Raw genomic sequence first — 114,695 nt, 5'->3', positions numbered from 1 at the left:
ACGCCTTTAATCCCAGCACTCAAGAAGTAGAGGCAGGCAGACCTTTGTGAGTTAAGGCCAGCCTGATCTACAGAGTGAGTTCCAGGCCAGCCTGATCTACAGAGTGAGTTTCAGGACAGCCAAGGCTGCACAAAGAAACCTTGTTTAGGACAAGAAAAACAAAAAACAAAAACCTGTTTGCTGCGGGTCTCACCTGTGTCTTGTTTTGGTTCTGGTATCTCCCAGAGGTTCGGATGCACAAGGAAGGAGGACATTAGCTTGAGAGAATGCTGACTGGCAAAGCCCTCCCTGCTAGGGACATGCTGAGGTTGCTGAGGTTGCTTAGACATGACCTGTGCTGTCCCCAACAATACTGAAGGACCACACCTTTTGAGCATGACAATTTGAGGGAATATCCTAGGATCAAGAAACTAGACATTTGAATGGAAAAGAGCCGAGAGTCAACATTGCTTGAGGATCAGAGGCGTCAGCCGGCAGCAGGGAACAGAGGTGTGGCAAGCCAGATGAGCTGGGAACTCCCTAGTCAAGGGCCATTCTGCCCCGACTTGGCACAAAGTCAACATGTTTTCCTAGTGTCTGAATCATGGTAGCAACCTGGAGTGGAGCAGACACGTAGAGAAACAGTCCCACAGAGTGAGAGTAACTGGCTCACAGTGTAACAGCGAAAACTCTCACATGGGTATCAGTCGCTAAAGCAGCCCAAGGCCCTCTAGGCCGGAAGCAACAGCCCAAGGGTTGCCAGGCTTCCAGTAGAGCAGCAAAACCCAAGGGAGGTGGGGCACAAGCTCAGGATGGTCTCCGTGTGCTGGGATCAAAGCTTTCTCAGATACGGGGCAAGCTGTTTGCACAAGGGTCGTTTGGATCATGGAGGCTGATGGGTACTTGGAGGAATAATTCCCTGATCACTTCACCCTCAAGAGAGGTACCCTGAGATAGGGACAGAACCACAGGCTAGACACAGGCAGAGGCCCCTGTGGCCCCAGCCTCTTCATCTCTCCCCTTGTCCTGCAAGCTCTGGGGGTAGAAGGAGCAGGAAGTGACACCTGGCTTTGTAGTTTCATTTGGTGAGGACAGCCAGTCTCACTTGCTCTTATGGAAGCCCTTACTTTGTGGTCTAGGCACTCCCTCGTCAAGAAGAGCCTCTGCCCTCTTCTCTCGCTGCTAGGGCCTATTCACAGCCGCCTCCAACCTCAATTAAAGTCAAAGACAAGACCCTTGGGGGCTGCTTTCCGTGTTTTGTCCCCCATGCCTACATCCAGAAGTCCTGGTCAAAATTTGTACATAGCCAGGCTTTAGGGAGATATACCTTTAATCCCAGCACTTGGGAGACAGGGGCAGGCAGATCTCTGAGTTCAAGGCCAGCCTGGTCTACAGAACGAGTTCCAGGACAGCCAGAGAAACCCTGTCTCGAAAAACCAAAGAGACAAAAAAAAAAGTCTTATATGTAAACTCTTCTCATCATCTTGTACATCCTAGGCTGTCTAAAGGAACTGGCCTAGGCCCCATATACGCTGAAAATGGGCAGAGGACACATATCCAGTATTGCATTCGTGTGGAAAGAACTATCCCAGACGGCAGCACAAACGCCTTCAGCTAAGCAGAGGCATGGGAGTCTCTTTGTTTTGCTTTGAGGCAGGATCCCACTTGTCTCAAGCTGGCTTTGTCCTGGCCATCTTCCTGCCTCAGCCTCCCGAGTGCTTGGGATTGCCCTGCTCAGTGGGATCTGTTGTGCTTTCCTGTCAGCCTGTGTGAACCTAGGCAGATGCACCATCTCGTGAGGACAAGCTTATGCCAGCCTGTGGTGAGGTATGCTGCTCAGAGCTCTGCAGCTGTCCCCACAGAGCCAGGCTATGAAGGGCACTAAGATAGGTTCCTGGGGATTTGGGGCAGTGAGGTTCCTTATCAGTGCAAGTTACCAGGACCCAACCTAAGTGTACTGACTTCTGCCCTCACACACAGACCATTGCTCGTGAGGATAAATGTCCCAGAGTAGTTCAGGGGGACTGGCTTACCCTGGGGCTGTACCCTTCCCTGGGTCAAGGTGAGACTATCCCTATGCTCCAACGCATCCTGAGCCCTAGGGTGTGGCCAGAGCCTCCTGAGTGTTCAGGAGAGTCAGTGTCCTCTGAGGAAGGCATCATAGCCCTGCCAGCACAACCACCATCTGTGCTCCTTGGTCCCTGCAGTGAGTCATTCTTACATGGACAGATCCAAGACAGGACCAGGGGTCACTTCTTAACCTTGAGTGTTCTCCGAGGGAAGCTCAGCGGTTAGCAGCCACACATCATTTTCAGGGAAAGCTTGAGTGTCCTTTCCTCCAGTGAAAGGGATGTGTCTGTCCCCTCACAGATTGGCTAAGGGGACCTGTTGCTAAATCCCAAAAGCACAGTGTGTAGCATGATTCTGAAACTCAACCTTTGAGGGACCCTCTCCCTCCTGTGACAGGACGCTGACTGATAAGGTCAGTACCCCTGATCTTGGTCCCCTCAGGACTTCTCCTGCAGTGGAGCTTGAAGTTCTCCCCTCCCCCACTTTTCCATTTTGTCTTTCACACTTTGGTAAGAGGCTTGGCCAAAGAGTTTTGGGGTCAAGTCCCAGCCCTGGAGTGGCCCCTTCCATACCACTTTTTTGAATGACTGCTTGGCTGGGCCATGTGTGTGTGTGTGTGTGTGTGTGTGCTGATCTGAGATGTTGTGGTGTCCATGTATCAAGAGAGAAGTGTTGGGATGTCTGTGTGCTGTAACACCTGCGTGTGTGTGTGTGTCTGTGTGTGTGTCTGTGTGTGTGTGTGTTCTGAGGTGTTCTGGTGTGTCTGTGTTAAGATGTGCAGGGGTGCCTGTGTGCTGTAACACCTAGGTGTGTGTGTGTGTGTGTGTGTTCTGAGGTGTTCTGCTGTGTCTGAGTACATGTGTAGAGGTGCCTGTGTGCTGTAACACCGGGGGCAGAGGAAGGAAAGGTCCACTGCGTCCCTTTCTGTTCCTAGGAGCATCTAGGCAGGTCAGAATCCAGGCCGGGATGTGAGGCCTGAAGGTGTGCTCTTCTTCCATTCACCAGGGTCACAGAGTGTCACTGATACCTCAGCAGCTGACCTTGGCTCTTCCCTGGCTCTTTACTGTTCCTAGCCCTCAACATACTCCTTGGCACACAGTAAGCACTTAATAAATGTATGCTGAGAATGACTGAAGACGCCTGTGGCTCCCATGTCTCTCTCTGCCGGGGTGGTACCACCCTTGCTCAGACTCCCTACCGGTAGTATGCAGCCTGTGAGGGAGGGGCCCAGAAGCCCAGGAGAGGGGGCAGTCAGAGGGATGGATGGGCAAAGATGCTAGGGGGTGAGCTGCAAACTTGGAAGCCCGGCTGTGGCCCCTGCCCCTGCTTTGTGTTGTCTCCATCCCCACCCCCACCCCGCTCTGGATGGAGGCAGCCAGAACATCTCTTTTTCCAGGATAAGCAGAGCCACAGCATAAACTCTGTGGCCAGGCAGGAGCAGCTTGACTTTGACCTCGACCTCAAGGAGGAACCAAGACGTGGAGACTGCCACCCCCACATAGGGAGACAACCAGTTCCTGTCAGGTGGAGCTGCGCCCCATGAGGCCAGATCTTCTGATATTTTTTTTCCCCTGAGAAGCTAGGGATCTTGAGTTTTACATAAAATATCGTCCTTTTCAAATGTTAGCTCAAAATGAGTTTTTAAAGAAAAATATCACAGCTGCTTAGATCAGTTTTAACCCTGTAGCAGCCAGGGAAAGGAGAGGGCGTGGTGAAGGGTCCCCCTGGCTCATGGGCTTCCGAGCCTCCTTCCTGCCCGTCCTACTAGGCTCAGCACAGACGCTGCCTCCCTCCAGCTCAAGGGTTTGTTAGTTTGTTTTATTTTTTTTAATTGCTTCTATTTATTTCTGTCTCTCCCAGTCTGGATCATAACGAATGCTGTTCAAAGTCAGTAAATGGGTTAAACACAAAGTCCCTATTTAGTGACAGGGAATTGTCAGGGGTACTCTGCAGCTTGCCCTCAAGTCTGCTGGCGCCTGAGCCTGAGAGGATCAGCTGGGCAGCTAGAGTCATGGATAATAGGGGTTATTTTAATTTTGTCTCTTTTTGTAGGACTGTGGACAGAACTCAGGGCTTCAAGCCCACTAAGAGCCTCACCACCAAGTCCCGCCTGCAGCTCGGTCTGCTCTTTGTTCCGTGTCTGTCTACCACCAGAATGAATGTTCCTTGAGAGCTGGCATGAGCCATGTTTTGGTCATCACTATACCTCCAGGGACTCAGATGGCACTGGAGTGAAATAGCTGCCCAAATTTTAAAAAGACAGAGCCAGGCATGGCAGTGTCTCCCTGTGATCCCAGCAGCTGAGGCAGGAGGAGTGGGTTGGAGGCTAGCTTGGGCTACAGAGGGAGGGCCTTGTCTTAAGCCAGAGAGAGGAGTGGGGGAAACAGGCTAGCCAACCAGCACACCCTATGCGCTGTAGCCAGCGAGGCAGAGGCAGGGTGGAAAATGGAAACAATGAAACAGAGTCTCCCTAAGATACGCAGAGATGGGTTACAGGTGTGGCTGTAATTGAGGCGCTAAAGCAAGGGCCAGCCAGCGAGGAGAGACTGCAGGGCTGAGCCATGAGAGTCAGAGACACAAAGATGAAGGACAGGGCATAGTGGGAGGGAGGGCAGAAAGAAGACAGTTGCAAAGAGAAGATAAAAGAAACATAAACTTACTGTGAGTTCGAGGCCAGCCTGGTCTACAAGAGCTAGTTCCAGGACAGGCTCCAAAGCTACAGAGAAACAAACCCTGTCTCAAAAAACCAAAACAACAACACCACCACCCAAAAAACAAAAAGAAAAAAAAAGAAGCATAGGCTGAAGGTATGCTCCCCAGAGTTCAATAACAAAGACATACAATGGAGAGAGGAGGGGGCTGGAGAGATGGCTCAGCAGCTACCTGCTCTTCCTGAGGGCTCAGTTTCAATTCCCAGCAACCGCAAAAGAGAAGAGAAAGAGAAAAACATAGAAAGATGAGTAAGACCAGAGAGAGAAAGGTGGAGAGAAAGAGGAGATTAAAAAAAGAAAAGGAGCCGGGCGGTGGTGGCGCACGCCTTTAATCCCAGCACTCGGGAGGCAGAGGCAGGCGGATCTCTGTGAGTTCGAGACCAGCCTGGTCTACAAGAGCTAGCTCGAGGTCAGGCTCTAAAGCCGCAGAGAAACCCTGTCTCGAAAAACAAAAAAACAAAACAAAACAAAAAAAAAACAAAAAGAAAAAAGAAAAGGAGGGGGAAAGGAGAAATGGGGGGGATGTCTGCTAGTGACATGGAGTGAAGACCAAGAGGTATGGATGGATCCAGAAAGGCAGAGAAACGGCGAGAGCCTGTGCCCCTTGCCTTCCCTGTTGGATCATGCAGAAGCAGCTCTGATGTGTAGTAAGGTCCAGCCTTCCTCACAACACTCTTTCCCATAAGAATAACACGGAGCTCATTGTGGAGGTGCACAGTTTTATACATTGATTAAAGGCAGAGAGGCTAACAAGTTCTGGGTCTGCCAGGGTTGCACAATGAGATCATGTCTCGGAAATAAATAGGGGGTGGAGGGACAGCTCCGCGGTTAATGCACCGACTGCTCTTGCCAAGGACCCGGGTTCATTTCCCATCAGCCATGTCAGGTGGCTCACAGCCACCTATAACCCCTGTTCTAAGGGATCCAACACCTTTTTCTGGCCTCCTCCTGCACCTGTACACATGAATATGCTACATATACTCAGGCACACACATATACACGAGATAAAATTTAAAAAATTGACACAGGGTTTCTCTGTGTAGCCCTGGCTGTCTTGGAACTCATTTTGTAGACCAATTTGGCCTTGAACTCAGAGATCTGCCTGCCTCTGACTCCTGAGTGCTCGGATTAAAGGCGTTCAACACCACACCTGGCTAAAAATATTTAAAGATAATTTTATCATTTTTACTTGTGTGTAGGTGTGTGTGTCTGTCCATGGATATGTACAGTCGAGCGTGGTTGCTCTCTGAGGCTAGACGTATCAGCCCCTCTGGAGCTGAGTTACATACAGATGACTCACCTGACATGGGTTCTGGGAACTGAACTCAAGTTCTCTAGAAGATCAGCAGGTGCTCTGGGCTGGAGAGATGGCTCAGCAGTTAAGAGCCCTGGCTGCTCTTCTAGTGGACCTGAGTTTGGTTCCCAGCAGCCACATGGCAGCTCACAACTGTCTATAACTCCAGTTCTGGGGGAGTCTGATGCCCTTTTCTGACTTACTCTGTACCAGGCACACAGTGGTACATAGATATACATACAGGCAGAAACACCAATGCCCAGAAAATAATAAAATATTAAAGCTAACATGGACGTGTATCACATGCAGCAAACACTGCTTTAGTTGTGCCGGCTCCTTACATGGCACTTGTCAATGTCCTCACTTCAAGAATGGAGCACTAAGGCACCAACGGGTTAAATAACTCAGCCAACATCATGGAGGTAGCAGAGTGTTAGGGTTGGGACTCCGAAGCATCAGGTTCCAGGGACGACTGTTGGGGAGAAGCTGTAGGGACTGGGGCGCGGCTGGAGAACAGTGTGGTCCTTGCATCTGAAGGCCTATGTCTGGGTGAACCAAACTTGTAGGGTAAAGAAGTGATTTAGGAAGCAGAGTTGAGAGGCTGGGGATGTGGCTTGGTTGATAGAGTGCTTGCCGAGCATACGTAAAACCATGCTTTCAACCTCCATCACTACATGAACCGGGTATGCTGGTTTGTGGCTGTAATCTGGAGGTAGCATTAGAAAATCAAGGTCACTAACAGTGGTGGCACACGCCTTTAATCCTAGCAAGTGGTTCTCTGTGGGTTTGAGGCCATCCTGGTCTATGAAGCAAGTTCCAGGACACTGTTACACAGAGAAACCCTTTCTTTTTTTTTTTTTTTTTTTTTTTTTTTTTTTTTTTGGTTTTTCAAGACAGGGTTTCCCTGTAGTTTCTAGGGCCTGTCCTGGAACTAGCTCTTGTAGACCAGGCTGGCCTCGAACTCAGAGATCCGCCTGCCTCTGCCTCCCGAGTGCTGGGATTAAAGGCGTGCGCCACCACCGCCCGGCTTGAGAAACCCTTTCTTGAAAAAAAAAAAAGAAGGGGGGGGGCGGAGAGATGGCTCAATGGTTAAAGCACTGACTGCTCTTCCAGAGGTCCTGAGATGGCTCACAACCATCTGTAATGAGATCTGGCACCCCCCCTCTGGCGTGCGGGCATACATGGAGGCAGAATGTTGTATACATAATAAATAAATCTTTAAAAAAATATTGGATTTATTCTGAGTTAAGAAAAGTCAGGTTTGCCCGGCGGTGGTGGCACACGCCTTTAATCCCAGCACTCGGGAGGCAGGGGCAGGTGGATCTTTGTGAGTTTGAGGCCAGCCTAGTCTACAAGAGCTAGTTCCAGGACAGGCTCCAAAGCTACAGAGAAACCCTGTCTCAAAAAAAAAAAGAAGAAGAAGAAGAAAAGAAAAGAAAAGAAAAGAAAAGAAAAGTCAGGTTTGATCAAGGAAGACCACCTGAGAAATCTCCGGTAGGAACAGATGGCCCAGATGTCAGAGTTCTACATCCAGAACAGGTTCAAGACTGCTGCCTGAGATGATCAAGATTCACATGATACTCCAGTCAGGACTTGATCATAATTCAAAATTTTCTTTTAAAAAAAAAAAGGGAAAAGAAAATCAAGGGCATCCTTAGCTACAGTAAGTTTGAGGTTAGCCTGGGCTACATAGACAAAACAACCACAAGAAAAATCCCATAACTCAAAATGTGTGAAACAACAAACAAAATCATAGAGAACCCCTGTCTTTAAAAAATGAAAACAAGGGGCTGGAGAGATGGCTCAGTGGTTAAAAGCACTGGCTGTTCTTCTAGGGGACCCAGGTTCAATTCCCAGCACCCTCATGACAGGTCACAACTGTCTGTAACTCCAGTTCCAGGGAATCTGATACTTCACACCAATGCACATAAGATAAAGTTAAATAAATTAAAAAAAGAAAGAAAGAAAGAAAAATGGCCAGGCGGTAGTGGCACATGCCTTTAATCCCAGCACTTGGGAGGCAGAGGCAGGCAGATCTCTGTGAGTTCAAGGCCAGCCTGGTCTACAAGAACTAGTTTCAGGATAGGCTCCAAAGCTACAGTGAAACCCTGTCTCGAAAAAAACAAAAACAAAAACAAAACAAAAAAACAAAATCAAAAACTGGTGAGATGACTCTATGGATATAGTGACTTGCTACTGAGCCTGACAGCCTTAGTTCAAACCAACGGACCCATATAGTGGAAGGAAAGAACTTTTACAAGTTGTCTCTGACCTCCACTCACACACTGTGGCACACGAACACACACACACACACACACACACACTCCTTTGGTGCACATGTCATGGCACATGTGTGGAATTGAGAGGACAGTTTGGAGAATTCAGTTGTCAGAATTGGCTTCAAATACCTTTAACTCACTGAGCCATTGGGCTGGCCCCTATAATACACAACTTTTAATAATAAAAATAATATAATTATAATAAAAGATTGGAACTGGAGGGAGTGGCTCAGTGGCTAAGAGCATTGGCTGCTATTCTAGAGGAACTTGGTTCAATTCCCAGCACCCACATGACTTCTTAAAATTGTAACTCCAGTTCCAGGAGGTCTGGCATCCTCACATAGCCATACATGCAGGCCAAACACCAATGCACATAAAAACAAATAATAAATATTTAAGAGAGAAAATGATTCATCCAGCTAAGTCCGATAGCAGCACTGTGGGTTCCTAAGACAAACTCAGCATTCCGAGTAGACACACTGAAGCATGAAGGGTGGGATTGACTTATCTTGGGCACTTGAAAATGCTTGGAGAAACGAAAGAGACCAGCAGGAGTGGCGAGCCTCCTAAGCTGAATCTAGACAGGAAGTTAGGACTTTGTTAAGCCCCCTAATTGCTCCCTTATCTCTGGAACCTCTCCACTGGAACTCAAAGTCCCAAGCTCAGCGCTGTCTGTAGGCTACCCCATTTTCCAGTCACTGCAACCAGTATGTGCTGATCTGGACTCTGGCCCCCAACTCCAGAGGCCAGTCGTGAGCTTCACCTGGGCCCCCAATGCTTTCCCTCTGTGGAGCCTATCTGTCCTTCCTAGTCTTTCCCAGCTCAAGTTGCCTCCCCATCATCTCAAATCTTTTTTTTTTTTTTTTTTGAGACACAGTTTCTCTGTGTAGCCCTGGCTGTCCTGAAACTCGATCTGTAAACCAAACTGGCCTCAAACTCAGAAATCCACCTGCCTCTGCCTCCCAAATTCTGGGATTAAAGGCATGTGCCACCACTGCCTGGCCCTATCTGGAATCTTAATCAGCACTGACCCTCCTGTGTGTGTATGGGGGGGTGTTATTTGAAACAGGTTTTCATTATATAGCCCTGGTTGGCCTAGAACTCTCTATGTAGAACAGGCTGGTCTCAAACTCATAAAGATTAACCTACCTCTGCCTCTCTCCCAAGTGCCATGACAAAAGGTGTGTGTCACCACATCTGGCTTTTACTTAATTTTAATTTGTTTTTGGTTTTCAAGACAGGGTTTCTTTGTGTAGCTCAGGCTGTCTGGAACTAGCTTTGTAGATCAGGCCAGCTTCAAACTCACAGAGATCTGCCTGCCTCTGTCCTCTGAGTGCTGGGATTAAAAGTGTGTGCCACCATCACCTACTTTATTTTTTGTTTTTACAATATTTAAATTTGTTACATACACAGTGTTCTGCCTGCATGCCAAAAGAGGGCACAAGGTCTCCTTATAGATGGTAGTGAGTCACCATGTGGTTGCTGGAAACTGAATTCATTACCTCCAGAAGAGCAACCAGTGCCCTTAACTTCTAAGCCATCTCTCCAGCCCCCAATTTTTTTTTATTTTTTAAAATGTTATGTGCATGTGTCAGTGTGCGATTATGTGCACATGAGTACAGAAGCAGGGGGAGGCCGGGGGCATCGGATACAGGTTGTTACCAGCTGCTTGACTTGGGTGCTGGGTGACACAGGTGCTCCAGTCTTCTGGAAGAGTAGCATGTACTCTTAACCAAGCTAAGCCATATTTTTAGCCCTTTTGGTTTCTACTTATTTATTATTTATATTTGGACAGGATCTTGTGTAATCCAGGGTAGCTTCAAACTGAATGGGTAGCTGAGGATGACCGCAAACTTCCTGTCTCTATCTCAGAAGTGTTGGAATTATAGGCATGAGCTACCAGAACTGGTCTATGTGCTACTGGGAGCTGACTTCAGGAATTTGAGTGCCAGACAAGCATTCTGCCAGGGGAACTGTATCTCCAGCCTCGATACTGTTTTGTGTTTTCAGTTCTCCTAGTGTGCAGCACTGCCCTCCAATCTCATGCTTCAGCCGTTATCAACTAATTAGCAGCAATTCCTGTCTGAAACCACAGTTAGTGCTGTGCCCACCATCAGCCCCACAGTTCACGCTGGTATCTTCTGAAAGCTACTCCCGTATGTTTGTAGTGGGCTCCTCTCCATTCAGTACGGGAGAGAGAGCGTTTGCGTGGTCATCCCTTGTGTCTTAAGTGCCTAGAAAAAGGCCTAGGACAGGGCCAGGTGCTCAATCAATATTTATTGAGTGAATGAGTAAATGCAGTCTCCCTAACTAGGCGGCACGTTCCCAGGGCAGGCAGGATCTGGTTACTTCCTGGAGAGAGCCAGCATTTTCTAGAGAACTATCCATTGATACTATGGAGAAAGAGCCCTATGCTGAAGTGGGACACACACACATACCATGGGTCAGGCCATTCCTCCATCTTGGATTTCTGGAGCTATCCTTGCTCATGCCGGTTTGACCAATTAATGGCCAATACATGGAACACTTAGGGCAGCCCTGGTTACTGGTCACAGCTGGGTAGCAGTATGGCCACCTGTTCCCCAGTTCCTTCTTGAGCCACCATCTTAGGTAGTTCAGTCGTTGTTGCGGCCAGATCCTCAAGCCCTGGCTCTCAGAGAGCCCATCTGCCTGTCAGCGGTGCTGTCACCGAGTACAGCACTAGTCACTCGGGCTCCCGGGCTCCCGGGCCTGAGCCTTGCCAGTGTCTCTCACTCCCTCTCTCTCGCAGTGTCTCTCTCTCACTCCCTCTCTCTCGCCAGTGTCTCTCTCACTTCCTCTCTTGCTTTCGCCATTGGCCAATTTGTTTCTCTGTGTAAGCCTGGTTATCTAGGAACTCACTCACTCTGTAGACCAGGTTGGCCTCGGAGATCCATCTGCCTCTGCCTCCGCCTTCTGAGTGCTGGGATTAAAGGTGTGCGCTGCCGCCACCATCAGCACCTGGATTTTTTTCCCTGAATGCTTCCTGGACTTCTGCAGCTGCCTCCTTCCTGGTGTCACTGCCTGTCACTGTTGTCCTGACAGAGTCCTCTCCTCTTCCCTCCCCACCCCCAAGATTCAGAGGGAAGTTTCATACTGTAAATCTCATATCACTGCTGAAACCCTCAAATGCCCTCCCATGGCCTGAAGCCCACATTACCATCACCCACCAGGAGCCTAGCCATTCCCAGTGCTCCGGCCTCCAAACTCAGTGCTCCAGGTATCTCTTCTAGTCAGAAGACAAAACCTCAGTTGAGAAAATGGTCCTATCAAATCTGTCTGCAGGCAAGCCTGTGGAGGCATTTTCTGGATAAATGATTGATGTGGGCAAACATAGCTCACTCTGGGTGGTACCATACCTGGGCAGGTGGTCCTGGCTTGAACAGGAAAACCATCCGAGCAAGCGGCATTCCTCCATAGCCTCTGCTTCAGGTCCCTGCCCGATTTTCCCTTGAAAATGGACTCTAACCTCAAAGATATAATAAACCCTTTCCTTCCCAGGTTACTTTTGGTCGTGGTCTTTATCGCAGCAACAGAACCAGACTAGGACCAGTCCCCAAGCTGCTTGTGACACCTATTTGCTGTCCTTTGCTCCCCAGCATTTGCAGATCTCCTCTTGAATCTTGTCTTCTGGAATGCCTTCCGTGGGATTCCTCACACAGATCAGGTGCCCTCCTGTATAATCCCATCGAGTACAACTTTCACCCGCATGCCTGATGACTTCTTCCCTTTTTCTTCTTGTGGTTCTGGTATTGAACCTAGAGCCTCCTGCACACTGGGCAAAAGCTCAATCACTGAGCTGTATTCCGGCCCTCTCATTACCTTCTACGAGACAGAGGCTTTGAACTTTCCACCCTCCTGCCTCAGCTCCCAGATAGCTAGGATTACAGGCCTGGCAGCCTCTTTCATTCTAAATGCCTGCTACCTTTAGCCACCACCTGCCTCCCCTCCATTTGATCTCCGGTCCCTCAGGGCAAGATAGCACCAGTCTTGTTCTCTCTATCCTGGGTAGCACAAGCTCTGGTGCACAGCAGCCCCTCAGCCAATGGTTATTGGATGGATGAGGAAACTGGGTTAGAATCTCAGCCACAGTCAGGGTTCAGGAGCCAGAGGCAGGTGAATCTCTGTGAATCTGAGGTCAGCCTGGTCTACATAGTGAGTTTCAGGACGGCCAGAGCTACATAGTGAGACCTTGCCTCAAAAAAGGGGGAAAAAAGAAAAAGAAAAGAGAAAAACTCATGAAGAAGCTGCAATGAGCAAGTCTTCAGCTGCCTTCTTTCCTGTAAATGAGGGCAGCAACAGTACCTTTCTGGTGGAGTCGTGGAATCAGGTATTTAGAGAACATATATACACACTTTCGTTTTGGGCATCCAAATTATGCAAGTGCTTCCTAGCTGAACTAAATTTCCAAGCCTCTCATTTTATTTTTGACACGCTTGGCTCTCAACACACCCACCAGCGAAGTTCAGGCATACAGGCGCATCAGTTGCTGCTGCAAAAGAGATTGACACCAGACGTGTACCTTTAATTCCTGAGATCTGAACCTGCCAAGGGCCCAGATCGGATGCTATCTTGGAGCCGGAGCCAAGGCCCATTTAAGGGTAGTGGGGCGGGCCCGGGAAGGCTCCGCCCTGCGTGAGGTCAGCGCGCACTGCTGCGTCTGACGCTCTGGTTGCCGCAGAGACGCCCCGCCCCCGCGCGGCGCTGCGGAACCGGAGCTCCGGGCGGCGTCGGCAGAGGCGCGGGAGGTGGCGAGGCCAGGGCAGGGCGGCAGGAGCCCGCGCGGCGACCGCAGCGAGAGCAGCAGAGACAGAGCAGACCACGACGAAGGCGCACAGGCAGCCGGGCCGGGCCGGGCCACCGGGAGAGCGGCCGCCGGGTAGCGGGCAGAAGGCCGGGCTGGCAGCTGGCAGCCGCCGAGCCGCGAAGCGACATGGTGCTGCTCAAGGAGTAGTGAGTGTCGGGTCGGCTGTGCGGAAGCGAGGCGGAAGGGAGGGTCGGGATGACGGCCGCGAAGGCAGATCGCCTGCCGGGGTGGGGTGGGGGGGATGGAGAACACCGGATGGGGCTGTTGGGCCGCCTAGCAGGGGCGGAGGGGCCGTAGGGTGACAGGCAGCACCTGAGGTGGGGTCGAATAGGCCAGAGAGGAGGCCAGGAACCGGCGCGAGCCGGACAGGGCCTGAGGAGGGGTCAAGGGGACAGGGAGAGCCAGAGGGAGCATGAGGTGGGGCCCGAGGAATGGGGAGCGCTGGATGTGAGGTGGCCCATAGTGGGCACTGGGGGATGAAGGGATAGACTGAGGAGTTGTGTAAGGGACCGAGGAGCAATGGGACAAGGGCAGGCAGCGCCGGCGAGTTGACTGACAGTGGGGAGGGGTTTGGGGCTGAGTTGTACGTACCGAGGGGCAGGGAAGATCAGATAAGCTAGCTCCTAGAATGGAGTTGAGGTGGTGAGGAGGAGTGCTGAGGCGGAACCTGGGGCATGGACAGTGGCCGCCCTAGGCAGCAGAGGAAGGATTGTAATAATTGGTTGCAGAAAAAAGGACTTAAGTCAGGGCCAGGTTTGGGTGATGGGAAGGGAGAAAAAACTTAGGGGACTGAGATAACAGGGCTGGGCGGGGATAGCTGGAGTGGCATGGTACCCTAAATAGTAGGTACAAAACAGGAGGCTTTTGGAAGACGCTCGGGATGCCTGCCTGGGACTTGGCAACACTTGAATGAGGAGTCTAGAAAATACCGGCAGGTTCTGAAGTGATGTGAGGAGTTTCGGTGATTGAAAAGGCAGGAAGTTAGCAAGGCACAAGACCATCTGGAAAGACAGCATAGAAAACATAGCATAAGAATGCATATGCCTGCTAATAGAGGTGGTGGGGACCAGGACGGGGACATCCAATCTCTAGCGGATTTTGGGTTTTGGTGCAAAGAGATGAGGAAATTGCTTGGAAGAATTGAGAAGCTCCCCACAAATATTTTTGGTGGTGAGGAGCTATTGATTTGGGGGACAGGCAGGCCTTGCTAGATATTTGCTCCTGAAACCCAGGGTCTTGACTGACAGGTAGAGTTATTTGGATTGCTAAACCAAAAAGGTCACAGTGTGACCCTTTCCTGAGGATCATGGTTCCAAGTGAACATCCCAGGCTAGACTGGATGTGTGTATAGTTTCCCGAAGATTTGGGAAACTAAGATTCCCCGAAGAAGAGGGCAAGGGGACAGCACTGGGTCCTAAGCCCCAGAAGTTCAGAAATGGAAAATATCCAAATAGAAACTTGTAAAACTCTTGGTAACCAAGCAGGCGCGCAGAGGACTCTCTCCCTCTTGTCAGTGAGGGCACTTTGTACATCCCCACACAGATGTCACAATGTGCAGCTTGAATGGCAAACGAAGTAGCGAGCCAGGTGGCCTCCCACCTTGGCTCTTTTGCGAAGAACATCATTTGGAGGCCTGTCGACAGCCTCTCTTGATGTCCAGTGTTAATCCAGCCAGCGCTCAGAGCTTTATGTGGTAAAGAACAGGACCGCTCTGGTGCCAGCGCTCTCCAAGGAGAACACGGTGCTCTTTGCATTCTAATCCTCAGTGACCAAACGAGGGAACTTCTCTCTCTTTTTAGATTAAAAAAAAATCCCCATGTGAATCCTTCAATGTGTAGAGCTGTGTAGTTTTGAACTGGTCAGGCAGGGAGGGAAGGGCCTTCTGAGGAGCCGAAGCGAATTTGGGAGGCAGGCACTCCTTTCCCATTCTTTGCTCTCACCTCTTGAAGCCCAGCCAGGGAAAGGCCCAAGGTGCTGGTGATGCAGAACCTGCCTGGCATCTGTATTTCCTCCCTGATGGACTTGTGCCCTGTGCGTGCATCTCTGGGTGGGGGGCAGGATGAGAAACGGCAGGCGAGGGCATCAAAGTGAGGGGCTGTGGTTGCAATGCTGCAGCTTTGCAAAGGATGCATGTGAAGGTCATGCCATGGTGAGGATGGCTTCGATCTTGGTCGGCTGGGGCCCTCTCCTTTCGAGTTGTCCCAGGGCTGCCAAGGTGGTTTTGTTCTGAGGGAACAAGGGAGAAATGTCCCATGCGGCTGTAATGGAAGCAGGCTTAGAGCATCCTTGAAGGCACTGGCCAGAACTAGTCTGGTTTGAGGGGAGGTTTGGATCTGAAGGTTGTCCCTGTTGCTTTTGCTGACACTTCCTCCAATAGAATTTTCCCTGATTTGATTTCTGCAAATTCTTCGATGTGATTTTTGCTGTGTTCTTGAAGATAAAAGGCATATTGTTTTCTAGGAAGTTTCTTCTGAGGGTGCGGAAATTCTGCTCTCTAAGTTGGAAGTACTTCTCTGCACTGTTGGCTTTCTGTAACGGGAGGGCTTACATTATCGAGTCTTTCTGGAGGAAGGGAGGTAGCAGGCAATAAAGAACTTGGAGCCCATTTTTCCCCCTGCTGCTTTTTCTGCCAGATGCCCGGCTTTTGCTGTGCTGTTTTCCTTGGGTCTTAAGAAAACCATTCTTGCTATCCAGGAGAACGTTGTGGAACGAGAGGCTAGCACGCTGTTTTGCAGCCTGGAGCAAAGAGCCGTGCTTGAAACTCTGCTTAGGGAGGGTGTGCTCATGCTTTACTAAGTGAGAGCAGAGAGATGCAAAGGGCCCAGCAGGTTCCATCAAGGCTGTGAGAACTGGGAATCTTAGCGTTGGCCCTTGATTGCCTTTGTATTTATTTATTTACTTATTTATTTTGAGGCAGGGTCTCACTGTGTAGCCCTGGCTGTTCTGGAACTCAATCTGTAAACCAGGTTGGCCTCAAACTCAGAGATCTGCCTGCGTTTTCCTCCTAATGTTGGGATTAAAGGTGTGTGTGCCACCAGGCCTGTTTCCACTTGTCTTACTTGGATTTTTTTTTTTAGACGGGATTTCTCTGTGTAGCCCTGGCTGTCCTGGAACTCATACTGTAGACCAGGCTGACCTCAAACTTGAGAGATCTGCCTGCCCCTGCCTCTCAAGTGCTGGGATTAAAGATGTGGATGACCACTGCCCTGCTTTGTTTGCTTGTATGTTTTTTAAACAGGGTCTTACCATGTAACTCGGGCTGGACTGGAACTGTGTAGACCAGGTTGGCCTCAAACTCAGAGATCCACCTGCCTCTGCCTCCTCAGTACTGGGTGGCTTGACTTCTGAGTCCAGTCAAGGCCTACCTTCTCATCTCTTTGACCTCAAAGTATTGAACTGGGGGTCAGCCACTGGTCTGTCACAAGTTCAAGCCACCTGGGGAAGTGCCTCTAGACTCCTTGGCTCTCTGAAGTTCTGAACCTCTTGAGGACTTTGCTGGCCACAATTTCTCTATCAGGTTATGTGTGGTACCTTCCAACAACTGAAGGTGGTCAAGATGCAGGGGGAAAGAAAGTGATGGGCTGGAGTGCCTTTGGGTGGCTCCTGGAGGTCAGAGCTGCATGAGGGAACTTGCCGCATAGCATCCTGCAGAGAGCAGAGATGGTGGCACTCAAGTCTTTAGAGCCGACTAAGCCTCTAGGCAGTTGTCCGCTTCATAGCCTATCAGACCCTGACGACTGATTTTGGGAAGTTGGGCCCCTGACACACATCCACAGGGCCACCTTCTTCTGGTCTGATACTTTATGATGAGCCTTCCCAGTTAGCTTCCATTCCACTAGATGCATGGGCAAGTCTTGTTGGAGAGAGATGGTTGAGGGAGTAGGCGAGAAAGGTGTGAGTGAGTGGCCTGTGAATAGTGGGGAATTCAGGTTTGCTCTGAGTTAATAGAGTTCTAAATGGGATTCCAAAAGGGCGTGGGGGACCCTGGTCTCGCAGCATCCAGAGGGCCATTCCCCGCTTACTTTGTCAGTGAGTGGGGAATTGGATGCAGCAGAGCATGGACCACTGTACTGAGGTGATGCTTCAGAGTCTGGAGTTGATGCTCTTTTCCCTCTTTTGCAGCCGAGTCATCCTGCCTGTGTCTGTAGATGAGGTAAGTCCTTTTTTCCTCTCATCTCATCCATAGTTCATAAATACTTGTGAAAACATTAGCTTAGTTGGCCTGGGAGTGGCCATACTATTTGTATAACTTTCATTTATGTTCTAATACAGAGCCAAAGATCAGCTCAAATTCCTGGTGCTACTTTCTGCTAAAGGAGGGCATGTCTGTCATGAGTCTGGTGCCTGAGTATAGCCAGTCTCAAGCTTGCTGGATAGCTTTGCGTAGAGACTAAGGCAGCTCTTCGTCTGCTGGGACTGAACCCTGTGGGACATGTGATTGACAAACTGCAGTGTGTGGATGTCTGGGGCCTCCATGCCTAGGCCGAGGACGGTGTTTTCTAGTCACTGGTGCTTTCTGGATATGAAGCAAACCAGCAAGGCCAGAAATCTCTTGAGTCCCCAGACACATGTTAGGTGACTGCTGGAAAGACCAAGGAACAGAAACCGCCTTTTATGGAGGGCAGAAGATGACAAATGGGCTTGGCTTGCCCTCTGTCCTTTTATGGTTCCTAGGTCTGACAGCCCTGTGCTTGTGGAGCTGGCAGCAATCGTTGCCACAAGAAGGTCCATAGGCCCTGCTGACTCAGAGCTGTCTCTTGGATAGCAGAAAACTGTCATGGAGCCTCCCTTGTCCCACCCTTTCTCTGAACTTCCTCTCTTCTCCCTTCCTGGCCAAGCTTGTTCTTGACTTTCCTCTGAATCCACAGCTCCACCCCAGCTTCCAGTGAAATGAAAGCCAGCCTGAATCCCCGGTTGTTGGCACCATCTCTTTTCCCTGTAGGACCAATGGGAAACTCCTGTGCTCCATAGAGCTGGACCTCTGAGAAATGAAAGCAGGCTAGCAGGGCCTGGAGCATTCTTTAAACATTTTTTTAAATGTGTGTGTGTGTTTCTCTCTTTGTGTGTATGTTATGTATGTGGGGTTAGAGTAACAAGCAGTTGTGAGCTGCCCAGTGTAAGTCAAGCGCAGGTCCTCTAATGGGGCGAAGTGCTCTTACCCAGTGAACCATCTCTCCAGCCCTGTGGTGGGAGCATTCTTTAGATGAAACCAGTAACCCCCAGGAGTGATGTCTGTGCATCGGCTCTGAGAGGGTTGTCTCCAATGGGGTGCTGAGTACTTGATAAAAGCTGCGGAGATCTGGGAGAGAGGGACAGATGTGAACTTGAACATGGTCTGAGATCTGGGAGACAAAAGAGACATCGAGGTGCCAGTGGAAGAAGGATTAACATCAAGAGTTTGCGGCCAGCTTGGGCCTACAACAAGATTCCATCTCAAAATAAAAGAAATGAATTAAATAGTAAGAGCAGGGTGATGGTGACACATACCTTTAATTCCAGCACTCAGGAGGCAAAAGCAGGTGGAGTTTGAGTTTGAAGCCAGTCTGGTCTACAGAGAGAGTTCTAGGACAGCCTGGGCTAAATGAGAAACAAAAACAACAGTAGTTCACACTTCTAATCATGGCATCTGGGAGGCTGAGGCAGGATGATTGAAGTCAGCCTGAGCTACAAATTGAGTTTTAGGACAGAGTGATAACCTGTTTCAAAAAAATGATAAAGAAGCTGGACGTGGTGTCATATGCCCTTTAGTCCCAGTACTTAGATCCAGGCCGAGGCAAACTGTGAGTTTGAAGTCAGCCTGGTCTACCTGACAAGTTCCAGGCTAGTCAGGGCTACACAGTGAGATCCTATCTTAAAACAAACAAACAAACAAAAACGAAGCAAAATAAAGCCGACTGGGTATGGTGGTGCCTGAGTTTAACTCCAGCACTCCAGACAGAGGCAGGTAGATCTCTGAGTTTGAGTCCAGCCTGGTCTACAGAGTTAGTTCTAGGATAGCCAGGGGTACACAGAGAAACCCTGTCTTGAAAAAAGAGAAAGAAAAACAAAGCAATAACCAACAAGTAGTGGGGAGGAGGGAAGAGACAGACACACATGCATACATTGAGGAACCTAAGGAGAAAAGAAAATGGCTAGATAGATGCTGTGATACAAGGAGCTCCCTGAGATAGACCTGGGTCCTGGAAACCATGTGCCTGGGTATAGCTTTGGGAGAGTTGGCCTACTTCCTTTGAGGGCCTTGCTGTCAATATTAAGAATAGTAAGCGTGTTCAATACCATGTTTATCTACATAGGGAGTTTCAGGCTAGCCAGGGCTACATAGTAAGAACCTATCCTAAAAAGAAAAAAAAAGCCTGTGTAGTAGTGGTGGTGCATGCTTTTAATCCCAGCACTCGGGAGGCAGAGGCAGTCAGATCTCTGAGTTAGAAGCCAGCCTGGACTACAGAGCAGAGAGTTCCAGGACAGCTAGAGCTACACAGAGAAACTCTGTCTCGAAAAACAAACAAAAAGGGTACGTAACATGATTTCCTAACAGAAAGCTTGATTGTCCCTTACCTTGAAACTTAGGCGGTCCAATGACTGTCTTCTCCCAGTCAGAACGGTGGGCCAGTGGGTGGCAGGAAGGGGAGATACTCACCTCGAGAACATCCTCCTGGCAGGTTTTAGCTGCCTTGGTTTTGGAGCATGGAGGAAGTGGTGAGACAGAGCTCGGTAATGAGAGACTGGGCCAAGCAGAAGCTTGGGAAGTGCGTATTGGTTCAGGGTGAGTCTGTGTGGTGCTGGTCAGCCTGTTCTCAGCAAGAAAGCACTGACGGAGACAGCAGGGCGGCAGGGGTGAAGCTGCTCCATCGGTAGCTTGAACCTTAGTTCCGATAATCAGAAAATTCTAGAATGGGGAGAGTGAAGAAGTAAGTAAGGAACAGTGTCTCCGCCAGTAACCCCTTTCTGACTCACCGTTCCCATGAGAACGGCCCAGCGTCATGTGACTGCTACATTCACTTCCTATATTGGAGACTGACTTGAGTTCCTTGGAGCTTCTGATTTGGGGAGAAAAAAAGAAACAGAGAAGGTCATGGCTTATAGTCATCCTGATGGCCTGAATTGATATTTGGGGGCAGAATTAGCTTGTTTGGCCAGAGCCTTTAGTATAACACTACCTTGGGTTTCCAGGCATCCTGTAGCAGAGCAAGAAAGCCCTGGCTGTTTGACATGGGTGTGTCCACCAGCGGTTCCTGGCCACCTTCTGTGAACAGGGCAGATCATTCCTCTGTGGAACCTGGCCTGACAGGGCTCTATGGGTGGACCAACAGAGTGCTGCTTTTCTTGCCTTTTTCTTTTTTTTTCTTTTTTCTTTTTTTTTTAAGACAGAGTCTTACTGTATATTCTTGGCTAACCTGACCCAGGGTGGCCTTAAATTCATGGCAGTCCTTTTGGCACAGCCTCCTGTGGCCGGGATTACAGGTGTGGGCCACTAGAGCCTAGCTGTACTGCCGTTTTTGTTATGTGTGTCATTCAGTGTTTCTGCTCCACATTTCACCTCCCTTGGTTCCTACTACTCCCTGATTAGCCAAGTGGTAGAGTCTTCTGTTTTGCTTCCTTGAGTGACTTAGTCTATGGGACAAGGGGACAGCTCTCAAGGGCAATGTAACATTGTTTTCAGCCTAAGGAAGTTGGAATCCTGGTCTCCCTGGAACGTTGTATCTGATTTTGTGGTCTGGCTCCCACCCTTACTGCCCCCCAATCTTGAGTCTGGCAGCTTCCTAGGATGTAGCCCTGCTGTGCCAGAGGGGACCTTGTGCCCTGTGCAGATCTGTCTTCTTTACTTCTGTGGATTAACCAAACTGCCTCACTTGTCTCGCTGGGATTAAAGGATCGGAATATCAAGAGAGATTAAAGGGGAAGAGGCCAGCACGCAGACTGATCCTCTTAGAGCACACCCTGTGATTTCCTGCAGCTGAAGGGAATCCCTGAAGACCCAGGTCTCTGCCAGCCCCAGGCCCTCCCCAAGGAGCGCTACTAGCACGCTGGCTAGTCAGCCTGCCCTTTAGGGTTTGCTGAGTCAGCCACTCAGTGTCCTTAGGACTCTCTCCAAAGCAGCGCTCTTGCTGTTTCATGTGAGGAAGCCTTGGCTCAGCCAGTCCCCGACCCACCTGATATGGGTTTCAAGTGTGTCTTAGCAGGTGATAGGACTGGAGAGGTGCAGGGTCTAGTGTGGGATTCCATGAGGCACCAAAGCAGCGCTGGTATTGCTCAAGATTAGCAAGATCTAGGCTCTTACGCTCTCAGATGTTTCTCTGGGTGGGACTAACTGAGCCTTGATCACTTACCAAGGCTTTCCTTGGCATTCCTTGATGAGCTTTGGAAGCTCGGGCTTCTTAGGCTTTGTGGTCAGCAGCGAACTGTTGTGGGCCACTGTGTTTCCCTCTGGGTGTCACTCAGATGTCTCCTGGCAGTGCTTAGGGGACCGAGGTGGAGAAGGCTCTGGCTGTGCCGGAGCAGGCCTGGAGCATCCCGCTCATGCTGGCAGTGGGGCTGCAGCAGAGTTGGTGGTAGATGATATTAATCTGAGGGAGAGAACACCACTAGTCTTACCCCTAGGGGTGCCAGGATTCAGGGGAGGGTGTAGAGGGCCAGGAAAGTTGTATGTCCACCCCCGGCAGGTGGGGTGATGGAGTTGTCTGTCTTTTCCTCGGCTTTCTTGCCCTTGGCAGCCATGAGGAAGACACATCTTTTGGAAGAGATGTAATTTCCTGCTCAGTCACAGCTCATTTTCTCTGTACTGTTCATTTTCTTTCTTTTTTGGTTTGTTTTTGAAACATGATCTCACAATTTAGCCATGGCTGTCCTAGAACTTGTTGTGTTGACCAGGCTGGCCTTGAACTCAGAGATCCACCTGTTCTGTTTCCAGTGCTGAGGTTACAGCCCACAAGGCCAGAGTCTTCAGTATGTTTTCCACCTCCAGATAATTTTTCTTAGAAATAGGGGTAGGGTAGGCCTGGACCCTGTCTCTAAGTCAGCAGTCCTATGCCAGACTGTCCTAAGGGGTTAGAGGAGGCCAGCGACTTGATAGGGTGACATGTGACCCAAATAAAGGAAAACCAGGCTTTTGCCATCTAACAACTGCCAAGACAGAGGGGCACGCAGCCAGCATAGCCATGGAAAGGGATCTGTAATGCAGGGAGCAGGAGCATGACTTCGGTCTGCCAGGAATGGGGAAAATCTGGAGATGTCTTGTTTGAGAGGTTCTGAGGTCCCTGTATGGTGAGGAAAAGCCACATAAAGAGAAAAAGCAAGTGAACTGAGCCAGTTTTTGTCAGAAGTTATGGGCTACACAGCACTGGACAGCTTTCTTGGACAGGAAGTCGGAGTCTTGGTTTCTGATCATTTATGTATTTATTTTTATTGTTGCTTGTGGGTTTTTTGTTTGTTTTGTTTTTGTTTTCAAGACAGGGTTTTGGTGTGTAGCCCTGGCTATCTTGGAACTCTGTAGACCAGGCTGGTCTCAAACTCAGGGATCCACCTGCTTTGGCCTCCTGAGTGCTGAAATTAAAGGCATGTGCCACCACCGCCTGACTGCTTTTCTGTTTTTGTTTTTGTTTTTTTTTTTTTGGGGGGGGGCTTTCGAGACAGGGTTTCTCTGTAGCTTTGGAGCCTCTCCTGGAACTACTAGCTCTTGTAGACCAGGCTGGCCTTGAACTCACAAAGATCCGCCTGCCTCTGCCTCCCAAGTGCTGGGATTAAAGGTGTGAGCCACCACCGCCCAGCCCTGTTTTTTTTTTTTTTTTTTTTTTTGACACAGGGTCTGACACTGTAGCCAGAGATACCCAGGGACTCACTGTAGCCCAGGCTGAAGCATAGTCATGGCAGGTCTCCTGCCCAGCCTCCTGAGTGCTGCATTACAAGGATGAGATGCTATGCTCAGCTTTAGGGTCTGCTTAAATAAGTGAGATAGAGATTTGTAGTAGCTAACTGAATCCTGTCGTGGGGGCTGATATCAGAGCTGGGTCCTGGCCAAGAGACACCCTGGACTGTATAATGTTTCTGGATGGTGCTGTGAGATCAAGTATAGTCTGTGCTCTCTTTAAACTCATGGGTTTGTAAAAATGGGAAAATGAAATTGAATACCTCTGATGGTTTAAAGAGAGCCTGCAATCCCAGCTACTTGGGAAGTTGATGTAGGAAAACAAAAAAGAGGGTTGAGGAGAGGCTCAGGGCTTGAGCACTTACTGAGCAGCCTAGCATGCTTGAGGGCCTGGGTTCAATCCTTAGTGCTGGAAAGAAAAAAAAAAGAAGTAGTAGAAGAAAGAAAAAGTAAAAGCAAGTGAGAGATACAGCAGTGCAGAGTTTGTCTTTGACGGCTGTGAAGGCACAGGTGGAGGTGGGGCCATGTGTAACTTGCAAATAATGCCTGTCTCTCTGGTTCTTTAGTATCAAGTGGGGCAGCTGTATTCTGTGGCTGAAGCCAGTAAAAATGAAACTGGTGGTGGGGAAGGAGTGGAGGTCCTGGTGAACGAGCCCTATGAGAAGGAGGACGGTGAGAAAGGCCAGTACACACACAAGATCTACCACTTACAGAGGTATGTGTCCCAGGTGGCTGGGCGGGAACATGGCCTACCTTGTCAGTGGCGGTACTGGCTAATTGGGAGTGTCTCCAGGTTATAAACTGGTAGCCCACATTGCTTCATCTCTCAGATTGGGCGTGGGCAGTACTACTTTGTTTATTTAAAGATTTTTTTTGTTGTTATAAAAAAGGTGACTCCACTTACCCTATCATGCTCCCAGTCCTTAGAAGCTATTTTGAGCTATTTTGGCATCTTGTGAGCCCTTCCATTGTCCTAAGTACAGGAAATATGTGTGGAATGTGTATAAACAGGCACCCTTTCCTATATTTTGTGTTGATCATACCATACTATACATGCTGTTCTTTCCTCTGTAGTTAGTTTTCATGTCATAGCTGCCTTCCCAGTATTTCCTGCCTGGTTGTTTGCTGGGGATTCAGCCCAGAGCCTCACTTAAGCTAGGCTATGGTCGGCCCCTTAGCTCCTTTCCTAGCCCTCCTTCCTGCCTTATTACTTCAAAGCATGCATAAGAACCTGGCATACTGGTGCTTGCCCAGAATCTAAGCACCTGGGAAGCTGAGACAGGAGGATGGTGAGTGAGGCCAGTTGAGATTATTTAACTAGTTCCAGGTCAGTCTAGGCTACAAAATGTCTCAAAAACAAACAAACTAACAACAAAACAAAGAAACAAAAAAAACCTCTCAGTGCTGTAGGAAATCCTACAGCCAGTAGTTACCCACCCAAGAAGGTAGTTGCACATAGTATGTTGTATGTGTGCTGTAAGCTGTTTGAGCAGCTCACTCTTGAGATCCATGTTATAGTAATTTCCAGATACGTAAGAGTCCTGCAGAACTACTTCCGCACACTTCTTTTGATATACTTATATCTATAAGTCTATAATAAATGCTAAAAAGTATACTTGTTAGGTCAGGTAGTATTTAAATTCTAATTTTGTAGAATCAGATGCCAGAGAAAGTTTAGTACTGCTCTCTCTTTTTGGTTTTTCGAGACAGGGTTTCTCTGTAGCTTTGGAGCCTGTCCTAAAACTCACTCTGTAGATCAGGCTGGTCTTGAATTCACAAAAATCCACCTGCCTCTGCCTCCCTAGTTCTAGGATTAAAGGCATGCGCCACCACTGCTGGGCTACTCACTTTTTTTTTAAGAAAAGATTTTATTTTTATGTGCATTGATACTTTGCCTGCGTGTATGTCTGTGTGAAAGTGTCAGATCCCTTGGAACTGGAGTTATAGGCAGTTGTGAGCTGCCATGTGGGTGCTGGGAATTGAACCCAGTGCCTTTGGAAGAACAGCCAGTGCTCTTAATTGCTGAGCCATCTCTCTAGCCCCAAGTACCTCTCTTTTGATCAAAGGCATATATATATATATATATATATATATATATATATATATACATATATATATATATATTTAAAAACTTGTATCAATTTTGTGTGTGTATGTATATGTGTTTGTGTGTGTGTGTGTGTGTGTGTGTGTGTGTGAGTGAAAGTTGAGACAGGGTAGGGTCTCTCTAGGATGTAGCTCTGGCTGACCTGGTACTTGTTATGTAGATCAGGCTGACTTTGAACTCACAGAGATAAGAGATCTGCCTGCCTCTGTCTCCAGTGCTGGGTTTAAAGGTGTATACCACTATGCCCAGATAATACATTTTAAGGTTTATTTTTTATTTGAATTACATGTATGTGTGAGTATGTGCATGTGAATGCAGGTGTTTGTAGAGGCCAGAAGAAGGGTTTGAATCCCCTGGAGGAGCTGCAGTTACTGTGCTCTTGTGGGTTTCTGATGAGGGTGCTGAGAACCAAACTCGGGTCCCTTGCAAAAATAGTGTTTCCTAACCATTGGGCCACCTCCAGCACCTTAACATTGTTTTTTACATTTATTTGTGTGTGTGTGTGTGTAGTACTGGAGTGTACTGTATGTGTGTGTGTGTGTGTGTGTGTGTGTAGTACTGGAGTGTACTATGTGTGTGTGTAGTACTGGAGTGTACTGTGTGTGTGTGTATGTGTAGTACTGGAGTGTACTGTGTGTGTGTGTAGTACTGGAGTGTACTGTACTCTGTGTGTGTGTGTGTGTAGTACTGGAGTGTACTGTACTCTGTGTGTGTGTATGTGTAGTACTGGAATGTACTGTATGTGTGTGTGTGTGTGTGTGTGTGTGTGTGTGTAGTACTGGAGTGTACTGTGTGTAGAGTCGATCACAGGACAGCCTTCAGGAGTTGTTTTTACTTTCTACTTCGTAGGTCTGGTGATTGAACAAAGGGCATCAGGCTTGGTAGCAAACACCTTTATCCACTGAGCCATCTCTCTAGTTCAGCATTTAAATATTTTTTCCGAGATGACAAAAATGTCTCAGTGGCTGGCCTAAAGCTCACAATGTAGACCAGGCTGGCCTTGAACTCAAAGAGATCCATCTGTCTCTGTCTCTTGATTGCTGGGATTAAAGGTTTGTGCCACCATGCCCAGATGGCCTATTTTTATTTATGTCTCTCCCCTCTCTCTCACCCTCTCTGTGTATATGTGTGTGCTTGCCTTTAGAGGGAACCAAACTTGGGTCTTCTTGAAAAGCAGCAATTGCTCTTAACATCTGAGCCACCTTTCTAGCCACCCCCCCTTTTTTTAATTTTAAAAGATTTTTTCCCAATATTTTCAAATAATTCTGGAATTCACTTGTGTACTGGAATTTATAGTAAACCACACCCATTTGCTGAATCCCAAACCTAAACGACTTTATAGCAAACCATGAGCCGACCCAAAGGGCCTTGAAACCAGCTGTAAGCGTTTACCAGCTGGAATGGGAGTCAACCAGACTGTTTAAGAAATGAGTCAAGCAGGGCTGGAGAGAGCTCAGCAGCTCAGAGCACATGCTGCTCTTGAGGAGTACCCAGCACCCATGTCTGATCACTCACAATGCCTGTGACTCCAGCTCCAGACAATCCCTTCTGGCCACTGTGGGCACCTGCACCTGCGTGTACATACCTACACACAGGCATGCATGTAATTAATGATAAAGTAAATGGTTTGTTTTTAGTGGATAAAGAGCTATGTATTCATTTCATACAAGCCTGTGACTTGAGTTCAGATTCCCGAACCCATGTAAAAGCTGGACAGAGGAAAGTACACAGTAAGATGGGAGAGTCTTGGAAACTGATGTGCGAACCAGCATGGTAGAAACAGCAACAAACATCAAAGAGACCCTGCCTCAAATAAGGGAGAAGCTGAGGGGACTGGTACCTGAGGTTGACTTTTGACTTCCACCTGAGCACCATGGCACACATATAACCTTACACACAAACAAGCAAATATGTATTGTATACACACACACACACACACACACACACACACACAAAACAACAATACTATATAGAACTGAGAAAAATAAATCTGAGCCTTTCTTTTATGGTCAAGTACATATAGCATAAAATTCAGCATTGTAACCATTTTGAATTGTTCAGTTTAATGACATTAAGTACATTCACATTTCCATGCCACTTAAACCTGGATCTTGGGGCTAGAGAGATAGTTCAGTGGCTAAGAGCACTGGCCACTTCTCCAAAGGACCCTGAGGTCAGTTCCCAGCACCCATACGGCAGCTCACAACGATTGATAACCCTTGTTCCAGGGTATCTGGATCCCTCTTCTGACCTCCATGGGCACCAGACACACAAAAATACATGCAGGCAAAACACTCAAACACATAAAATTAAATTAAGTTAAATCGGACTTTAAGAAGCTGAATTTTAATTTCTAGTTCCTAAATAGAGCTGAACTCTGTTTCATTTTTGTGTAGTGAAATCTTGGGTTCTCTTTGGTTGCCACTCTGGTGAAAGAATAGTGTAAACCATGAGGTCTGAGTGAATCCTCCTCCGTTGTCTGCTCAGTGAACTCAGCTGAACTCAGTGGCAGAAAAGAAAAGAGGGGAGTGCAACCCTCTTTGCTTCTTCCATGCATGAAAGAGTATAGACACCGAGTTGCTGCTACCGCTGTTAACCCAGAACACCTTATTCCCAAAGGGGGCGTGTTCCTGGTGCTCATCACCAGCTGCCCTCACGAGAACAAAAGCCTTTTGGAATGAGGTTCTGATACCTCACCTGTCTCTTCAACATCTCTACGATCCACATTCTTTTCCATTTTCCCTGGTGTTGATTGCTCCAGCAATTTCCAGCTGTCCTCTGGCCTTCCACTTCTCTGTGTGGCAAGCATTCTGTCTGAGGATCTGCACTGTCTTCCTGAGCTGTTGTAGATGTAAAGCTTCCCTTTGTCCTTGGGATGAAGTACAACTGTCTCACCTAATTTACAAACGCCTGTGACTCTGCCCCTAGGATTCTCTTGCACTCCACCCTACCTTGCAGTAACTCCTCCTTCTCCCAGCTTTTTCTGCCCCACTCCCATCCTGTTTCTTGGCATCCTGCACACGCCCTGCCCCATGTGTTCATGTGTTCTGACTGCCCTGAGGCGCCCGTCTTGAGTCTTGTGCCTACCTTACCATGCGTTTGCAGTGCCCTTCCCCCAGAGCCCTGTGCTCACCCTATTAGAACACATTCTTTCAGACCTGTCAGTAGTAGTCTGCCTCTGGACCATTTGGTTCTTGTGTATCCAGTGCCTGGCACATAGAAGCATCACCTAGACAAATGTGCATCTATGTGTAAAGACTCCGAGGCTTGCTCTGGGGGCTCGGAGTTAGATGTCTGCTGTGGGGCTAGCTCTTTCCCTTAGGCTTGAGGCATGAATAAAGGTAATGAATTTGCTAGAGCCTATTGAAGATTATGTAAGCTTCCATCTAAAAGTTAGGAATGGTGGAGCTGCAATGTAGCTCAGTGCTTGGGTACTTGCCTGCCATATGTGAGACCCAGTAAAACACACACACACACACACACACACACAGAGAGAGAGAGAGAGAGACAGAGATAGAGACAGAGAGACAGACTAAAAAAGTAATTTATGTACTTACAGAAAGTTAGTTACATACATTGTCCTGTAACATGAGAGGAAAATTGAATAAAAGGGGCTGAGTGTAGAAGGATCTGCGGCCACTTCCTGCCGCCTAGCTCCTGCACACCGGCTAGCTTTACCCAAAATAATTACACGGAAACTGTATTCATTTAAACACTGCCTGGCCCATTAGTTTCAGCCTCTTATTGGCTAATTCTCATATCTTGCTTTAACCCATATTTAGTAATCTGTGTTGCACCATGAGGTGGTAGCTTACCGAGAAAGATCTTAACCTGCGTGTCTCAGAGAGGAGAAGCATGGCGTCTTCCTGAGGCGTCTGCCTGACTCTGCTTTCTTTCTAGCATTCTGTTCTGTCTACTCCACCCACCTATGTTCTGACCTATCAGGCCAAGCAGTTTTCTTTATTAATTAACCAATGAAAGCAACAGATAGACAGATGACCCTCCTACATCAGCTGAGGAAATGGCTCAGTAGCTGACAATACTGGCTGCTCTAGCAGAGGACTTGGGTTTGCTTCTTAGTATCACATGGTGGCTCACAGATATCTGTAACTCTTGTTCTAGTGGACTGAAGCCCCCTTATCGCCTGGGCGGGCATACATGGAGCACAGATATACATGTGGGAAAAACACTAATACACATAAAGATAATAAATAAATCTTTAAAAACAGTGGAGAAATTAGAAGAAAATATTATTCTGGTATGACTGTGCACACCTGTAAGTACAGCACTTGGGAGGCAGAGGCAGGTGGATCTCTGTGAATTCGAGGCCAGCCTGGTCTACAGAGCGAGTTACATGATAGCCAAAGTTACAGAGAAACCCTCTCCTGAAAAACAAAACAGAAGACAAGGGCATCTAAGTTTAAGGCCAGCCTTGGCTACATAGTGAGTTCAAGGGTAGCTTGGATCCTAGGTAGGGTGTTTTTTGTTTGTTTTTTCTTTTTTTAAAAAATATTTATTATGTATACAATATTCTGTCTGTGTGTATGCCTGCAGGCCAGAAGAGGGCACCAGACCCCATTACAGATGGTTGTGAGCCACCATGTGGTTGCTGGGAATTGAACTCAGGACCTTTGGAAGAGCAGGCAATGCTCTTAACCTCTGAGCCATCTCTCCAGCCCCTTGTTTGTTTTTTTCTGTGATGAACATCGTGACCAAAATAACCTGAAGAGGAAAGGGTTTATTTCACCTCATACATTATAGTCTGTCATCCAGAGAAGTCAGGGCAGGAACTCAAGATAAGGACCTGGAGGTAGCACCTGAAGCAGAGGCCGTAGAGATTACTGGTTTGTTCAGTCTGTTTTTATAACATCTAAGACCACCTGCCCAGGGATGGCACCACCCACATTAAGCTGAGCCCTCCCACATCAACCAAGAAAAGTGTCTTACACACTTGCCCACAGCCCAATCTTTTGGAGGCGTTTTGTTAATCGAGAGTCCCTCTTCCCAGATATGTCTAGGTTTGTGTCAAGTTGACAGAAAACACGTTGCACACTTGGGCTACAGAGTGAAACTACTCTGTTTTAAAAGAAGGGCTGTATATGTAATGTAGTTGGTAGGATGCTTACCTAGCATGCCAAGGCCCTGGCTTCAATACCTGGCACCATGTACACTGCGTGTGGTGGTGTATGCCTGTAGTAGAGGCAGAAGGATCGGAAGTTTGAGGCCAGTGTAGGATACATGAGACTCTGTGGCAGGGGAGGAGACAGAGACAAACACGGGAGCAGGGGAGAAGCGGGAAGGGAGAAGGAAGTACTTCTCCTGGGAGGTCAGTGACTACGAGGCCGCCTTGTTTTCCGAGAACTTAGGAAAACAGACCAGATGGTTTGAATATCATACTATTGTGTATGTGCAGGCAGAGGTTAGAGGTCAACATTGGGTGCCTTCCTCTGTCACCTAAAAGCTGTATCCCTGGGTGGCCTGAAACTCACTGTGGAGACCAGGCTGGCCTCAAACTCAGAGAGATCCACCTGCCTCTGCCTCCTGAGTGCTGAAATTAAAGGAGTGTGCTACTGCTCCCAGCCCCAACTTACTCTCCGAGGTCGGATCTCTAACTGAACTAATTAGTTAGACCGTCTGTCCAGTGATCTGTAGGAATCCTCCTGTCTGTGTCCGTACTCCAAACACTGGGGTTACCAGTGCTACTATACCTAGCTTTTTATGTGGGTGCTGGGGCTCCAAACTCAGGGAGGTACTTTACTGACTGAGCTGTCTTCCTAACCCTTGGAGCCCACGTTCTAAGTTAGTTAGCTGGCCCCTGCCAGCGGTCGACCTAGGCTGGTGAGTTGAACCCTGGCTGTACTGCTACCCAGTGGGCTCTGGGAAACTATAATGAGAAAGAAATGTCTGTAAAGTGTCAGCAGGCAGCCTGGGGTCTCCTAAGCCCTTGGTTATGGTAAGTGGCCAGAGCAGGTGTTGGTGTTATCTGTAGCTGGTCAAACCAAGGTGTCAAGCTCTGGCAGGTGGCTTCTTAAACACAGTAGCCTGCTTATCTCATGGAAAAGTACTTAACAACTTAGACACTGAAAGGCAGGAGCTGTGGGCTGAAGACTGTGGTGCAAGCCTTTTACCTACTTTATCTTGCCTCCATTTTTTTTGCTCATCACCTTTTTTTTGCTACAGCAAAGTACCCACATTTGTTCGAATGCTGGCCCCAGAAGGAGCCCTGAATATACATGAGAAAGCCTGGAATGCCTACCCTTACTGCAGAACCGGTAAGTACAGAGCTGCTCAGAGCTGAGATGTGGACCCAAGGTGGGCAGAAGTGGATAGTAAGACTGGAGGCAGGGTGAGCCAGGGCTTTTTGTTTACTTTTTAGAATAAGCCAGTGGAGGGATGAAGGGGGCTCCCTAAAGGAGGCTCCCTAAGGCTTGGATAGGTGTGTTGGTATTGTCCATACTGCTTAGCTAAATTGATAGTCATAGCCAGAGACCACAGAACAGACTCCTCTAATTTGGATTACTTTTGGACAATTTTGATTTCTTTTTTTTTTTTTTTTAATTTTCAAGACAGGGCTTCTCTGTGTAGCCTTGACTATCCTAGAACTTGATCCATAGACCAGACTGGCCTCAAAGATCTGCCTGCCTCTGCCTCCCAACTGCTGGGATTAAAGTTGTGCACCACCACTACCTGGCAAAAAATTGTTGATATTTTTTTAAAAGTTTAGGGGTTTTTTTTATATGTATGTTGTTTTGCCCATATGTATGTATTTGTACCATGTCCAGTCCTGGTGCTTACAGAGCTAGAAGAGGGTATTGGAGCACCTAGAACTATGGTCACACATCATTGTGAACTAGCTACTTTGTGGGTCCTAGGAACTGAATCCAGGTCCTCTGCAATACCAGCAAATGCTTTTAACCACCGAGCCATCTCTCCAGCACACCTATTGTTTCTTAATATTTATAATAGCAGCATAATAACCTATCATGTGAATCTATAGATGGCCAGTAGTGGGCTTTGCATCCATGAATTTTATAAACTACAGATCAGAAATATCTGACACACTGAACTTGGTGATGCTCGCCTTTAATCCCAGCACTTATGAGACAGGCAGTTGGATCTCTGTTCTTTTGAGGCCAGCCTGGTCTATATAGGAAGTTCACTATGTAGCAAATTTGGGGCCAAATCCTATTTGGTCTCAAGTTTCGGGAACAAAAGGAAAGATTGGAGCCTCTGTAGAGATACTTTCTATTCTAGAACACATTCTGGGATTCCTTCTGAGTAGCATGGACTCAGCTTTCCAAGATTCTGAGGTCTGAGGGACTATCTAGAGATCGACAACCCCCCTATCTCTTTCCCTCTCTCTTTCCCCTTCCTTTCTTAGGAAGGGTCTCAGTCTGTAGCTCAGAGGCCTAGAACCTGTTGTGGCCCCAGTTAGCCTTAAACTTGTAGCAACCTCTTGTGTGAGGTTACAGATGTGAGCAACAACCCCTGGCTTAGGAATAGGTTTCTTAGACTATGCTGGCACTAATTCACATGCCAGGGAGCCCTAAATGTTTACTGAACCCCCCTCCAAGGTCGGGGTTCTTTGCTCCTGCTAGCCTTCATTTGTTAGTACAGGTAACTGGCTCCAGTCCTGCCAGCCTTTGCTCACCTGTACTGCTTCATTGGGTGTTTTCTGTTTATTCCCTAGATTGTATCTGATAGGTGCAATCCTTATGTGACCCAGGTGTTTTCTTATCTTGTGGACTTTGGGAGTAACTGAAGTCATTGCCCACTCCAGTCTTCCATGGCCCTATATAAGTTCAAATACCTTTTATCAGGATTGTGTATCAGGAGATACACAATCAATGGTGGAATGCAGGCTGTCCACAGTTTTATTGTTGTAACTGAAAATGTAACTGGACAGGAAGCTATTATGTGCTTAAAATTGAGTGTGTACATGTTTGTGTATGTGTGTGTGTGCATGTTTGAAAGAAGTTTTTTTTTTTTTTTTTAAAGATTTATTTATTATGAATACAGTCTTCTGCCTGCACCTATTCCTGCAGGACAGAAGAGGGCACCAGATCTCACGATAGGTGATTGTGAGCCATCATGTGGTTGCTGGGAATTGAACTCAGGACCTCTGGAAGAGCAGCCAGTGCTTTCCTCCCTCCCCCCACCCACAGACAGGGTTTCTCTGTAGCTTTGGAGCCCATCCTGAAACTAACTCTTGTTGAGCAGGCTGCCCTCAAACTCACAGAGATCCTCCTGCCTCCACCTCCCAAGTGCTGGGATTAAAAGTGTATGTCACCACCACCCTGCTAAGAGCAGCCAGTGCTCTTAACCACGAAGCCATTTTACCACTCCTGAAAGAAGATCTTAAGTAGCCTGGGCTGGCCTTAAATTTTGGTACTGGCCTTGAACTCCTGATCCTCCTTGCTTCATACCTTCCAAGTGCTTGGGTAATAGGTCTGCAGCACCATGCTAAGCTTGGATTCATGATTTTGAAAAGCAATGTGCAAGAGCCAGGTGTGGGAGCACAATCCTGTAATCCTAGCATCTGGGAAACAACTGGATTTCTATAAGTTTAAGGCCAGCCTGGTCTATGTAAAAAGACTTTGTATTAACCCCAAATCCCTCATGTCCCCATTCCTCCCCTGTAAACCCACCCCCAAAAGCCCAGATCAGATTTGGGGGTGTAGTTCAGTTTTTGAGTGCTTACCCTAGCCCAAGGCCCTGGATTTGATCTCCAGCATAGCAAATTAAAAAGGAAAAAAAAAAAAAAAGACGGTGAGGCGTGGCAGGGTGTGTCTGGTATAGGAACAAAGGTGACTTTACTTGATGTCTAATAGTCACGTTGAGCATGCATTGTAAGAACCTTAGTCAGCTTGAGGCAAACGTAGCATGGGTTTCTGGGTACATAGCTTGTGCCAACTGAGGAATGCCACTGTCTGCTTGGGAGAATGTGCTGCAGTGGACATGGCAGTTTTCTACACAGTAAATGTTAGTTCACACATTGATCCTTGACAAAAGGAAGAAAAATATAATTTCTGAGTCCTCCATGAAGAGAAGTGGCAGTGGGTGGGTGGGGGCTACTTTCTTAGTAGTGCCGACTTCCTAGTAGAAATCACTTGATACTAAAGACCATGCTGACTCCTAGACCTGTTCATTTGGGTACCTCCTTTTTTAAAATAGGAGACAGACAGAGGAGGGGGCTTCTTTCTGATCCTCCCTGGAGGCTGATGGGACAGAAGTTATTAGTGCCAGCATTTTAGTTTGGCCTAAGTAAATCTAAGTTTGAGGAAAGGTAGATAAAGGAGATGGAGTCATCTCTCCCCTTGCCTTTGGGATGGCTCCAGCCTTATTCTGGGCCATGAAAACAGGTTCAGGAGCTCCATTTGTCACGTCTTTCTGTTCTTACTTTATTTCCATCTCTTTTCTCCTGAAGCTGATAATGGAAACGGGAAGGGGAGAAATATGTCTCTGCCTTCTCTCTCAGCAGTGGGCAGTACTACTCAGTCAGGCTTGCAAGTATCCCACTAAGAAACTGGAGATGGTGGTAAATATTTTAACCCAGCATTCAAGAAGCTGCAGCTACAGTGAAATACAGAATTATGGCTCAAACTAGATACTGTTTGCTGATCAGGACCTTCTGTCCCTTGGGAATCTTCCACATGGAACTGAGAGTAAAACTAGGATAACGCGGTATGATGGTGCAAGCAGTCAGCTTGGTTAGGGAGCAGATTCTTGTGTCCTACAGAGGCAGAGTAGGAGAGGGTGTCTTAGAGAATGTGGAGTCTGAATATGGTAGCTGGTTGGAGAAGCTTAATAGCCATGGTCATCACACCTGGCCAGCCTGAAGCTCCTGTCTCTGTGACAGTGTGGCGGAGTCCCTGCCAGACTGACGTCTTTGGGTGCATATTTGTACCAATTCTGTTGTCCCCACATGACTTTCTCAAGATGCTAGTGGAGGAATTGCTGGTTTAGCCCTAATCTGGTGCTTCCATTGCTTTTGGTTGGGCTTGGGGAAATTACTGACATTCTTTAAGACCCTGTGCACACAGTGAATTACAGCCCTCATGTTGCCAGCTTCCCAGTTCCTTCGCACGAGTGTTAGTTTTACCTTTTTGTTCGTTGTTTTGTTTGGTTTTGGAGTGATAGAGTTTGTTGGCCCTCTGTATACTCCAAAAAGAGCAGTATGCATTACCAGAAATTGGGAGAGCACACGAGGTAGGGTACAGAATGAACTGAACTGTCGTCAGGAGGAGAGCTGGGCTCTTCCCCAGTGACATGGAAGCTGCAGTCATTTTCTCTGATAAATAATTGACCTGTGCTTTCCGAGGGATCGCATTACAGCGGCAGAACCATAGAGCATGCGAGGTTTGGTTACAGTGTGAGCAAGGGTGCCACCATTAAAAGATAACCTGGCTCAAAAGACCCTTCTCTGTGTCCCCCAGGAGGCAGGGGCACCCAGGTAATTCTCTCTTGGGAGATTGATTGGGCCTCAGGGTCTCAGCTGATCAGAGACCATCCCTTGTTCTATCAGAGAGAATCCTAAGAAACCCATATGGGTGTCATCTTAATTAAATCCCAGATTTGGTCCCTTGGGATTTTGAATGAATTTGGGGAAGGGGAGGTTGATGTACTGAGGCTTTCCTATTGCAAGCTGGGGCCTAGAGGTCACTATGGGGAAGTCATGGGGAGTGGAGAAGTCTTTACTCTTCATAGTCTGTTCACCTTTATTAATCTTCTTTCTTTCTTTTTTCCATGTCCTTGCCGTGGAACAGTGATTACAGTAAGTATATCCAGCAGGGGTGGGGAGTAGAAGGACTGGAGTTTTAGATGATTTATAATAAAGGAGAAATAAAGGTGTACCTGCACTAGATGGTCCTGGCTCTTCTCTTGTTCCCCTTGGGTGATGCTGGGGCTCTCTTTGCTGATGTTGATGTTGCTGATGTTGATCTTGCCAGTCAATGCTTTAGCTGCGTTGACTTGTGGGTTTGCCAGGTAAGACCTGACTCTGGGTCTCAGAGGTTCAGAATTAGTTGAGGCTCTCCCTTGTTCCCTTGGGTCATGCCTACCCAGTGCTGTACAGCCAGCCTGAATGTGACATCCCTATCCAAGTTTAGCATCCTTTGACCCCACTGAGCACTGACCATTGGCAACATTGTGACATCACCAAGCTTGCTCTTCCAGAGCCAGCCCCTGTTCCCCAAGCCTTCACTCTTCAGCATAATCCCTCAAATTCATGTCTCTGCTGCAGAACTAATCCCTGTCAGGGAACATTGGGCTCTTTTCCTCCTTCATGTAGCTCCTTTTACTAAATGGTTTTTTTTTTTTTGGTTTTTCGAGACAGGGTTTCTCTGGCTTTGGAGCCTGTCCTGGAACTAGCTCTTGTAGACCAGGCTGGTTTCGAACTCACAGAGATCCGTCTGCCTCTGCCTCCCGAGTGCTGGGATTAAAGGCGTGCGCCACCATCGCCCGGCTCTAAATGTTTTTTAAACAGGTGTTAGCAATTTTTTTAAAAGCACCAAGGGAAGGGGACAAAATTAGTGTGGAGGGCTATCCTCATCAAAGGGCCTGATACAGGAAAGGCGCTAGTATGGAGACTTCCACAGCTAGGAGACTTTAGGCTATTGGTTACACTTGCATGCTGTGCATAAGGTAAAATGGAAGATTGCTTAAATACTGAATTCTAAACTCTGTCAAACGGGACTTTTGACCTCAGTGTATGATAGAGAGCTCTGTAGCCTCAGCCAAGTCACCTAAGCTTTTCTGGAAACTCAGGTGATCATATGTGTGAACAGACTTAGTCCTGGGACCATCCAGGCGTGGCAGCTGTTGTCAGGTCAGCTGGAATCTCATAGCTACAGGCTTGTGGGATCCCCAGTAATGGGAGGTGGTGACCCCCCCCCCCCCAGTGCCAACCTTGTTGGAAACTAAGTTATTTGTTCCCTCTTTCAGAATGAGTACATGAAGGAAGACTTTCTGATTAAAATTGAAACCTGGCACAAGCCAGATCTTGGCACCCAGGAGAATGTAAGTATCACCTCTCAAGCCCCGGGGTCCAGGTCCTTGGTGGATCTCTTAGGCTCTGCCCTGTAGCTTCTGGCTCCCTGCCCCAGGCTCTTCTCTGTGCTTCTCTTCTGCCTGGCTAAAAACGCTTCTCCAGACTGTCCTACAATACAGTTTCCTGTCCTGTCGTTGATTTACAAAATGTCATTTCTAAGATTCTTTGTTAGGCTTTCTTGTAGAGCTAGGATTAGTCTAAAATGCAGTTTCAAATACCCAGAAACAGTGTCTTTAAAACATCATAATTGTGCCAGCACTTTAATCCTAGTACTCCACTTGGGAAGCAGAGGCAGGCCTGGTCTACAAAGCAAGTTTCAAGACAGCCAGGGCTGTTACACAGAGAAATCCTGTCATGAAAAGCCAAATAATGAACAAACAAATAAACAAAGCGGAACTTCTCCAAATTTAAAGTATACTCCTGTTCCCTTTAACTTAGAACCCTACACCTAGGCATGTGTGAGACTATTTTCTCACATGTGAAGTACTGCATACACGGAGATTCAGCACAAATTTAAAACAGTGTAAGACCCTATCAGTGGGACACCAGTAAATTGTGCAGCCAAACAGTGGCATACTACGCAGCCATTAAAAAAACTGAAAGAGCTGGGCGGTGGTTGCTGCATGCCTTTAATCCCAGCTCTCAGGAGGCAGAGGCAGGTGGATCTCTGTGAGTTTGAGACCAGTCTGGTCTACAGAGCAAGTTCTAGGACAGCCAGGGCTACACAGAGAAATCCTTTCTTGAAAAACAACAAAATAAAAAAGCAGGGAAAGCCAGGTGTGGTGGTGAACAATCCCAGCACTCTGGAGGAAGGGGCAGGTGAATCTTGTAAATTTGAGGTCAGTGTGGTCTACAGAGTAAGTTCAGGACTATCAGGGCTGCAGAATGACTCTGTTCCAAAATGAAAACGGAAAAGGAATTGATGAAAACAATCCTGCTATATTGTTCAGTATATAAAACAGGATACTAAAGGGTTAGAACCAATGACTGGTCAGGTCCCAGGCCCTGGGAGAACCTAGTATAATTAGTCCACTAAATGGATATAGTATTAAATGACTTACTTGTATACCCGTAGATCAAAGCATCTCTCAACCCTCTTCAGAGGAGCTTCTCTTTGTAGCTTCCAGTTAACATAGAGACCCCAACTAGTCAGTGTGTGGAGAATAAGAATGCAAAGTGCTCGGCTCTAAATGGGATCTTTGCATCCCTCCCTGCAAGGCTCAGTGGTCTTGGCCAAAGAATGGGTAGAAAGACTGTAAGAGCTGAAAGTGGCTGATAACGTCAGTGTTTTCCAGACACTGGAGGGTAGATGCACATACAAACTCATCAATTTTGACGGTATACACAGGACCTAACCAGACAAAATCCCATTATAGAGGTAGGGAGGTAGGCATAAAAGTCCCACCACTAGCCAGCAATGAGGGGGCCTGCCTTTAATTCCAGTACACAAGAAGACGGGTCTCTGAATTTGAGGCCAGCCTGGTCTACAGAGAGAGTTCTGGGACAGTTAGGGCTGCATGGACCTGCCCTCCATGTACTGAGGAGCTATTGGCATTTGATTGCTACTGAGAGGAGGAGAGTACTAGTAGTCAGGGTTCTGTAGAGGAACGGAACTGGTAGAATGAATCAAGAGGGGAGGAGAAGCAGCGGGGGGGGGAGGTTAGAATGGCTCACAGGCTGTGGTCCAGCTAGGCCAGCAATGTCTGTCTACCAAACGACAGCCGAAGAATCCAGTAGTCGTGCAGTCCACAGAGCTGGATCTCAGCTGGTCTTCAGTGCGCCGTGGAATCCTGAGGAATAGGATCCAGTAGTCGTGCAGTCCACAGGGCTGGATCTCAGCTGGTCTTCAGTATGCCGTGGAATCCTGAGGAATAGGATCCAGTGCCAGTGAAGCAGTGCAGTGGCCTATCACTGATTGCCAGTGAAAGTGTGGGCAAGCAGGCAAAGAGCAGGGCTTGCTTCCTCCACGTCCTTTAGGTAGATTGCCGCCAGAAGATTAAAGGCGGTCTTCCCACTTCAAATTATTTAATTAAAAAAAATCCCTCACAGGTGTGCCCAGCCATTTGGGTTTTAGTTAATTCCAGGTGTAATCAAGTGGACAGCCAAGAATAACTATCACGAGGAATCAGTTTTCTTTTTTCTTTTTTTTTTTTTTAATATTTATTTATTTGTTTTAGTATGTATACAGTATTCTTCCTGCAGGCCTCATTACAGATGGTTTTGAGCCACCATGTGGTTGCTGGGAATTGAACTCAGGACCTTTGGAAGAGCAGTCAGTGCTCTTAACCGCTGAGCCATCTCTCCAGCCCCCTTCTTTTTTCTTTTTTTGTTTTTTGAGACAGGGTTTTCTGTGTAGTCTTTGCTGTCTTAGCACTTGCTCTGTAGGCCAGGTTGGCCTCAAACTCACAGAGATCCGCCTGCCTCTGCCTCCTGAGTGCTGGGATTAAAGGTGTGCGCCACCACCGCCCGGCTCATTTGTGTTTTATATATACTTTATATATGCAGTTGAAGGTATTTTGCACATTTTATCCTGCTTATATTTGACTGTAACTCATCATATGAGATCAGGTGTAGAATTTTCTGCTTGTGGCATCATGGTAGCTCACTCAGGGAGCTTTAGATTTTGGATTATTTTGGATTTTCAGATTTTAGATGTTTAACTCTTGTGTAATTCTTTACTAGTAGGAATGTCCCACCAATGGCGTGGTAAGATCTGGTTCTAGCTGTCTGTTTCAGGTAAAGGATGTTTGTCTCTAACAGAACTATACATGCATAACAAGTGATCTCCCATTTTCTTGCAGGTGCATAAACTGGAGCCTGAGACATGGAAACATGTGGAAGCTATTTATATAGACATTGCTGATCGAAGCCAAGTACTTAGCAAGGTGGGCTCCTTAAGAGACTTGGGGGTGCAGAAGTGACTTGCAAGTGTTAGAGATCAGGGAACCTCACCCAGCTAGGCTCAGAAGAACATTCTCTAGTGTGCATCATTCGTTTATTTGTTATTGTTGTGTTTTTATGGTACTACTCGGTAATCCCAGGGCCTCCCACATGCTAGAGAAACACTCTGCACTCGATACATGCCCAGCGCTTTTCCTTTGTTGTCTTGGCAGGCCTAGAACTTGGAGACCTGCCTCTGCCTCCCCAGTGCTGGGGTTAAAGTTGGTAACAGTTTTATTTATTTATTTGTTTATTTATTTTTAGTTTTTCATAACAGGATTTTGCCGTGTAGCCTTGGCTCTCCTGGAATTCATTCTGTAGACAAGGCTGGCCTCTGCATCCTGAGTGCTGGTATTAAAGACTGTGCCACCACTGCCCCGCTAATGCTGGGTCTCACTAAATTTCCCGACATGACTATTTCTAAAGTCAATGTTAAGAGTTCCCCAGGCCATAGAATCAAAGAGGTAGCTCAGGGCTTAAGAGGCTTCAGAGGACCTGGGTTTGATTGGTATGGGCACTGCATGCCCATGGTGCACATACATGCCTGCAAGGAAAACTGCCATATACACACACACAGACACACACGTAAGTTTCTGGGCCAGCAACATGGTGACTTACAATCATCTGTAGCTCCAGTTTGAAGTGGTTTGATCTCTATGGACTGCAGGCCACACATGTGGTACATATACATTCATGCAGGCAAACACTCATACATTTAAAAATAAAATAAATAAATCTAAAAAAAAATAGATAAGTCTAGGTTGGTGGGTTCCACATCTGTAATTCCTATTTGTCATTTGGGAAGGGGCAGAAGGCAACTCAGGAGTTAAAGGTCATCCTCAGCTATGTAGAGAGCTTGGAGCAGGTCTGGGTTACATTGGGTCCTGCCTCTAAAACAAAATCCAAAACTAGAGGCCAAAGGTGGTGGTACACACTTTTAATCCTAGCACTCGGGAGGCAGAAGGCAGGTGGATCTCTGTGAGCTGGAAGGGAGTGTGGTCTACAGTGCGAGTTTCAGGACAGCTGGAGTTACATTAGAGAAACCTTGCCTCAAATAAATAAATAATACAACAACAAGAAGAAAATTCAAACTATGTAGATGAATGGATAGATAGATGTACAGATATCAGTAAATGAAGCCTGCCCAGTCTTACACAAGAGGGTGCATTGGACACTTCCAGTAATTACTTTTTATTTTTAAATTTATTTTTGATCATTTACTTACTCATTATTTACTTATTGTTTGTGTATTAAGTATTGGCATCCGTATACCACAGCAGGCATGTGAAGTCAGAGGACAACTTCTGGAGCCAGTTCTCTCCCTCCATTGAGTGATCCCAGGATGAAGCTTAGTTAGACTTGGCCACCAGCAAGTGCCTTTACCTGCCACTCCACCTTCCATTGTGTTTAAAGGTTTTATTGCATGAAGCAGAGTTAGAATTATTAATAGTTTTTAACTACAGGGACTAAGAGAAAGATAGGCCCTTGAGAAGAAAGTAATGCATGTCTGCATGAAGGGGTGTGGGCTTCTTGAAGGAGTGTCAATGTGAACATTGATTCTATTGAAACAAACCAGGAGACGTTAGCTAGGAGATTTTAAGAATGACGACTAGTTGTTCTCAGCTCTGGCTGTGTTAGAATCATCTGAAGAGATTTATTGATTTATTTACTTATTTGAAACATTATCTCATGTAGCTCTGGTATGCCTTGAATTCTCTATATAGTCAAGGATGGCCTTGAACTCCTGATCCTCCTGCCCCCACATCTTAGGTGCTGGGATTACTAGGTGCTAGGATTACAGACATTTGCCACTGTGTCCAGCTACCTGAAATGTTTAAAAAGAAAAATCACAAGGTGTGTTGGCTCATGCTGCTAAACCCAGTGCATAGAAAGCTGAGGCAGGAAGATGATTGCCACAAGTTCAAGATCATCTTGGGCTACAGTATAAAAGAAAACCCCAGGCTGTCAGGATGGCTCAGCAGGTGAATTCACTTGAGCCCAAGGACCTGAGTTTGGTCTCTGGTACCTATGTAGTAAGAGGAAGAACCATCTCTTGAAAGCTGTCCTCTGCCTTCCTCCACATGTGAGCTGCCAAGTGTCTGTGAGTACACACACACATGTGTACACAGAAACATGTAAATACACACACTCACAAATAAGTAAATGTAAAAAAAAATTTTAAGGGCTGGAGAGATGCCTCAGCAGTTAAGAAAACTGACTGCTCTAGGTGACCTGGGTTTAATTCCCAGCACCTACATGGCAGCTCATAACTGTCTGTAACTCCAGTTCCAGGAAACCAGACACTCATGGCTAAAAACCAATGCACACAAAATAAAAATAAATTTTTAAAAAAGAATTTAAGTGCTGGGCGATGGTGGCACACACCTTTAATCCCAGTACTCAGGAGGCAGGCGAATCTCTGTGAGTTCGAGACCAGCCTGGTCTACAAGCGCTAGTTCCAGGACAGGCTCCAAAGCTACAGAGAAGCCCTGTCTCAAAAAACAAAAACAACAACAACAAAATTAAAAAGTAGAAGGATAGAGATGCTCAGTGATTAGACGTGCATGTTGTTCTTGCAAAAGACCTGTAATTCTGTACTTCCAGTTCCAAAGGATCAAACACTCTTACCTAGCCTCAGATAAAATAATTTTTTGTTTTTTATTTCTTTGTTTTTTGAGACAGGGTTTCTTTGTATAACAGCCCTAGCTGCCCTGGAACTCACAGAGATCCATCTACCTCTGCCTCCTGAGTACTACGATCAAAGGCATGCCCCACCACCCAGCAGATAAAAAAAAAAATTTTTTTTTTTTTTTTGAATCTACATGTATATCTCTGAGGGTTCAGATCTTGGAGTTACAGATAGTTGTTAGCTTCCATGTTAGTGCTAGAATTGAACCCAAGTCCTCTGGAAGAGCAGTCAATACTCGTAACCGCAGAGCCATCTCTCCAGCCCCCAGTAAAATAAATTTTAAAAAGAAAAATCCATGTTGTCCTTAACTGAAGATATTCTAAGTCTCTGAGGTTTAGATAATATGACCCAGAAATTTGTGTTTTGAAAGTCTTCCCTAGACACTTGGATGCTCACTTAAGTGTCTTTAACACCGTGCTTAACCAGTCTGCCGACACTTTGAATCTGATAGGGTTACAAACAAACCCTGGCAGAGAGAGAATCGCCCAAACCTCTACTTTGAGGCAAATGTAAACAGTTAGTCTTAGTTAGGGTTTCTATTGCTGTGTTGAAGCACCATGACCAAAGCAATGTGGGGAGAAAAGAGTTTATTTATTTGATTTACACTTCTATATCACTCTTCATCATTCAGGAAGCCAGGACAGGAACTCAGACAGAGCAGGAACCCAGAGGCAGGAGCTGATGTGGAGGCCATGGAGTGTGCTGCTTACTGCCATGCTCCTTTTAGCTTACTCAGCCTGCTTTCTTACAGAACCCAGGACCATCAGCTCCGGGATGACACTGTCCACAGCGGGCTGGGCCCTCCCCCATCAATCACTAATTAAGACTTGTCTATATAGCCCTATCTTGTAGAGGCACCCACCTTTTTTTCTTCCTTTTTTTTTTGTTTGTTTTTCTTTTTTTTTTGAGACAGGGTTTCTCTATGTAGCCCTGGCTGTCCTGAAATTAGCTCTGTAGACCAGGCTGGGCCTCAGACTCACAGAGATCTGCCTGCCTCTGCCTCCTGAGTGCTGGGATTAAAGACTTGTGCCACTACACGGCTTGGAGGCATTTTCTTAATTGATGTTACCTCTCTCAGATGACTTTAGCTTGTGTCAGTAACAGAACTATACACAACACAGTTCTGTATCTTATCTGTAACATTTCCATACTCATAGTACACCAGCAACGTCAAAAATTGCTATAGCTGGGTATAGTAGCAGAGGCAGGTGGATATCTGTGTGTTCCAAGTCAGCTTGGTCTAATTAGTTGGTGCAGAACAGCCAGGGCTACATAGAGAGACCCTGTCTCAAAGAAAACAAACTAAAAAGAACTGGTATGAAATGCTCTTTAATGAAAAATTTGCTCTTCCCTCTCTCCTCACTTTCTTTCTCTTCCAACCCCATTTCCACTATCCTCAGGATTACAAGGCAGAAGAAGACCCAGCAAAATTTAAATCTGCCAAAACAGGACGAGGACCTTTGGGCCCAAATTGGAAGGTATAGTTTGCACCCTTAACCACCAGGGCGCCAGGCATGCTGTGGGTGGGCTTCTCCTCATGGAGGAGGGTGTGAGTGGGGTTTGGACAGCCTGGGGTCTTTCTTTCTAGTTACCAGCCTGCCTCTGGGTATTTTTCTAATGCAGCAAGAACTTGTAAACCAGAAAGACTGCCCATATATGTGTGCATACAAACTGGTTACTGTCAAGTTCAAGTGGTGGGGCTTGCAGAACAAAGTGGAAAACTTTATACATAAGGTAAGTATGCAGGATGGGGCCTTCCCATGTGTCTGTGTGTGTTGGAAAGAGCAGTTTGGCCAGTAACTGACCTGTCTCCTCAGTTGCTGCATTAGGATCTTTGGTTCTCTTTGCTGTTCCCTTCCTTTCCCTTGCACATACTGTCCTGCGGTTTAATGCTGTCCATCTCTGGGCACCACGTGTGACCAGGAAAGAAACTGAGGTGAAAGAAGGAAACAGAAAAGGATTTGCTGCGGTTGAACTATAAACAACTCATTTCCCTTTTCTTGACGCCAAAAAAGCAAGACACACTGTGAGCTAAGAGGCACAGTGTCTTGAATTACAGAACTGGACAGTCCTCGGCCCTTTAATTCTCACATGTATTAGAGCCACACTTTTGAATCACATCTCACAGCGCTGGCTGTCATAACCTAGCATTAGGGACTAGGGACAGTGGGAAATGCTGGTGTTAGGGGCCTTGGCTTGGCCCGAGGACTTAACTGGAAGGTAGACAGCCATCCTTACCATAACACTTACCTGCCATTAAGAGGAGGGCAAAGGTCACTGACTGGGTCTGATCCCAGATTAGGCAGCCATCCATCACTCCTACCCTCTACCTCATTAAACTGTGGGTGTTAGTGGATCCCCTGAGGGGGGACTGTAGCAGGAGCTTTCACCTTCTGGGTTCTGACTCACTTCCCTCCTTTTATATAGCAAGAGAAGCGTCTGTTTACAAACTTTCACAGGCAGCTCTTCTGCTGGCTTGATAAATGGGTTGATCTGACTATGGATGACATTCGGAGGATGGAAGAAGAGACCAAGAGACAGCTGGATGAGGTGAGTGGGATGCCAGGGGACTCAGAAGTGTGACTGTTAAGGTGCTTGGGCACATCTAAGGGCATTATTACCATCACCCTGTTGTTTGAAGGACAAGTCCAGCTCTCTTGTGGATAACGTTACAGCTAGGCAGTATGGGAACTATAAGGAGAACAGCCTGTGCTCAGAAATATAGTGTGGCTGAGGTCTTGGCATAGCCACAGAGACAAATATGGTAGTCTGTGCCTGATGCCAGTGAGTAATACAGCCGCTGCTGCAGTGATTCTTCTCAGTGTGGGGGATGGGGCTGGGCTGTGGAACTTGAGGTGACCCTGGGGCAAGGCAGGCTAGGCTGATCTGCAAGTGCCACCCGCATTACCCAGAGAGGTCAGCTGCAGCACACACAGAAGCTCACTGCTGTGTGGTTGTGAGTTCTTTTTGCAGGTTGGAGGATATTTTTTGGGTTTTTTTTTTTTTTTTTTTTTTTTTTACTTTTGTTTAGGAGTTTTGTTTTTGAGCTTGGCATGGATCCCAGGAGGAGGGCAGTCTGCTCTCTGGGAACTGAAGACCCAACACTCTTGCCTCATTTAAGGAAGCTTCCCCAAGAGAGCCACTTAGAGGCACTGGTTTTGCACTTGTACATATGCTGTCTTGCAGTGTGAGAAGGTATCGTCAGCTGAGAAGGGGGCTCCGAGACCTAAGCACTCCTGCGCTGTCACCTGCAGGTGACAGCATAAAAGCTCAGAGCTGCTAGTCGGGGCCCTTCTGCCCTCTCAAGGCAGGGACTCCCACTTCTGGTGGTTCATTCACCACTCTTCAATTGGCTGCATGTCCAGACAGGATGTACTTGACTCACCTGACTCTCTTGCCAGGCCTCAGCTGAGGGCCTGGCTCACACAGATGTTCAGTACCTCACAACACTGGTCTAGGGTTGAACCAGGGCCCAGAAGCCCTTCCTTCTTCTAGAACCTCCCAGGGAACTGTTTTTACCTTCTGGGATGACATTCTTCCTAGGCTGACTCACTAGTAAGTGGCATGCAAGTTGGTTCCTGCTGAAGGTGGATGCTCTGTTATTCATTTAGCCACATATAACAGGCAAGTGGCAGGATTTGGGGCACAGTCTTTAGATTCTTAGATAAGGGTCCTCAGGAAGTTATATTATAGACCTAAGTGACTTTGCTGACTTTCTCTGTGTAAGAGGGAGTCTTGAATCTTTTGGTCACTCTAGTCATGACCAAAAGAGGGGGGGGGGGGAGAGAGGAGAGGAGAGAGAGAAGTTAGCAAATGGAGCAGCAGGAAGATTTTAATTGGGATTTGGAAGGGAATATTCAGTCACTCTTGCCTGGCAATGACCAGGATAAAGTAATTGGGCTTCATGGAAGCATTTACTATTCTTTGTTCTTTGGCGCTGTTAGCATGGGTGAGGTTTGAGGTTTAATCCACAGCACAAATAAACAAACAAAAATAAATAAAAGAGCTGTGCTCTAATCCTTGGAAGAAGTCTCCAGATGATCTTAGGATCTGCCTTCATCACACCTCAAACTTGGTAGTCCTCAGAGTTGGGCTTTGTTTTAATACATGCCAACTCCTGCTGGAAATAGCCCTCCATTCTATTGAGGGTTGTGCCAGTAGCTGAGACTCTTGCTGCCCTCCAGGGGAAGTGTGGATGCAAGAGACCTCTTTGGAGTTAGAATTTTAAAACTGACTTGTAGCTGGGCGGTGGTGGCACACGCCTTTAATCCCAGCAGGCGGATCTCTGAGTTCGAGGCCAGCCTGGTCTACAAGAGCTAGTTCCAGGACAGGCTCTAGAAACTACAGGGAAACCCTGTCTCGAAAAAACCAAAAAAAAAAAAAAAAAAAAAAAAAAAAAAAAACTGACTTGTAATGGAAGAGAAAGAACCAAATCCATGTCACTGTGGAATGTTTTAACCTCTAGCAACTACACAGGCCCTCGTGTGCTAATTCAAGCCCTGGCTTGTTTTTTTTTTTTTTTTCTCATCTAAAAATGTATTTGTTGGGCTGGGATATGGCTTGGTGGTAAAGCACTTGTCTAGGAGGATTTCCAATACCATACACACAAAGCTTTAAGAAAAAAAAATTTTTTTAAGACAGGGTATATAGTTCAAGCTGGCCTCAAACTTTTTCTTTTCCCCCAAAACAGGGTTTCAAACTTCAAGATCCACCTGCTTCTGCCTCCTGAGTGTTGGGATTAAAGGTGAGTTCCACTGCTGGGCGGTGGTGGCATACACCTTTAATTCCAGCACTCGGGAGGCAGAGGCAGGAGGATCTCTGTGAGTTTGAGGCCAGCCTGGTCTACAAGAGCTAGTTCCAGGACAGGCACTAAAGCTAAACAGAGAAACCCTGTCTCGAAGAAACACACACACACACACACACACACACACAAAAACAAACACACAAAGGGGGGGTTCCCACCAAGCTCAGCTAGGTGTATTATTTATTTATTGTATTTTGTCCGTGTTTTGATTGCATATATGTATGTGTACCACATGCTTGCCTGGTGTCTGAGATCAGATGAGGTTATCAGATCCTCTGGAACAAGAGTTGCAGATGGCTGTGAATTGCCATGTGGATGCTTTGAATCAAATCCAGGTCCTACACAAGAGCAATATTTACAGCCTGCATTATTATTTCTTGTTCATTCCACTGTCTCATGTCAATTATCTTTAAACCAATACATAATGTTCTTAATACAGATAGTTTTTTAGGAGCTTTTGCTGTCACAACCCCCTCAGATTACATTTAGTTATTTTATATGTGTGTATACAGCATGTGGAGATCAGAGGACGACGTGTAAGAGTCGTTTCTTTTCTAGCTTGTGGGGATAGTTTTTAGGGGTCACAGTCACCACTGATATAAGTCTGGTCCTTTTGCAGGTGGCACCATTATTCCTGGGTGAGAGTAAGATTTGAGAAAGGAATCAAGAGATTAGTTTTAGAGATTTTTTTCTTTTCTCTAAAAAGAAAAATACCAGGATATACTATTTGTAAGAAAGCAAGCTCTCCCTCCCTCTCCCCTTCCCACCTTAACCCCTTCCCCCTCATTTTTCTTCTGCCTCTTCTACCCCCTTGCCTTCTCTTAGGAGGCTCAAAATGACAAAAGTAGAAGCACACCTTAAAGAGTCCTTTGGTCCAATCATACATCCAGACTTGGGTTCTTGATGCAGCTTCCCCATCAGGCTATGCTTGCTTGATGACTTCTTAGGGCACTCACTACCCACTGAGTAATAAATATGTTCTTATTAATAGATGTAATGTTTAATGAGCTCTTACTGTATGACTGACATATGGCGACATAAGTTATGTCATCAAATTCTGATGGCAACATGAACCCATAAGTATAGGTCATAAGTTAGATTTATAGCCAGCGACAAGTAAGAGTGGGAAGCTCAGGACACCTCGTAGTTCACTGAGTTAACACCTCTTGGGCCTTTGGCTATTGTGACCCATCATGTGGTTGCTGGGAATTGAACCTCAGGACCTTTGGAAGAGTAGGCAATGCTCTTAATCGCTGAGCCATCTGTCCAGCCCCTGTAGTGTTTTCTTTCCTACCATGGGTCTTCTCCACTTGTCCTGTAATTTTTTTCATCCCTCTACAACCCATCCCTTCTGAAGTTGGCTAAAAGGCTGCATGACATCCTTGCTCACGTGACTTACATGGGAGGCTACTTGTAGCCATTTCCTTGTGTGTGGGCTCGGACAACATGCCTGACCACTTCTGGTTGCTTGTCTCTGAGTGTGGAGGACTTTCTGACTACTAGTTCTCTATTAGTTTGAGTTTAGGTTTTGACCTCTGGGCAGGTTACCCAGAGAGCACATAAATCTCTCTGTATTGAAGTATCTAGCAGATACCACATCTGGAGTTCAAAGCTTTGAGGTATGAGGGACTTGTGTTTCAGGGCTAGGCTGATTAGGAGAATCCACTCTGTACTTAGCTCAGAGCAGCTAGACAAACAAGAATATAGGAGTGACTTGCCTGGTGGAGGTGGCTATGGCTATGCACACAGGAGGCAGAGGTGGGCAGAGCTTTGTGAGTACAGGCATCTGCTGCCAGCCTAATGACTGAAGTCCATCCCTGGGACCCTTCCTTCTACCTACATGGTGGAAGGAAAGGAGAGAATTGACTCACAAAAAAAATTGTCTTTGACCTTACTTTGAGTTATGACACAGGGACACGCACACGGTATATATTTTTAAGAGCCTCATAGCTTCTGCAGAGCCAAGCTCTCATCTTAATTTCAGTTAACCTGACAGAGATGCATCCCAGAGCAGACCATTTGTAACGCCAACCAGTATACTAAAACACAGTAGTAGCTTTAATTTTAAATACAATTTAATTTCTTGGAACTAGTGATATTTAAGGGTCAAACAAACAAAAACTGAAGCCAAACACGGGCATGGTGGCACATTCCTGTAATCCTGGCATTTGGAAAGGAGAAGGCGGCTGAAAGATCAGAAGTTAAAGATCATTCTTAGTTTGAGGCTAACCTGGGCTACAAAGTGAGTTTCAGGACAGCCAGGGCTGTTATACAGAGAAACCTTGTCTTGGAAAATAAACAAGACAAAACAAAACGCAACTCTTCATATCATATGGGCTTCCAGGAAGAGGAAATAAGCATCCTCAGGACATTTCACTCCAAGCCTCAAACAATGAGAGAGTGCGTTACTTCAGTAGCTCCCTCATCCCCTGACAGGAAGGGAAGTCGCCACATTCTTTGGTAGGAAGTTGCATCTTTTTCAAAGTTTCTTAAGATTGATTTTGAGAGCTTTGCTTGCATGTGTTTGCACCACAAGTGCACATGGTGCCTATTGAGGCCAAAAAAGGAATTCAGGGTCCCTGGAACTGGAGTTACAAGCTGCCATGTGGGTGCTAGGAGGTGAACCCAGGTCCTCTGCCAAGAGCAACAAGTACTCTCAATTGCTTTTTTTTTTTTAAGCTCAGTCTTAATAGAAACAAAGAGTCAGGTGGTGACCTGAGGTCTATCCTTGGAACTCAAATAAAAATGGAAGGAGAGCCTGGAGGTGTTGGCATACCCCTTTAATCCCAGCTCTCAGGAGGCAGAAGCAGGTGGATCTCTGTGAGTTCAAGGTTAATCTGGTTTACAAAGTGACTTCCGGGACAAGCTCGAAAGCTACACAGATAAACCCTGACTCAAAACAAAGAAAAAAACAGAACCCCACTGCTGAAAGCTGTCCTCTTAACCTCCCTCCACACGTGTACTGTGGCATGTGCATTCCCCACTGCCACCCTCACATCCCACCAAACAGTGGGGCTAATTCCTTAGTTTACTACCCACTCCCACCCTTAAGCGTGCCTTTTCCTTTCTTAATAAGCAGTCTAGGGGACAGAGAGATGGCTCAGTGGTTTAGGGCACTTGTTGCTATTGCAGAGGACCGAGGTTCAAGTCCCATCACCCACATGGCAGTTCAGGACTCTCTGTAACAAGATCCAATGTTCTCTTCTGGTTTATGTGGGCACCAGGTACACACATAGTGTATATACATACAAGCAGGCAAAATACTCATGCACATAAAATAGAAATAAGCAGTCTATTTCTATTTTTGTCCCTAACTTAAAAGGCATGATTTTTCTATCTCCTGGCATGCCAGATCTTCGCGTAAACCGTAGTATATTTTTCTCTTAAACTCCAATAAAATTCTCCTTGAGCATCAAAAATTAAATTAAAATTAAGTAAAAATTAAGTAAATAAATAAATAAATAAAAGCAGAGAGAAAATAGGTCCTGGCTTTAAATTAGCACACTCTAAGTTAAGTTGTGGTGGCTGGTGGGACTGTGACAGCTCTAGTAATGGATGGTCTGGGGTGTTGTTTATGCAAACTCCTTTTTGTTTGTTTTTTCAAGACAGGGTTTCTTTTTTTTTGTAACAGCTCTGGCTGTCCTGGAACTCGCTTCATAGACCAGGCTGGCCTTGAACTCACAGAGATCTGCTTACCTTTTCCTCACCCGTGCTGAGTATGCCACCACTATCTGGCTTCTATTCTTGTTTTGTGTGTGCACACAAAAATGTTCTGTCCTATCTACTGGCAAGACTGACAAGTCAGGGTGAATTTATGGTGTAATTCTATCAGCAACAAAAGCTTTCAATTTCTGCTTTTTCTCTTGTAGATGAGACAAAAGGACCCCGTGAAAGGAATGACAGCAGATGACTAATGCCACCCACCCTTCTGCACTGTATGTACTGGATTCCATTGTCACTGTGCATGCCCTAAAACAGTCCTCAAGGCCTCAGGAGCTCGCTGTGGAATGAGAAAATCATCATTTCTCATCCTTTGCTCTAGTAATAGTGGTGACTGCTTGCTAAAGACTGAACTCCTGGGTTTCCGAGGAAAGGAATTATGGCTGTTAACTTTCAGGGATGTGGTTTTGTTTTTGTTTATCTTTTTTGTTTGTTTTGGTTTTTCCAAGACAGGGTTTCTCTGTAACTTTGGAGTCTGTCCTGGAATTCGCTCAGTAGACCAGGCTGGCCTTGAACTCACAGAGATCCGCCTGCCTCTGCCACCCTGAGTGCTGGGATTAAAGGTGTATGGCACTGTTGCCTGGCTGGAGGGCACGCTTTTTAAAAAGAGCTGTGCAGAGGGACAAGGCAGGGTGAGACAAGTGGAGGTGTGCAGTGGAGGACAGTTGATTGCCACTCATCACTCTTCTTCACTTGTAGCTTGAGTCTCCCTAAGTTCAAGCTGGCATGCTGGGGCACTTCCTATACTCATGCCAGTATCAACTCTAGCTCCCTAACACTGGCATTCCCTACTCTGTAGCATTACTTTATAGTGTTCATTCACATTTGATACCCCCCTGGTACTAATATACTAAGTAACTCTGTCTTTTTTAAAAAATATTTATTTATTTATTATATATACAATACCCCCCTGGTACTAATACACTAAGTAACTCTGTCTTTTTTTAAAAATATTTATTTATTTATTATATATACAATATTCTGTCTGTGTGTATGTCTGCAGGCCAGAAGAGGGCACCAGACCTCATTACAGATGGTTGTGAGCCACCATGTGGTTGCCGGGAATTGAACTCAGGACCTTTGAAGAGCAGGCAATGCTCTTAACCACTGAGCCATCTCTCCAGCCCCCTAAGTAACTCTGTCTTAACAAAGGCAGCATCTTCCAGATGCTATAAGATTAGTTACCAGGTCATAGGGCCAAAATAGGTGTCCCTTGTTTTACCTGTCATTCTTCCTCAATTCTTGTCCTTCTGTTAGAGCCCAGTGCTGACTCTTCTCCAATGTGCCTGTGCACTTCAAGACTCATTCTGCAACACAGAATCAAATACCTGACTCTGCCCCCAGTTAGACTGTGAGAAAAGTATTTGATTAAAGAAGACTGAGCACCCTGTAGCACCAAAAGGCTAAGGAAACCTGGGGCATTTTTGCTCTATGGTTGTTCTGTGGTCTTTTTCTTCCAGTGCTGAGGATCAAACCCTGGACCATGTGCATGCTAGCATGCTAGGGCAAGCAGTATCCCCAGCCTAACCCATGTTCTTTGTTCTTTTTTTTTTTTTTTTTTGGTTTTTCGAGACAGGGTTTCTCTGTGGCTTTGGAGCCTGTCCTGGAACTAGCTCTTGTAGACCAGGCTGGTCTCGAACTCACAGAGATCCGCCTGCCTAAAGCAGCTTCTGGGAGATGGAAGGGAGAGGATTAAGTAGATGCCAGTTCCTCAGGGCCTCCAGCAGTTGGCATCCTTCCTCCTGAAATTCCTCCACTCAACATGATTTATTGTATGCTTCTGTTTTTCCTTGTTGCTTCCTTAATAATTTCTATTTCTTTTCTAGTTTTGCAAGACAGTGGTCAACAGGAAGGCCCAGCAGCTCCACCCTCCTGAGTGGCAGGCCGTCTTTGGATGCAGCCTTTCTGTGTTCATTCTTCAGGCAACTTTCAGTCCCTTACTGTAGCTATTTCTAGATGCCCTTTAACATTGTGAACAAATAGACCGTCTGGTATTACAAAGCCTGTGTGTGCGGGAGCCTGATCCTCTAAGATATATGGTGTACGCTGCTGTATTTACAGCTCACCCCCTCTCCATTGTGTCCTGACCCATTTCTGTATGCCTCCCCCTTTATTTCCAAGTGACATTTTTAGTCTTTCAAACTAGCTGCCTTTTGTGATATTATTTAAGCTCACTTATTTTAGCCTTGGGATAAACTGAGCTATTTTGCTTCCTGGGCAGATCTTTGGCAATGTTTGTATTCACTTGGGGAGAGAGGAGGAGTTAAAAATTCAGAGATACCTGTCCCCAGTTCCACACAGTAGAAATGTGGCTTCCTAATCCCGACCTCTGCTCCTCGTAATCTCTTGTTCAAGTGCTCTAAGCATCAAGAAGGTACCCAAGGCCCAGCCAGACTAAGGAAATTTAGCAAATAATAAATAACCCCTACTCAAGTCATTGCATCTCTGGTTAATATTCTTAGATATCTTGGCTTCTCAGCCCTCCTGTTGCCCACTCTGTCTGAATCTCATTGCAGAGCCTACAAGAAACCCATCAGTCCCCACCTGGTGAATGTCCAGTGTGGCCTGTAGACGCCGATCAGACCCCTGAGGAGCTCTGTATGTCCATGCTCCTCCTCCCTTTTGGGCTGGTGCTGCCACTCAGCAATAATCCTATCTGTGCTTTCTTAGGTCCCTGTCCTCTTTGAGGCTGGTTAGGATACAAGAGTCCTGGTCTTTTCATGCTGCACAAAACAAGCATGCCGAAAGCTTTTTTTTTTTCCCCTAGCAAACACATCTCTTCCTGTTTCCAATCCCTGGAGAGGAGTTTGCAGATTAGGAACTCAGTTCATCCTACACCATGCTGAGTTCTGTGCTGGACAATCAAAAGCAAGCAGTGACTGTAGCTTAGAACTCTTCCCACAGTAGGCTGGTGAAGCCCATGCTTGGTAGGAAATAGAAGCTACTGGTTTCTATTAGAGCACATTCTAGTTTTTCTAGATTGGCAGAAACTGAGTATGCCTTCCTGGTGGGAGAATGTGATATAGTTGTGTCACCTGACATTTCCCAAGCCTTGTTTAGTCAATCAGCCCAACCTGTAGTGATCCAAGCCCTTGCTAGCCTAGGTATCTGTTAGAGACCAAGCCTCTGGAGTGAGGAAGTAGGATGGAGTAGTTGATCCTTGTTTTTGTCAGTTTGTTTGCCTTACTCATTTCTAAGTGCAATAAGAAGGCATCTCACAGGACTGTACCTGTGACATTCAGATTGGTGCTTCCCTGTGGTCCTGGAGCAAGGGTGGACAGATTTGGGCCCCTCAGAATGGTTAGCTCTTTTGAGACCAGATATCCTGTTACAGAAGCCTCCTCTGTATTAGTCCTCACCTTGTGGAGTCTTTAGGAACACATCTGGGGCATCTTGGTTGGTGATTAGCATCTCAGCTGCTATAGTAGTATGGGAAAACTGGAGAAGAGGCGTTCCTAACAGAGAAAAATAGACGTGTTCTCCTACAAGCTCTGTACTATCTGCCAGTCATATTTGTGCTTACAGATTTTCCTTCTTCATTGACTAGGTTGAAGTCCAGATGTGGGTTATCTTGAGAGAAACTCTAAGCAAACAGTTGTTTATGTGGCGTGAGGTCAGAGGAAATTTGTCTCCTTCAGCACTTCTTTGAGATCCACACATAGCAGTCACATCAGCTGCAGTCCAGGCTTGCTCTTATCTGCCTTTGCTCTAGCTCCTCCTGCCTCCCGCCTGTTGCCCACATGTGAAAGCATCCAAATGTTACGAATTAGAATTTCCTGAGATCAGCCTGGATTTAGGGCTCCTGCCCACATAAACACAAAATAGGGATGTCCCTGGTCTGTCCCATCCCCATGGATGGTGTTGCTGCTGGGCAAGGTTGGCTTGTAAGTATTCCCTCCCCCACCCCACCCACAAAACAAAACAAAAAAACCTGACTCTCACTCAGAGGCTCAAGTCTGTGATACTCCCTTTAGACTAAAAGCAGTGATGCCTCTGCACAAGGCCTCTGGCCACGCCTCCCTGTGGAGAGGTATTGGGGAGGAACAGGACAGGGTCGGAGTTGTGGGCTTGTGTACATCCTTCCAAGTTCTCCTTTTCCAGTCCCCGCTGGGACCCTGACTTACTTGGGGTGGTTCTTAGTGCTGCTTCTTTTACAAACCACACTTTGTAGAACTGACTAGATTACCGTGTTGATTTAATGTGCGTTTGTGCCTTTTTGTCTCAATCTTCCAATGCAGGTATATTGGGAAAAAGCAGTCTAATAAAATCCTAGACAGAGTTTTCTGGAGTCCAGCTTATTAGTGATGTTCCTATGTCCATTTTTCAAATTAGGCACCCTTCAAGCTCCTACTGATGTCTTCCCAATTTACCAGGGTAGGATTATGAAAAGATAATTGGTGTCTCTGAAATTTTATTTTATGTAAATAAAGTATTCCTTGTCCAAAAAGAAAAAAATTACATTTTCGATTCGGGCTGGGGATTCAATAACTCAGTGGTAGTACTTAACCTAGCAGACATGAAAAAGTCACATTAAAATATTCCCTTGTCAGTTCAATTTACTTAAGCAATAATGCATATCTCAATTAGCCATTTTCACTTTTGTCTCTTTTAGTAGACTAAGCAATTCAATCAATCATTCATTCATTCATTCATTCAGGCTTTTTGAGACAGGATTTCTCTGTGTAGTGCTGACTTTCCTGAAACTTACTTTGTGAACCAGGCTAACCTTGAACTCACAGAGATCTGCCTGCCTCTACCTCCTGGGTGCTGGGATTAAAGGTGTGCACCACCACTGTCTGGCTATTATTATTCTTTTTAAAGTAGTGGACAGTTTTATTATTTTGAGGGAAAAGAACAACAGGGCAGGCATGCTGTAAATCTTGGGAACCGTTTGAAGAAAAGAAAACCCTTTTGTGAGCAGCCACATGGTGTAGAGGTTGGGTAAAAAGGGTGAAAAAAACCCAAAGAACCAGGGGCCACATGCCTGGGTTTTGGAAAAGAATCACTCTGGGGCTGGAAAGATGGCTCTTTCAGAGGACCAGAGTTTAGTTCCCAGTACCTGCATCACAGTTTCCAATTGTCTGTCACTCCAGCTCCAGGGCTCTGATGCCTCACATCTTCAGAGGCACCTGCACCCACATAATTAAAATAAAAATTTTGTTTAAAGGCTGGCCATCGTGCCACAGGTCTTTATTCCAAGTATTTGGGAGGCAGAGGCAGGTGGATGTCTGTTTTGAGGTCAGCCTGGTCTAAAGAGAGTGCTAAACCAGGTTTACTAATTTCACTGCAAGCAGGGACAGACAACAGTAACAAGACTAATGGTTTGTCTTTGTTTTTGTTTTTCCTTTATGAGTAATGTGCATCAGGGGCATGCCTGGTACCCAGAGAGATCAAGAGTGCCTTGGATTCCTTGGAACTGGAGTTAGGATGATTATGAGCCACTATGTGGGTAGTGGGAACAAAAGCCAGGTTCTCTCTAAGTGCTCTTAATCCTCTCCAGTCCTTTAAGTTTCATTGCTGTGTTTATGACTGATGTAGAAGTCAGGGGACAACTTGGGAGTGATACCCCTCCTTCCACACACGGTAAATAAAGCACAGGTATTAAGACTTGGTAGCAGTTGTCCCCTCCCCGTCGGTTTTGAGAAACCTTCTAAGACAGCTCAAGCTGTCCTCAAATTTGAAGTAACATCCTGCCTCAGCGCCCTGGGATTAGATACAGACCACTACTCCTAGTACATTTATAGGGCAGGTGTGGCCCACCCACCGTGAGGTGCCAAAAAAGCAGGATCTTTAACATGGCTCTCCAGTGTGAATCTCGTCAAGTTTGGTAAAACTGCGTTTTCCTGGGGGATGTCAGAATCCTGAAAACCTCTGCTTTCAAAAAACCAAAACAAAACAAAACAAAAAAAACAACTAAGAACCAAAGACCTAAAGGAAATAAGTCGAATGGGTCTGGCAGAGTAAATAATCATGACCAGTCGAGTATACACCAAATAGGAGCCACGACTTGCTTCTCACTCACTGGTGGCTAATTTTCCGAGCCCAGGAACCCCAAAACAAGCTTTGTATTCAGCAAAACTAGGTTCGAGCTGGGCGTGGTGCTGCACTCACGTAATCTCGACTCTGAGGTGGGAGGATCGGCTTGATCTGCAGAACAAGCTCCAGGACTACCAGCGACAATCTCGGGGAAATAACACCAAGCGACGATCAGCGAGTCACTTAAAAGAAAGCAAGTGCTCTGTGACCCTTAGGAGCAAACGGGGTGAGGGAGGCCGAGCGTCCGCACCCTGCGCACTCCCCGAGTCTGAGGGTGGGCAGACAACAGTGAGGACCGCACGCCAAAGCACCGTCTCGAGGCAGCCGAGGCCGCGCGCCACAGCAACTTCCGTCCGCAACGCCCAAAACGCCCTGGCGCAAGGCAGGCTGGGAGTGCGGGCCCGGCGGCCGCGCCGCGGCCCCCTCGCACGTCGATGCGGTCGGTGTGGCTTCGGGGGTGGGTGACACATAGGACACGCCTTTCTTCGTCTTCTAGTCCATCTCCACTCCGCCTCTGGGCGTCACACTCTGCCGGAGAGTCCCGCCTCTGTCCCCCTCCAACCGCACCCCACAGTCCTGGGTGCTCACGATCCGCCTCCTACGGAAGCCGAAGCGCACAGGCAGACTCCGGAAGAAAAACAACCTGGAGGGACCAGTGCCGCTAACACCGGCGACCTAGGGCTGCTCCGGCCCGCACTGGCTGGAGCGCGGAGACACGAGCCTACGGGGTCACAGCTTGGGAATGATGTCGGCTGCGTGTCCACGGAGGCCGAACGCTCCGAAAGGCTGTGTACTCAGGTGAGCAGGCAGTTGTAGGCCGGTTGGTTTCTGGCGGTTCGCTGTCTTGGATCCACTCAGATTTGTGGGGCTGGGTACCGAACCACAGTGGGATCAAGAGGACAGGACTACAAGGCTGCCCTAGTTTGGCCCCCCAGATTCTGCCAGTCCAGTGTTGATGGGCTGTTAGACCTGATGCCCGCCCTAAACTTGGACTGCCGAATTGGTCACTGCAGATGCTTCCTAAGCAAGTATCCAGTTGGTTTTTAGAGCACACAAACTACTAAGTGTCTAAGACATTCGTCCCTTCAGCTGTAGAATAGACGTTTTGTTCCTACTTCTCATCAGCAGTACATCATGGGGTCTTCTTGATCCGGTTATGATCTCTAGAAATTCGAAATCAGATTTAGATAAGATCCTTTAGAAGAGAAGCCTGGTCTCATGCTTGCTCTTTAATCACGAGGAACACCGCTAATCATCCAAGCGAGCGTAAATCATAGTACATGGATTTGCTGCTAATGATCAGAACTGAGAACAGGGATAAGAAATACCGAATTTTATTCTTGATCCACTTAGCTTAAGTGCCTGGGAATACAAGAAGCCATTGAGTAAAAGGGTTACTGCCTTAATCCTCTGTTGGACACCAGGGGGAGACCGTCCCTCAGCCGGCCTGAGAAGGTGGTTTTTGTATTTTGTTTATATTCGCAGGGAGAGGCAGGAAGTTGCTTTAAGTAGCCAAGAAACGTTTTTTTAAGTCATGCTTCTTAGGACATGTACCTCTAAGAACAGGGTCTGGTGGACAAGAGATGTTACAGAACGGCCTGCCCTTCCCTTCAGGATATTCAGTATTCCTGGAATTCACAGGCTTCATCTCTGTAGAGTCTGAGCTCCTGCTTGCTCTGTCCTGGGAACAGTGTGGGCTTCTTGGGGCGTTGCTATAGCAACATGCTCACTCAAGGGCTCTGCGAGTCTTCACTTTCCTGAACTTCTGATAGGATATCATGGTTTTTAGAGCTGCTCATTATTTCTCCTGATGCTCTGGGACTTGTAGGGAGCTGAGATAGGAATGTTATTCCCCAGTTGATGACGTTTCCCAATAGAGTAGACTGTTGAGTTAGATAAGCCTGTTCCTTAGAAACTTGTATGTACTTAGGTTCCCTGAAGGCCTTGGTAGAATCTGCTGTTTCAGGGATCTGTGAGATTGGAGTGAGAAAGGCAATGTGCTGCTTATTTTGTTCTTTTCTGAAATTTCTGATCTCATAGCTCTGAGGCATGATTAGGTTCAATCAACCACCAGTGCCTTCTTGGTGCTCTTAGGAAGTATAGGTTAAGGAACAGGAGGACAAAGTTGCCGGCTGAGCCACAGAAGATCGATGAGGTGTAGATAGCTGGAAGAGTTAATGCGTTAACAAATTTCTGGCTATCCAACTCATCATTCGTTCCTTTGCCTGGCCAAAGCTCCTTTTGTGTTCCCCGTGGCAGCTCTGTGTCGGGTGCTGCTGGGGTATGAGCAGTTATGAACCTGTGTAGAGGAGCCAGTTCAAAGGAAGAGATTCCTGATTCAGGGATAAAAGGGAAGGCAAAGACTTTATAGTCCATTGCCCCTTTCTCCTTTTTCCTACCACAAGATGCAGAAACAAACTGGGCATGGTGGCACACAACTTTAATCCCAGAACTTAGGCAGCAGAGGAAGGCTGATCCCCCCACCACACACACACACACACACACACACACACACACACACACACACACACACACACACACTCCGTGAGCTCCAGGCAAGCCTGATCTGCATAAGGAGTCAGAGGCCAGGGCTGCATAGTGGGACTCTGTTTCAAAAACAACAATCTAGCAAACATGCAGACACATTTCCCATGATCACTGCTGTGGAAGTCACTAACAGCCTAGGTCCCTGCCCAATCCTTAGCCTCCATTCTCTATGACTTTCTTTAATATCTTTTCCACAGTATACATGTTCTGACATGGAATGTGGCCTCAGCAGCCCCTACTGTGGACCTCAGTGACCTACTTCAACTGAACAACCAAGACCTGAATCTGGACATGTATATCATTGGGTAGGTATCTGAAGGGCTCCTCATCCTGTGCCCCTGTGGAGAATGCTGTAACCTGTCCTCCCTTCATTTTGGAGTTTGGAGGTGAGGCGCTTTCATTCTTTCTGGGCTTAGCCTCATGTTTCTTGTCCTGGGTCAGCAATGGTCAGCACAGCTAGGGAAGGGAGGAATTGTGGCCATCAGAACCTGCGTCTGAACATCTAATAAGGCTGTGCCTGATGTCTTTGGGAGAAGCAGTATCCTCCAGGCCAGGGCATGAGCCTCTGATGTGGAATGGTCAGTTTGCAGGAAATGAATTCTGGACTCATAAGCCTTCTTTCTGACGCTGCTTTTGAAGACCCATGGAGCAGTTTCTTCATGGATGTGCTTTCCCGCCTGAACTTTGTCAAGGTGAGTTAAAAGTTCATGAGCAATAGAGGACTGTGTGTCCCCTTCTCTGACCCCCAGTCGTTTGTCTGGTGTGTTCCTCTTCCACTTAGCTTTTCCTACTCTTTCCCATTCATTAAAAGGTCGAAACCTCACTCTGCACTCGGCTGCCTAGAACTTCTGTCTGCCTTGTGCCCCAGTCTTAGCTGTGACTCCAGGAATAGTTTCTCACCTAGATATCTATCACCCCGGGAAAGTTCCTAGTGGAGACACAACAAGGCTTATTAATATCTCAGCGCCTACTCCTGTCCCAACCTCCAGTCTCTGCATGCTGCCCAGCAGGAAATCTTTGAGTGTAGTACTTGCTACAGTTTGGAGTTAGTGTGTAAATAAGCTCCTGGTGTGTGTTGTTTTACAATCCTAACTCTTGAAATAGAAATACTTTACAGATAAATCCAAGGCTCAGAAATCACATGGGCTCTCTGGGATCTGAATCCAGATCTTTCAAACCTCGGAACTTGTGATCTAAAGTGTCGTATTTTACTGCTGTACTAGAGTATGCTAAGTCTGGCAGGAAATCCCAAGGCTAACCTACTGATATCACAGGCAACATGAATATCAAGTTGGGAGAGGGGAAGACAGGTGTAGTGGAAAGTACTTCTTAATCTGAGGGACCAGTTATATCATAGCATAATGATGGGAAGGCTTTAGGTCACTGGTTTATTTCTGCCCTGCACCCACAATGAATGCACAAATACCCATCAAGAGTCCCCAGTTCCCAGCTGCTTGGAAACACTAGAATTCTCTCTGTTCCTTTTCTAGGATGAGTTTTATTCTTCAGTATTAATTCTATTACCTAGTTTGCTCAGGGATGATTGAGCAAGAGCTGTGTGGCCCTCTGAGGAGGAGAGATACAAGACTAGGTGATGCTAGCCCCAGAACCCCTTTCCCCCTGCTCCCCCACCCCCACCCCCACCCAAACAAACTGAGAAGACTCTCCTAGGAGATTTGGAGCTATTTCCTCACGGAGGGAAGAGCCTCCTCTCTCAGTGCTCATTTCTTCCCAAGACTTCATGAGTCCTCACGCCTTGACTAATTGGCAAGGGATTGGTAGGGTGGAATGGAGCCAAGGAAATTAGCTCAGCTTGTGGCAGGGGCACAACCCATTCTACTCATATGGCCTCCTAAAATTGAGAGCTAGCCTGAGGTCTAGAACCCAAAGCCGATGCCTCTCCTTCCCTTGGCCGACCTGGACTTGAAATCCCTGTATACAGCCAGTCCCTGCTAGGAATTTACCAGAGGCTGTGTGTTGGGAGCTCAGGGAGCCCTCTTTGCTGCCCCGTGTCTAGTTGCCTCCTGCCAGCTCCTTTAGCTCCTCCTACTTAGTTTCTTCCCACTGAAACTTTCCCTGGAAGGCTCTGGCTTTTCCTCATAACCCCACCCGTTCTCCCAGTCTCAGCGGGTCCTGCCCTCACTCCCTCCTATTTCCCCGGCTTCCTGCTGCTCTCTCATAAACACAAAGAACTAGTCTTTGTGTTGAGGCCCAGCGGCCCAAACCTGCTCTGTTAGTTAGAAGTAAATGCACATCTTCTCCTAAGTCTTGGTTTCTTGCTTTCTGTCCTGACCCAGGATTTGGTTCCTCATAGTGTGGTCCTGCTTAGACTTCTGTTGCTGTAGATAGTTGTGAATGGGGAAAAATAGAAAACTTGGGATGTAGTCAGTGGGAAAGCACATATGCTAGGCCAGAGATTCGTTTCTTGTTAACAAAAAAAAAAAATGAAGACTTAGGGTGGAGGGTAGGTTACTATATATGTTTGTAGCAGCCTCAGAGGACTCAGACTCCTAGACGTCCTTTGTTCAGTACTGACTTTGGGGTTCCCCCTGCTTTGATTCAACTGCTGTACTAGGGCTGCTCCTGGACTGTGGGATCAAGTTTCATAATTCCTGGAAGGCCCCAGTATAGTTCTCCACCCGGAGATTTCCTCCTTGGCCTTTGCACCTCGTGCTCCGGAAACAGCTACTGGAGTGGTGGGTGTACACAGTCCAGGCCTGAGAGGCAGGGTCATTAGGGATGGCCTCTTCCCACCCCACCTCTACAGCTAGCAATAGTAGACATTTTGGCAATCCCGAAACAGTCTTCCTAGTTCCTCTGCCTCCCAGAATCTCAGCTGTACATTAGCAAGCCAGGACCAGTGATTCCTGACAGCTGCGGGGGAAAGCTTGAGCCGCTCCGTGGGTGTAGGTGCTTTCCCCAGCTCTGGAGCCTGTCCTCAGTACTCAGTTGCATCCCGTGTACATTGCCTTCGCAGACATTGAACCACAGACTTTATCTATCTATCTATCTATCTATCTATCTATCTATCTATCTATCTATTATGATATATAATATAATATATATTATATATAACTTATTATATATAATATATAATATATATTTATATATAATTTATTATATATAATGTGATTTATTTATTCACATTTCTGCAGCCGTGTCTCCTGTTTCCCAGACTAACCTTAAACTCTTGATCCTCCTGCCTCCACTTCCTGAGTGCTAGGATTACAGCATATGCCATCATGCCTAACTTTCTAGTTATGTGTAACACACACACACACACACACACACCATCACTTTCATGGTGATTTTTTGCTGGACTAGGACATGTATAGAAAAATATTCAGATGGTTACTGAGCATGTATCCAGCACTGAAATTGGTCCTCAGTAGTGTGGGGGGAAAAGGAAGAAAAGTGAATAGGTACAGTAAGTTAAGTGTTGTGTCAATGGATTTTAGTATTTGAGTTACCATCAGTCAACTCAAGATTCAAAACAGCACTCTAAAAGCTTCTCTCTTGTTCTTGCTTACATTTAAGAATCCCCACGCTGCTGAGTGGTGATACCAGACGCCTTTAACCCCAGTGTTTGGGAGGCAGACGCAGGCAGATCTCTGAGTTTGAGGCCAGCCTGGTCTACAAAGCTAGTTCTACAACAGCGAGGGCAACACAGAGAGACCCTGTATCAAAAATAGAATCCCTAAGCAAAAATGGGTATGGGGCCACATAGCTGTAATTCCAGCACTCGAGGCCTTGCAGGATGATTGTCAGTTCTAGGTATACCTAGGATATGTATCAAGACCCTGTCTCAAAAAAAGGCAGTGGGGTGAAGAGAGAGCTCAGTAGTTAGAGCACATGTTGCAGTACCCTCGAGAGCTGAGTTCAGATCCCAGCTCACATGAAAAGCCAGGCATGGTCATATTGACTCTAGCGCTGTGAAGGAGTGGACAGAGGAGGATCACTGGGCTTGCTGGTCACTAACCCCACTCCATGTTCAGTGAGGGATTTTGTCCCAAAGGAATAAGGTGGAAATCAACAGAGCAGTAACCCAGTAACCTCTGCAGTGTTCACCTGAATACAGATGCAAGCACTTAATTATACAAATAATATCTAAATAGCGTATATGACATTGTATTATTCCTGCTTTATCCACGAGAAGAGGCTGAAGTGGGGAGTATACCGAGGATCTTAGGACAGCGCATGTGAGATGAGCACCAGCTGCGCACAGGTTGGGCTGGAAGAGTCACCTTTCTAGTTAGTGGCAGGCCCCCTCCGAAGCTTCTTCCTTCTCCTCCATCCCCAGGACCATAAGCAGAAACCAAAGCCGTAGCTTCCAGAATGCACTGTTGGGCAGCTGAGAGAAAAAAAGAAAAAAGTGAAATTCAGACTCAAACTGGGCTCCATAGACTCTTGGGCAGGGCTTTGCATGAGATTCCAGACTCTTCTAAAAGCCCTGGTCAGGCTCAGAAGGTATACAATTGACCTTTGCGGTTTAATGAATGACCTTTGCCCTCTGTTGCAGATCTCCCAAGTCCGCATGCAGGGGCTTCTCTTACTGGTCTTTGCCAAATATCAGCATTTGCCCTACATCCAGATCATCTCTACAAGATCCACCCCTACTGGTCTCTACGGGTACTGGGTAAGGACTGAGCTCTCTTCTGAGACTTGAGCTGGCAAGGACTAGATGCTTTGGAGCTAAGCAAAACAGGGGAAATGAACTGAGTCTGGGTATTCTAGGATCCTGCAAACCTGCCCCCATACCCCACCCCAAAGCCTGCCATCCCAGCAGGGCTTGGATATTCCAGAAATCCTAGATTGGGGTACTGGGCTTTGTGCATGGAATAATTAGCTGGGAAGCTCAGTGTCTATGGCTAAGATCCTGGGGGAGGTAAGACTGGCTCCCCACAGACCTAGGATGGGAAAAGAAGGGTGTGTATACAATCCAGAGTCTCTCCCCACCCTTCTTCCCACCCGTCCTACCAGGGGAACAAAGGAGGAGTCAACATCTGCCTGAAGCTATATGGCTACTATGTCAGCATTGTCAACTGCCACCTGCCTCCCCATCTGTCCAACAATGATCAGCGGCTGGAGCACTTTGACCGAATCTTGGAGAGTCAGACTTTTGAGGGATATAATATCCCCAACATCCTGGACCATGAGTGAGCCTGAAGCTGCAAACTGTCACCCCTGCCCTCCCCTACGCCTCAGCTTTGACTGCTGAGCCTACTTCACTGCCAGTCAGTAGTGCTCAATCTCCCAGCCCCTGCCAACCCCTTTCCTGCTGTACCACCCAGTTTTGCTCACCTGATATCTACCTTCCTCTAGCCTCTTTGTCCTTCCTAGAAACCCTGGATATTTGTAAACATCCTAGGTCAAGACCCTTGTGGTTCTTAAGTTTTCCACAGGGGTTGTTTCTCAGCTTGTCCAGGTGGCCAGTTGGGGAACAGGGCTGGAGCCTGCTCTGTATTTGCCATATGCTTATCTGGGCAAGTCCTTTAACTTAATTATAGCATTGGCACCAAGGACTGTCCTGCTGGACCCATGCATGCCCTGCTTTCATCTGCTGCTGTCCTAGAGTCTAGCTTCTCACTTGTCCTCTCAGCTTTTTCTTCCCCAGCAGCCCTTGTGCTCAGCAGACCCGTGGCTCTTCACTGACCTCACCACAAACCTCAGGCTACCCTCCTTTTTTTCCTGAAGCCTCATTCTGTGGTTTGGAGACATGAACTTTCGCATTGAGGACTTTGGGTTGCTCTTTGTTCAGGAGTGTGTAGCAAAGCAGTACTACCACGAGCTGTGGAAGAAGGACCAGGTATCAAGTGAGCAGAGGGTCTGGGGTGTGTTGGTGTGTGTGTGTGTGTGTGTGTGTGTGTGTGTGTGTGTATGTGTGGGGGGGAGGGAGGGGGGGGGAGAGAGAGAGAGAGAGAGAGAGTACAGGGGGTGTCTGGGCTGTATGTGTGTGATCTGAACCTGTCATGGAGGGCTGTGAAATGTTCAGAGACCAGCAGTGCTCTAGTTACCTGGAATCTGTTCTCCTTTTTCTCTGGGTGGGAAGAGTTCAGCAAGGTTTTGCACGTGGAGGCGTGGGGCAGCCATACTGTCAGTACTGATCTTGACCTAGAGAAACCATTAGCATTCTCAAGCATAGGGAGCCAGGTTGGGCATTGGCAAGCTCACACCTGTGATCTCAGCACTGAGGAGACATCAGACAAGGGGATTGTCGTGGTTTTGATTCCACCTTGGCTACACGAGTTCCAGCCAAGTCTAAATTACAGTGTGAAATGCTAGCATCTCCCTAAAAACAAGGCATGGGAGGGGGTCCAGATTAGCATTGGCCAGTACTGGTCTTATAACATGCATCAGCCTGCTTGTATCCCTGTTGCCTCTCCTGTTCCAAACAAGGCTACCTCTGGAGGATAATAACCACCCCTTTGAGGACCTTGGCTTTTTTATGTCCTCTGACACAAGCCTTCTAGTGACCTCCAGACAGTTGGAAATCAAGGTCTGCTCTCCATAGAGGAAGGATAGATAGAAAATGGCAAACATCTGTCTCCACTAGTCCTGTCAAGCCACATTTTCAGAAGATTACGGGGACTGCTGAAGCAGTGACAGAGAGAGGGTGGTGCTGACCTATTGCATCAGGACTGGGAAGATGGGGACTGTATCTTTATCCACAGCTCTACATTGCCAAGAGACATGACCCACTGCTCCGGGAGTTCCAGGAAGGTGCCCTGCTCTTCCCACCCACCTACAAGTTTGACAGGCATTCCAACAACTATGACACAAGGTGAGGAAGAATTGGTGCCCAGGAGGCCAGCCAGCCCTGGGAGCAGGGTGGAGGTCGGGGTGTGCCACAAAACAGAGGTATCAGGGAAGCAGGAATAGACCCAGCCATCAACTCAGGAGTGGAACCTCCTGCCCTTCCCTGAGGCACTGGCTGTGGGAGCTTCCCAGATTGGCTTGAGAGTGGAAGAGAAGGCTGCCTGTTGGGTAGAAGGTTATTGAAGGGGAAGGTGTAGACAAGAGCAGACACAGCCCTAACTTAGAAGGGAAGGCACCAGAACATTCAGGGACCCCTTGCCTCTACTCTGTAGGGCCTTTAGTCTCCACACAGGGGTACAAAGGTTACCTAAGATGCTTATTCACATTAAGTTTCCCTGTCACAGATTCTGAGTGGGTCATATACTATGTGAGGAGATGAAAATTGTGGAAAATTAGATATGGTTTTTGCACAGTTGTAATACTTGCACTTGTGAGGTGCAGGCTAGATCACCCTCACAAGTTCGAAGCCAACCAGGGCTACATGAAGCCCTGTCTTAAAAAAACCACTCACCCAGAGCTGGAGAGCTGGCTCAGTGGTTAGGACCACTGGCTTCTCTTCCAGAAGACCAAGGTTTAATTCCCAGCATCCACAAGGTAGTCTCTAACTCCAGTTCTAGGGGATCCGACACCCCACACAGATATATGTGCAGGCAGAACACCTTGAATAAAAATAAATAGCTGGGAGGTAGTGGCACAAGCCTTTAATCCCAGCACTTGGGAGGTAGAGGCAGGTGAATCTCAGTGAGTTCAAGGCCAGCCTGGTCTACAAAGCAAGTTCCAGGACAGCCAGGATGGTTACCCAGAGAACCCCCTGTCTCGAAGAAACAAAACAAACAGACAAATGAAACAACAACAACAAAAACCACCCACCCAAAGGAAAGAAAGGAAGGAAAAAGTGAAGTTGCCAGCACACAACCCAGAGGAAGTACACTCAGCTGCTCCTCAGGCTGCTGTCCTCAGCCACAAGGTTCATGAAGTGGGTATGAGCAGTATACACAACTCATGGGGTTTGGAGCTGGCTGAGACCTTGCAAATGCCTAACCCAGGACCTGATACCCACTGTGCATGGGTGGTATCTGTGATGATTATTTAGATTGGTCTCTTCAGGTGGGGTGGTAGTCTTTTTGAAAAACTTTCTAAGAAGTTAAGGAAGAGCCAGGTCACTACCAAAACCTAAGGCTCAAATGGAGAGCAAGAGCAGCTCTGGCAGCAGGCTCCCGACCAGGTTAGGATACAGATTATTAGAGAGGGAGACACCAGCAAAGTGGCCCAGACCCCTGGTAGTAAAAAGGGAAATAGGTATCTCCACAGCAGGCCAGGGCAGAAGGTAGCTATAGGCTTCATGTATGCAAATGTTTGACAGCCTAAATGTCCTTCCAAGGAAATTGGGAAAGGGTGCACCATTTCAAGAATATGGAACAGAGCAGGGCCATGGCTAGGACAGTCTACACAATTAGAGGCAATGCACTCCAGAGACAGAGCAGCCTGTCAACAGCGTAGGCTGGAAAACAGGTAAGAGGACAAGCTGTGGCTGGCTGATGTGATGGCAGCTGCAGGGAGACTCTGGTCTCTACAGCTATTCATTGAACTTGAGCCTCAAGAACTGACTGGGGCCTTGGAGGCCAGCACCTCAAGACCTGAGTGTGAACTGGACCTGTAACTCAGAGATAGAAGAGTTAACTAGCACCTGAAAGGCCTTGGTTTCAATTCTTAACAAGTAGGGTATAATTTCCCCCGGTTCATAAGGGAGTGCCTACCAGCAAACTGGAAGTGTAGCTGAGTCTGGGCTGGAGCTGGCAAGATCTGACAAGGTGGTTAGTACAGGCCCTCAGGTGGCTTCGCTAATGGGTGAGCTGGGCTCAGAGCTGATTCTCTGGACTTGGTAATGCTTTTTCACCTGTAGTACTTCATTTCAGTGTAGGGCTACGTCTGTAGCTTTGGTGTAATGTTGGCTAGGATGTATAAAGACCTGGGTTGTCAGCAGAACACCCAGTTCATAGCCAGTCTTTCCAGCAGGAGCAAAAGGGGAGAATCAAGACAGACAAAAACCACCAAGGAGGAGGCAGATGCTTATTACTATATACTAGTTCATTGTGACCGACATGGAGCTCTTACCGTGTCCCAGGCACTGCGCAAAAAGGCTTCTATCACTTCATTCTTCACATGTGCTCATTAGGCAGTCAGGGCTGATACTGACTTTGTATCAAAAAGGAGGGCTGCTAAGATGGCTCAGTGTATATAAGTGCTTGCCATGCAATGACCTGAGTCCAGTCTCCAGAACCCACAAGTTGTCTTCTGACTTTCATGTATGCAATGGCAAGTATGTATACTAATAATAAGTAAATTTATTTATTTTTGTTATTATTATTATTAATTTTGGTATTTTGAGACAGGATTTCTCTGTGTAACAGTCCTACATGTCCTGAAACTCACTTTTTAGACCAGACTGGCCTTGAATTCACAGAGATACACCTGCCTCTTGTCTCCTGGGTGCTGGGATTAAAGGCATGCACCATTGTCATGATCCGGTGGCAGCCTGGACCACGTTGGGCGCCATTATGTCATGGTCTACGCCCCAGCCCGGACCCTAAATTATCTCTCTGGACCATCATGGAGGTGTGGGGATAAAGACACAACTCACATGGCTTTATCAGGAGGGAGATCAGTGATCCCTCATGAAATCATGAGTTCACATCCTGAAAAATTTCTCTCATTTATTCTCCAAACAGCCTTTATACCAAAATATAAACTGAGGGGGAAATTCATTAGAATTCTGTTTCCTAGGTAACCAGGTAAATGGCTTTAGTCATGTCCACACCTTTGAACACACCTTTTTATGTCCATTTTTTCACATCTTTTTATCTTTTTGTTCTGTATGTTAGCTCTGACACATAGGCTGAATTAGCATCTCTATTCAGGCATCCTCCACATTACAAAAAGGAGCATAACAACAGCCTGACCCTTTGTTAGGGTAGCAACAGCCTGTCTGGAAGGCTACGTGACCACCTCAGGTACTAACTATGGCTTGAGAGCCTGGCTGCCATACCATACAAAAACATAGGCCTACATACCACCAACAACCACCAGGCTAATAATAAGTAAATTTAAATAAGGAGAATGGATTTCAGGTACTTCTAAGCCAGGTAGTAAGAAGCTTTGCAATTTAGGAAGAATCTGAACCCTAGACTGCCTGATGCAGAGCTATGAATTTTCGGTGGTGCTTAGAGCCCATAAAAAGATGTCTAGGCAGGAACAGTGACCATCATGATTGAAATACTCCTGTTTAGGGCCAGTGATAGCTGTTACTTCCTGTGATGGACATTGCTGAACCCATCTGGAGAACAGCTGAGACATTGTAAGTGCTAGGGGGCTCCAGTGCCCCTGGATTACACTAAACCTTGAATGTGCTGTGTCATCCCAGGACTCAGGAGATGGCTCAGTTGGTGTAGTGCCTGCTGTGTAAACATAAGGACATAAGTTTAGATTCTCAGCACCCATTTTAAAGTCTATACCTGAACAGCCAGACTACTCTTAGACAAATGGTAACTGCCAGATTCAATAAGAGATCCTGCCTCAAAAAAGAGGACGGAAGATGGGCAGTGGTGGCGCATGCCTTAAGTCCAGCTTGGGAGGCAGAGGCAGTCAGATCTCTGAGCTTGAGGCCAGCTTGGTCTACAGAGTGAGTTCCAGGACAACCAGGGCTACACAGAAAAACCTTGTCTCAAAAAACAAAACCAAAAACCATGATGGAGAGCAATGAAAAGAGACCAATCTCTGGCCTCTGTGCACATCACAGATACATACATGTACATACATACACACAAATATATAATCCCAGCCACTTGAGAGGCAGAAGCATAAGGATCATGTCTTCTGAGCTACATAATGGAATTTTCTCTCAAAAACCAAAGGGCAGGAGATCTAGCCCAGTGGTAGGACCTTTATGTGTTTGGTACCTAACACTGCCAAACAAAAAAAAACCTGTAGTGAACCATTTCTGTCCTTGTGATACCCAGTGCGGAACCTGGATCTAATTTATGTTCATCCCAGGTAGAAAGACAGTGTCTTATGTTTGAATCGGGAGCCAGAGAAGAATATTCAAGCCAGTCTAGCAAAGGGGCTCACCAATGGCAGGGAGAGCCAAATAGTCATGATTAGCTTGGTTAGGAGTCAGCCAATACATTTCCAGAACTCGAAGTGCCAAAGGAAGCTGGCAGCCAGAGACAGGAAGGGTCAATTATACTTGTCAAGGAGAGGTGGGTTTATTTGTTTGTTTTTGCACTGATAGGGTAATCCTAGAGCCCCACGTATACTAGGCAAGTATTCTGCCTCTGAGCTATATGCACCTCAGTCCCTAGAAAGTATACTGAAGGAGGCAACAATGTTGGCAGAGAGAAGAGGGACAGGCCCTCTAAGTCCATCTGTAGCATGTAGAGTGGCACCTTGGGAGCAAGACCCTGGCCTGGTTAGCTGTCCTAAGTGACTGTAGGTGACTTATGTGTCTGTCTAGCTTTACAAAGTGACTGTGAATGACTGTGAATGTGTACAGAGCATAAAATACAGCTTTCATCAGCTGTGCAGTGTCCCTGAGCCAAGATGTAATGAGAAACGAGGTCAGCTCCATTACAGGGGAGGGTGGAGGGGCTGAGAGCAGGGCGGGAAATCCTGTTAGAGTCAGGGATTGTGCCGGGTCTTGTTACAGTAATCATGGATACAGATTGGCTATGGAGCAGAGGGTATTCTGATCAAAGCTAGTCAAGACTGTGTCACGGACACATTAAGTGCATGACCAGCTAACCATGGTCCAGGGTCCAGTGAGGCACTTAGAGCTGTCCATAGGGAGCTGAAGTGAAGTGCTCTCACACACAGAAACTGAGCAGACTACTGGGCCATAGCTACTCTGGGTCAGTAGACTGGTTCTGTGGTTGGTGTGTTGTTTTGTTTTGTTTTTAGAATCTTTAGAGAATCTTGCAGTCTTGTCACTTTAGTTTTCTGAACGTGAAGGCATGTTCATTCATTTGAGAAAGTTACACTCAAACTATTCATCCAGAAAACCTTAATGAGGTTGATCTACACTGTAGGAGCATTCTGGCTTCTCTGAAAGGAGTTAGCATGTTTACAGAGGTGAGGGACAGAATGGAGCACAGCGAAGGCACACAGACTTTGTAGTCAGCAGGTCTGGGCAAGTATCCGGCTTCCACCACAACAGAGTAGCCTCTCTCAGCTTTAGAAAAATGTGACTTGTAGGACAGGACCCTGGGGCTGGAGAGATGGCTCAGAGGCTCACAACACTTGTTACACTTGCAGAGGACCCAGGTTCAGTTCCCAGCACCCACATGGCCCCTCAGCACTGTCTGCTACTCCAGTGTCACAGCATCTCTGAGGACTGCATGTATGTGGTACATAAAAATACGCACAGGCAGCACCCATCCAAAAAAAATGAATAAGTCTGTTTTAAAGATGAAAGACAGGATCGTTGGAGTGATTGAAGCAGTTAATAAATCAGAAGTCACAGTGCCAGTGCATCGTGCATTAAAGATCCATTTCAAATGATAAGAAATGTAGACTTGAAGAATAGAGACAGTAACATGTTTTGTTGTCTTTTGTTTCTTGTCTTGTTTGTCAAATGAGCTCAGGGAACTGGGGGGGGAGGTGGTGGCTCAGTGATAGTTATCTACTGCATGCCCTGGGTTCTGTGCTAGACGGAAAACAGTCTCATTGATTTGGTTTAGTTGGTTGATTTTTATTTTGAGATAGGGTCTCACTGTATAGCTCCTGCATGCCTGGAATTTATGTAGAGCAACCTGGCCTTGAGTTTACAGAGATCTATCTATCTCTGCTAGGATTTTTTTTTTTTTTTTTTTTTTTTTTTTTGGTTTTTCAAGACAGGGTTTCTCTGTAGTTTTGGAGCCTGTCCTGGAATTAGCTCTTGTAGAGCAGGCTGGCCTCGATCTCGCAGAGATCCGCCTGCCTCTGCTCCTGAGTGCTGTAATTAAAGGCATGCACAACCACTGCCCGGCTGACACTGCTTCTTAATCTTGCTTAGTTTAGTTGACAGACGGTAAGCCTTGGTGGAAAAGATAAACAATGCAGATGTTAAAGAAAAGATAAGAAGAAGGGCTGCCTGAGTACTGAGGAGGAAGAGGCAGACTTTGGTTCAGGATTGAGGATAATCACATGACAGGTCTGGGTTTGTTGTTGAATTTTTTGGGTTTTTTTTTTGTAGTGGTTTGTTTTTATTTCTTCTGTGCATTGTTATTTTGCCTGCATGTATGTCTGTGTGAGAGTGTTGGTTCCCCTGGAATTGGAGTTACAGATAGTTGTGAGCTACTATGCGGGTGCTAGGAATTGAACCTGGGTCCTCTGGAAGAACATGCAGTGCTCTTAACTGTTAAGCCATCTGTCTAGTCCCAGGTCTGAATTCTTAACCATCTCAGAGAGTTGGGGAGAAGCTGTCCTTTGAAGGAGAAGTGCATTTGTGTGACTCTTATCAAGTTGTAAGCCTTGCTGGGCACCTCATGTTCATGATGACCAAGGAGAGATTGGATCAGTGGTTATCCAGTGATCCCAATACTGGGGGTGGAAGTCAAAGGCAAGTGGATAGTTTGTGAGTTTGAGGATATCCTGGTCCACAGTGAGTCCCAGGCTGTGCAGGGGTCCATAGCAGGACCCTGATTCTGAACAAACAACAGAAAGCCAGAGGAGTAAGTCCAGAAACAGCCTTAGGAGCTGATGGGCAGAAGGTGGTTTAGCCAGAGTTTCCACTTTTGGACTACTCCTTGATGCCTCAGCGTCTTTGAAGTAAGTGCTGTTATCGTCCCATCTTAAAGTTCAAGAAACTAAGCTGTAGAGAGGTGGCATCACTCGCCTGAGGGCAAAGCACCCAGTCAGCAGAGCAGAACCTTCCTCCAGCGGGCTTCTGATTCCAGAGTCAGTTCACCATGGTATCATACTCCCTTGTTGAAAGATGTGCTGCTACGCTGCTACGTAAGTGATAGCAGTCCACTGGGTGTAGTCAGAAAAAACAGGACTGAAGGAAACAGGAGACAAACTATTTTTTTTTTTTTTGGTTTTTCGAGACAGGGTTTCTATGTAGTTTTGCAACTGTCCTGGAACTAGATCTCGTAGACCAGGCTGACCTCGAACTCACAGATCCTCTTGCCTCTACTTCCCAAGTGCTGGGATTAAAAGCATGTGCCACCACCACCCATCTTGTTTTTATGGGGTTTTTGGTTTTGTTTTGTTTTTGTTTTCTTTTGGCTTTTCAAGACAGGGTTTCTCTGTGTAACAGCCGTGGCTGTCCTGGAACTCACTCTACAGACCAGGCTGGCCTCAAACTCACAGACATCTGCCTGCCTCTGCTTCCCGAGTGCTGGGATTAAAGGCATGCGCCACCACCAACTGACAAGATAAACTATTTCAAAATGAGTGGGACATAGGAGACTGCACATTAAAACTGGAGGCATTTTTTGTTCATTGTGCTCTATTTTTAATTGTTCTATTGTTTTCTTACATTAATTTATTGTGTGTGTACACATGTGGGGATCAGAGAACAGCTTTCAGAAGTTGGTTCTTCTCTATCATATGGGTTCAGGGATCAAACTCACATCTTTAGGCTTGGCGGCAGGTGTCCTTACCCTCTGAGCCATATTGGCAGCCCTGGTTTTGTTTTCTTGAGACAGGGTCTCACGTAACCCAGGCTAATCCTCAAACTCACTTTATCATTTTATTGTAGAGACTGATTTTTGTTTGTTTTGTTTTGTTTTTTGAGACAGGGTTTCTCTGTAACTTTGGAGCCTGTTGTCCTGGAACTTGCTCTGTAGAACAGGCTAGCCTCGAACTTACAGACATCTGCCTGCCTCTGCCTTCTGAATGCTGGAATTAAAAGCATGTGCCACCTCATCAGGCCATAGAGACTGACCTTGAACTCCTAATCCTCCTGCCCACATCCCAACTGCTGGGATTACAGACTTGAGCCACCAGACCCATCTTTCTTTGTGTTTTTGAGATAGCATCTCATGTAGCCCAGGCTGTTGTGAATTCAGAGACAAATCCTTCCCCTACCTCTTGAATGTGGATATGTGCTGCCATGCCTATCTCTGGATGGACATTTTTGAGGAAAAAGGTTGAGTTTGTGGTTTTATAGTTAGGAGACTGATGAACATTGGGGCCAGAGTCTGAAACTGAAGTTTGATTGCTGAAGCTATCCAGAAGATGCAAGAAGCCAAGCCTGAACACTAGAAGCATACACTAGCTAATATTCTTCCAGGGAAACAAAGTCACAGGGTAGAATATTGTGGAAGTACTGGTGTTAAATGCTTTGGAAGCAGGATTAAGATGTTAGGGACAGCTTTATGATGATGTACTTCACCTCTCCCTGGTGAAGGGTGTTCTAGCCAGCAGAGACTTGAGAGCAGCAACAGTAGAATAAGTCTGAACATCAGGTGGGAACTCAGCCTTCTGAATCCCTTGGAACCCTACTCGAGGACTTGTATTAGAGGCAGTGAAACCCTCTAAAGATTTTAAGTAGAGAATTGTCAGATGAGGTTTTACTACTGTGGGGGAAGGGAATCCTCTGCTGGAGAGGAACTCAGAGGTAACAGCTCTCCTCCCTCCCAGGCCCTCCACCCTCACAGGACCCTGACCGCCCTCCTGTCCCTGTTTGTTGGATGAGTAGTGAATGATCAACCCAGAAGCTGCTAGTGGAGCTGAACAGGGCCAGAGGCTTGCCTGACTAGTGACAGAAGTCACTAGAGGAAGAAAGCCTTTTTTTTTTTTGTTTGGTTGGTTTTGGTTTTTTGAGACAGGGTTTCTCTAGCTTTGGAGCCTGTCCTGGAACTAGCTCTTGTAGCCCAGGCTAGTCTCAAACTCACAGGGATTTGCCTGCCTCTGCCTCCTGAGTGCTGGGATTAAAGGTGTGTACCACTTGCCCCACCCATGGCTAGAAAGCGATTTTGTTTTTGTTTTTTTTAAATTTGGGGTTTGTTATCTGTTATTGCTTACATTTTTTGCTTGGGTTTTTGTTCTGAGGGTCACACTCAGGCTGTCGGGCTTGATGACAAATAGTTTTACTTCCTGGTATTTTCTTTTCTTTTTTACATGAGTCTCTTTTTATAGCCCTGGCTGTCCTAGAACTCACTACATAGGCCAGGCTGGCCTCGAACTCACAGAAATTCACTTGCCTTGGTCTCCTCAGTGCTAGGATTAAAAGTGTGCACGACCACAGTTGACTCCCACCTCAGTTTTTGAAACGGTGGCTTACTGAGCTGGAGCTCAGCAGTTCAGTTATACTGGCTGGCTCCTGCTCTCTGCCTTCCTTAGCACTGGCTTTACACATGCATGTTGCCATGATACCGTATCTTACATGGTTTTGAATTTTACAAGGATTTGAATTCAGACCCTTATGCTCATATGTCAAGCACTTTCTGATGGCTTTTGAGGACAAAGAATCACAGTGGGAGCTTGGTATGGTAGAGTGCTTGTCTAGCATTTACATTTGGTAGAGTGCTTGTCTAGCATTTACAGAAGCCCTAAGCTGGATCGCCAACACCACATAAACTGGGCATGGTAGCACACACCTGAACTCCCAGCACTGATGAAGGCAGGAGGATGAGAAGTTCAAACTCATCCTAACCTTTATGGAGTTAAGGCCAGCCTGGACTCAGGAGCCCTGTCTAAGCACAGTAACTGAGTTCTACAGAGAGCCTACTTCTTGCAGAAGCTCGCTCTAGATCTAGAAGTGGCTCAGCTCACTTCGACATCTTAGCAGCTCCGTGAGGTAACAACTGTTCTCATCTCCATTTGCAGAGGAGGAAGCTGGAACCTAAGAGGGTTAGCTTGGTGGTTCAGAACATGTGCTCTGTGGTCATGCTGCTTGCTTGGCCTTGAGTCCTGGATACACCACTTAGTAACTCTGAGAAAGTTACTCCCATTCTCAGATTCAGTCTCCCTAATGTAAAGGGTGAGTGGTAACAAGACTAACCACAGGCCTGTGGTAAGCATTCCCCAGTCATGGCTGAGTCTCTCCAAAATCCAGCCTAGGTTCTTTTCTGCTTTTCTCTTTCTTTCTTTCTTTCTTTCTTTCTTTCTTTCTTTCTTTCTTTCTTTCTTTCTTTCTTTCTTTCCTTCCTTCCTTCCTTCTTTCCTTCCTTCCTTCCTTTCTTTCTTTCTTTCTTTTGAGTGCTTTGAATGGAATGTTCCTAAATCAAGGTTTAATTCACAAAATGTGGGCTTAGACAGAGGGTCTGTGGTTGATTCCTGCTGCTTCTACTGGATCCTGTCACCTGCCACTGTGCTTCTCCCAGTTGTGGCCCGGAAGTCTTGGGCTGCTGGTAGACTTTTAAGCAGGCCCTTGGAAGCACATTTCTGCTGTCATGTCAACTCCTTTCTTCCCATACTTTTTTCTACCCTAAGTGAGAAAAAACGCAAGCCTGCATGGACTGACCGCATCCTGTGGAGGCTGAAGCGGCAGCCCCAGGCCAGCCCCTTGGCCTCCAGCCTGCCAACCTCCTACTTCTCGCTGACGCTAAAGAGCTACGTCAGCCACATGTCGTACAGCATCAGTGACCATAAGCCTGTCACTGGGACCTTCGAGTTAGAGGTGAGCATCTGGGCTTCCCAAAACGTAGCAGAGGGATAACTGTGCTGAGCCATCCCACAGGGCCTCTAGGGCCGAGCTGTAATGTCAGGTAATCTGCAGGAGACACCTGTAGGAAGATGTGATTGCCTTTCCTCTCAGGTCAGGTAGCCAGTGTTTCTGAGGAGCTGTTGACGGCTCTTTCTGTGAGACCCGTGTCTAGGTCCTTTGTGAGCAGGCTTCTGTTTCCTCTTGGTACTCACCCTGGAGGTTAATGAGTTCCATCATGCTTATTACCTACTATGTGAGGTAGAACTCCCTTTTATTTGTCCTCATTGTGTCTAGATCAAGTTGCAGAGGGAGCTCTCCATCCTTTGCGTGGCCACATTTAACTGCCTGCTCCCCAGCTTCAGCACTGGCCCTTCCCCATTTGTGCCGCTCCTCTCACCACAGCACTTCTCCACAGAGCGGAATCCTTGGAAAAGAGCAGCTCTGAGACCTCTTTTCTTAATGCAGTTTCTGCTTTCCCATTCACACTCAGCCTCAGCTGTGGGCTCTGGGCTCTCTACCTGGTTCTAGACCCCATTCCTGTGGCAGGGCAAGCTCTCCCTCTGACAGGTCCCTTTGGCTCTTTCTCTTTCCTGTTGGTCAGCTAGGGTCAGCTAGAGTAGCAAAGTTCTGTTCCCACTGCTCTGGGTGTCTCTGTTGCCCCCAGCATGCTGAAGGACACAATAAGGAAAAGGTGCCTTAAGAATTTCAGTCTATCTCCCACCCCTGTGTTTAGCTGAACCCCCTGATGTCTGTCCCACTGGTCACCATGATGCCTGAATACCTGTGGACCATGGAGAACGACATGTTGATCAGCTACACCTCCACCCCAGAGTTCCTCAGCAGCCCCTGGGACTGGATCGGACTGTACAAGGTGATGTGGCAAGCTTGGCAGGGAGTTCATCATCCTCTGGTTTGTCCATCATTTGGGCTCACAGGAACTGGGCAGAAACCACTGTTCACCCCAGAGATCCCTACCAACTTAGGGCCTGTCCGGGAAGGGAAAGAGTGCAAGAGTGCAACGGCCAGCCAGCCCCAGCAGAAAGATCACCTTCTCAGTAGGATTTCTCTAGCTCTCATACCCTGCTCAGCCACTGACTCTCATCTCTACTCACAGGTCGGGATGCGCCACATTAACGACTATGTGTCCTATGTCTGGGTTGGCGACAACCAAGTCGCCTTTAGCAACAACCCAAACCAGGTACATCTTCATCCTGCAAACTTGACTAAATATTCTTGTCTTCCGGAAGGAAGAGAGTGTTGGATGATTTACTACTCCACTGGGAAGGGCCCAGGGCCCTACAGCTGACTCTGTTTCCTGTTGCTCCAGGTATACATCAACATCAGTGATGTCCCTGAAACTGAGGATCAGTTTCTTCTCTGTTATTACAGCAACAATCTACACTCTATAGTAGGGATAAGTCAGCCTTTCAAGGTAAGGGGTGTTGGCGGGAGAAGGGGAGGGTTACTTTGAAGGATTTGAGCCCCTTGTTAGTGCTCTGAGGCCACAGACCTGGGAAGCACCCTGTGCCTGTGGAGCTGTATCTTTTGGGTGGTGGGGCATTAGGAACGTGGGTAAGACCTCTGCTTACCTCTTCTGCCATCTGTTTCACCCCTGCAGATCCCGCTTCGCTGCTTTTTGAGGGATGATGCACTGTATGAGCCTGGGTCACAGATCTGAATCCAGATGGGAGTGAATGAATCCAGGGTGGAGGCTAGAACTGGAAGCCAGCTCTGCCTCAGCACTGCCAGGAGCGCTGGGTCTGGCCCAGCCCCTGAGGAGGCAGCTGAGTATCCTCTAGCTCCCCACCTCCTGGGGGAGCTCAGCCTGACTCCTCTGCTCTCTCCAGGCCAGATGAACTGGCCATTTAATACAGGTTCTTGTTACTGAGATGTGATTGAAACAAAGTAATGTGTCAATGGTGAAGACTTGGGGACAGTCCACTGTATACGGAAAAGGCTTGCATACCTCTCTTTACTCTCCCTTTCCCTGACACGGAAACACACTCTCTCACACCCAAGTAGTTGTGCCAGGCACATGCCCCATTTGGCACAGGCCTGCATTCCTATCACGCCATCCTGGGCTTTGGGCCTGGGGGTTGGTTCACATTTGTACAGGCCCCATAAATTAGGTGGCACTGGGTTCCAAAAGTCTTGGCACCTCATAGTTGTCCCCATGGGGATGAACAGAGGCTAAGATCCCTATCTGCAGCTGAGGCACTGACTAAGTAGATGGTATATCTACCTCTACCGTGTAATACGGAGTCTTAGAAGGAGGTTCTTGGGCCTAAGCACAGCGGATTGTATAGATCCAGGTTAGCTTCTGCAGGTGAGTGAGGCCCCATGTCCCCACCCTGGCCTTTACAAAGGGTTGACAGGTGTCGGGTGGTCCTTTAGATCAAGCTCGTCTGCTGCCATTCCTATCATGAGTCATTGACAAAACACTGCTCCTTTCTCTGGGCCCTACAGGGATCTAGATGGGAAGCAGCAGAGTAGCTGGGTTCAAGACATTTTGAAGGACCTAGCAGGAAGAGGCCTCAGCATTCTGCAGGTGCCATGCGGATATAGCCTGTCCCTATTCCTGCTGATTGCCGACTGCCAATAGTGATTCAGTACCCTTTCTGCCAAGAGAAGACACCTCAGGAGTCTTGCCCTGTAATTCACACATCTGTCTGTGACTTGAGCCTGAGAGTCACTCCAGTTAACTCTAGGTTCTGTATTCTATTCTGGGAGCCACCATGTGCTAAGAATTACTCCCCCCCCCCCAGGCTTCTAGTGAGCCACGGCTGTCTGTTCTGTGTGAGTTGTTACATTGAGGGATAATTATAAATGTGGCTTTTACACTTGTATGTGACTCCTTTGATGGGGGAGAGGACCAGAGTATAGGAATGGGCCTAGAGACTGGACCTGCACCTGTGATCCATCCTACCCCTCCTCACCCACAGGAGTCTGAGTTGTCTAGAAAATAGAAATGATATACTATTGACAAGTCAGTGAGAGAACCATTGCTGAAACCTCGAACTCCTCAAAGACACTACCAGCATGGCTATTCTGACTCATGGAGCCCTGGGGCTGGCTCTGGGGCCTAGGAGTCCCAATACTTCTCCACAGACTTACCTCTACCTTCCTACACTAGAAACCCTGCCCTGGTGTCCCGGTGCAGGGTCCCTCCTGAACTGAGAAGGGTGAGTTCAGCTGTGATTGAGAGGCGGAAAAAGGAAGGGGATTGCTCCCTCTCAGGCCCCAGGCAGGATATGGCTGTTCTGGGCCCACCCCTGACCTGGTGGGTGGAAACAGGAAACATGTGAGACTTGGTGTGTGCTTGGTCTCTGTGCCTGGCTCCGAGACTGATAAGAGCAATTGTGTGGCCACTGGGATGAGCCTGCCCTGGATAGATGTGCTTCCCAGAGGAAGGAAGCTTTATAGGTCTTTCCTGGGCGGGGGGAAGCTGAGGGAGAAAAGGGAAGGTGCCCGGTCATCAGTGTTAGCACAGTCCCAGGGGTCCTCTGCCCCTCCCATGCCAGCCTCTCCTTGTGGAAAAGTCTGTTTCCCCCTGACTTCCCCATTCTCATTTCCTATAAGGAATGACTGGAGACCCAGAACTCAGTCCCAGGCCAGGAAAATGTCAGCTATGATTTAGCAACAATGAAGACAGAAAAACAGGAACACTGTGTGTGTGTGTTTGTGTGTGTGTGTGGGGGGGTGCAGTTGAAAATAAACAGTGGGAGTATACACCCAAGGGACTCAGGAACCTACCTTGAGGCTCCAGTGGTGGGTAGGGCAGAGGCCTCTTGCTGTTCCTAACAACTGCCCAGCAAGGCCAGCCCTGGCTTCTAAAACAAGGTGTAGTCAAGTGGTGGCGCACACCTTAAATCCCAGCACTGAGGAGGCAGAGGCAGGTGGAGCTCTGATTTCAAGGCCAGTCTGGTCTACAGAATGAGTTCTAGGACAGCCTGAACAACACAGAGAAACTCTGGAAAACAAAAAGGTATAGTCAAATGGTCGGCAGATGCCTGTCCTCCTAACACTAAGAGGAAGCAGGAGTTCAAGACTAGCCTAGACAACATTCAAACTTTAAAAAAAGAAAAAAAAGTGGGGTAAGGCTCATTACCTTCACAAGCAGCCAAGTTGCAGGGACCTCAAGAGGGGCAATGCCACGTAAAGGATCCTCTTGGCTTGTGGAAAGACGTGTGTGCCCTCTGCTTAGAGGAATGATTAGTTGGCACTCTGGCTGTTCTGAGAGAGGGCAGCTTGAGAGGCCCTGCCAAGGAGCTGTTGGGAAGGGAGTGGGGGGTTGTCTCCTAACCTTTGACCTGGAACCCAGGGTCTCATGGGTGGATGCATCAGCTCCTCTGGTTACCTGAGACAACAGGCATTTCCTCCATCCTTCAGCCCCTCCTCTTCCTGCCCCAACCCTCTGGCCAAGAGACCTCCCAATCAGACCTGGACTGCTCCAGCTGTGTCCTGAGAAGCTGGACCAGTCACATCCCCTGGGGCTGGAGTTGAAGCAGAACCAACTGGCTGTCCCAGCGTAAGCCAGTTGAGTCGCCAGAGCCAGTGGACGCTGGACAGTTTTTGCCTTCTGCAGGCTGGCTCTCCACGCAGCGGAATGGCACTCCAAGTAGAACTGATACCAACAGGGGAGATCATCCGCGTGGTTCACCCCCACAGACCATGCAAACTTGTAAGCTGGGGTGATACTGTGGGCTGGGAGGAATGGTGGTGGGGTCTCTTCTGGAAAGAGATGAGCAGTGAGGACCTGTTCTGAACTTTGATGGGGGCAGACACTATTAGGACACGGAGTAAGTGGAAAGAAAGGGTAAGGGAATGTGGGCTACTAGAAGGAATTTTTTTTTTTTAAACGGAGGTTTTGATTTGAATTCCTCCGTCAGCTCCCTGAACTTAAATGGGCTTAGCTGGAAACTAAACATAGATAAGAGGACAGTGCTCTAACGCACTTTTACATATAAAAGTTGCGGGCACATAGTACAAATAATGTCTTCCCTTTCCCCACCGGGCACACAGAACTGGCATTGCTCAACTTAAGCAGCATGGAACGAGAAGGTGGGTGAAGGCAAAGAGAAAATTAGAAATGGGGAAGGACTGGCCTAGCACACAAGGCAGTGGAATGAAGGTCTAGTTTGTCTAGGGACGGAGAACCGCATCTAATGTTCGAGCACTACACTATGAGTCTGGTCTTCTACCGGAGGAGTGTAACTGCTGCGTCTCGTCCTGCGGGTTGGTAGAGAAGTACAGCACCAAGCCTCGGCGGGTGCTCGCCTGGGCCCTGGAGAGGGCTACCAACACGGGGCGGGGCCCAAGGGCGCGCGCGCGCCTGAGTCTGGGCCTTGCGGGGGAATGACGATAGGCGGCGGCCCGGCCCCTAGTGGGCCCTGGGCGGGGAGAGCGTACCGGGGCCGCGGACTCCCGAGGCGGCCACACCGTCCAGCCCAGCCCCCGCCCGAACACACGAAGAGCCGAGCCGGTGGGTACGCGTGGGAGGGGACGCGGCCGCAGGGTCCCGGGTGGCCTCCGTTGGCCAGCTGGCCAGAGGAAGGGGCAGGCTGCTGGGCGCCTTCAGCTACCAGAGCTGTGGTCGTGCTGTCTCAGGCCGGGTATTGCTAGGACAAGATTCGCTCAGCCCAACTGGTGCAGGTCTTAGGACCTAAAGGCACTGGGGTTCAGTTTCTTGGGTACACACGCGGGTAAAGAGGGGGCGCGGGATCCAGGCACCCGGTGCTCCCTCCGGGCCACTCCCGCAGCCCTCCCTGCCCCTGCTCTGGGTTCCGGAGAAACTGGCCGAGCCCCGCCCCTTCCCGTCCTTCGCCGGGGGAGTCCAGGCGTGCCCGTGATCCCTGCGAGCCGTTTCTGGAAATGAGGCGGGTGCGGGGCTCAGAGATGAATGGGAGAATGAATGGCTGGCCCACTGTTTTATTCTGTTCCGCACGCGCCAGCCTCTTGCTTACACTCCTGGCCTCTGAGATTCATTCATTCATGCAGGCGCCCACCATTGGGGGAGGGGGGTTATTGAATCTCCAGCGAATGCCTAGCTCAGTGCTTGCTAAGACCGGAGCCGTCTCCCGGCAGAGTCTAACAAGGAAACGGACGTTTAGTACTTGATTTGGTGAGGAGGAGGTTGTGTGTTAGCGGAAATTAGGAAGATGTTGTGGAGAAGGGGATGTCTGAGCTGATTCTTCAGGGATGACTGTGAGGTGGGGAGGCCGAGTGAGCTGTAGGTGCAAAGCCACAGACGCACGAAGTTCCATGTGGTTGGTGGTTGGCAACACCTCCTGACTGTGTGTGGTGGTTGTACCAGTGGGGGAAGTGTGGAGAAAGAAGGGGTTGAAGGGGGTTGAAGGGGACTACCAGTGCAGTCATAGATTCTTACAGGAGCGGTGGAGTAAACCGAGTCCATTCGCAAGGGCTTGACAGGAAGCTGTGAGAGTGAGGGCAGGCTTTGCACCTGGGGGCTTTGCGGTGTAAACCTCCCTCCGTTGACTTGAGATGTTAACTGTCAGATTTGCATTTATAAGTGCCACAGGCCGATACCGGATCTTTGATTGGTGAGAGGAAGACGTGGAGAACAGTTAGAGGGCTGTTCATGTTGGTCCGAAAGAGAAGCAGGATGGAGGCAGGAGTGAGGTTCTTAGGAGATGGCGACTGGTGGAAGGGATGGAGAGAAGAGGACGGGCCTGGAATGCAGGGTCATGATTACCGGCTGTCAGGACCTAGGACAGTGAATATGAAAACTGTCAGGGGCAAGGAGCTTTGTTCATTATTGCTGGACTCACAGGTAAAGGTCTCCGGCAGACCAAAAGATCTATGGTTCTGGAGCTAGAGTATCAGGCCCTGTGAGTAAAACCCTCCCCATCCCTGCCTGTCCTCATTCCTGCTCACAATTCCCTGAAGCCTCCAACAGTCCCTGATGGGGCAGCGCCACCAAACAAGTAAGAGTGTCTGCTTTGTGCCCAGCACTGAGTGGTTTTGTTTTCCCTGCTCTGTGAGGCCATGTTTGCCTCGGTGGAAATCAGTGTAGGGTTTTCAGAGCAGTTCCTCCAGCCCTGGAGGTTGGGGAGCATTTGGGGCTGCCCACAGCCCTTCACTCTACCAGAGGTCAGGCTTGGTAACACTAGCGAAGGGCCACTGAATAACCCAGAATGTCAGTCCTAGTCCCTACAGTTCCCAGTACACATGTGCCCAGGTGGGAGGAGACCCAGAGGTGCTTTTTAGGAAATAAGTCTTGGGTCACTCACTGGCTTAAGGTGTACTCCAGCCTACAGTAAGTCTTAAGCCCAGGGTAGCACTGTGCGACCCAATGACCTTCACCTATTCCGCAGTTGTCACCCCTAAAACATATACATCAGTAGTCACATAACACAGGCCCCTGCCCTAGGTCACTGAGGAAAACTGTCAGTCCTGTTAACTGTTGGGAGGGATCAGGGCAGTATTAGGGGTTAGGGAGGTAGTATTAGGGGTCCTGGGTACCAGACCCATCCCTCTTACATGTATAGAAATCTTGAACAAGGCATCTCACCTACCTAGTCTCAGTTCCCCTTCTAAAATAGAACAACACAGAACTCACGGTGTGGCGCCGCGCACTGACATAAGCTCAGAACGCAGGAAGCGCCTGGCATGGCGGTGTCCCTCATACCCTCGGTTCTCCACTTCACTTCCCCTCTCTGGACTCACGCTTCTGTCCAGAGAGTTGGAGCAGGCCAGGAGAGGTTGCCAGGACTGTGGCTGGCCTAAGGCCCACAGGGCGGCGGTGACGCGCCCTCCTTCCGATGCGGGGCGGTGACTGCGGGGGCGCCAGCGGGCATCCTAGGAATGCGACTGCGCCACTCGGGACGGGTGAAGCCCGCCGGACCCCTCCGCACGCGGATTCCCCTCATTCCAGCCCCTTGACGCGGCGAGGCGGGGCGGGGCGGGGCGGGGCGGGCACTGCGGCCTCGAAGCCCCTCCCCCCAGGCCGTCCCTCCCACTCAGACTTTACTGGCCAGAGCCGGAGCTCAGTGAGGCCGCCGCAGGGGGAGGGGAACGAGACAAGCTTCTGCTGGGGACTTCAAGCTCTCCCGTCCTAAATCTTCCTTGATGCTCTAGGGTGGGCTGAAAGTCATGTCTTCTCCATGCTTTTAAAGCCGGGGCATCGTAGAGGGCGCTCCCCCTGCCCTGTCTTTCACCCATCTTCCACCTGCGGCACCCATTCCTCTGGCCCGCTCCAAAAGGCCCCATTTCCCAGCTGGCGCCCCACGCCTCCCCCACCCCCGGGTTGCGGCTCAGGCTGAGCTGTTGTTCACGAAGTAATGAACCATCTTTCCCCTCGAGGCTGCAGCCAGCACCTGTCGCAAGCTCACCTCCCTAGGGAGTCCCTGTCCAAGGAGTGGTGCGCTTTGGTGCTTTGGAGTTCTTACTCTGCCTTGCCTCTCTAGAACAAGTCAGTATCCGCGGTATATCCTTCAGGTTCTTAACAGCCGGCTAGAAACAGATAAGGCACCTAAGAACCCTTTGCAAGTCACAGATAGAGGCGCGCGGAGGCGGGGGCGGGGGGCTTTCCCCACTAGACAAGAAGAGTGGACTCACACCCAAAGCGTGTGTATAGAATGAGCGTGGCTGGGAAAAAGAGGAAGAGGGTGGTGTTGTTGGGGACTTGGGCGGTGCCTTGGTGCTTCATTTCAGGCCACCCAGCAATTCTGGCAAATATTAGCCTCGTTTTAAAGATGAACAGTCTGTCTCCTAAGAAGTTACGGGAATCTTTTTCTTTTTGCCTTACCTTATACATCGATATGCTACAAGTGGTGGCAACTGAGCCAGAGTCCACCCCACATCTCACACGCGCGCGCGCGGACACACACACACACACACACACACACACACATCCCTCTGGCCTGAAAGGGGCTGGTGCCTTCAGAGAGTCAGCTGATGGCCTTGATAGAGAGAATGGGAGATCTAGAGGGACCAGAAAGGAAGAGAGATGAGAGAATCCCCAGGACACTGAGTCCGAAGAAAGATGCTCAGGATGGAGCATAAGGGTATTGACTGCAAATGCAGTAAAGTCAGAAGGTGGCTGCGCACCCAGAAACTCAGGCTTCTATAGGGTCCATGCTGCGCAGAAAGGGCACACACCCTGTTGCCATCCCTGGCCCTAGGGCTTGTGTTCTTTGCTGAGGAAGGGACTTTTCGAGAGATTTTCTCCCTGGGCATCCTGGCACAGGTTTGTAATCTCGGCACTCAGGAGACTTAGGCAGTAGGATCTGGAGTTCCAGTGCAGCTTGGGCTACGTAGTGGGACCCTGTCCCAAACAATTTTTTCCTAGGGATTTAAAGAATAGAGTTGGTCCTCCCAGAGTGTGTACGGGGGTGGACAGTGCCCCGCACAGAGGCTCCGCCTGTCCAGGCGCGCCGGCCGTATTTGGACATTTCGTTCTATTTTTAACTTTCCGGGGACACGAGGTTGGGGGTGGGGAGGGAAATCCTGCTTCTTCGGTGACCCACGGGCTTCAGTCCTGGTCTCGCGCGGGGTGTCCGGCCCGTGTTGTAGACACGAGCCCGGAAGTGAGTTCCGGGGCCGTGTAGACGCGGCGGCCGCGCGGGTTCCGGGCCCCACCCTGGAACTAACGACGTTCCTCCTGGAAAACCTGACTCAGGCGGAGCCCGCGGCACACAGGAGGCCCCGCCCCTCGCGCGCCCCCTCTTAGGTCCCGCGGCCCCCTCCCACCCAGCCCGGGCTCGGCCGGCCGCCGCGAGACCCCCGGGGTCCAAGCCCCAAGTCCCTGAAGCCGCGGGGCCTGCGGGGGGCGGTGCGGGGGGCGGGCCGGCCCCTCCCTCGCTGACGCCGCGACCGAGCTCCGACCTAGAGCGCGGGCAGCGGAGCGGGGAGCCAGGTCCGGCAGGATGCGCTACCGGGCGTCGGTGAGCAAGGGCGCGGGCGGGGTGGGGGTCCTGGGTGTCGCTCGGTGGCCCGTAGCGTCTCTTGGACTGGCTAGGAAGCAGGCGCGGCCCAGGAATTTCGGTGAAAAACGTCCCTGAAAGTTGCTAGGGCAGGAGGCCGAGGCGGAGAAGGCTGCAGAACGCCAGGACCCAGAGCCATGCGGGTCGCCCCTGCTGACGGCTGAGACCCCCTCACCCAAGGACAAGGGGGCGGTGGCTGCGGCCGTGTTTGGCAACAGCTTCGGGATGGGTGGGCAGGTGTGAGGGAAGCAGGCCCCAAACTCTTAGGGGTGACCGAGGAACAGAGAGCTCCTGGGCAACTAGGGTCAGGGGAGACTTAGTGACCTCCCTGGGATTACAGCCGCTCCCAATACCTTCCTCTTCCTTGACTCTTAGCACTTTCTAGAACCCGCAGACCCTCTTTAAAGGGAAACGTCAGCCTCGGACAGGTCACAAGGGGCTAGCCAAGCCTGTACCTGCCCCACCCTTGGGTGGCAGCTGGGTTTTCCCCTGGTAGAACCCCCAACCTCATGAGGCTTCTCTACCGCGGAGGAATTGTGTGGGGAGCCTGGCAGCTGGAGTGGAGGGAGTGGCTCCAGCTGAAGGAGGGCAGGCCACCCACTTTTAGGGTGGGTGTCAAGTCCAGCTGGGGTGGTGGCCCATGGGGAAACCCTCTCCTGGGAGGTGCGCTCTTGCTTGACCCCTAAACAACTCTACCTCTGGGGGATTTTTGGGTCGGTGGGAGCAAGAGAAATGGCCCGTCCCTGTCTGCAGAATTCACTCCAGACCATTTGTTTTCCAAAGCACCTGTAACACCCAGCTGAGGGATCTGAGGTCACCTGAACTAGCTCATTCCTCTCCCCTAAGGAGGAAACAGTCCTGAGAAAGGAGATTTGTCCAAGGTCAACACAGCATTCTTTCTGCCGTTCCTAGGAGCTCCTTCTCCTGACCCACCTTTCTCCACACAAGACTACTCCTCTCTGAATTCCATGCAGTTGTCCTGTGTCTGCTGGGTTCCTGGTGCTCCTGTGGGCTTTGTGCATGGCCCATGTGACCCAAACATATGTCCCAAACATGTTCTGTAGCCTGTGTCCAGGTGCCTCTTGCCTTCCACATCCTGCAGGTGGAGTAGGAGACGCAGCCTTGCTTTAACCTGCAGACTCTGACCTTGTCTTGTGGCTGCTTCTCCACAGGCCCTAGGCAGTGACGGGGTGCGGGTGACCATGGAGAGCGCCTTGACAGCCCGGGACCGCGTGGGGGTGCAGGACTTTGTTCTGCTGGAGAACTTCACCAGTGAGGCTGCCTTCATTGAGAACCTGCGGCGACGATTCCGGGAGAATCTCATTTATGTGAGAACCGTGGGTGGTGCTGGGGGAACAGACCTAGGATGAAGGAGCCACCAGGAACCTTCGGGAAAAGCTGTTGACCCTTCTCTGTCCTCCAGACCTACATTGGCCCTGTCCTGGTTTCTGTCAACCCCTACCGAGACCTGCAGATCTACAGCCGACAGCATATGGAACGCTACCGTGGTGTCAGTTTCTATGAAGTGCCACCTCATCTGTAAGTGGCTCCCCTACCTTTCCAGGAATGACCTCCCCTAACGTCATGCAAGATGACCCCACCCTACCCCCACTTGGAAATGATTTCTGACCCGTGCCTTGGGTGACTCACTGTTCACAACTGTGAGGAATCCCATGATTGCTCACCCCAGAGTTGCCTCCGTTCTCATTAGACGAACGAGTCTCTAGATTCAGTCCTCCAGGACCCTCAGTTCACAGCCTCAGTCCCCGCTCATGACGCCATTCCTTTAACTATGCTAACATGTTCCACCTGGCTAGCACCCCACCTGGAATGACCCATTCAGACTTCCATGAGATAGTGAACCCAGCCCCCATCCTGAGCTGGGGAGGTCTACCCTGTAAGGGTTTCCCATCCTGTGAACTCCCTGACAAACCTCTGCCCCAGGTTTGCAGTGGCTGACACTGTGTACCGGGCGCTGCGTACTGAGCGGCGGGACCAGGCAGTGATGATTTCTGGAGAGAGTGGGGCAGGCAAGACAGAGGCCACCAAGAGATTGCTACAGTTCTATGCAGAGACGTGCCCGGCCCCTGAACGGGGTGGTGCAGTGCGGGACAGGCTGCTGCAGAGCAACCCTGTGCTGGAGGTGAGGGGACTGGACGGCAGCATCTGAGGAAAGGGGAGGAGAAGAAGAAAATGCCAGGCTTCTCTCACATTCCCATCCACTCCCAGGCCTTTGGAAATGCCAAGACTCTCCGTAACGATAACTCCAGCCGGTTCGGGAAGTACATGGATGTGCAGTTTGACTTCAAGGTACTGTAGGTGGAGTGAAGCATTAGGAGCGGTCGGCCTTGCCATTCAGTCGGTTCGGTATTTGTTGAGTGTTTGCTGTGTACCAGGCCCTCTCCCAGGTGCTGCTGCTAGAGCAGTAAAGTCAAACAGTCGTCTCCTGCAGTGATGGGTGATAAACAGAAACAATAATCTAGGCCTTAGCAGGAAATAAGATAAAGGTGGTAGCTGCTGCAATTTTTTTTAGTGAGATATTCTCAATTTGTTTGTTTGTTTTTTAATTTATTTATTTTTATTTTATGTGCATTGGTGTTTTGCCTTCTGGTATGTCTGCGTGAGGGGGTCAGGTCCCCTGGAACTGGAGTTACAGACAGTTGTGAGCTGTGTGTATTGAACATGTGGCATCTGGGAATTGAACCCAGGTGCTCTGGAAGAGCAGCCAGTGCTCTTAAGCACTGAGCCATCTCTCGGGTCCTGAGATAGTCTCAATTGTAATCCAGACTGCTCTGAAGCTCCCGGTTGTGCTGCCTCATCTTCCTGAGCCGCTGAGATTGCAGGGGTACACTGCACATCTGAGCCTGCAGTTCTGAAGCAGACAGGGAAGGCTTCACTTGGAGGTGGCATTTCAGTAATGGCTTGGTGGCAGGGGAGAGCAGGCATAGCAGGTGCCTTGGAGAGTGAGGCCAGGTAGATGTGAGGGCCGAGGCCTTGCAGAGGTAGAGTTTTTATGGTGTTTAGAGATTACAGTAAAGTCAGAAACTGGAGGAGGAAGCATGGTACCAAGAAACAGGAACGGGGAACCAGGGTCTTTTGGATCTTTGCAAAATTTTTCCCCGTCCTTAATGTGGGAATTAAACCAAGGACTTTTAATCATATTAAGAACACAGACTACATAGAGAACTTTGCTCAGAGAAAGCCCTGTGAGAATATTTTTTTTCAGCTAAGTGAAAAGAAATTATCAGAGGGTTTTGAATAGTAGCCTGTCATGATGCAACTTTCCTACTGAAAAGGTCATTCTTCCCTTTGTTGGGAGTAGATGATAGAGGAACCCAGCCAAGCCGGGAAACCGGTTCCGGCTGATGTCATAATGTAGGTGACAGATGATGGCGCCTCAGATCATGGTGGTAGTCGCAGAGGTGAAGAGCAGAGGTTGGATTCTGGGTGTCTTCAAGGTTCAAGCAGCAAGATCGGCTGTTTGTTTAGATATAGGAAGTGGGTGAAAAAAGGGCCGCACCCTACCCTCTAGAAGAACTTGCAGGACAGAGCTGCCGCTGGTCGAGATGGCAGGGCACAAGCAGGAGTTGGTGTGGGAGAGGAGAAAGCTGGAATGCACTTTCAGGCCTGTTAAATTTGCAGTGCCTGGCAGGCATACAAGTATGCTCGGAAGTAGATAGAGTTGAATATCTCCTTCTCTCTTTCTAAGTTGTGTGTGTGTGTGCATGTGTGTATACTTGCAGAGGTAAGAACAGATGTCATTTAGCCACTAAGCTATGTCTCTTTTTCCTAAGTGAAGAAACTGAGGCCAGGGTGGGTGCCTGAGCCCACTGATTTGTAGCAGAGCTAGAATGGGAGCCCAGGTCTACTACAGGAGAGAAGGAGGAAGATGGGTTCTAGCTGACCATCCCTGTTCCCCACCTTACCCACAGGGAGCCCCTGTGGGAGGCCACATCCTCAGTTACCTCCTGGAAAAGTCACGAGTGGTACACCAGAATCATGGAGAACGGAACTTCCACATCTTCTACCAGCTACTGGAGGGGGGTGAGGAGGAAACTCTTCGTCGCCTGGGCTTGGAACGGAACCCCCAGAGCTACTTGTACCTGGTGAAGGTGAGTGGTTGGCAAGCAGGGTTGGCGCCACTCAGGGGCACAGTGCCAGTGCTGGCAGTCAGCTATGCTCTCTCTCCAGGGCCAGTGTGCAAAAGTCTCCTCCATCAATGATAAGAGTGACTGGAAGGTCGTCAGGAAGGCACTGTCAGTCATTGACTTCACTGAGGATGAAGTGGAGGTTAGGGCTCTTCTGTGGACCCTCCCCCCCCACCCCAAATTCACCCATTTCTTTTGGAGCTTATTTCTACTTCAAGTTCCCTTGCCCTCCTGAATGCATTCCCAACCATCCCCTGCTGTATATGAGCATTTCCTATTTGCTCTTATGGGCTGTCCTGAACTCCCTGACCTCATAACCACCACATGCCCCTGCTGCCACCTCAGGACTTGCTAAGCATCGTGGCCAGCGTCCTACATTTGGGCAACATCCACTTTGCTGCTGATGAGGACAGTAATGCCCAGGTCACTACTGAGAACCAGCTCAAGTATCTGACTAGGGTGAGTGGTGGCAGAGGGCAAGGAAAGGGAGAACTGAGATGAGAGAACCAGCCCCTCACCTTGCCCACTCCACCCTTGGCAGCTTCTCGGTGTAGAAGGCACAACGCTGAGGGAAGCCCTGACTCACAGAAAGATCATTGCCAAGGGGGAAGAGGTAAGACTCGGCTTGGCTGCAGAAATAGGAGATGTGGGCAGTCCTAGGGAGCCTCGTCCCTTTGTTCCTCTCTGCTGTCTACTCGGGGTCTTCAGTAGGGCTGGAGGGACACGATGCAGGTGGCCTAGAGGCTCCCACCTCCACGAATGAGGCCCCTATAACAGATTCCCTATGGTGTCCTAAATAGCACTACCACTCTGGTTTAATGGCGCTAGGGAGGCAGGGTAGTGAGAATGTCCTTGTCTGATGCCTAAGTCTGAGGGGAGGAGGGACAGAAGGGTGTCCGGCATTCATTCATCTCCTGTTTATCCTCTGGCAGCTCCTGAGCCCGCTGAACCTTGAGCAGGCCGCATATGCAAGGGACGCTCTCGCCAAGGCCGTGTACAGTCGCACTTTCACCTGGCTGGTCACAAAGATCAACAGGTCACTGGCCTCTAAGGTGAGTACTCAACCCATGCTGCTTCCGAGGAAGGCAGGGAGAGTGGTCAGAGAGGCCTGTGTCTGGGAGCCGGGGCAGACCCTGGAGACCCATGCTCTCTGCTGACTGGCTGACCCTAGGATGCTGAGAGCCCCAGCTGGAGAAGCACCACAGTTCTTGGTCTCCTGGACATTTACGGCTTTGAAGTATTTCAGCACAACAGGTCAGTTCTTCACTTTTAACCCCTGCTGGTCTGTCTGCTAATGTCTGTGTTCTGCCCCCTCCTTTGTCCCCTGCCTCTCATTCCCAGCCACGGTCCTGCTTTGCATCTCTCAGCCCTGCTGCTTGTGCCTGATCCTGTCCTTTCCCTGTCCCCGGCTTTGTGTTCCTGGCACTGCTGCGGGTTCTCCCACCGCCCCTCAGCTTTGAGCAGTTCTGCATCAACTACTGCAACGAGAAGCTGCAGCAGCTCTTCATTGAGTTGACTCTCAAGTCTGAGCAGGAGGAATACGAAGCAGAGGGCATTGCGGTACGTGCTTGCCTGGCGCACTCTGCATGTCATGGGAAGCCAGGCCCTGGGGCTCCCAGGAGAGAGTGTGGAGCCCTCTAATTGCTGCCCCTCTCTGTGCAGTGGGAACCTGTCCAATATTTCAACAACAAGATCATCTGTGACCTGGTGGAGGAGAAGTTCAAGGGCATCATCTCCATATTGGTACGTTGTCTGCTCTTCTAGCCTCATGTTGAAGCCAGCAGGGAAGCCTTCCCCTTTCTTTCCCCAGTATGTGGGGCTGGGCTGGGTAAGGTGAGGTTCTGGCTCAGTCTGCTGGCTCTATCAGGGCTCCCTAAGCACTGCCCCTTTCTCCTGTGCCTATGGCTTCTTGTATGGTGTCTTCTATGTTTATCACCTTGTGCTCTGCCCTGCAGGATGAAGAGTGTCTGCGTCCTGGGGAGGCCACAGACCTGACCTTCCTGGAGAAGCTAGAGGACACTGTCAAGCACCACCCCCACTTCCTGACGTGAGTGGGCTGCTGGGGCAAGGGGTTCACATTCGGCAGAACCTGCAAAAGGGCTGGGTTTCCTGCACAGTGCCAACACCAGTCGTGAAACTGAAGGCATAGCTCAGTGATAGAGGGCTTGCCCAGCGTGCACAGGACTCCTTTTGGATCCCCAGCACCTAAAACAAAATAAACCACTAGCCACAAGTTAGTCACCAGAGAAAGTGATGATGGGACAGTTACCAAAAGCCACTGTTGGACCTTCCTCCTTGAATCGTTTTTGAGAATGAAACTTGCTAAGTTGTGTGTGTGTGTTTTTTTAAAGTTTCCTTATTTGTAAATTGCTTCCTATGTAAGGAATCTCCTACACTTAGGAGGTGGAGGCATTAAGATTAGTAGTTCAAAGCCATCTTGGCTACATAGCAAATTCAAGAATACATGAGATCCTATTTACAAACAAAACAAAAGACAGAAGGACTCTCTAAAGTGGGGAAGCTCAGCACACAAACTGGACACACTCATCTCTGAGCCTACAACACCCCGTAAGGATACTGCTTGTGTTCTATCTTGCCACTCATTTGGTCAAGGTTATCTATTTAGATTGTAGATCTTGGGATGAATGTCCCAGGGCTTTTGGACTCAAACACCATAAGCATTGTTTGCTTAACAGTACAAGAAGCCAAGCATGAAATACACACCTTTAATCCAGCACTGTAGAGCAGAGGCAAACATGAGTTCCAGGCCAGCCTGGTCTACATAGCAAGTTCTAGGACAGACCACTAGAGAGACTGTGCTCAAAAAAAAAAAAAACCAAACAGTACATGAAAAAATTGTTTCTGGCCTGGCGGTGGTGGTGCACGCCTTTAATCCCAGCACTCGGGAGGCAGAGGCAGGCGGATCTCTGAGTTCGAGGCCAGCCTGGTCTACAAGAGCTAGTTCCAGGACAGGCTCTAGAAACTACAGGGAAACCCTGTCTCGAAAAACGAAAAAAAAAATTGTTTCTGGTTATGCTTAATAGTTCATGCACTCAGAAAGTGGAGGGAGGGGGATGGCTTCAAGTTTGAAGCCAACTTGCGCTACAGTATGAGCTCCTATCTTTAAAAAGAAAGAAAGGGCCCGGAAGTGGTAGTACATGCCTTTAATCTCAGCACTCTCAAGGCGGAGGCAGACGGATCTCTGTAAGTTCGAGGCCAGCCTCTACAGAGTGAGCTCCAGGGCTGACAACACTACAAAGGGAAACCCTGTCTTGAAAAACTTAAGGAAAAAAGGAAGGAAGCAGGCAGAACATTTGGAGGGATTTTTGGGTGGAGCAGTTTATTGTTTGTTTTGAGACAAAATATCATAGTAGCCCTGAGTGCCCTGGAATTTAGAGATCTGTCTGCTTCTGCCTTTGGAGTGCTGGATTTAAAGGCTTTCACCACCATATCTGCATATCTGGTATTGGTTAGCCTTTCTCTTTCTCTCTCTCTCTCTCTCTCTCTCTCTCTCTCTTTTATAAGATTTATTTATTTATTATGCATAGTGTTCTGCCTGCATATATGTCTTCATGCCAGAAGAGGGCACCAGATCTCATTACAGATGGTTGTAAGCCACCATGTGATACTGGGAATTGAACTCAGGATCTTTTCAAGGCAGCCAGTGCTCTTAACCAATAAGCTGTCTCTTCAGCCCTCTTTTGTTTTTTGAAACAAGATTTCTCTGTATAGCCCTGGCTGTCCTGGAATTAACTCTGTAGACCAGGCTGGCCTCAAACTCAGAGATCTGCCTGCTTCTGCCTCTTGAGTGCTGAGATTTTTGGTGTATGCAGCCATACTTGGCTGGCTTTGATTTTTTTTTTTTTTTTTTTTTTGAGACAGGACCTCATGTTGCCCAGTCTGGCCAGGAACTCACTGTGTGGCAAAGGATGGCTTTGAACTCCTGATCTTGTCTTCCTCTGCCTCCTGAGTGCTAGGGTTACAGGCATGACCATCATACCAAACAATAAAATTCACTTGACTATGAAAATAATACTGCTCATTAGAGAGAGTTGGAATGTGTGCAAAACTGCTTGTGACCCTGTTACCCAGAGGTCATCACTGTTAACAATCCCAAGCATTTCCTTCCTGCCTTTTCCTATACATTTTTTTCCAAAGTCAAGGACTTACTGTGTATAAGGCTCAGGATAATGTTATGTTCTAAGGTTTTTCCTGTATCAAGTGGAAAATTTTCTTCAAAATATGTCCTTTGAGGGCTACAACCCATAGGGACTTTGCAGTTCTCACCCTGCCTTGAAGGCCCCAGTGAGAGTCTTTCCATGTTTTTTTTTTTTTTTGGGGGGGGGGGTTGGTTGGTCAATTTGGATTTTTTGTGGGTTTTTTTTTTTTTTTTTTTTTTTTCGAGACAGGGTTTCTCTGTGGCTTTGGAGCCTGTCTTAGAACTCACTCTTATAGACCAGGCTGGTCTTGAACTCACAGAGATCCGTCTGCCTCTGCCTCCCGAGTGCTGGGATTAAAGGCGTGCGCCACTACCGCCTGGCTTTTTGGTAGTTTTTTGAGACAGGGTTTCTGTATATAACAGCCCTGACTGTCCTGGAACTCACTTTGTAAAGCAGGCTTCCAGGCTGGCCTCAAGCTCACAAAGACTGGCTTACCTCTGCCTCTAGATTGAAAGGATTAAAAGCATGCACCACTACACCCAGTGGTTGTTTGGTTTTCTCTGTGTAGCCCTGGCCATCCTGGAACTCGCTGTGTAGACCAGGCTGGCCCATACTCACGACATTCACCTGCCCCTGCTTTGGAAGCATGCGCCACCACCACACCACTGTTTTGTTTTTATTGTTTTGGTTGTGTGGGGCCTAGGGCATCATACATGCTAGGCAAGCGTCCCGTCCTACCAGGGAGCTACCTAGCAGCCCACCCTCCAGGTTTCCAATGTGCGAGCAAGGCGACCGTATCTCTGGATAGTTGCTCAGAATAGTTCTTAAAAGTAAAACATGGGCTAGGGGGTACAAGCATGTTTAAGATTTAAATAATCTCGTGGGACAGATTCCATTCTGAAAATGGAGAGGACAGCTTTACCACTATCTAAACAGCTGGGCAGCGGCTAGAGGCAATGAAAATAGCCCTATGCCTGGACTGACTGGTAGGCTTAAGCCCAAATTCCTACTCCTCGCTCCTGGAGCTAGGCTGTCCTCTAGGCAAGTTTGTCTACTATTCTGAGTGTCTGTGAACTCTGCAGCAGGCCTCAGGCCTGCAGTCTGTCACATGGTGGGCAGTTTGTGGGACAGCCCAGGGCCTGCTGGCTCCTTCCTGGATGGCTCATAAAGCTTCTTCAACAGGCATGGGCAAGCCCCAGGTCAGAATTCTGTGGTTTCCTGTCCTTGTCACCCTTAGGCACAAGCTCGCTGACCAGAAGACCAGGAAATCCCTAGGCCGAGGGGAGTTCCGCCTTCTTCATTATGCTGGAGAGGTGACCTACAGTGTGACAGGTGAGGATCCTGATGCTGGCTCCCGTGGGGCAAGGAGGGGACACTCCCTCACCTCTCCTCACTTCTCCCCTTTCAGGGTTTCTGGATAAAAACAATGACCTGCTCTTCCGGAACCTGAAGGAGGTGAGGCAGACGGCAGGCTGAGGTGGGTTGGATACCCGTAGCTCTATGTGCATCCCTGGCTTTGTGCTCAACCCCGATCTCTTCCACCCCGCAGATCATGTGCAGCTCAAAGAACCCCATCATGTGCCAGTGCTTTGACAGGAATGAGCTTAGTGACAAGAAGCGGCCAGAGACGGTGCGGAGGCTGTGACACCGGGGTGGTGTGTGTGTGTGCCTGAGCCCAGACCAGGGCCTCTTTGGCACTGCGATTGTGAGCATGTTTAGCACCCGTGCGCACACATGGGTGTCTACAGGAGGCTGCTCTCAGGACTGTCTTTGCCTAGTTCTTTCCCCCACTATTTTTATTATGTTTATTTACGTGTGTGTGTGTGTGTGTGTGTGTGTGTGTATACACATATGCCATGGTGTGAGTGGAGGGTTGAAGATTCTTTCTACCACATGATCCGTATCCAGGATCAAACTCGGGATGTCAGACTTGCCAGGAAGTGTCATTGCCCATGGGGCCACCTCACTAGTCCTTCTGTTTCTAAGTGTCCACCTTTGTATGTAGACTCTCTGTATGGGTACCCAGGGTACCCCAGCCTACATGGGCATTTTTGTGTTGTATTTGCCTAGTCAGCAGACATCTCTCCGCTCTGAGATATCAGAAGCAAAAGGATGCTCTCACGGCCAGGTGCATGGGCACTTTGGGAACCGTAAAGAGGGAGCAAACTGCCTGAGGGGTTGGAGAGGTAGAGGTAGGAGACTGGAAACACTCCAAGGCAAAGGCAGCTTTTGAGGTGAGAGAATGAGTAGGCGCTTGTCAAGTGAACCCGTCCGAGGGCGCTGTAGGCAGCAAGAGGTCAACAAATGCACCCGGAGGCCAAGGGAAAGCTAGACAGTTGAAAAGAACAGTTTAGTGGCAGAGAGGCTGGAAAAGCAGATATGTGGTCCATGGTGCCGGATGCAGGGCACCTTCAGCCAGCTGAGGGCAGACATGCAACGATTGGGCTGAGTCAGAAGAGGGCATCATAGCTCCAGGTCAGGAGGGAGAGAAAACCAGAGTGCTTCCAGCTGGCTCACAGAGACATTGTGGTGCCACCGCAGGACATTGCTTCTGCTGTTCTCTGTCCTTCCTTCCCATCTTCTGCCTGAGCCTCCTCTTCTTCCTCCCCATCTTCTGCCTGTGCCTCGTCCTCTTACAGCCAGTGTAGCAGGCTTTCATTGGGCTGCCAAATCATGACACAGAGACTTATTAATTATGAATGCTCAGTCTTAGCTAGGCTTGTTTCTTGTTAGCTCTTATAACTTAATTTAACCCGTTCCTCCCCGTCTTCACTGGCTGGTACTGCCTGGCTGTCTGGCCCCAGGCATCCCCCTCTCTTTCTCCCTCATTCTCTCTTCTCTCCTTGAGCTTAGAGTCCTACTTATTCTCTCTGCCCGCCAGCCCCACCTATTCCTCTTCTGCCTAGCTCTTGGCCATTCAGCTTTTTATTAGACCAATCAGGTGCCTTAGGCAGACAGAGCAACACATCTTTATATCATTAAACAAATGTAGCATAAACAAATATAACACACCTTTCATAGTTAAAGTAATATTCTGCAACATAAACAAATGTAACACATATTTATATGGTTAAAGTAATATTCCACAACAAGCCAGTATCTCCCTACTCAGGACACCTACACACCCTCCCCTACCCATCCTCTGTAGCATGCCTCCGGTTTCTGTATCCATTGATGTCCCAAGTGGACTCCTTCATGTCCAACCCCCTTCCTCTTCTGTTCCTGACTTGGGACAGGGATCATTCTCCACCCATTCCCTCAGGCCAGGGACTTTTCAAGCTGGGTGATGCTGATTTCTGTTGCCTGAATACTTCTCAACTCCCGTTCCTTGGCCCTATAACCACTATTCCAGGTCAGTCCCTGTTATCAGTCCTTTGAGCCAGCCAACCTCTTTCCTAGTTTCCTGGCTTCCCACCAGCCCTTACCAATCCATCTTCCTCGTAAATGCTGTAGAAATAATCTAACATACAGATCTCATTGCCACTCCCCTGCTCCAAATTCCTCACTGGCTTTCAGTTTCCCTAAAGATAAAATCTAGTCTCTCCAGAGTAACTCTTTGATATACTGCCTCTGCCTTCCTTGCAAGGATTGTAGCTTCCTGTGTGTCAAGCCTTTGCTCAGCCATCCATCTGCCTGGGCTGCCTTTCTCTCCTGCTGTCTCCTCCTGACACTCACAGGCTCACTTTAGGGTCATTTTCAGATCTTCCCCAGTGTACTTTACCTCAGACTGATCAATCGTCTCAAAAGTAAGGGGAAGGGGGAGGATGTCTCCGTGGTTTGATTCTGTCCCAATAAGCATAAGGTCCTTACTTTGTTCTTCAGCACTAGGAAGAAAGAAAAGGAGGGAAAAAAAGGAGGTGGGGGGGGGAGGAGGGGAGGAGATGGAAATTTTTAAATATAAAAAAATAAACCATGAAAAAAAAATAAAAAAAAGGAGGTAGGGTGTGGCATTAAGATCCTTGAGTAGGAGAGCTGGGTTTCTTAGCTGAGGTCTCTAACTATCTAAAAGGAAGTGTGGTGGAGTCTGGGTTCTTTCTATTGTGAGGAAGGGGTGATGGGAGGAAGGGGAGGCAGTACATGCAGGCATGGGTGGCCTCACCCCAGCCCCAGCCAACATTCTATACCCCCTTGGCTCACCAGGTTGCCACTCAGTTCAAGACGAGCCTCCTGCAGCTAGTGGAGATCCTGAAGTCTAAGGAGCCTGCCTATATCCGCTGCATCAAGCCAAATGATGCCAAACAGCCTGGTAGGTTCTCTGGTCCCATGAGCAGTGAGTGAGCTGTGCCTCTTGGATGGTGATACTACTTTTCAGTGAAAGCCTGAGGACCATCTGCATTGTGTATTTCGCAGGTCGCTTTGATGAGGTGCTTATCCGACACCAGGTGAAGTACCTGGGACTTATGGAGAATCTGCGTGTGCGTAGAGCTGGCTTTGCCTATCGTCGCAAATATGAGGCTTTCCTACAGAGGTGGGTGGGGTCAGCCCACCGTGAATGGGTGAGGTGGGAGGATGAGGTCCTGGAACCTGCGAGGAAGGAGGGGCATTCATAGCTAGTTAAATATGAGGGTTCAGAGGTCCTCAGCTGTTGTGGCACCCTGACCAGGAACCATTTTATGCTGTGGGCCTAATGTTAGTCTTGGAAAAGAAGACAAAAGGCACACACACACAACCCCACCCTCCTGAAGCCTCTGGTGAGGAGCATAGGAGGAGCACATTGACAGGCTGTCACCAGAGGCTGGGAACGAGAGCTCAGAGAAAATAGTGTGGTTTTGTAGTTATTCAGAGGACAGGACCTGAGCCAACCAGGAGCCTTAGGCAGATGGGAATACTTCAGTGCCCCATCTTTACAGTGGGGACCCTCAGGCATGTGTACCGTGTACCAGTGAGTGGGAGCACCTGTAGACATCCAGCACAGCGGAGGGGGCCTCCAGAGCAGACCCTGGCTTGGCTTGGCTTTGCCTGAGTGAGTTCCTGCTTGTCCCTTCTCCAGGTACAAGTCACTGTGCCCAGAGACGTGGCCCACGTGGGCAGGACGGCCCCAGGATGGGGTGGCGGTGCTAGTCAGACACCTCGGCTACAAGCCAGAAGAGTACAAAATGGGCAGGTGAGTGGGGCCTGGGCCTGGTGCCTGGGGCATGGAGGAGGTGGCATCCAGAGGCTTATCGCTACTGTCCTCCCAGGACTAAGATCTTCATCCGATTCCCCAAGACCCTGTTTGCCACAGAGGACTCCCTGGAAGTTCGACGGCAGAGCCTAGGTGAGAGACTCTATCCTGCTATCCCTGCTATCCCATGGGGGTCTTGGGGAATAGAAATCACTGCCTTTGGACTTTTTCTCTGGGGAACCTGCCCATCTCCATTCAGCGATCTTCCTCCTTCCCCACCCCTGTGAAGGCCACCAGCCTTCCCAGTCCAAACCCATCCCCACACTCCCCTGCTGTCTTTCATTATCTTGCCTCTCACAGTCCCTCCCTTGTTCAGCTGTTCTTCTTCGTTCTGTCCCTGACCAGGCCAGGCCCTCACCTAGGGGTTCTGAGCTCTGACAATTAATTTTCTTCCACAACCACAGCCACCCAGATCCAGGCGGCCTGGAGGGGCTTTCATTGGCGGCAGAAATTCCTCCGGGTGAAGCGATCAGGTTTGGGGTCCCAGGGGTCTTTTGGAGGGACAGGGTCTAGGGGATGGATGGGCCACCATAGTGAGAAGACAGAGGTCAGCCATATGTGGTATCCACAGCCATCTGTATCCAGTCATGGTGGCGTGGCACACTGGGCCGGAGAAAGGCAGCCAAGAGGAAGTGGGCAGCCCAGACTATCCGTCGGTGAGTGCTGGGATGCCGTGAAGGGGGACTATAGATCAAGTGACTATGGGGATCTGTTGTCAGGTTTCTCACCCTAGCTGTGTCTGGACCGCCCCCTCCAGACTCATCCGTGGCTTCATCTTACGCCATGCACCTCGTTGCCCTGAGAATGCCTTCTTCCTGGACCATGTGCGCACATCATTTTTGCTTAACCTGAGGAAGCAACTACCCCGGAATGTTCTGGACACCTCCTGGCCCACACCCCCACCTGCCCTGAGAGAGGTCTGTGAGCCCTCCATACTGAGCACTTAGCAGGGGGAGTTTTCTTATCATGTCTCTGGAGATGTGGCCAGGGGAGGGTTCAGCGGGGTGAGGAAGTAGATCTGGGCCATGAAATTGAGTTTCCTGGAGAGAAAATACTCCAAAGGACTGTCGGGCTTGAGGGACCCGTTGGGGTTTTTCAGCGGGAATGGAAACAGGCTGGAAAGTGTCTGACCTTGCCCTTCACACAGGCCTCAGAGCTGCTGCGGGAGCTGTGCATGAAGAACATGGTGTGGAAATACTGCCGGAGTATCAGCCCTGAGTGGAAGCAGCAGGTGTGGGGAGCACAGGCAGCGAGTGTTGAGTTGTCGGGGCCCTGGCCGGGAGTGAGGGAGTGTTTTGCCTGGTCTACACTGGAGCCTTATTGGAGGCTGCAGTAAGTTTGGAGAAGCAAAGAGAACTCGTGTTGTGGGCCAGCTTGCTTTGGTTGGTAGGAGCTGTCTGGAGCCTCATTGGCCCAGCTTCATGCATACTCATGATTAGGGTCAGTGGTGATGTGCCTTGTGTTTACCAACAAGGTGTTGGAGGAGGAGGCCCCACCCAGCTCAGATAACCTGGCATAGCAGTGAGCTACCTGCACGATTCTAAGCTGGACCCCGGTCTCAGACTTGAGGGCCTAGGGGAATTGTTTCCCTAATCAGGCCTGGAACTTGACAGTCCTGGGTAGCTCTCTGCCCTGTTTGGTGGGGATGGTGAGTAAGGAAGGGAGGAGCTGATGGGAGTGAGTATTGGTGGCAGGGCACTAGGGTGCTGATGAGGGCGCTATTGGGTCAGCCCCATAGGTGGTCCCAGCCTTTTGACACTGTATTTCTTTGTCTTCTCAGCTGCAGCAGAAGGCTGTGGCTAGTGAGATTTTCAAGGGCAAGAAGGACAATTACCCCCAGAGTGTCCCCAGACTCTTCATCAGCACACGTCTTGGTGAGTCCCCCCCTTTCATCCCTCAAGCCTCCCAGCACCGTCCGGTCTCCTGGCCTTACCTTACTTACTTACTTACTTCTCCCCGTCTTGGTCTCAGGCACAGAGGAGATCAGCCCCAGAGTGCTGCAGGCCTTGGGCTCTGAGCCCATCCAGGTAGGAACCCGTTGCAACTCTTGCCCTCACAGTTCTCTGCCCAGGGGTCAGAGCAGTGGGCTAGGAAGTTGTCCCCGGAACTCCTCCACCCCGCCCTGCTCCTCACACTGTGCCGTGTCTCTAGTACGCTGTGCCAGTGGTGAAATACGACCGCAAGGGCTACAAACCTCGCTCCCGACAGCTGCTGCTCACCCCCAGTGCTGTGGTCATCGTGGAGGATGCCAAAGTCAAGCAGAGGATTGACTATACCAACCTAACAGGTTAGCCAGAGTTAAGTCCTGCTGGGGTGGGAAGAACCCTGCTCTGACCACTGCTCCCTAACCTTTGCCCTCCCCTCTCAGGAATCTCCGTCAGTAGCCTCAGTGACAGCCTGTTTGTGCTTCATGTGCAGCGTGAGGACAATAAGCAGAAGGTACCCCGTTAGGACATGGGAGGTGGGGGGGTCCTCTAGCCCTAAACAAGGCTTGATTCATTCTTTCCACCTTGCTCGCCAGGGGGATGTGGTGTTGCAGAGTGACCACGTGATTGAGACACTAACCAAGACAGCCCTCAGTGCTGATCGTGTGAACAATATCAACATCAACCAGGGCAGGTGAAGCTCATCAGGATGCCTCAGGAACCCCGGGAAAGGCCCATCCTGGGGTTCTATCTCTGTGACCAAGCCCTCGTGTTCTTCCTTGCTTCCAGCATCACATTTGCAGGGGGTCCAGGCAGGGATGGCATCATTGACTTCACATCTGGCTCAGAGCTTCTCATCACCAAGGCTAAGAACGGCCACCTAGCTGTGGTGAGTGGGACTTGCTGCCTGGGTCTAAGGTAGAGCCACTGATGGTCAAGCCCTCCTTCGAGTATTTGTCTGTCCCTTTTCCCCTGTTGCCTGCCCATGAAGCCCGGAGAGGGGCTTTGTGGGCCCCTGTGGTGGCCATAAAAGAGCTGTAATAAGAATGGCAATGTGAGGTGTGGGAAAGATGCCAGGAGTGGTGGCGCATGGGGGGAAGTTCACTCTGACTGGAGCAGTCAGTACTGCTGCGGGAATAGAAAAGTCTTCAGTGGCAAGGCCACACAACTCCCCAGCCTGCTGCAGGACTGCCTATCCCGGGCCTGTACATCCTGCAGTTCCTCCACTCACCAGTGGGCTTCTCCCCAATAGGTGGCCCCACGACTGAATTCGCGGTGATAAAGGCACCAGTGGACTCCTCCGACTCCTGACGCTTTGCTTATCCCCCTCTGCCCTTCCCAGTTACCAAAGACTCGAGCTTTCAGTCAGGGATCTAGAGACACCCCAAAGCCCACCTGCAGACTCCTGCCTCTTGCTCACCCTCTCTTGAGGTGATAGGAGCCAGGAAGCTACCCCAGGAGTGGGCCAGGCCGGGCCAGAGCAATAGAAAAGCAGGGGCCTGAGCAGGCCAGGCCAGCCCTCTGCTGATGCCAAATCTCTGAGAGAAGGGAATTTTAACAGAGGTTTTCTCTGAGAGTTTTTGATGCTTTATAGGAAACTATTTTTGTAAAAAAGCCATTTTCCTACCCTCAACACACTGGATGTGTTTTCCTGACTCAAACAGGGCAAGGAGTGTAGCGAAAAGATTGGGTGGGCTGGACTGTGGGGCCCTCTTCTCTGGCCTCTTCTCCTTATTCCCTTGGCACCTTGTCTGTCTGTCCACCCACCTATACCTTCTGTGGCCCACTCTGACCTCCACCTGGAGGCTAAGACCACCTTCGCCTACCCATCCTCCTGCCTTAAGAATGCCCTTTTAGGGGCTGGTGGTGTAGCCCAGCGGTAGCACTGGTGCTAAGCATGTGTGAGACCCTGGGTTCAATCCCCAGCGTTAAAAAAAAAAGTTTTAATATTTCCACCTCAGTCTGAGGGCATCCTGGAGTGGGAAAAAGTCTTCAGAGTTTGGAAGACTTCAGAGAAATCGTCTAGTCCAGGCGCCTAGAATCACAGTTCTGAAGACAGGCAAGCCACAAAAGGAAGGCTTGCCTGCTAGCAGGTTGGGGCAAATCCTAAATTGAAGCCCTATTCTCAGCACACCTCACTGCCTTTCCCAGGAACAGGGAAGCCCCTAAAGTGAGGGCCATGTCTTAAGTAAACACCTGGCTCCCTGACCAGCAATCAATCACCCTTGGGAGCCACCAGGTGGGAGGGGGTCTTCTGCCTGGGTCTATGCCTTAGGATGACAACCTCCTCACACACACACAAACACACACACAGACACACACACACACACACACACACACACACACTCTGGACCCAATTTAAGGATGGTAGGGTCTTTATTGGCCTGGGTACCTCTGTGACCTGGGATTATGGGGCTAGCCTTGGAGGAGCTGCAGGGGCATCACCTCTTTCTGCTGCTTCTCTCCACCCCAGAGTGCCCTCTGGGGTTCTCAGCCCACTGCTGACACTTCTGCAATCCAGAGAAACACTAAATAAAGCAATATGTGTTTGCCAACACAGTCTCCCTGTGAGTGCTTGGTGGTGGTGGGGAGCCCTACTTATGAGCAATAGAGAAACCAAGTTGGGTATGATACTGCATGTCTTAATCCCAGTGCTCAGGAGGCAGAAGCAGGATTCTATTTCTGTGACTTCTAGGTTAGCCTGGTCTATATACCAAGTTCCAGGACACCCAGGGCTAAGTAGAAAGAACCTGTCTCTAAAAACGAGAGAGGAGCCCGTGGCTGTGTATGGACTGTCCACCAAAGACTGCTCAACTTTGCACAGGGCTCTGGCTTTAGACAAACACACCTGGGATGGCTTGACCGAGGAGGCCTAGCATGGGCGGTACAAGCACAAAAGCCTATTCTGGTGCTAGACAGACTTGGGTGAGGAAGGGTCAGCGCTTCGTAGAGAAGCTGGTGTTTGAGGTAGCTCAGAGAGTTGTCCTGGTCCCAGCCCTGTGGATGTTGAGCCCAGTACAAAGTGGTTTGGGCGGAAAAGGGTATTTGTCAGCAATGGTCATTCTACTGTCCTGGGGAGGGCTGCTTCCAGGTGTTCAAAAGACATTGTTAGAAGCATGTCCAGGACCAGATCTAGGCTTAACCTTCTCTGGGTGTGACTGAAGGAATCACCCACGCTCTCCACACACTGGTGAGAGTAACTACTGCCAGCAAATCCAGGCTTCTATCAGGAGCAGACGGGAATGTTTCTTCTCTTAACAAAAGTGTGAACAGATTTTTCTCTTCACTAGAGTGAATGAGATGTTCTCCCCCCAGCCATTGTAGTTAGAACATAGTGATTGGCCGGGTCCAGGTCACATGCCTGCCCTGCATCCAGAAGGAAAGCATGATCCACACCCAAGAACAAAGACCAAAAATGGGAATGGGATGACTCCATCAAAGACAATCCCTGTTTCCTCTCTGCAGAAGGAAAGATTAAGTGCCACCTGCTCCCGGCTGGGCAGCAGAACACTAAGGAGCTTGACATCAGGAGGTTGACTGTATGCAGGGCGAAGAGGCAAGAGGAAAGGCATAGTGTTGCCCACTTAGGGCCTGGAAGGCACAAGTTCCCATAGAATATGGTACCCACAGTGTATGACTCTTGGGGGCTCGATGGCATCTTATGAGCATATTTACATTTAATACAACCCCCGAACTAATTTCCAGAAAAAAAATATATAGCAGGGGCCAATGAGATGATTGAGCAGTTAGAGATACTTGCTGCCTAGTCTTATGAAGGCACCAAAATAACCTGTCCCTTCTGTCAACAGTAACAGTGACTCCAAGAGGCTGATGAGATAAACACTGAATTAGATGCAATTACAGCTTTACAACTATATACTAGTAGTAAATTGGAAGGTATGTTGGTAATGCCATATATATATAACCTGCTGGTCAGCAAAAATGACTGATTTTGGTTGATCTATTTCATTTGAGACAGGGTCTTACTGTAACACAGGCTGACCTATAACTTTGTATGTACTGGAGGATGACCTTGAACTCCTGAGTTTTTTTGGTTTTTTTTTTTTTTTTTTTTTTTTTGGTCTTGAACTCACCTCCCAAGTGCTGAGCCTAGGTGTGAACCCATTCCTGGCGTAGGTAATTTTGAGAGCTAAAAAGGAATGATTTGTGCCCAGAATTCATCCTGAGGACGCTAGTGCTGGCCTAGGAGTCTGCCTTTGGCTCTGAACAGAAACTTCCATCCTTCATTCATCCCTTCATCCCACCAGGATTGACTGGATGCCGCCTACCTGCCAAGCCCTGCGGGGTAGTAGGGAGACAGCAACAATAGAGAAGATCCCAGGAGCCAGGTGTGGTGGTGCACACCTAAAATCCCAGCATTTGGGAGGAGAGACAGGAGGATCTCTAAGCTTGAGGATGGCCTGGTCTGCAGAGGGACAGCCAGGGCTATGTAGAGACCCTGTCTCAAAAATCCAAATAAATAAAAAAGAGAACAGATTCAGGTTGGCTCAGTGCTTAAAAATATTTGTTACACCAGGTGATGATGGTGCATGACTTTAATCCCAGCACTCCAGAAGCAGAGGCAGGCGGACCTCTTGAGTTGGAGGCCAGCTTGGTCTACAGAGTGAGTTCCAGAACAGCCAGAGCTTTCACAGAGAAACCCGGTCTCAAAAAACAAAAAACCCTAACCCTAGGCCAGTGATGGTGTCACGTTCTTATAATCTGAGCACATGGGAGGTAGAAACAGGAAGATCTTAAGCTCAAAGCCAGTCTGATCTACCCAGTAAGTTTTGGGCCAACCAGGGCTGCAAAGGAAGAGGCAGTTTGGTGAAGCACACCAACAGACAAATGGGAAGGAAGAGAAGGGAAAGGAGGAAGGAGGAGGGAGAATACCCTGATCTGGAGCAAGTGTGGTCCCAAGAAAGGGAAGAATGAGCCCAGAGGCCTGAGCTGTGGCACCTTAGAGGAAAAGCTGGTTGGTGAGCGTCTGAGCTGTGGCACCTTAGAGGAAAAGTTAGTTGGTGAGTGCCTTAGAGTTTCCATTGCTGTGAAAAGACACCATGACCATGCAACTTACGTAAAGAAAACGTTTAATTGTGGTGGCTCACTTCTAGTTTCAGAGATTCAGTCCATTGTCACGATGGGAAGCATGGTGGCATGTACGCAGACTTGGTGTTGAGTAGTAGCTGAGAGTTCTACATCTTGCAGGCAACAGGAAATCAACTGAGACACTGGGTGGTATCCTGAGCATAAGAAACCTCAAAGCCAGCCCCCGTGGTATCACACTTATCCCAACAAGGCCACACCTCCTAAGAGTGCCTCTCCCTATGAGATTCTGGGGGTCAGTTCCACTCAGACTGCCACAGTGAGGTGGAGTGTGAGCTGGAGAAGAGGATTGGGCTTGCCTCTCTGCTCCTTCAGCTAGCCTTTTCTCAGCTCCAGGAAGACAACAACTCAGAGATCTTCCTCCTCTTTCCACTCTTGAAAGACACCTGTGTGACTTCTCTAGAGATGAGGACAGTGTGGCCTTACAGTGAAACAAAGTGAACTGACCTAATTTGTAACAATCACAGACAGGTTACCAGTTGGGAATGTGCCACTGACCTTTGGTGGGGTCTACCTGTCCTCCATTCCCAGCCTGGTACATACATACACTAAGACCCTCTTGGTGTCTCTTCCTGTGTTCCCAGAGCTGTTGCTTAATGTCTGCCTCCAAATCTTACCATTGCGCACACCTTTAATCTCAGCATTAGAGAGGCAGAGGTAGGCAGAACACTGTGAGTTTGAGACCAGCCTGGTCTACAAAGTGAGTTCTAGGGCAGCCAGAGCTATTACACAGAGAAAAACCTGTCTCGTAAAACAAAATCAATCAATCAATCAATCAATCAATCATCATCATCATCATCATCAAAATAGAGTCTGGAAAGATAGTTCAGTGGTTAAGAGCACTGGCCTGGGGACTGGAAAGATGGCACGGTGTTTAAGAGCACTGGCTGCTCTTCTAGAGGACCCAGGTTCAATTCCCAGCACCCACGTGGCAGCTCACAGTTGTCTGTAACTCCAGTTCCAGGGTACCTGACACCCTCATGCAGGCAAAACACCAATGCACATAAATTTAAAAAAGAGAGCACTGACCTGATGGCCCATAGTCATTTGTAACGCACATTCTAGGGGATCCAAGGCCTCCACAGACAACAGGTGAATACACACACACACATACACGTAAAATACAAACCTTAAAGAAGTTTTTTTAATGATTTTTTGAGGAGGTGGTTTTTGGTTTTTGAAGACAGGGTTTCTCTGTGCACCTCTGGCTATTCTGGAACTTGCTCTGTAGACCAGGCTGTAATCAAACTCAGAGATCTGCCTGCCTCTCCCTCCCAAATACTGGGATTAAAACTGTGCCCCACCATCCCCTGGCTAATAATAAATCTTAGGAAAAAAAAGAGTGCTCTTCAGCTGGTCCAGCTACCTTGAGCCCAAGAGTTCAGTAATAGCTGGAACAACATAGCAAAACCACACTTACTTTTTTCTTTTTAAGGGGAGTGGGAAGCATGGTGGAGCATACCTGTAATCTCAGCACTAAGGAAACTGAGTAGTAGGATCGCCAATTTAAAGCCAACCCAGGCTACACAGTGAGACTTTGTCTGAAAAGAGGGAAGGGTGGTCTTGAGTTGTAAAGTGAATGTAAAAGACTGCCTAGCAACACAAAGCCCTGGGTTTGATTCCCAGCACTGGGGGCCAAAAAAAGAAAAGAAGGAGGGCAGATGGGAGAATTAAAGACAATCTTTGTAAAACGTGAAGACCACCGTGCACACCTTTAATCCCAGCCCTCAGGAGGCAGAGGCAGGCAATCTCTGTGAGTTCAAGGCCAGCCTGGTCTACAGAGTGAGTTCAAGGACAGTCAGGGCTGTTTCACAGAGAAACCTTGTCTCAAAAAAAAATCATAACAAAGAAAATGAAGACCAACTTTGTGGGTGGGGCATCACTTTTTCTTGGTTCAGAAGTTTCAATAGCCCCTGAAACACAATGTATAGACCAGGCTGGCCTCAAACTCACAGAGATCTGCCTGCTTCTGCCTCCTGAGGCAGAAGCCACTATGCATAGTTTACTTTAGAGAACTCAGAGATCTGCCTGACTCTGCCCCCCACCCCAATTCAGGGCTCAAAGGTGTGCGTTCCCACTACCCAGTGATAACTTTGTGAGAATACACATATTTTCTCTGAACCTTGATGACTAATATTTTGTTTTTAGCTTTGTGTTTCTGTTGTCCTAACTTTGTTCCACTTTGTTATCTCTGAAACCACTTTAATTAATACTCCAACTGCCGAGCATTCCGGGTTGTGTGGTACATAACTGTGGGTGCAGCCCTGGTGACTTTAGGGGACACAGAACAGACTGGTAAGTAGGCTATCTGTCTGCTGCACCTCCTGCTTCTCTGTCACTAGAATAAGGACTGGCTTTCTTTTACTAGACAGTAGAGAGTCAAAGGCTTTGGTGCATTTTGCTCTTGTAGTACACAGTCTTCTATTTCTCTCCTCCTTTCACCTCTGCCTCCGCGTTTCTCCCTCTCCTCCTTCCCTGCCCCAACACACGTCTGGAGCCCTTCCTACAGAGACCATTTATAGGGAAGGTCTCAGGCTTATCAAGGAGCAAAAGGCCACTGCCACTGTGACTGCAATCCTGTGGCTCCCGAGGAGAAGGGAAGGAGGAGGAAGGGGCAGGTCACTGTGCTAAGTTCTCTTCCTGGGGCAACTCCTGATCCTACACTGCTGGCTTTGTGGTTATAGATTCTTTGTGTCAAGGAAGGTCACATTTGAGTCTTTTCTATTGATCCTGTTTCCCTGCTTATTTTGCAGCTCAATTATGATTTGTTTTATTTTGTGTGTTTGTTTTGCCATCAACTATGAATGTGTACCACATGTATGCTTGGTGCCTGTGGAGGTCAGAAGAGGAAACTCCCTGGAACTGGAGTTTCAGATGGTTGTAGACCACCATGTGGTGCTGGCAATCGAGAACTCTGATCCTCTGCAAGAGCAAGTGCCCTCGAGTGCAGAGCCTTCTCTCGCGCCCAGATGTGTGCCACCTCATTTATGAGTGCTAGGGTACAGATATGTGCCACCACATTTGGGTTAGGAGAGAGTTTTTTATTTTTTAATATTTATTTCCAGAAAAAAAATACTTGGCAGTGGTGGCTCATGCCTGTGATCCCAGCACTCAGGAGGCAGATGCAGGTGGATCTTTGTGAGTTTGAGGCCAGTCTGACGTAAACAACAAGTTCCAGGACAGTCAGGGCTACGTAGTGCAACCTTGTCTAAACAATAAACACGAGACAAATCTCTCCTTTTGGTTTATCCTAGGGAGCAGGTTTGGAATTTCCCAGACAGTCTTTGGGTAAGGTTCCAACTTGAAGTCCAGCTTTCCTGAAAAGGGAGAGCCCATAGTCCTTTTCCCCAAAGGGCCAGCATTCACACTGAATGACTTCTGCTGCTGGTTCCTGGTGACTAAGCTAAGTCAAGATGAGTCACTGATAACACAGGTCTTTCCTAGGCTTGGCCCAGGCAATGGGCGGAAGCCCTAGAAGAGCTGAGCTATACACTAGGCCAAGGATAACTAGTTTTGTTTTGGACTTTCTGTTTGTCTGTTTTGAGACAAGGTCTCACTATATAGCCCCGGCTGGCCAGGAATACCCTATGTAGACCAGGCTGATTTCGAACTCACAGAGATTTACCTGCATCTGCCTCCACTGCCACACAGGGGCTTGTTTCTTTTTTTTCAGACAAGGTTTCATGTAGCTTAGGCTAACCTCAAGTGCTGAAATCATGGGTGTGTGCCAGCATGCTGAGATGGCCCTGGAGAGTGACACTGGGGCCTCTAGTGTACCAGGCAAGCACTACCCCAGTGAGTTTAACTCCCATGTTTAAGTAATTTGTCTTGACATTTGCAACTGCTAAGTGCAGTGCTAGAATTCAGATGGGAAGGAGAGTGCTCTGTTCTATTATATCCTCAAAACAGAGGCCAGCCTGGTTTACATAGTGAGTTCTGGAACAGCCAGGAGTACAGAAAGACCCTATCTTACAAAAGCAACACACACACACACACACACACACTTTACACACATACACGCACACACACAATCCTCAAAAAAAAAAGACAATCAAAAAACCCAACAAACCTGAACAAACAAAAATTTACGCTGTTGAGATGGCTCAATGGGTAATGGGTAATGAGAGGTGGCTCAGTGAGTAAAGGCACTTGCCCACCAAGCCTGATGACCTGAGATAAATCTCCAGGACCCCCATAGTGAAGGAGGAACCGATTCCACCAAGTTGTCCTCTGACCTCCATGTGACCCACACTGCAGAAACAATACTTAAATTCTGACCTATACTTTTCTTCTCTTAAATCACCTAAAGTTAGGCAATTTAAAGATATTAGCCCCTCAGGTTGGGGTGAGGGTTAAATAAGATGGTCTCTAGACAAGCATCCAGCACCATGCTTGCCAGTTAGCGATACCTGACTAAACGAGACCTGTTTTTTTTTTTTTTAATATTTTAAAATTTATCTTACAGTTTATTTACTTATTGGTATTTGTGTGTTTATGGGTATGTGTTGTAATAAGTCCGCTTGTTTGTCCCTGGCTGTTCAACCTCAAAATAATCACACAAAAACTATATTATTTAAAACACTACTTGGCTCATTAGCTCTAGCTTCTTATTGGCTAACACTTATATCTTAATTTCTAGTAATCTGTGTATTGCCATGTGGCTGTGGTTTACAAGCTCACAGGGTAAAGTTCCGGAGTCTGTCTCTGGGAAGGGGGGCTGGGGCTACATGGCTTCTCCCTGACTCTGCCTCCTTCCTCCCAGCATTCAGTTTAGTCTCACGTCTTCCCCCACCCCAGCTCTATTCTTTTGCCCTATCACAGGCCAAGACAGTTTATTAAGGGTATTCGCAGCACACAGAGGGGAATCCCACATCAGATATGCGTGTGTGTGCCATGGTGGAACACGCAGGGGTCAGAAGACAACCCAAAGGAATAGGTTCTCTGCTTCCACAGTGTTGTTCCCAGGGGTCAAACTCAGGTCATCAGGCTTGGTGGCAAGTGCCTTTACTCACTGAGCCACCTCTCCAGCTAAGTAGGTGTTATTTAAAAATATTATAGGGCTCTCTAGAATAGATCTTTGGGCTTTTTGAGGTACAGTTTCAGTGTGCTGCTCAGGTTGGCCTCTGGCTCCTCCTTCAGTCTCTCCAGTAGTGGGACTTACATAGCTAGACGGTTGGCCATCGAAGAACTCTGGCATGAGCCACAGATGGGCCTGTAAATGAAACAGGGGTAAAACGGGTAAAAACTATAATGGAAACAATGCGGATGTAGTGCTAAGGGAGTGATAGGGTGGTCACCAAAGAACACACTGAGATCGAGGCCCTAGGAGGGTGAAGGGACATGGGGTCCAGCAGAAGTTGGTAGGGCGAGGCTGGTGCAATTCTCTGCTGGGTGCTAAACCGCAAGTTTTTTTTTTTAAATTTTAATTTAATTTTTTTTTTTTTTTGGTTTTTCAAGACAGAGTTTCTCTGTGTAATATCTCTGACTGTCCTGGAACTATCTCTGTAGCCCAGGCTGGCCTCGAACTCACCAAGATCCACCTGTCTCTGCCTCCCAAGTGCTGGGATTAAAGGCATGTGCCACCACCGCCTGGCTAATTTAATTTTTTAATGTGCACTGGTGTTTTACCTGTACGTATATCTGTGTAAGGGTGTCAGATTTTCACCAAGCAGTGGTGACACACGCCTTTAATCCCAGCACTTGGGAGGCAGAGACAGGTGGATTGCTGTGAGTTCGAGGCGAGCCTGGTCTACAAAAGTTAGTTCCAGACCAAAAAAAAAAAAAAAAAAGTGTCAGATTTTGGAGTTACAGACATTTGTGAGCTGCCATGTGGATGCTGGGAATTGAACCCGGGTCCTCTGGAAGAACACTCAGGGTTCTTAACCGCCGAGTCATCTCTCTAGCCTCTAAACTGGAAGTCTTAAAGCTTTTCAAAGTTTTATGTGGGGTAACAACAGATTTGTATTTAGAAAATTTATACTGGTGGCTGTTGCAGTATCATCCAGCAAGCCAGACTAAGAGACAGCAGCAGGCAGGCTGTGCACAGGAATCCTGGCAATCGTGGCCAGGCATGGTGGTGCGTTTTTGTAATCCCAGTACTAGGGGGGGCTGGAGTGAAAGGGTATTGAGTCAGCCTGGATTCAAGCAGGGCATCCGTGGTGGCCCAGGTCTTAGTCACAGCACTTGGGAGGCAGAGGCAGGCAGATATCTGAACTTGAGGTCAGTCTGATCCACAAAGTGAGTTCCGGGACAGTCAGGGCTACATAGAAAAACCCTGCTTCAAAAAAAAAAAAAATTGATTTTGAAAAAAAAAATTGACTGAGTTCGAGGCCAGCCTGGTCTACAAGAGCTAGTTCCAGGACAGGCTCTAGAAACTACAGGGAGAAAAAAAAAAAAAGAAAAAAAATTGAGCAAGATGATCATGATCATGAAGGAAGTGGAGCAGGAGACGCCATTGCTACCTCTGAGAATGCGGAAGAAACTGGCTGGTTGACATGGGAACCTCAACAGGGAGAACACCATTCTTTTGCCTGGCTGAGCAGTTTTTTTTCTTTGTATTGAGTACCCTTCCCCACTTGCCATTCAACACCCAACCATTCCATCTCATCTGTGACCCCCTGTTTATTATTTGTTTAGCTTTTGTAAGGTAGGGCCTCAGGCTCGCAGTGATCCTCCTGTCTCCGTTTCCCAAGTACTGAGATTACAATCATGAGTCACTTTGCCCAGTCCCTTGGATCCCTCTACAGACGACTTAGTTGATTTCTGTGTATCCTTGCTTCCCATCACAGCATTTGATGTTCCTTTGTCATTAATTGTTTCCTGGTTCCTCCCACTGGTCTGTGGATTCGGTGACTTAAGGCCCAGTCTGGGTAACCACTGCACCTGCAAAGCAA

The 114,695-nt window shown here is 48.3% G+C and overlaps 3 protein-coding genes and 1 long non-coding RNA gene across 7 annotated transcripts; 3 read left to right on the top strand and 1 right to left on the bottom strand.

Annotated features, from left to right (window-relative positions):
- The first annotated feature begins 13,054 nt into the window (after positions 1–13,054).
- Positions 13,055–55,610, top strand: Pitpna (phosphatidylinositol transfer protein alpha). Its single transcript, XM_038326512.2, has 12 exons — positions 13,055–13,304; positions 17,281–17,311; positions 23,587–23,735; positions 31,308–31,399; positions 35,894–35,901; positions 37,071–37,145; positions 39,978–40,061; positions 44,206–44,283; positions 44,429–44,539; positions 45,233–45,355; positions 51,479–51,544; positions 53,156–55,610. Exons 1-11 carry the CDS (start codon positions 13,285–13,287, stop codon positions 51,521–51,523), a joined length of 816 nt encoding a protein of 271 aa, XP_038182440.1. The 5' UTR covers positions 13,055–13,284; the 3' UTR covers positions 51,524–51,544; positions 53,156–55,610.
- A 2,340-nt stretch (positions 55,611–57,950) lies between these two features.
- Inpp5k (inositol polyphosphate-5-phosphatase K) lies at positions 57,951–79,243 on the top strand. Its single transcript, XM_038327398.2, has 12 exons — positions 57,951–58,163; positions 60,110–60,217; positions 60,496–60,604; positions 64,432–64,548; positions 64,893–65,068; positions 65,607–65,718; positions 66,584–66,693; positions 77,142–77,328; positions 78,089–78,226; positions 78,470–78,553; positions 78,683–78,787; positions 78,974–79,243. Exons 1-12 carry the CDS (start codon positions 58,108–58,110, stop codon positions 79,031–79,033), a joined length of 1,362 nt encoding a protein of 453 aa, XP_038183326.1. The 5' UTR covers positions 57,951–58,107; the 3' UTR covers positions 79,034–79,243.
- Positions 79,244–81,794: 2,551 nt separating this feature from the next.
- Myo1c (myosin IC) lies at positions 81,795–105,003 on the top strand. 4 transcript variants are annotated; one of them, XM_038325847.1, is made up of 32 exons: positions 81,795–82,036; positions 88,472–88,627; positions 88,723–88,838; positions 89,244–89,442; positions 89,529–89,609; positions 91,232–91,411; positions 91,491–91,589; positions 91,793–91,906; positions 91,989–92,060; positions 92,380–92,499; positions 92,619–92,701; positions 92,902–93,007; positions 93,110–93,190; positions 93,403–93,494; positions 96,845–96,939; positions 97,016–97,062; positions 97,157–97,237; positions 99,748–99,853; positions 99,958–100,075; positions 100,598–100,711; positions 100,788–100,864; positions 101,176–101,244; positions 101,343–101,427; positions 101,529–101,688; positions 101,919–102,002; positions 102,552–102,645; positions 102,743–102,798; positions 102,923–103,058; positions 103,140–103,210; positions 103,293–103,390; positions 103,486–103,585; positions 103,949–105,003. In XM_038325847.1, exons 1-32 carry the CDS (start codon positions 81,962–81,964, stop codon positions 103,973–103,975), a joined length of 3,192 nt encoding a protein of 1,063 aa, XP_038181775.1. In that variant the 5' UTR covers positions 81,795–81,961; the 3' UTR covers positions 103,976–105,003. The 4 variants fall into 4 exon arrangements, with proteins under 4 accessions (XP_038181775.1, XP_038181777.1, XP_038181778.1 ...); XM_038325849.1 differs by lacking the exon at positions 81,795–82,036 and adding an exon at positions 82,705–82,837; XM_038325850.1 differs by lacking the exon at positions 81,795–82,036 and adding an exon at positions 82,754–82,841.
- LOC119811799 lies at positions 83,268–85,265 on the bottom strand. Its single transcript, XR_005285010.2, has 2 exons — positions 84,935–85,265; positions 83,268–84,080 (listed from the first exon to the last, which is right to left on the bottom strand). It is a non-coding gene; the product is annotated as an uncharacterized LOC119811799 (long non-coding RNA).
- Positions 105,004–114,695: the final 9,692 nt, after the last annotated feature.

Source organism: Arvicola amphibius, chromosome 4, assembly GCF_903992535.2.
Source record: "Arvicola amphibius chromosome 4, mArvAmp1.2, whole genome shotgun sequence".
Classification (NCBI taxonomy): Eukaryota; Metazoa; Chordata; class Mammalia; order Rodentia; family Cricetidae; genus Arvicola; species Arvicola amphibius.
Note: the sequence above shows the minus strand (reverse complement) of the source record. Positions and strands in the feature narration are given on the sequence as shown.

Coding starts and splice junctions, on each gene's coding strand:
- Inpp5k (XM_038327398.2), top strand. CDS start 58,108: ATGATGTCGGCTGCGTGTCCACGGAGGCCGAACGCTCCGAAAGGCTGT. Junction 64,549..64,892: donor CTGGTCTCTACGGGTACTGG/GTAAGGACTGAG, acceptor CCGTCCTACCAG/GGGAACAAAGGAGGAGTCAA. Junction 66,694..77,141: donor TCCAACAACTATGACACAAG/GTGAGGAAGAAT, acceptor TTCTACCCTAAG/TGAGAAAAAACGCAAGCCTG.
- Pitpna (XM_038326512.2), top strand. CDS start 13,285: ATGGTGCTGCTCAAGGAGTA. Junction 13,305..17,280: donor ATGGTGCTGCTCAAGGAGTA/GTGAGTGTCGGG, acceptor CCTCTTTTGCAG/CCGAGTCATCCTGCCTGTGT. Junction 37,146..39,977: donor ATCTTGGCACCCAGGAGAAT/GTAAGTATCACC, acceptor ATTTTCTTGCAG/GTGCATAAACTGGAGCCTGA.
- Myo1c (XM_038325847.1), top strand. CDS start 81,962: ATGGCACTCCAAGTAGAACTGATACCAACAGGGGAGATCATCCGCGTG. Junction 97,238..99,747: donor ACAAGAAGCGGCCAGAGACG/GTGCGGAGGCTG, acceptor TTGGCTCACCAG/GTTGCCACTCAGTTCAAGAC. Junction 100,712..100,787: donor GAAGAGTACAAAATGGGCAG/GTGAGTGGGGCC, acceptor CTGTCCTCCCAG/GACTAAGATCTTCATCCGAT.